This window comes from Fundulus heteroclitus, chromosome 2 (genome assembly GCF_011125445.2).
Source record: "Fundulus heteroclitus isolate FHET01 chromosome 2, MU-UCD_Fhet_4.1, whole genome shotgun sequence".
Taxonomy (NCBI): Eukaryota; Metazoa; Chordata; class Actinopteri; order Cyprinodontiformes; family Fundulidae; genus Fundulus; species Fundulus heteroclitus.
Genome location: NC_046362.1, coordinates 21,777,674 through 21,918,219, shown reverse-complemented (window position 1 = coordinate 21,918,219; position 140,546 = coordinate 21,777,674). Strand labels below are relative to the sequence as shown.

The following is a 140,546-nucleotide window of genomic DNA, read 5'->3' as shown; positions in this document are numbered from 1 at the left end:
CCTGAACAGGGCTCTGGGAACTGTTCAAAGCCATGGATATTGTTTTAGAAGAATCACAAATCAGCTTTAAGGGCCAGGTTTGTGTGCACAAACACGAAATTTGATTTCAATTAAACGAGCTCATGGCATAGCGAGTGCCGTTATGCAACAATACACTTTAGAGGAAATAAAATAAAAGATGAAAAGAACAAAATGTGCTGTATGAATGTGTATGCGCACCCAATATGTTCTGTTTATTTTAATGATTGTGCAAGTTTTCCTTTTTTCTTCTCTGTAGCGTAGCTCAATGGGAAACTGTCTCTGTGATTTGGTTTGTGTCCAAGATGTGTGGGGTCTGCAGAGATGTTAGCTGCCCTTTTCCTGACCCTAGACATGTACAATAAGTGACCAATGAAGGTAATTGGTTGCACTGAGTTGTATTCAGGGGTATCAGGTTGAAATGAGTTTGTATATTCCACACATTTTGCAGTTTTAGTAAAATAAAATGGACAACCTCTCTTGGTTTGTCTACATCAGGACATGTCTAGTAAATTACATTGAAGCGGTGTAATGTGACAAAATGTGAAGAAAGTCCAGTTGCTATGAGTAAGTTTGCAATGTGCTGTATTATGCTTAAGAAAAGGGTGACATAAATCCATTTTCTGAGCAACCTGAAGGCTGACAGAAACCAGTCTATCAGGGACAAAACGGAGACGAACGGGATTGGACCTTCTCCTGTGTGTGCTTGTTGCAGGTGGGGGATCAGATCATAGAGATTAACGGAGACAGCACCCGGGACATGACTCACGCCCGTGCCATTGAACTCATAAAGGCAGGAGGCAGGCGGGTCAGGCTGCTGCTGAAGAGGGGCACAGGACAGGTCCCGGAATATGGTGGGTTTTCCTGGCACAAGGAGATTTCCCTAAATGGCTCAATCTTTCTACTCCAACTCCCCGTTTAGCCTCTGACCTGACCACTTCTCACGACAGATGCAATTTTGTTTTTTTGTTTTTTTTACCGTTCTAGCCGGGCTTTCTCTGCGTTTTTGTTTATCAACGTCAAACATTGATAACTTGCTGCATTTTATCCTTGCTTTTCTATTCTCCTGTCTGCCATTAAGCTCATCTTCGTGTATTAAACTATTTCTTGTCAAACTGTTGGTACATCTCTGTAACAGCCTTCCTGTACTGAAACCCACCTGCTTTAAGTCTAATGATTGGTATAGGCTTTTTACTTGCCTTCCCTCAGGAATGGTACCTTCCAACCTCTCCATGTGTATGAAAGGTGACACACTAAGCTCCCCCTATTTCTTCCTAATGGGCCACACTAAAGACACGGTTCGTGGAAAACTGCATGTCTCTCTTAACACTACTCTGTGCGCTCTGTGCATGCATAGGTCTGTGTGTGATCATTCATGTTTAGCTAAAATAACCGCCTAATGCGATTCTACATTTCTGGCCAGAGGTTTACATACGCTCATCATTAGCATGAATGTCATATTATCACTTTTATTGAACTGCTCTTTTCCCCAGATTATAAAAAGCATGCACGTTTGAATTTATTGTGAATTGTTTCTAATACACACAGTCTAGATTGTACACACAAGCTTAAATATTGAGTCCAGTTGCCTCCGATTTAACCCTGTTTGCTCTTGCGATGGCCCGGATGCTGAGAATTTGCACAGGCATGCTTAAATATATACATGCACTCCCACCTATATTTGGTTAAAGGCCCTTTAGCGAGTTGCGGGTCAGTCGCAGCATTTTTATAGACATCATTCTGGGAGCTCTTCTTGGAAAAAAATGGTGGAGTTCATTAAAATTGGTATGATTCCTGGCTTGAGCCCAGCTTTTAGGTGTAGTATATAAATTCTTAATGGGGCTATAGGGTCAGCGGTGTTATGTTGGCACAGTTTATCCATCCCAAAGCAAGTTTGGATGTGTGTTTAGGATGATTGTTTGTCCCAAACCGCCTCCGTCAGATGGACTTTGGTTGTGATGTTGAAGAACAACCCAGGAACTACTAATCAGAAAGCCTAACATAACGTAAAAGTATGTAGAATAATAATGTCACCCTCCACAGTGCAGTAAGTTTGACCTTAGTTTGACTTAGATGGTCACAACCAAAAAGAAAGCCCCCCAACTTCAAAATGGACAAATATTTGCAGCTGTCCGCACAGATCCTTGTAAGAAAACTACCAATTCTTTCAAGAATTTGGGCCAGAATTATATCAGAAGCTTGAGTACTTATGACTGAGCAGCAATATGCCAAAGCACATTTAACCCAATACGAGTGGGGGTATGTATAATTTTTACCCTGTGTGGAGATGAAAAAATTCACAATAAATCTGAACTCGTGATCCGATTTGCTTCCAATTTGTAGTTTTGTGTTGTTTAACCATTCAAGCCAGAAAAAAAAAAAAGAATGATGCAAATATCTCAACATCCCAGGATTAATATGATGCTAATGCCTATCCGTGATGAACGGATGTAAACCTTCAGCCAGAACTTTATGCATCTATGTGCAATGTTGTTTGAAGAGTTGCTAGAGATGAAACTGCATCATGCTGAGGGCAGCAAAATATTTCACACAACACAAACGTGTGAAGTATGAGCATACAACTCTCACGTTCTCCCTCTGTATGCATGTGCATGACGGTTGTGCTGTTCTCTCATCCCGGTCCTCTAAATGTTATTTTTCTCTCTGCGACAGACTGTGTCAGCCCCTGGGATTCCCTTTCTACAGCCCACTCTGCCCTGCAGGAAGTGACCCTGGACACCCATCTGAATCCATTACTTCCCTCCCATCCAGCTTCATCCCCGGACTCCCCTCATCGGCTCCATCTAGAGGCCAAAGTGTGCATGGCAGACAAGGCGCCGCTGACAGACCACGGCTCCATTAGAAGGGCAAAAGGTGGCAGGTCCACTGAGCAGAAGTGTGTCAACATGGGGCAGGGAACCCTTCAGGGGTCCGTGGAGGTGAACCGTGCACCTGGAGAAAAGCCGCCTCGGGGTTTGTCTCACAAAGCTGTTGTTGGAAGGTCTGTCGAGAGGAGAGAGAGGCAGAAGGAGAGCTGCTCGCCCTGCTGTGAGAGGAAGGGCCGGCAAACACACGCAGCGGGCACCGTTTCTCCCTGGGACCCGTATGTGACAGTGAATCTGAATGGAGCATCTTTGGGAGGAGGAGATGGTCCTGTCAGCCTCCAGGAAAGGCTGATGTCCAGGAACCTGTTCCCCAGAGAAGACGAGAAGGCCAGCGGCCACAGTGGGGTTTGCTGCCCTTCTAAAACCATCGAAGGTCCTCCAGCGAGGAGCGCAGCTGCCTCCCCGGGGCCCTGGAACATCCCCGGGCCCGACAAGCTGCCTGGCACCCTGAGGTCCTGGACCTCCACGGTGAGCAGGTAGAATGGATCCTCACACTGTTTGGCTCCGCATTCAGTTCCCATCACCAGGAAAGCATCTTCCTTCAACCTCACTGTCCTGATTTCCTCTCCGCCTGCGTATGAAGTCTGTTTTTACATGTATTTTTATTCATACAAGAAGATTATTACACCCACTACCTTAAGGACTGGAGAAACTTTTAAGAAACCTGATGGAGGACGCTCACACGTGAGCGCTGATGTACCGATCAAGTCTCATTTAAAAGTGCAGAGCTTCACACCTTTACCTGCTCAGCTGCAGGTATACAAGGGGGGGAAATAAGTACTGAACCCATTTTTCTCTGTAAGTATATTTCTAAAGGGCCCAATGACATGGGAAAACTTTGTTCTGTATGCACTCTGTACATACAAAATGACAATGAAGTTGTCTAAGTCTAAGACATGAAATCAGACCAGAGGTGGGTAACAACACATATAATGAAATCAACACACACAAATCTCTAGATTTTATGTAACAAGGTGAAATGCACAGGGAGTAAGTAATGTCTTCAAATGCCAAAGGCTTCTAAGCGGCTCTTCAGTTCTTTCCTCAGATTATCAGTTGGATTCAAGTCTGATAACTGACTGGACCATTACAGGACCCTTATTTGTTCCTAACAAATCAGTGAAAACCTTTCCTTTGATGTGGGTTTGGGATCATTGTCTTGCAGAAAAACAACCTTGGTTTCAACTTTTATCAAATATGTCCTGATCCATTTTTCATCGCCCTTCTGCCAGTACCACATGATGAAACCAGCCCCACGCCATGGCGTTTCCACCTCCAAACTTCACTCTTTCCGTGGAATTTTTGGGAAAATGCGCAACTTGAAGATGTGTAGCAAACAGTAAACAAACCCTGACATGCTTCTTTTTTTTTTTTTTTCAGCAGTGGAGTCTTGTGCAGCGAACCTTCATAGAGTGCATTGTTTTCATGGACAAACCTTTTCTGTTAATTCCAGGCTGATCTAAAGCTTTCTCTGGGTTTTCCTTTACACTTGGACTTTCTGATTATTCTTTTTAACCCCTCGCTGCGAAAACTTGAAAGGAGCGCCTGGTCGTCTGATCGATGATGAAATTATCTTCTTGTCACTTCTGAATTAGTGCTCCAATGGTCCTGACTGGAACATTGAGAAGTTCAGCTTGTAACTAATGCTGTAAAGTGTGTTTTGCCAACAATAATCCTTTGGAAGATCTGCAGAGAGCTCTTTGTGCCACATACCTTGGTAATAGAAATCTTTCACTAGACGTTCAGTCAGGACTAAACCAGCTGATATTAGTTTGCGCTGGTGGGGAGCGTGGGTTTTCTAAATACTGGCAGATTTAAGCTGTTTTGGTGCATTTTTGTGCCTAATTTGGTTTGTATATTCCCTGTGACATTTCATCTTATTATACTAAACTAATCTATGAATTAATGGTACATTATTTTCATTAGTGGTGTCTACTTTGGTCATTATTGACATGTGATATTGTTTATATATATATATATATATATATATATATATATATATATATATATATATATATATATATATATATATATATATATATATATATATGCACACACTGAGAAAACTATCAATGGGCTCAGTACTTATTTTGCTCGCTGTATTTGAGCGCAGGAGATCGGCTTTTTCTCAATCTCCCTGTGAAGACGGAAGATTGAGACTTTTTTCAGTTATATAGCGGTAGTGAAGCTGGAGCTCTCGATTCATATGTTACATGCCTACAAATATATACTGTAAATGTAAAGATGTGAAAATTATGTACATTTGGTATACTCAAAAGCAGGCCTGTTGGTGTTTTTGAGGCAGTGTTGTAGTTAGATACATTGTACAAAATAAGGATAAATAAAAAAAATAAAAACAAAGCGAAGAGATAAGTATCCTGGGACAGTATTTTAGGAACGCTGTTTCCATGGCCTTGTCCATATCGACATATCAAAGACTGTCACCAAACCCGGACCGCAGAGGGAGGCGGTGTTTGCGTGCGTGGATTTAAGACATGTCAGTCTTTCTGAAGAGCTCAGTGGGAAGATCATCTCTGGAGCTGAGTTTGGGATACACGGAAGATGAATGGGATCTTTTTTTTAATACACCACTTTCAAATGACTGAGAACATTTGGCTTAGTAAGAACTTGTACTACTCCTCTGAGTTGTGTACTCAACCTGATCACCGTTTGACCATGCAGTCATTGTGCAGAGTTATAAAGCTTTGTGTATTCATTTAACGCCCAACAGGAAAACTTTGTCCAGTCTCCTATTTCTATGCCTTTTAACTGTGCTAAGTGTACCACATCACTGTGGGAGAGGGGTGGAGGAGGAGGAGGCCGAGGGTTACGAGATGAGGCAGAGTGCCTTACTCAAACTAATGCAGAGCCGCAATTTGCTTTTTGGCAACTCGGTGATCACTGCTGAGAGGTGGAGCCCGTTTTTGCTTCAGACGTTAACGCCAAGCAGTGTCTATCCGGATGCACTCTAAAGCTGTAAGTCAGCCGTGTCAATTATTGCAATTGCCCCCCCCCCCCCAGAGCGTTTTAGATGGGGAGAAAGATGTAGCCTGTAGCATCACATCCTCTCCTCGAAGTAACGCAGGGCCGTTTATCAAGACAAGCTTAACATCAGAGCGGATCATTGTTTATCCGTTTCACTTTTGTTCTGCAAGGAGACGTCAGGGTTTCATTATTGATGCCGGCCGCCGCCGTCAAGGTTTGAAACGATCCCACGAACACAAACAAATTTGTTTAATCACCAAATGTTGGCTTTGGCAGAGGTTGAGGTGTGCTGATGTTAAACGGAGATGCTCAAGGGGATGTCAGTTTTCTCCTGCAGTTCTCCATTCGGGTGCCACTTGTTCCTCTCTCTGCAAGGTTATTAGGAAAGAACCACTGGGGCTTTGGAGTACCGGAGAACAATCTGAACCCAGCATGATGACACGCCCACACTCTACATGCAAACTGCTGGAAAACGTGCTCTTTGCGAAGCCACCTGCACTCTGGGGTCAGCGGTAAGAGCTTGTGCACCAAGGATCGACGGGACTGATGTTAATCCACAGCGAGACCTGGTCTGGATGGTTCCACGCTGGAAGAACTGTGGGGGTCTCTTTTGTGCGTGTTAGCGAGGAGCATGTAGGCAGTAGAAATGTTTTCTGTATGTATTTAGAAAAAGCTCAGAGAACATGTCATCCAGCCCTCTGTTTCCATCCAGGCCGTCCCCCTCTGTCCGCTGTGACTGGGTTTGTACACCAAACGAAAAAAAAAGAAAATGAAAATGAAGGAAAACTGCTTATTGAACCAGAGAAGGATGGCACGTTCATACCCGCCCCAACCCCATTGAGATCCAGTATAATTGTGTAGTGTTAATTGTGTAATATTCACCTTGTACAGCTGTATTCCTACAAATATGGTTTACTGTATCATTGATACTGTAGTTTCAAAGACGTGAACAACTATTTTTATGAAATGCGACAGTACTGATATATTACATTTTGCTAAAAAACAGAAAACTTGTTTACTGAAAGATATTCTGAAATATTGTCAAATAAACTCTTGACATGGTGTAAAACAGACTTCTTTGGAGACTCTTGCTTAAAGTTTAATACTTAGAAATTGCCCAAGAGTTTATAATGATTTTCTTTCCACCAAAAGAACGGAACATCTTCCTAAAGCTGAAAAGATGAGGACTCGAGTTGATCATACCTTCATCCCTCTATACGGACATTGGAGGAACGTATTATAGAATGCATATTTTTTAAGACCTCAACCTCTTTATTAATTAATTTAATTCATACATGTGGTATTTGGGGTTAAATATCTAATACCCTACCTACATTTTAAGCAAGTTTCCCATCTGGTGTTTTTCAGCTCTGGTATGAGACTTTAAAACTCTGAAGAAGAAAAATGGTGTCGTAAAAAAAGTAAACTAAAACTCAATTTTACACCCTTTATCACAATACAAACAAAATACGCGAATCATAAACCATCATAAATGTGACAGGATTTTAAGTTTCCCTTCACTTAAGTTTATACCCATGTATAAAAAACATGGCATAATAAAAAGCAGTTTCACACTAACCCCCTAACCCTAACTCCTGACTTCAGGAGGTAGACCCAAGAAAATGACAAAAACCTCTTAAGATCCTGCAAAAAGGCAGACTTTAAATTCTTCACAATCACCAATGTTGTGTCACAAATTATTAGGTTATCAATAAATAATTTCTTGCAACTAAAAGTGATGCAGTTTTCAACCAAGAGAGCACCGTTGTCAGTTTGAAAGTCAGTAATTATAATTCACACATCATCCTCCCACAACACAACCCCTTTCCTATAATATTCACCCTTAAAGGCACAGTACACCAATACAGGTTTTCTGAAATATCCATAAATCTGAAACGTTTTTTTTTCAACAGATGTAAAGGATTTGCTGTAAAGTTGTAAAAAAAAAAAAAAAAAAAAAAAAAGTTAAATTAGCCTAAAAATTCAACAAACACTGGGCCAACATGGTTTGTCTATTAAACTGTCAGCTTCCTGGAAATTGAATTACAATCTCTTCCAAGTGCATGACTAGTTTTCTGATTTCTGTTTCACTGACAATAAAAAAAATGTTCTACCATTAAGGAAATTACAAACAGGTTGGAGTTTGTAAACTTGAACAGCGTAAACGCAGCATCTGGTTGTAGCCCCTGGCTCAGAGGGAGCGTTTCCTGTCATTGCTCAGAGTAACTTCCTGTAGGAGCTACCATCTGACCGTCTGCTTGACCGTCCAGGGGAGCCTTCAGGTAGAGCAGAAAATAACAAAACGTTTAAAAAAAAGGCAGGAAAGGGTTAATTACCAGGAATGAGTTTAAAAAAAACAAGCTCTGTCTTACATTTATACGTTTGTAGATCCCCATTTGGAAACGGCAGCACACCACATCGACCAGGTATCCCACCATGCCGTGGATCATGCCTGTAAGAGGAGGAGATTCAACTTAAACTCTGGGGCTCCTGAGAGGAAACGGATAAAGGTCAAAGCAGCCTGGCTGTCAAAAACTTCAGCTGTTTCTTTATACGATGAAGGCTGTTGCCTCAATGCAGCACAACGAATGTCAAAACCCATGAATAATAAATAAACCCTGATTTTTGGCATCAAAGATGGAAGAATGCTGTATACAAACACGTTTATTCCCAATATACACATATGACCATTGAATCCACCAGAACTCGTCATGCTTGAAAGATTAAATTATATCAAATTCACCATTCCTGTATTTTTCTAGAGAAAAACTCCAACTATTTCGAAAAGCTTTACATCCTGTTTCATCTGTTAAAACAAAAACAGCTGAGTTTGGTTTTGTCTTTAAAAGCGTGTGGGATAAACGTGATTCTTCCAAGTTATGTATGATCTACATTATAGATTACTATTTACTTATTTATGACTCCAATAATACGCACTATTTAAACTAAAAAAAATAAATTAGTGTACATTTTAGATTTTCATTTAAAATACCAAATTAAAAAAATGTTGATTGTTTAAAAGGAGCCAAATTTACTGATATCAAGCATAAAATGTACAGATTGCAAAGAATACCAGAAAACTGTGGTTTAACTTCCCTTTAATAAAACCATCAAATAACCTATTGGAACAAATAAAAAGTCAAACATTTCTCCAAATGTTACCCATGAAAATTATAAAACATTATCTTTTCAAACCATATTTACTATTTATATTTTAGATCTACATAAATTACCATACAAAAAATGACCTACATTTTTCTATCTTTACAACATTTGACAATAAACTTACTTGGTAACTTAAGCAAGGCAAAAATAATGTATGTTGGGTTTTTTTTTTCTTTTATTCTAGCAAAAGACTCCACTATTTTAGCTCAACCAAACTGTACCACTTCTTACACGGTAGCCCACGCATCATGGCTGCTCCTGACAACATGTTTTAACCAGCTGCTGCTTATCTCATCTCCGCTCATCTCTCCTGAGGGAGCTGGTGATGGATCAGATAACCAAAATGTGGTTATTTCAACAACAAGCAGATAATATGTGGGCTATATAGTGTTCGATAAATCTTTTCTTTCCAGCATCGTGGACCTTATAGTTTTATAATCATGTAAAGACACCTTAACTCCGTAAATATAGGATTATTACAACAATTAAAATTATTTAATCCCAAAAATGGTGAGTAGTGGGAGAAAAATAAATGAAAAATAAAAAAGAAAGTTTTTCTTCAAAGGAAGAAGAAAAGGATGTGTGATTTTAAGATTTAAAAATATTAAATGTTAAGACTTTAAGTCCCAGTATTGAAATGATTACATTCTCAGGAGGGAAAGAGACAGTCTAGTGTTGCTCATTTAGCCTCTTTGTTGCTTTATTAGGGATCTCTGAGACCCCTACAGCAACTTTCTGTCAAAAAGAGACTTAGCAACCATTCCAGTAAGTAACTCCATGTTCATGGCGACTTTACGTGAAAGCACTAATCGTTCTGGAGCTGCTGTATAGGGCATTCCTCAAAAGACGTCAAATTACTAAACTTAGAACAGTGCAGCGCGCATTTGCCGTGGACATCTTGGGGTCGTACAAACGGAGCAGTAACGCTTTAATAGTTTACTTGTACGAGTCAAATAGTGAACAGATCTGTCCTGACATGGCAACAACAAAACACCGGGGCGTTGCTTTCTGTAACAAGAGAGTGGGGCTCATCTGCCCACCCCGGACCAATATTTTGTGAGCAGGAAAACTCCCGGTGTGTATAAATACCAGCTAAATACATGCACTGGTCGCTTCAGCTTGTTTTCATGTTTCTCTCACAGTGATCCTGTTTGTGTGTCGGCACCTGCAGATGGGTGTGTGTGAAGGTGAGATGGGATCTGAGTGTCTGATTACAGCGGATGATTGACTTTGCAACTTTAGAAAAAAAAATGTTTTGAAGTCTATTTTCTGCAATAAACCCCATAATAATTTAAAGCATAGGCCTACAACTATATTTTTTCTTAGTATTAACTGTAATTCTACGCAGATTCAGCGGGTTTTTTCCTCGCATTGATCCGGTGTGAGAGGACAGGACAGCCTCCCCTAACTTTCTACTAATACTGCAGTCTTTCCGCTCATTTTGAGGCCTCTACATTTAAGCCGTTCTGCGCTGCGTTTCTTGATTAAAGCATGTTCAAATGAAGCTCCTGGGACGTCGTCATCTTCAAAAATTATTGGTTTTGTGGTTGTTGCCATTCTAGTTTGCACCCTTTTTTTCCCGACCAGCCAGGAAACCGGGCTGGTCGGTCCAGCTAAATACAACGTAATTTGAAGAACGCCCTAGTGAGACAGCAGCGAGCGCTAGTATGATCTGAATCTTATTTCCCTCAGCGCTGTCTCACAGGCACAACACAGCTGCCGCTGCCTAGTCCTGACAGCCCTGCAGCAGTCAGAGCAAAGAGAGCAGAGAGGAGTTTTTAAAGTACCGTAGTCTTTTTTTGTCTCTGAAGCTGTTGCACTAAAATAATTCCCTGAATTTGATTCTTACATTAACTTATTCACCTCATTAACTTTGTACCAAAAAGACAGTTATGAGATGTGTACAATTGGTTTCATGCAGTGTGGATTCAGGCAATGTAATAAAATTCATAAATCATTCCATAAAGGCTAATTTGTAGTTCCAAACACGTTTGATCACTTTTTTGTCTCGGCAAAAGCTTCCTACAGCATGTGTCACAAGAGTAGGAAAAAATATGCACCTTAAAAAAGTCCAAGAGGAAACCCTGAGCAGATCATGCATCAGGATTATATTAAGAGGGGCTCCATCTTCATTCGGGTATCAATCAAAACAGTTGTCTTAATTAGTACGTTTCAGACTGGTTTTGTTTTCTGACAGCTAAAGCAGGACAAGATGTTTAAGCTGAATTAGGAACTAAATTACAGTTTATGTGAGCAAAGATAAAGGAGTGCATTAAACAGATGTAGATATTTTAGAGACAAAAAAACAAGTACCCAACATTAGGCGATAACAAAACCCGTATTCTAACTGATGCATGACATCATGAGCTATATCATTTTAAAGGCATTTAACCCATATGAACTCAAATGTTAACCAATTCTGGTTAAATGTAAACTTGCAGATCTTCTCTAGTATAGTTCAGCTGCTCTGCCTTTGTAAAAGGAAAATTACTACATAACACAGAGGAAAAGCGCAGCTCTTTCTAAGGGGGTCATAAAACCACAGTAGTAATTGTTGTAGCATGATTCTACATTAAAACAAGAGCTCAGAAAACTCTACTACTACTTCCGTCTACCTGTCGTGGAAAATATGCCTCCAATGATGCCACAGAGTCTGACGAGGAACTGCCAGAGAGGCATGTGCTGCTCTGTGACTTTGACCATCAGTGAGCTGATGTCGTACTTCATGAAGATCCCAGAGACTCCGTGGCTGCCTGCTGCGTGGTCTATAACTCGCTCCTGCAGGAAAACAGGATGAGACGAAATTATGCCCAGCAGCAATCGACCGCAGGCGTCACTAAAATACAACATGTAAACGTACCCGCTCGGTGACCGAGTACTGGTGGGTTTCTGCAGACACCTTGTAGGTGTTTAGCTTGGTGGGTACAATGGTGATGAAGTACTGAAACATGTGGTTTGCTAGAGACAAAGAAACAATCATTTATTAATGAATGTGAGAAAGAAAGCATGTCAGAGCGTTATTAAAGATGAAAACGTATGCGCCAATTTTGTGTCCACAGCAGGAGCACAGAGCAGATGCAAGATGGTGAAAAGGATACTTTTTCTGATTCTCATTGAACGCAATGCAACAACTGTACAACAGCTGCAATTCAATGCAGTTACAGTGACAATAATTTGGGAACAAATCAAACAGTCAAGATTTTGATTTTAGAGTCAAAAATCAACCAGAGGGAGCACCGAGATGATTTTGGTTAAAGGCAGGAGGTGGTTTGGTTTACAGAGTTTAACTTGTCAATGTCTGACCCTCCTGTATTTGGGAGCCACTCAGAAGTGACTGATCCAGAAAAATAACAAATGGAAATGGCAAATCCTTGCAACTGCAAACTAGAGATGCACAGAGAAATCGATTGTTGACAAAAATCAGCCAATGTTTAGCTTGACTAGTGACCAGCTTGGTTGGAATTGCAAAAATCTAATTAGTGAAAACACCCCACTGGGTCGAACTTAGACAACGCTCTCCGGTGGGGAGGCAGCTACTGAGTGAAGAAGACGTGTTGATCTACATCTTTGGTTTATTTAGCCTGAAAGAGACGTTCAGCAGATAACAGGAAGGTTGAACAAATTACAGCGTTGTTGCTCTAGTTTATCAGCCTGTTTTTTATTAAACATGCTGGCCTTGGAAACGGCCTTTTAGAAATTTCAGAAAGTCCCTTTCACACCATTGTTCTGCAATTAATACAGAACCATGCACCCCCCCATTACAGACACGTGTGCTTCCTGCTCATAGTGCAGTGAGGATTGAACCAAATGGACATGGCTTCCAACTTGCAGCCTTCTCCTGAGACAGATTTCCCCGGCGCCGAGCTCTTTCAGGGGATTCATACGAGCACATGCATTAAGTTCACATTACTATCTGCGACGGAATCTGCTGATTCCCACATTTCTCACATACTTTGGGCTGACAAGTCTCCAATCTGTGTAGCTCCAAGGACTAAGCAGCTGCTGTTTTTGATTTCTGGAACGTCAAACTCGTTCTGCAAACCCATATCACTCCTTACAATTCATAAGGAGTTTGCGTTTATTACCATCTTCCGAGCGCCGTAATATTGGGGGTTTAATTTTCACCTCCCGTTATATGTCAGGGCATTTCAGTTCATTGCAAGGCGTACTAAGCATATGCAGATCCCAGAACAAGAGGATGATCTAAAGAGGCCTAGAGTTCAGGTAGCAGTTGTTACAAGCTTTTTTTCCTATAATTTTGCAAACACACCACACACCTTAACTCTTAAAATTTTGTTTCTATTTACTCTGGTTTACAATTGTTTCACTCAGGATGCTTAATCGGCCTGCAAGTCTTAATAGTATTTGTGTTAAGGAGGGATGTAGCCACAAAATTGTAATCAGCGAATCCTTAATAAGGGAAAGGTGCCTGCCTTACTTTTGTTCCTGAAAAACCCTGTTATTAAAAATACAGATAAGCACCGTCAGTAGTGATCTTTTCTGTGCCATCCAGAGCGTTGATCAGTCCTGGGATCTCTTCCCCAAAAGATAAGTGGTCAATCCGGTGAGAGAAGTTGTAAGCTGGAACACAGCAACAAATTAAAACAAACCCTGTTAGGTGAACAGAAAGTTATTATGGCAGTCATGATCTGATACTGTCCTTCCCTAAATCAGAAAGATAATCTCACAGTCATGGCTGACTAGTGCAGCTAGATGGGCGTGACCTCTAGGGTGCGGTATGGACCTGTGGACAAATCAAAGATTCAGAGGTCAGTCTGTAGCAGAAAACTCTCTTCTATTGACTAAGGTACCATATTTTTTGGACTATAAGGTGCACTTAAAATCTTTAAATTTTCTCAAAAAACAGATGGAATTGTAGGAATTCGCCACAAGAAATGTAGGCAACATTACGCTCCACTATTTAGGGTAAAACATCCTCGGAGGGTCAACGCGAAGTCAGCCAAGCTCACAGTGTGCGCACAATATGCCTGAGTATGTGAGAGCCTTTAGGCTGCCCGCGCCTGGAGTACGCGCTAGCAAAAATAAACCAAGTAAGTTAATTCAATATAAAAGTTACGTTTATTTTGGCCTTATGTTAGAAACAGGGCAGTGTCGTCCAACTACTGTCCTCCCCACAGAGACGGATAGAGAGGTGTGTACGTGAAACGTCGGAGTGATATTACACACCTGGGAAGAATATTTAGTGCACCTTATAATCCGGTGCGCCTTATAGTCCGAAAAGTACGGTATTGTTCGTTTTGGACCTTTGTCTTTTCATACATTTGCTGTTTAGGCTTCTTTGGACCCAATTTTTTTTCTTAATAAAAATGTAAATGCAAACTATAACTAAATGTGGTTTTGTGAGTCTAATAAAACTTGTCTTAAGAGATGGTTTAGCTTGATCAGTGGTCATAATTTTATTTTTTCATTAAAAAGTAAATTCATCTAAACGGGATAGAACCACACTTAACGGAAATTAGCTTAACATGAAATCTTCCAAAAGTAAAATAAAATATTTATATATAACAAAATGACATGTTATATTTAAACCTTTTATGATTTTGTCCATAATTTATCGACACAATTAAAAACAATAGAAATGAACCAATATGCTAAGCTTAAGCACATAGATAAAAGATGGTTTGTTTCCAGGAACTAAATGGAAATGGGTTTAGATGAAAAGGTAATGACCGGGTCCACCATTAGAAAGGAGCAAATTGACCAGAAACACCGAATATGATAGAATATATTATCCCTAAAACAAGTTTTTAACAGTTTATGTCACAAAGTGAGTGGTCAGGTGCACGTTGGATATTAATGTTCGAATATGAGTGGAAACGGAATGACCAGGCTCTGAGCTCTGAGATCGTTTACTAAATAAAATCTGCTTGTGGTGCAATTCCACATAAAGTGCAATCAGAAACAGAATAAATTACGTTAGCACGATGGATAAAAGTGAGGGCATTGTATCAAATCTACAGTTCAGAGGCAGGAATTACAGACATAGGTACATACTTTCCAATAGTGATGTGGAAATTCCCCGCCACTTTGTTGACATACAGGTGCCCGTGTATCCTGCAGGCACTGAGTGAACTGGAGGTGTCCTCACTGAGGAAGGGAAGTCAAAAGAAAAGGCTGAAAATGTTCAGGTTCATCAGTGTGTTCACACTGATCACAAGAGATCACCCTAAGTGTTCACCTTTGACTGGGAACAGGAGAAGGTCCTTTCATTGCAGACTTGAAGAGCACGTTCTGCAAAGAGTGCTCCACTCGGAGACGCTCCTGGATGTGGAGGAGAGTCCTAGCAGAGAAGAGTGGAAAAAAGGAGGCAGCAAATGGTAAAATGATGAAACAACACAATGCTTTGCAGTATGGTGAAGAGTCATTCCCTGCTTCTGTGGCATCTGGACTAATTCAGATCAGCCCTACTCCAAAATCTAAAACCTCTTGAACTTGTCAAATAAGGAATAGAGTATCAGACAAAATGCTGTCTTATAAAAGTTTTTTTTTTTTAATCTATATAACTTTTACAATTTGTCATGATTTCAAAACTTCTTTATTTATTTTTATATACTCCAAAATAAAGTTGTGGCCATTTTAGGGCCATTTTTGAAACCACGGGTCCAGTTAACCTGGATTTCAAGCCATCTAGAGACTAAGATGGTAGTAAAATGCCCCATTGTTTTTTTTTTTTTTTTTCAGTTCGTAATTCAAACACCAAAATTCAGATAGTTTAAATGTTAAAATCATGATGCGATTTAGCAAATGAAAGGTAAAGCCTGCCAAACTACTGCATTTACGAAGCCTTATTAGATGTTTTTTTCTTTAGAAAATGGGGGGGAAGGAAAACATTGTTTAGCACTCCTAAACGTTTTAATTGCAAATGCAACTCTGACATAGTGTTATCGAAACTCATTTAAATGCTGGATTCTTTATGGAAAACACAGACAATGCAGTTTTTTTAATTGACCTTACATGTGCCACAGTTTTCGCTCAGGTGGGAGTTCAAACTTGACCTGAAATGTAAAACAACAGCAAATAGTCACAGAAGGACAGTGATGCTTTGACATTATAACAAAATTTTATTAAGAAAAATCTCCCACTTACTGGTTCATATTTTAAACCATCTGAAGCAACCATAGTCTCTGCCAAATCCAGGACATCTGCTCCTATGTCTGCATTATACACCACAAACAGCAAAAGACACTGAAAATCAACAAGTAATTCACATCTTAAATTTTACCTTTAAAAATATGTTTTATTATTAATTATTATTATTATTATTATTATTATTATTATTATTATTATTATTATTATTATTATTATTATTATTATTATAGCAAGTGGCTACCAGTTTAACAGATACAGTTCAGTGTTATAATTTTCAGGTTTTTGTTGCGCAAACTTGATGTTCATAGATTATTGCCATTGTTTTCTTTACACAGGCTTAAAGAAACTACTTCCATTAACAAACACTTTGCATATTACCCTAAATGTAACACTCCTGTTACAAGTATTGATTTTTAACTATACAAATAAAAATAGATTATGTGCGACCAAATTTCCAAAATATCTTAGATCAATTTCTGATTGATAATAATTATTTATTGGAATCACATTACACTAATCTTCTAAAAGTCGACTATGAGCGGACAACTGAAACACTACTAGCACATAAGACAAAATTACTTTAAATCACTATCAGCAAAGGATAAAACTTTTACTTTTAAAAATTAGGAATGGGCGGTATGGACGCAATATTTTTTGGTGTTTGTTCTAACAATAACTGTGACAATAATAAAATCATTTTCAACTTCTGTGCAGAATTTTTTTTTTTTTAGCTAACTATTGCTTTGCTTTACACAAATACTGTTCTTCAACAACATATGCATTTTCAGATAAGCTTCATCAGAACAGCAAGTGGCCCAGTGTGATTTTTGTAATCACAAAACTGCTCACAGAACCTTAATATATTCATATTTTTGAATGCATTAATATTTATTAATACTCTCAGGAAATCAGTGGAGAAAACTTAACACATTTCGTTTTTAGGGTTTTCAGGCATCGCGGATTAGAATTTGTTATTGTCATGATAAAATTATGATTTAAGAAATGTTTTCCAACATATGCAAATCTAGATGAAATTACCAGCTTCAGAAATGCCATTTTAACTGGTTAAAACTATCAAAATTGATCAACGTTGTTTATTCAACGGTGTCATTAAGAATCGATGGAGGTAGAAAACCAAACCAAGCACTACTGCACGACATGACCAACCGGATAAAAGCAACATGTTTAATTAAAATACGGATTACAATAAGCGTATGTACTTACACTGGCACCTCATGGCTACTGTGATGTCCACATTTATCCTGAGTTTGCTGTGCGTGGGGAACAGCAGAAAGGAGGACACATCAACAGAGCGATCTCAAAGCAGATATATGGGCTACATGGATTGTCTTAGCTTCTACCTGGTGAAGTCTTTGTCCACCTCGTATTCATAGTTCATCCACGTGTTTCTGTACACAAAGAACTCCAGGAAGGCGAGGACAGCCATGAGGGAGAAAGCTACCAGAGACACTGGGGACAGTTTGACAGAGATTGACCGTTAACAAAGCAGCTGAAGCAGCTGGTTTTATGTGTTTTGCTAGCAAGTACCTGTCCCTCCGCTGGCTGTTGTCTCCACGTAGCTCTCGGGCACTTTGGGAAAAGCATCCAATTCCTTCACCAGAGTCAGGGCTTTCTTCCTGGATATTCTCCTCATGTTTGGGACCGGCGCCGGAGGGATAAACCCCTCATAAAAGTGGATACTTTCGGGCTGCTAGCTAGCTGGAATACATTCAGGCAAGAGTTACCATGACAACTACCGAGCTAAACGTCGTCGTCCTGCTAACGGGTCCGTACGGCTAAGCTTTAAACACGCAACAAACAAAACAAGACAACGCCGTTTTAAAGCCGTGTTTTGTTTTGTTTTCTACGGTTAAGGTGCATTTGTTGTTTAGTAATCAGGAAACGAAACACATGAAGGAAGTCACGTGGGAGAAGCCGATTCGCTGCCGTCTTGTTTTAACCCCTTCGGGTGAAAACGGATGTCATTAAGCACGAGCGCCCTCTAGTGGCCATCAATGTAACAGCTGCCTGCGATTCTCAATCTAAGATGTCTGTTCTAATTTAGATTTTTATAAATGTTAATCACATCAGGGGCGCAAGGTTGGATTCTGCTTTCAGTACAGCTTATTGTACATAACTTTTGAGCCAGTGGTGAATTAAATTGACCGTGTGAATGTGCTTTGCTTGAGAATCACAAGAGCAACTTCTAATTATTTATTGCAATTTTTTTCAATTTTTTTTTCATAGTTATTCTATAAAGATTTCTTAATCTCAGATGTAAGATCATGTGCTTTATGTAAATACTACATTTCAATAAGTAGTAAAAGCCAAGTTCAAGCTTACATTGAAAATAGGCATACGTTTGTTTATAGTTACAGTGTGAAAAAAAATGCATCACAACTTCAGGTGACCTCACCTGCCGAGGACACTGAAGTCTTTTGGAGTGCATGGGGGCTGTTTTGTAAAACCCTTTGTTGACTCTATGGTGGCATCAAGAATCTTGAATGCTGTTGTGTGCTGATGCAGCAGCCGAGAGTAAACAACTGGATTTGCACAAAGAAGGCCAGCTCTGTCACAGGATGCACCCTCGACCCAGTGCACATCATAGGGGAACAAAAGTTTTGCAAAAATAACATTGTCCACTCTTGGACAATGTCCCCCGATTCATACAAGACACTGTAACAACACTAAAGAGCGGCTTCAGAGAAATACTGCAAAACTGCAAAACCATCTCAGCAAACTCAGTAAAGTTGTTTACATTCCTGCTGGTCTTTGAACATTTCCATATTCTAGCAGTCAGTTTTGCTCAAATATACACAACAATAATTGTATATAATATACAATCTTTGTATAGCTTTTTATTTAACATTTTTCAATTATCTGAACACTCATTTTGAAACAGAAATTTGTATTTTTTGTTTATTACTGAATCCATTTTAAGTGTTTCATGTTGCTGTTGGTACAGTTGAATTCCCCCAATGAGGAACTAACAAAGGATTATTTTATTTCCTTATAAGTAAAATTTGCACACTTGTCATCCTGCAAGAATTCTTATTTTTTAAGGTTCCCAGGCTGGCAGAGGGTCAGCAGCAGCCCCAAAGATCACTGTGACGTAAGTCCAGCTTTCGTTTGATATGTGACATAAACCTTCGTTTCAAGTTTAAACAAGGCATGACCAAAGGTACTTCTGTTTCACTGCTGTTGGAAAACCACCTTCTGTGTAAATGAAACCTCTGATTTTAAGGGTGATCTAAACAGACTAAGAAGTATTTTTGCCTGACAACTTCTTAAAACTTGCAGTCTTTTCAAGTGATCTAAACAGTTCTTCAGGCTTCATTAGCACACTGTCCGGAGTGTGCTAATGAAGCAAAAAGCAAAAAGGTCAAATGCTGACCAAAAGTTGTGTCCACTGAAAACCCATCCACAGAAGATGAACCGTATCTGAAAGTCGTATCTTTAAAAAAGGAAAAAATGGTTAATATCCAACAAGGTCCTCATAGAGAACCAGACAGATGTCTGTCAGACAACCTTTCGGATTTTCTGTAGACTCAACTACAGAAATGGGAACAATTAATGGATCTGCCATAAGTATTTCAAGCAATGCATGTGTTCTTAAAATTAGTTTTTACATTTTAAATTGTAACATTAACTTCTTCTGTTTGTCACATTAATCACACTTTATGTTTTTAATATTTGTTTTTGTTATCGTTGACAGTCTTGTCTACCATGACGTGCGCTGCTGCCTTTCCTGGCCATGCCACCCTTGTGACAGACGTCTCGATCTCAGTGGGTCTTTTACCTGGTTAACCAAGGGTTTAATAAAAATAAAATGATATTCCAAATGCAAACAGTAGTAAAAACCACTGCTTTCTGAGAAAACTAAAATCAGACGATAGGTATTATCATTTGAATATAAACAAGCTTAAAAATTGAGCTATGATACTAAAAATTAAGTAACTTTTTTTCCCTTTCGAGACACATTTATGAACTCATTAAGAAACATGTTTAGCGAGATTAACAAGAGCCTTAAAGAGATCAATAACGCAGAGACAAGCCGAGTTATTTATTGACACTCATTTACTCAAATTCAGGATGATAAGAACAGTGTGCATTTTAATTACAACGCCATTAATATTAACTTGTTTCTTGAGTTAGACGTGCATCTTTCCAGACAAAAGCAGCATATAAATAATAAAAACACTTTTGCACAGGTTCACTGTTAGGACTACCTCATATATCTACACCGACACACTTTCTGACTTCAAGTATTTCTTTGGCATAATTTAGAAGCTATAAAAGCACAAGATGTGTAAACATGCCAGCAAAAAAAAAAAAAAAAAAAAAAAATCCTCTAATACAGATATGCCTCCAACATCAAGTATGTGATCTGTGTTATCTTACAGAGGCCGACACTCACACAAACACACAGTGCGCCTGCCGCCGGAGCAGACTTGTGGTTGACTCTCAGTTTGAATTGGAAACCTTCGGTTCTACTCCGCAGCTACGGAGTCGGGACCCTCGTCCCGCAGCACGGCCGTCTCAAGGACGTCAGAGGTCGGCGTGTCCGGTGGCTCCTGAGACAGATCTTCGGAGCATCTGCTCACGGTGGGCGAGATCACATCGGGGCTCGTGTCACAGGACTCTGTGCTCTGCTCCGACGTGGCCGTGGTGGTCGTCGTAGCAAAGCTGGGGGGAATCGGGTCAAATTCTTCGTCTTCATCCTCCAAGGCGGGTGACTCGTGGATGTCTGTCATGGAAGAAACGGGTTGAGCTGACTTTAATGGAAAGCAGTGCATAAATTAGGAAATAAAAAGCCACATTTACGGTCATTAAATATCCTTTATGTGAATCGGATTTTAAAACACAATCAGAAACTGTGAAAATCATGAAGCAATACATGCACGAACACGAGTAGCAACAATCTTTGCACTTTTCACCTGTTTTTTTTTTTTTTGCATTGTACAACGATAAACTCAAAATCTATTTTATTGGGATTTTATTTAATAGACCAACATAAAGTCATGAATAATTATGGAGTGTAAGAAGAATTGTACACAGGTTTTCATTTTTATTAACAGTGTAGTAGGCAATTATATCCAAACCCCTAAGTCAGTAAATTCTACAACCAGTTTTCACTGCAATTACAGCTGCAAGTTGTTAAAGTTGGGTATTGATTTTAAACTGGGTCAATTTTTAGGCAGAAATTAATTGTCTTTTAAAGGAAGGGGGTTGAATACTTGTAGTGAGGTGTGAATACTTGTTTAGAGGACAAAACGCAGCCAGATGCATTGTGTGACACAGTGTGTGCAGTGAGTTGAACAGAGAAGGAGTCCTTGCACAACTAAACCTTCTGAGTCCTCCATAAAACCTCACAGGACAGAAGTAGAAAAACAAACGTTCTGAGTTGTTGTTGTTTTTGTTTTTTTTACTCAAGTTTAAATAGATGGATATGCTTTGATCTGTACCATTCCACAGTAATCCTGGCTTCACGCTTTGGGTCAGTGTTCTGTTGGAAGGGGAACCTTCACCCCAGCCCCCTATGGCCCAGGTGTCTTTCAGGGCGGCCCTGCATTTAGCTCCGTTCATCTTCTCGTCAACTCTGACCAGCTTCCCTCTCTGTGCTGAAGGATGCCCACAGCGTAGTACTGCCACCACCATTTTTCACCAACATGGTGATGTGCAGGGTCTGCTTGTAGCCCCAACAGTTCAATGTTGCTCCCATCTGACTGGAAAAGCTTCTTCCACATGTTTAATGTTTTCCCTAGATGACTTGTATTTTAGCAGCCCTTCCAAAGTTACTGTGCAATCCTTGGTGTGCTTCTCAGATCATTGCTTTCCTTGTCCAGCCTGTCACGTGGCTTGTTTAAATTATAAATACCACAAGGATTAATTCACTCCTCCTTAAAAAGGGATCCATGCAGCTCCTCCAGAGTGATCATGACCCTCCTTGATCCGGCCCATCAGATTAGGTGGACGTTCATGTCTTGGTAGGTTTGTAGCTCTGCCGCTCTCTTTGAATGTTCATATGATGAACTGAACCGACTTCTGGGAGACATTTAAAGCTTGAAATATTGTTTTATAGGAAGCCCTCCTTTATGCTTGTCCAGAACCTTGTCCCACGGCTTGTCTGCTGTGTTCCCTGATCTTCATGATGCAGTTTGTTCAATAATGTCCCCTAATAAGCCTCTAGGCCCTACACAAAACAACTGTATTTATATTGAAATTAAGGTGGAGTCTCTTTACTAATCAGGTGACTTCTGAAGGCAACTGGTTACTGATTTATTTAGGGAATTTGAGTAAAGGGGGCTATACTCAGAAGCACTATCTTTTTCAGATTTTTCTTTTTAAAATTTTTTGAAAACCATGTAACACTTCTTTACAGTAAATACATCATATATTGTGTGGTTTATCATATATTTTTCAAATAAAAATGGTTCAAATGTATGGTTGGGAAAAAAATTCTGGGAATGAATGATTTACAAAGGCATTGTAAATAAGTCACATGTTCAAGCTTTTACTGCACATTGTTAACTTTTCTAGAAATCCGATTTGTTGTCAAAATCAGTGACTGAAGAGAAACAGTTGACTTACTGCTAAAGGCTTCTGGGTATTGCTTTGCAATCTTTCCTTTTAACGTCCTGGGAAACCAGAAAAAGATCCAAGGATCAGAAGTCATGTTGTCCACACTGCGCGTGTGACGAAACGAAGCGAGCTGACGACTAACCTGATCCTCCTGAAGATGCTGTCCAGGTCCTTCTTCATGTCTACCAGGGTGCGAGTGTGAAGCAGGAAACGCTCGTTCATCTGCTGCAGCCTCACGTTCGACAGGCCATTGAAGTTGATCAGCATCTCGTTGGTTTTCTCGAAGCGGTCGAGCCTGTTTGCACAAAGATTTGACAGAATAAAAAAAAAAAAAGAAAAAAAAAAAACAGCAATTTTATTTTTCATCACATTACAACCACAAAATTGAACGTCCATATAAGGATTTTATTTGATTAAACCAACCAATCATGTATAATTGTAAAGTGGGGGAAAAAATTTTTGCTTTGGTTTAAACATTTGTCTGCAAGTGGGGTAAGCCTTCTTTACTCTGATACCCCAAAATAAAATGTAGCATAACACGTTTCTTTTATACATCATTTAAACATTAAACAGAACCACGGAGAACAAAGAACACAGCCAATATGTCAATGTTAGGTTATAGAACCATATTCCAAGCAGAACTGCTAAGCACTTTGAATTTTCTCGTTAGTGGGATGTTATCTTAGGAAAACTTGCCTTGCCTAAGCTAATAAGACACACCTGACAACTATTAAACAAAAACGAACTTTAGGGAAGAGTGATGAGAAGACAGTAATTGTTAAAAAAAAAAAAGACATCCTGCTTACAGTTTGCCACAAGCCATGTAGGAGACTCTGCAAACGTGGAAGAATGTGCTCTGACCAAAATGAGATGCAGAGCCCTGTGTGTGGCAGAAAACTAGTACCGCACATGACCCTGAACACAACACGATGAAACATGGTGGTGGCAGCATCATGCTGGGTGGTTCTTCAGCGTGGCATAGGAAAGCTGCTCAGAGCTGACTGAGGCTGGGGTGGAGGTGCACCGCCATGGAAGGACAAAGACACTGAAGCATGGAGGCCACCGCTCCAAGGCAAGGGTTTAAATCAAAGCATATTTATAAAATGGTTCAGTCAGACTCCCTGCACTTCAATCCAACTGAGAATCGGGGACAGGATTCAAAGATTGATGTTCACATGCTGGTGAAGATTCTAAGTCATTCAGGTCATAGTCATTCCAAAAAAAGTAAAAAACAAAGCAACTGGACTTGTTTTCTATAGTTGAAGATGTTTCGCTTCCTCTCCAGGAAGCTTTCTCAATTCAAAAAGTCTGGAGTAATGTGCAGTACCAAGCATTATACTACTGCCAAAGAAAGGCCTTGTAATGGCTTAAATAACATGCAAATTCAACAGAAACAGGTCCACCCCTTAGTAATGGGCAGTTAAAGTCATTAAGACAGCAGAATGGACCGAAACTGGTCCACTCCTCTGTAACGGGGAGTCATTAGGGTTGTTATTGGCCTGGTTTACAGGAACGATGTTCTGATCACCCGTATGGGTGTGAGAATTGAGGTGATGATATATATAGCTGGATTGTACATTTTTGAGAGTTGGAACATAAGGCCTCCTCCTCTGTTTAAGGTTGGTTTCTCTCTCTTAACATAGATTGCTTCCTTCACACCCCTTTCAAACCATCTGTCTTCTTTGTCCAAAATGTGGACAAATGTTCAAATGTGGAGTTGATGTTCACAGACATTCTCCATCCAGTGGGAATGAGATTAAGTTATTTAGTTTTGAGACAGATTTTAGCCTGCAGGTGTATAAAGTTGGCAGAGACAAGACAGAGAAAAATACACGAACATAGCAACATCTGCACAAATCCCCTCACATGTGTCTCTGAGCCTGGATGATGGCGTTCACGTCCTCAGAGTTCACCATGCTCAGCATCCTGTTGCAGAACACACCGGAGGCCGTGGGCTCCACCATGGCGACAGGGAAGCTGCAGGAACATTTTGCACATTTACAACTGAGAGGTCATCTGTTTAGAGACGGCGAGTCACACTCCGCGTTTCTCCGTTTACACCTCATATAAACTTTATATTCATCACTGGACGCGATCGGAGGCATTAGACTAGAAGAAGCGAAGCAAGAGCGCTCACTTACCTCTGCACCCGCAGTGTCTTTGTCAAAAGTAAAGATTAAACTGCATCTGACAACTCACTGAGAGAGAACAAAACAAATACATTTAAACTTCCTGTCACAGGACTCGCTGCCCTTCTTCTTTTGCGTAATCCCGGTTGGTACGTGGCGTTTGAGGCTCACTGTTGCCCCCTGCTGGACTAGCATGCACAAAACAATCGTTGTTGTTTTTTTTGTTTTGAGAAAAAAATTTGACCAATTTAAAGTATATATATATATATATTTAATGTTGTATTCAATTACACAGATACACTTAAAACAACAACGCTTTCAAAGTGGTAGTTTTGTTATTTAAAAAAATTAGCTGTTTATTTTATTGTTGTATGTTTTACAGCAGCTGGCTTTACTTTGTTTGACTGTTGAAAAGATTGGTTGGAGGGGGTGCGCAAAAACTTTTTTTTACATCACAGGGGGTCCCACCGAAAAAAAGTCTGGGAATCACTCCATTACAGTAAGGAATGACAGGAACATATCATTAAAACTATTCTCAGAGTCAGATATGGGCACTTCAGTTCAAATGAAATAATTGTATTGGATCTAGGCGCTAAGTTAATCAGAAAATGTTCACACCCCCAGCAGATAGAGATTTAATGTTATTTAGAGTCAACCAAGAACTTTGTTTCTGATTAGAAATGAGCCATGGATCATTTTCTCAGTAATCATTGGACAGATCTTTATTGGCATTACAGCAAAAAAAAAAAAAATCTTATAATTTCTGACAAGCTTTTTGCATGTTCCCTCTGTTATTTTTGACAATTTGAATAGGTGCCCTACTTGCCATCACCCTAATCTTTAGCCCCCTTCACAGATTCCGTCTCAGATTCAAGTCAGGATCGCCCAAAAATGTTAACGTCAAGTCTAATCAGAAGGAACAGGTAAGTAAAAATAAAAGATTACTTTAAAGCTAAATCTGCCAGGGGTAGAATGATTTTGGGCTTAACTGTAGAAGTATTAGTAATCTCAGTAATATATTTCAGTGACTGATTAAGCAAAGAAACCAGAAGTTAACGTAAACAAACAGAAATTAAATGTAAGAGAACTCTGAAAGGAATTGAGAATTACAGTCCTCTCATTAGCTGATTAAGGATTTAACTTTATTAAATTTATCTGTCTCCTAAATAGAAACTCAATGTTTTTGAGCATCATTTGGAGGAAAGTATTGGAGAAAGATCCCCTATAGGGGATATTATAATGCCAAGAGTATTCCAATCTTGGCATTATAATAGTTTTGCAAATATCTAACTTTATTTTGTCACAATAGATGTTGCTAAAGCACTGAAACATTGACATAATAAATAATAAGTGTAGAACAAATAATACAAAAGTCCAGGTTGGGGATGAGCCTCAGGCCTGAGAGGAGCAGTTTAAGCATCTTGGTGTTCACCTGCAGAAGGCATTTGTCCTGTCTGTTGTATTTTAAGAAAGTCAAAAGTTTACTGTCTAAAGTTATCTGTCTGTCCCTCATGTGTGGTCAGACTTATTCCAATGTTTGTTTTTGTTTTTTTCTGGGGAACTGAAGAGAAATTCATTTTACTCTGAAAGTTAAATTGAGGATTTTAAAATGAATTCTATAATAAACAGGTAATCAGTGCTGGAAAAAGTAAGGGCGATCAAGGGCTTTTTTGATGTTGCATGGGATAAGTGTGTTACAGTAGTTGAGATGGGAGAAAATATAAAAACGAATAACCATCTCAAGATCCAGTTTTGACACCAACCTTCTTAGCTTGGAAATATTTCTCAAATGATAAAAATTGTTTTGTTTTTGAGGGACCTTCAAAAGACATTCATTGGGTAATAATGGATAAATAACTGACAAATGGTAAATGAGGCAGAGTTACCAGGTTATTGCAAAGGAGTTTTTATTTGTTTTCGTCAGCTGTTCATTAGAGTGATGGCTTGTGGGAAGGAACTGTTCCTGTCTCTTGGTTTTGGCCTATCAGAGGGGAGAAGTTGGAACATGTTGTGATCCAGGTGAGGTGGATCTGCAGTAATGTTTCTTGCCCATTTCCTGACTTTGGAAAAGCACAGGTCCTGAATGAAGGGCAGGTTGGCACCGATTATCTATTCTGCAGTCCTTACTGTACGTTGCAGTCTGGCCCTGTCTGCCTTTTTGGTGGCAGATCCAAACCAGACAGTGATGGATGTGCAGAGGACAGACAGCTTATCAGAGCAGACAGAATTCATACAGTGGGTGAGTGGGTGATATATGACAAAAACAGAAATGTGACCAAAACAAAGTCTTGAGGTACCCCATTAATGAGTTAGATCATAGGAATCTGGCATAATGTGGTTTATACGGAAACTGGAGCTTCTGTTTGAAAGGGAATATCTGAACCACTGTTCAGTAAAACAGCTGATCCTCACCAAACAATGCAGTCAGATGGTGTATCTAACAAAAGTCTAACAACACTAAAACAGTAAATTCTCCAGGATCTTCAGTCATCAAAATGTCACTAAACACTTTAGGGAAAGCAATTTCTGTTTCTTTTATAACTAAATTAGTATTAATTAAAAGGTTTCCTTTAGGAGAATAGAAATCAGTTGGTCAGCCACAACCTTTCCTAAAATGTTGTAATAAAAGGTTATTCCGTTAAAAAAATGGGCCAATAATGTTTTGGCTGAGGAGTCAAGGCGAAGCTTAATAGGTTTGACAATGACAAGTTTAAAAGGGACAGGGACAGAGACAGTTTGGAGGGCCAGATTAATAATTTGTATTATATTAATAATAACAGGGCATTTAGAGGGTTTTGTGTTTATAAAAGAGTCTGAAGGACACCAATTATAGAGAGAAAAAATTGATAAATTGATATACAGAAGCATAATCCAATTTACTACCAATTTACTATGTGCTGGGTTTTCTAAAGCCTCCATTAATATACACAGTCAGGAAAAAACACACAAAGAAAACTCACAGATTCATACCTCCATAAAACTCACAAAATTACTTTTATTAAGGGACAAGTAAAAAAAGTACATGATGTATAAAAAATACAAAAACGGCTTTGTCTAACTTGTAAGCTAAGTAAATGCATAGCAACAGTACATGCAAGTCTAGAGTTAGCTATCCTACTGTGGTTTCCTACTACTTTAACGCTTGTAAGCTAGAAGATTAAACAGGGAGATGTACAGTTTGGTTGCAGTCTACCAGTTGTTACAGTCTACGTGATACAGATGCAAAGTGGTGATACAGAATAAGTTAAGTTGCACGCAACTCGGCTGATGAGCAAATAAATAGTTGCACAAAAAATAAGAAAAATCGACCCGACACGGTTTTGAAGGGAGCCCGTGTCAGTATCACATTCCTAAAGATGATAAGCTAACGGTCAAAAGAATTTATAGTACAACACTTCTAAGCCGGGATACAAATAAATATGAATTAAATAAATAATGAAACACATACAGTATATTTCAGAGCCGTCTGACCCTCCCGGCTCCTTTATGTACATATCATATTAAACCCACAGCTCCAAACGATCAACATGTGTATGAAATTTCATTAGTGTTCTTCTTCTTTTTTTTTTTTTCTTTTTTTTCTTTTTAAGAATACCATAAAGATACGTACAAATGGACCGGACAAGCACAAGTGTCCATAGAAAACCTGCATTGATTTGACATTGGGTGAATTTCAATGTGCTTTGGCTTTCGATTGATAAATAAAGTATTATTAGGCTATACATCACAACACATTTGTGGTATATTAGAGGCAATGGCATAGAATTTCAACTTGTATAAAGACTTTTACCATAAACTGACCAGGAAATGACAGCGATTACTGACATTGGTATTGCTCAATGACTATAAACCGATTTTCTGTGTTTTGCTGTTTTGGTGTGATACTGTTATGGAAAGACACTATTTCTCCTTTTCCTTATGTCTTGTTTAACGTACAAAAATAAGTTAAAACCTCAGAGAAACGGATCCCAAAAAAAAAAAAAAAAAAACTCAACAACAACAAATAAGCAAAATTTACAGTTTTTGTAAGGCCATGCTGAATTTTTCAAGACTCATGCATCAGGCTATTTCAGGTCTTTTGGAGGAGTGAGCTTGCCATTCATGCAGAATGCACTGAGTGTTGCTGAGGCCACAATAAACATAGCTACTGTCCCTTTTTGTTGCGTTCATTAATACCAATCCGAGATTAACACTAGCACTGTCTGTAAAACACAATTTTAAGGCTGGTGTACTTGCTGTTGAGACTGTGAATAGGCCTTATTGAAGTGGATCCACATTTTCACACAGAAGTTCTAACAAAAGCACACACAAAAAAAAAAAAAAACTCTGAAAGGAGGCGACATCATTGTGAAAGGACAGTAAAACACAGGGGCTGTTGTACGTCTGCACTCCGTCAGTCTAAAGTCGTTCAAAAGAAGCAACTTACAATTTTTTATTTTTTTTTACAAAGGGTTATCTGCTTTATATAAATAAAATAACTCTAACTATGCAGGTGTATCTTCATAAATTATAATATCAAAAAGTTAACTTATTTTGGTAATTCAACTCAAAAAGGGAAACTTGGATGAATTCCACGTATTTCTGTTAATTATGATGCTTATGTCTTATAGCTAATGAAAACTCAAAATTCTCTCTCAGAAAATCAAAACATTTCACAAGATCATTAAAGCATGCTGACACCAGGCGCTCAAGCCACAAAAGGTTAAAGAAACAGCCTGTTTGCTGAAACCTGTATCCAAGACTGTCAAGGGAAAGTTGAGTGGAAGGAAAAAGGGTGGTAGAAAACAATAGAATAACTGCGGCCTTGAGAGGGCCTTGAAGCCAAGCTTATTCAAGAATTAAAGTAACATTCAGTCTAAGAGACTCTTCAGCATCAGAAGTGTTTTATCCAGGCTAAAGACAAGAGAGTGGGCTGCTCATACTTTAGAAAAGTTAATTTTACATTTTGGAAATCAAGGTCACAGAGTCCGATAGAAGAGTAAAGAGGCACAGACCCCAAGCAGCTGGAGGTCCGGTGTGAGGTTTCCACATTCAGTGATGGTTTAACGAGTCATGTCATCTGACCAAAACTGACAAGTAAAGAGGGAAGAAAAAAGCTAGACAAATAGAAAAATATTAGTAAAAGGATAAAAGGAAAGAAGAAAAAGAAAACAATAAAGCAGACTGATACAGCAATTTAAGTAAAAGAAGCCCCAACCAAGTGTTGACTATACTATACATACTGTAAACTTTATGTGATGTTTTAATTTTCTGCTAAACAAAATCTTAAGTTTTCATTAGCTGTAAGCCTTAATCTTCAAGATTAACTAAGGACTGAAATATATATACCCTCATGAAGAATGAATTCATACAAAATACAAGTTCCACTTTTTTAATTAATTTACTGAAATAAATTAACTTTTCTCTGATATTCTAGTCCATTGAGACCGCGCCTGTGTCAGCCATAAATATGTATGCTTAGAAGATATCCACAGTGATAATGGGTTCAGATGTGTGAAATGTTGAGTCATAAATTTCAAGTAGCACCGTTTTTTTATTATTATTATTATTATCTGTAAATGAGCGAATGTATTGCGTTTTCAGAATGAAATCTGCAAAAATTTACCAGCAAACCGGAGCTCCAGCATTTCATCTAAGGTAGATCAGTAACACCACAGATGACGGTCCATCATCAGCATGGTTCAAAAAAAAAAAATCAAACACAACAAAAATAAAAATACAGAACGAACAGAGAAGTCCATAAGTTACAGTTCAACCATAATTAATAAACAATCCTCCGGCGTTATCACCGGGGGAGACCAAATATGTTTTAGCTGCTTTGTTGATTGAAGGCAATCTGAGGCAACTTCGTTCTGTAAGTGCTCAGGAAAAAAAAAAAAAGAAAAAAAAATCCATCCCAAGATTTCTTCAGAACGTTGCCAAATGAAGGAAAACGAAAGGGGGGGGGGGGGGGGTGGGGGGTCTGTGTTTCACCAGCCTACCTCCATCACCTCCCCACTGCTGGTTGGAGGTGCTGTCACACATAGCTTAACAGGCTCTGCATTTTCCTCACCCGTAGGCGTCTCCTTAACCGCCTCCTCCTCCACATGGGATTTATCCACCCCCATTTGACCCTCCTCTACCTCGACCTCCTCCTCCTCCTCTTCCTCCTCCTCCTCGTCTTCCTCCTCCTCCTCCTGTCGGTGCGGCTGCTGCTGCTGCTGTTGCTGCTGCTGCCGCTGCTTGTTGCGGCAGCAGGGTTTGAACAAATGGGGGTCGATGAGCACCTCCCCGAAGCGGCCCTTGTAGATTATTCCACAGCACACCTTTTGCCTGCAACAGAGAGCGAGTTCACAACATCAGACGCGTTGGCGGGAAACCAGGACGATCAGAGCCCGCGCGCGTTAACAGGCCGCAGTTATAAATGTAACTGTGAAAAATCGGTGTAAGTCAAAAGCGTTTTCGTCAACTCTTGGATCAAAACGAGGCGCTCAAGCATTATTTTCTTTAAAAATGTTTAAATACATTCAAGAAATGTACTTTATTATTAAATTCCAGATTTAAATCTTCTATTTCCATTAGATTTTTTTAACCCTGTTTGAGTCTATGTTCAAAACAAATGCCAAAAACAGCAAATGTTTCTGAAACCTAGCGGATAAAAAGAGAAAGTCTGTCATTTTCTGCTGGTAGATTTCACATCTTGGTTTTCTAACTTATATACAAAGCAGTCAAAAACGTATTGGCCTCCCTACAGATTTTTCCTTGTTTTTGCTTTTCTGACACAGTTTTATGCTTCATATCGTCAAACAGATTATTATATCAAACGAAGACACCCTGCAAGGCAGCTTTGAAATTAGGATTTATCTTTTATTAGGGTCTCTGTGTGAAAAGTAATTCCAGCCAAAACCCACAAACAAGGCATCAACTGATTGCAATAACTGGCAATGAGTCTTTTACACCTCTGTAGAGAAATCTTGAGCCGTTCCTCTTTGCTGAATTATTTTTCATTTTGCTTAATTAAAACATTACGAACAGCCTATTTAAGCTGGTGCCACGCCATTTCAATCGGATTTTGAATCTGGAGTGTGATTGAGCCATTACAACAATATTTAAAATCACTCTGGGGCGATTTCGCTGGTGTGCATCTTTTTTCCTGCTGTATTACCCAGGTTTTCCTGGGCTTGAAATCACTCACTGATGGCTGGGAATTCTCCTACAGGATTGCAGAGAGCAGAATTCATGGTCCCAATGACAAGGAATCAATGACTGCAAATCTTCCAGCTCGTTAAGCAGCAAAGCAGTGCCAGACTCCACCATGTTTGACTGCAGGGATCTTGTTCTTTTTCTGAGATGCTGTGTTAATTTAATGCCAGATGTAAGAAGACTCACACCCTCCAAATAAGTGATTCAGGAATTTACAGGTTTAGCAATAGTCAGGCCTTGGTTTAAATTGTAAAAATTAAGGCTTTCCAAAAACTGTGATTGATTCTAGTCCCTCCCTTCATTATTTAACAACAAAATAGGTTTACATATATAGCCAGGTTGCTTTGGATAGATTTTTCTCTCAACTTATATTTGCCTCATATTAGATTTTATTTGACATTCAGAAGAATTTAACAGGTGTAGCACAAAGGGAAAAACAAAGATCTGTAACTGGCAAAGTACTATGTATATATATATATATATATATATATATATATATATATATATATATATATATATATATATATATATATATATATATATATATATATATATATATATATATATATATGCATACATTGCATATATATGCAAACACTGGCTGCAGTGCATTACTGTCACTGTCACATGACAGAACATAAACTGCATGACCAACCTCCTCCCGTCTCCCTCTTGAAACACAGGCACAAAGGCCAACTAGATGGAAATAAAAATTGGTTGTTAATATCGGCCCAGTTTTACTTATTGAACCGACACCGATATGCTAAAAAACGACTAACATCGACCGTTACCGATGTTAGTGTCGACAGATCGTGCATCCCTACTTCAAAACGTTTAAATAACTTCCAGTGAGAAGAAACAAGTTGGTAAAATTATCAGGATAATATTTTTAGTTAGATCTAATTCAGTCTAACAAATACACTAAATAGGATACAAAAGAACAAAATTAGGCCTCTTACATTACATGCAGTAGCACTATCCTTCATGTACATAATTTCTTGCCTTATTTTCACAGCAAATTTCAACAGTTATTAGATGTGAAGAGAAAAGGTGAAAGGGAAAACTTGTACTTAAATCACAGCTGAACTGTAATTACCTAAACTAACAAAATATTTTTTTCGTTTCTTATAAAGACTGAGGGAAACATTTGCAGCATGGGGCATTAGGGGGGCATTAGGGGGGCTTCACGAGCGTTTAACTGTTGACCATGATTATACCTCTTTGAAAGAGCATCAGAGATAAGGATGAAAGGGAATAATAATCAGAGGAGCGTTGGGTTGGCTGTCAGCTTGTGAAAACACTTTGGTGCTTTACGAGGCGTAAAGCTGTGGAATATGTGAGTGCATGTTTCAGCATCAGCGTCTACCTCTTCCAGTAGGTGAGATCCAGAAAGGAGAAGACCGGGGAGCGGCTGGACCCCGGGTTCAGCTCCGTGTCGGAGCCGTCGTCGGACAGGTTGCTGTAACAGGGAGACTGGGCTGGAGAGGCGCTGGAGGTTGTGCTGTGGGCATCTGAATCTGGTGAGCAGGAAGAAAGCACAGGAGCGTGTTATCTCGAACAAACTCAACCTTACATGTGACAGCGAATGGTAGAAGTCGAAACTAACTGTGTCTTTTAAGCTCCTTCTGCAGCCTGCTGATCTGGCTCGGCCGAGCTTTCTTGGAGACAGTTTTGATTTTCTTGGGCCTGGATGTTATCTTTAGGCTGGGGCCTCCTCTGGCATCAACGACCTGCACATAAGAGTCATTTATGTTTCATTATTATTGTAGGTTTTCCTTTATTCAGTGCCCATGCAAACGGATTTAATTGGTTCACGTTTTATCATGTTACAACCTCAAAACTAACATATTGTAAAAGGGTTTTTATGTGACAGACCAACACAGTTCAATGTAATTTAGAAGTGGAAGGAAAATTGTGATGGTTTCCATTTTTTTTTTTTTGTTTAAAGAATATGTAAAGGGTCTTTGAAATATGAATATAACGCCATCTACACCAATAAACTGTAGCTCTGTTGTTTGTTTTAGGTTGCCAGTACATTCTCAAACCCAGTCTGAAGTCTTTTAGTCTCTGACAGTTTTTCTTTTTCCTTTATCACCCCCAGATATGTGGAGCGTACAGATAGCAGCTGTCCAGTCAACAGTTTCTGTCACCTGAGCTGTGAACCTATGCAGCTCCTCCAGAGTCACCATCAGCCTGTCAGTTTAGATGGACACCCACACCTTAGTAGATTTGCCGTTGTCCCATCCTCGTTTGATACTCAGAAGCTACGTTTACGTGGACAAAACTAATCAGACTAAAGAGGTGATCAGAATTAAAATGCGTCATGTAAACAAGCCAATCGAAATATTCTGATTGGATTAAGCTCAATCAGAATGAAATTGAAATGAGAATGAGAGGAGTTGTTTATGATAATCCAATCAACATGCAGATAAACGCTTGTTGGGCTCAAGATATTCCGAATGTGGCAAGCTGACCCGAGTGCGCACGTGCGCCCGAAGTAATTGTGACGTATTTCCGCGTTGGTGAGTGGCAGAAATACATCGGGAAGCAAAACTGTCGAAGCTCCCGATACAACCTTCATGTTGGAAAGAATAAAAGAGGTCAAAATTGTTGCTTACTCAGCAACGTTTGAACAGTCATTAGAACATTGTGCAAGTCCAGCCTGGGCGCTGACTCATATAATACTGCTTTGTTTACTATTTTTTGTTGTTTAGCAAAGACTGAAGTACTTCTGTGTTTTTTTAGGGGAATTTGATAACTGCACGTCAGAGTAGTTCTATTCTGAATAAACCCAGGTGCATTTACACGCACATTCTGATCGGATTAATTGATTGTGTGCCCATATAAACGGTACAATCCGATTATTTAATCCGAATACATTTTAAACCGATCGTGAGATTTTGTGCATGTAAACCTAACTAGATAGTTCATTAAATAGATATTATTGTGTAACAAACCCTGCTTTAAACTTCACAACATCTATCAGCATCTTTCTCAAGTGTTCTTTGCTCTTCAAGAAGCTATGTGTTCCCTAATGTTCTCCAACAAACCGGTCTTTTTTAAGGTTTAAGGGGTAGATTGATAAATAAACATGATTGAAAATCCTGAATCACTTTATTTCTCTTCAATACTTTGTGCAGGTGTATCACATAAAATGTGTAAAACATGGGGTATAAATACTTTTGTAAGCAACTATAATATCAGAACGCCAATGTCCCACAGACTTACATGGTTCCAGTTTTTCTTGGTTCCCACCGGTAGCTTTTTCCACCGTTTCACAAGGAGGACGCAGGCGTTACAGATTTCCCCAGATCTGGTTTCACTCAAACTGTAAAAACAGTTTGTTAAAAGTCAGGATGGAATTCCATATAGACATAAAACAACTAAAAGTATACGTGAAGTCTGCACAACACAGCACCTGTTCAGCCGTGTCTCTTACCCAAAACAGCTCCTGAAGTCCTTCTCATACCGCTTGCTGTCTGTGAAACGGGAGCTGGAAGACTTGGCCCGGCAGATGCAGCAGCCTTCCAAACTCCGGTACATTTTGGGCTTATGAAAGCCAAACATCTGCGCCCAAAAGACAGATATTTACATTTTCACACCTCCCTCATCAATGTTCCTCGTGTGTAGACTGCAGGGTTGAACATTCTAGCATGAGCTGGATCTTAGAAAATAACATCAAAAGAAACCATTTATGCTTAATGTAATTAATAAAAAATGTATTTCATAATAAACATCGTACGCGGTTAGAGATACTGGTGAAGCATCTCGCCGCTGTGACCCACATGGTGGAAGTAGGTCAACAGTCAGACGGCGTGTCAGACAGATAATGTCACCATGCTGCGCTCACTGGATTCATGCAACGTTTTGGAAACTCCTGGCACGCGCCGAGCCTGCAGGCAAGGCTGCACATCACGCGAAATCACACTCACGCACCAGCGTGAAAATTTTTGTTGCATTTTTGGCTGCAGGAACGAGCACGTGCAAAATGAAGGGGTGTCTGCTGGAGGAGACTCGGAGCACCCATAAGCGTGCAATATGCAGAAGTGCACGCTGATTTATGTTGCTAGGCAAAACGTAATCTCCCTGCACACATGTGGACCAACTGCGGCAAAACTGGGAGCCGCGCCCCCCAGACTGGATTTTCTTCTTTTTTTTTCCTGCCATCAGTCCTTGGGGTCTTCTGACAGTGCGTTGCCACACTGAGAATGCAGAGATGACAAAAATTCACAGACCCCTCACTATGCTGCTAATTTCAAATATGCCCTTAAATTGAACGGTAGACTTAAAAAAAAGTGATATTTAAGAGTTTTGCGCTTTATTTTTGACAAAGTTTGATTGAATGAGAAATGATGCAGACTGCTGGTACCTGATTTGCTGCTCACCGCTGCTCAGAATAATTGACTGATTCTGTCAGATTATTATGTTTTTGTTTGACTGGTTTATTAGGAGTCCTAATAATTTAATAGTCCTATCCCATCAGATAAAAATCACTGTTTGAAAATGTATTTTTAAAAGTCTTTGCCAATTGGCAGTAAATACATTTTGTTCATTGTATCAGTTTCTAGCGTAGAAAAATTTAGTTTTACAAAATTCTAAGAAACTACAGAGAAGATGGCCTATTTTTATGCAGACAATTGTGTTGATGGGTTAATAGAAAAAAGTAAAAGATTGTTATAATCAAAATTTAAAAAAATATATTCTGCAAGAAGTAATCTCAATTTAAACATCTGCTTTAAACATCTAAGTCTTCCCTAAAACCAGATTGGCATACACAGGGTGTACACAGTAAATTTACAGCTGACAATCAAAATATATCTGCGCTCAACACGCAAGCACATTGAAGAAATCTAAAATAAGAAGAACATTAACCTTTGTACAAAGAAAAAAAACTCTAACAAGGGTTAAATGATATGGAACCTTACAAGCACTGTCACCACGCAAATCCTTTTAAATGTTTGGGACACTTTTTTTTACATACATTACGTCTGATAGCATTTTGAAACAACCAGTGTTCTGTATAGCTAAGAAATATATAAAAAAATATTTGATGACAACGCATTAAATATGCAGAATAGCTCTGCAAACAAATATTATAGACACATCCTAGAGCTAAATTTAATTTAAATGTCCAAAAGGCAGCTTTTGGACATTTATATAATTTTTAATTAACGATGCAGATGCAAAACATACTATATACAACCATAACTAACAATAAAAAATAGAGAGGATAAAACAAAACTAAAGACAGGCAAAAACAAACATAATAATAATAATAATTATAATTATTATTATTATTATTATTATAGTTAACTATAATAGTTGTATTATTATTATTATTAACTGTTATGCTTACAATTATTATTATTTACATACTGCTACTATTAATTATATAAGGAAAACATTACTACTAATAGGAATAATAAAAATCAACATTATTATTATTATTATTACCAAACCTCCTTTTCTGGTTTGCATGTTACTACTTCAGCTACTGCTGCAACGACTCCTACAATTGTCACTACAACTATTAATACTGATATTATATTAAAATAAAAATGACAAATATTTTATCTCCAAATCCGATCACTGCACTTGTTTTATTACAACACAACTATAATATTTGTAATATTACAACAATACTACTACTACACATAATAATAATAATAATAATAATAATAATAATAATAATAATAATAATAATAATAATAATAATATATTTGGATATTTTGTAGAATATCTTTAAATCAGCTCACTGCTATGTATTCTCTGTGTAATGGCCTACAAGTAGATCTGTTTTTCATCTCCCCGTCGGCCTTCTGTAAGCCACAGACGATCTCTGCAGCAAAATACAGTACGTGACGCAACTCAACATGGCAACACACTTCAAAGGCGGAGGCAATGTGGAGAAGGGGGTGTGATGCGATTTTCCGCAAAAGCAGCAATTTAAACCAGCAAAGTGTAACAAACCCCGCTGAAAGCTGTCTCTCCTGCGTTAATCGCACGCTAACCTCGTGGAACAATCACAAGGTCACGCTTGTTTTCACCGAGAGAACAAGCGCCCGTCGCTGAAATTTCACCGCCCACTCTCCAGCGAGGAAGCATGGCATGCCACACGACCTGCTTCTTGCGCACCCATTTTATGACGACCGTCCTCTGCTCGACGATGCCCGACTTCCCCACGTCGCTCCAACTTCGTGCGGGCCGACAAAAAAAAAACTGAGAGCAGCGCGTTTCCAGATCAACTCGCCTCAATTCGCGCAGTTAAACAAGACATCTTTTTCAGAAAGCTGTAATTTGATCTTTACTCTTTGTTGTTCCACGGCCGCGTCACCGCAGCCGTCCACGATCCAACTAAACATGTGCGCAAAGTTCAAAGCGGCTATCTTGGTCTCTTCTCGTGGGGATTTTTGCGCAAAATACACATTTTATTTGAGGCAGTTTGAGCACCATGAGGCGTTCACGGACAGTTTGCGTTTAGCAGGAGGTGTTTTGATGACAGCGGCGCCCGCGTGTTGAGACGCATCTCTACTCCCGGGTGGGCGTGAGAGATTCAACTTGGCACCGATGTGTACGGCAGACCAAAATGCGCACAGTCTCAACATACTGCACTGCAATCCCACTTAAAATTGCCTCCAAAAAAAAAAAGGCTTTAAAAAACGACTTTCGTTCAAGCACACCAGAGATAGAATAAGTGATTCCCTCGCGCAGCCTCATGCACCAATAACAACAGCGACGACGTGCCTCGCGTGTCTGCATTTCAACAACCCATTCTGATCCACAGCTTCCTCCTTATTCCACCTTTTCCCCCCCTCACCACACTTTCTCCCCTCATTTCGACCATCAATAACTGGACCTACATCGTACCGTGCCAAGAAGGCCCCAAAAAAACAACAGCAATTGTTCAGACAACTCGAAGCTTGATTTTTTTTTTTTTTTTTTTTACACACATAAAAGCGCAGCAAAGACTTTAAAAAAACGCACCAAAACAAATAGGAACCGCTTGCTGACGTTACCTTGTCGGAAGTTTGGCGAAGCTGACACAAAACAAGTATCCGCGAAGAGCGTCGTAAGGATGTAAGTACTGGGAAAAACCAGCCCGCATCAGTAAACCCGCTCTCTTGTTGATGTCTGCGCTTGAGGACGGGACTGGATAGTTGTGAAGCCACTGCGCCTGCGTCACATCCACACCTCCATTTCGGAGTAGAGCGCAGGGCCCCCTCTGTATTTTTTTTTTTTTTTTTTTTCTTCAATCAAACTATTTACATAAATGACGTGTGACGTAGGCGTGCGTCTGCGCTCGGCTGGCCTTATAAGGATGGGAATATTACGCGGGAACAGGGGGCTCGGCCCTGGTTGCTATGGCACATTGGAGAATGTAAGCAAAGGGGCGGGGCTTGTTGTTTTACTACTGAACGCCAGATGGCTCGTCTAGGGGCCTGCAGGTTTTCAGGAGACTCGGCGTCTATCGCCGAGATGAGCTTTGTTGATTTAAAATGCGCTGGAAAACAACCAGATTAGTGTTAATTCAAAAGGTGGGTAAAGTTTCCTCTACAGGCTAACCGAGCGGTCAGGAGCAACCATCAGTCAGTCAAATGCATTGTTCTTTCACGGTAAAGCATTTAGAATGCAATTAAAGGAGAAATTAGGACCCTTTCACTGATTAGCCTAAATCAAAAAGATTAAATAGATAAACCACAAATATGAAGTGCTTTGCAAAATGATCCATACCCCCCATTTTTTTACATTAAGCCTGTGTATTTTATTTGGGTTTTACATGATAAACACAATGTAGCTCATGATTGTGGAGTGTAAGGAAAAGGAGATGTGATTTATTTTTTAATTTTTTAGTTATTTTAATTCAAATCTGGAAAATTTGGAGTGTAATTTATTCAGCGCCTTTAAATCTGCCGCAGCTTTAAAAAAAAACTGTGCAACCTTGGGACTTCAGTGGTGTGTTGGAGGACATTAGTGAACGAACATCATTGTGAAGAATAATGGACACAGCGGACAGGTCAGCGGTGAAGATGCAGATTCTAAATTAAATCCCATTAAGAACATCTACGTTTGGGGTTGGTATGTGACAAAAGATGAAAGTCAAAGTGGTATAGAAACATTATAAGGCACCTTAAAAAACAAACATATACGAAACTGAAATAACAGAAGGTGCATAACCCTAACAGCTGCTCTGTGTTTTATTAGGTTGTTGCAGAAATCTGTGCTGCAGTCTGTTTCTGTTTTTGATGCAGCGGTACCAATTACCTGATCGCAACAGTTAAAAAATGTTATCAAGTGGGTGTAAGGGGTCTCTGACAATCATCAGAGCTCTGTTGCTGTTGTGGCTCTGAAGCAGACGCCAGGCAAAGGGCAGGACCGCTCCAATGACCTTTGCAGCTCCCTTCACTATCCTCTGCTGGGCCCTCTTGTCTAGCAGCAAACTGCAGCTGGGGTAACACAATGCTGAGATGGCAGAATGTCACAGAGCCTCCACCACAGCTCTGCAAATCTTGCTGTTTAAGATGCTGATAGGGAAAGACATTCATTTCAGTTACCTCCGAAATTATCCTCAGTTTAGTTGCATCCAAATATTGAGAGTATTATTTGTCATTTTGATCTTAAACTCTTGTTGTACAACCTGTTTAAGAATAAAAGCAATTTTATTTTAAAATAAAATTTAAAAAACTGAAAATTGGCATGCGCATATGTATCAATTCCTTAATTGCCACGAAGCTCATAAGAGTTCTGGTGCAACCAATTACTTTCAAAAGTCACATATTTAGAAAAAATGAAGTCCACCTTTGTGCACTTTGTGTCTCATGACCTGTCAGTATAAACAAGTCCATCCAACATGAAGGAGCTGGAGCAGTTTTCTCTTGAGGAATGGGTTAAAAATCAGAGGCTGATCTTTTGCCATTTTCTGATTGAATTGCCTCACAAAGGTGGCTCTACAAAGTACTGAGGGGGAGTGAACAGTTATGTACGCTGAAGTTTTCTCTTATTTTGTTCCATTTGTTGTTTGCTTCAAAATAAACTAAAATAACTAGATATGTAACAAAATCAACACATTTTCAAAGTTGTAGGCATGTCCTGTGAATAACATGGCGCAAACTCTCAATCCATTGTAATTTCAGGTTATGAGGCAACCAAACATGAAAAATGCCAAAGGGGGTGAATACTTTCTGAGGCACTCCAGTTTTAAACAGTACATTTCTTCTGGACAACACAGTCCTATCCTAGGGGAAATTCACCTTACATGGATGCTTTTGGAACGTGGGAGGAAGATTATGTATGCAGATGGAAGCAAAATACCAGCAAATGTATGTTTGTGCTTTTTTGTTTTGTTTTTTCCAGTGTAAGAAAAATTATTTACAGTTACTATAAATCTTTTTATGCTGCAAAACGACATGGTTTAACCAATATACTTCCAGTTTTTTAAGATATATCCAAAAGAAAAACATAACAAAGCAAACAAACATTAACAAACCCCCTCCCACTTCAGAACACAAGACTAAAAAGATTATTTCTGTTTTAAAATATGATGTAATCAAGTCAAAACATTATTTCTATGGTTAAAAGTGGGTACATTTTAGTGATATGTATTTGTTTCATGTTTACATTTGTGAAAACAATATCAGACGAAATTAGTCCCTTTTCCAGTTCTGGGACTGTAGGTGGCGCTGTTTCTTCCGTCCCCCTCAAAAGAGTTTTCCCAACTATTTGTCTTTCTTTTTTTTTTTAACCACAAACCACATACAGATACCAAAGTACCAAAAAAAAAAAAAGAAAGAAACATGTATAAAAAGGCTTTGGATGAGGATACGTTTTTTAATTGCAATTTTTGGAAAGGATTTTAAACCTTTAACAAAAAAAAAAAAGTCTTGCAAAACATGGTTGTTTAGAGCCAATCTATCTAAATATGAAAGCAATACCAAACAGAATAGGAGGCTGTAAAGGAGACACAGACAGATAGGCGAAGGAAGATATCGTCAGCAAGTGAGACCTGATCAGGATGTTTCTTTGGTTTCTGATTCCATTAAAGGATATTATAATTAAACACTATTCATCCTCTTAAAGAGTTCTTCTGTTTTTGCCTTTCTTTGATCAGATCAAATCTTATTATGCAGCTCTACTGTGGGTGAAAACCAAAAAGATAACAGAGTACATGCAAAATCCTGTTATCTAATGATTAATTGAGGGGAGTTGTGGTCTAGTGGTTAGAGAGCAGGGAGCTTGACTCCTGGAGAGGCTGCAAGAATCGCCTCTCATGGGTTAAAATCCCAGAGACTTCCCCTTGTGGTCCCTGAGCAAAACCTTTCACCTGAGAATGCTCTCTGGGTGCTGTACAGTGGGATGGATTAAAATCAGAGAATGAGCTTTATTGGAATGTCTGTTGCAATGACCAAAGAAGATTATTATTATAAGTTATGAAGGAAAGGAAGCTATTCAAATCTGTTCTAATGTGAAAATGTATTTTGTCCCATTTAACCTTGTGATGCTTGGGATGTTTGGCAGTAACAACTGTCATCAAGCAGTAACTTGCAATCAGTCATTTAAGTCACACCAGAGGACTTTGGCCCACTCTTCTTTGCACAATTGTTCTGCTTCTGCCACATTGCCTAGTTTTTGAGCACAACCAACTTGTTTAAGGTAACAGCATCTAAATTAGGTTTAAAATTTACTTTGACTAGGTCACTCTAGCCCTACGACAGACTGGCGACCTGTCCTGGGTGCACCCCGCCTCTTGCCCATTGAATACTGGAGATAGGCACCAGCACCCCTCGCGACCCCATGAGGGATAAAGCGTGACAGAAAATGGATGGATGGGTCACTCTAAAACCTTAATTTCTTTCCACTCAGTGGTGGACTTGGGAGTGGGCTATGGATCATTATCCTGCTGCATAACCAAAGTGCATTGAGCATAAAGTCACAAACTGATGGAAGGACATTCTCCTTCAACATTTGCTTGTGGAGAGCAGAGCTTCTGGTTACAACCATGGCCCTCTACTGAAATACCGTTAGGATTTCAGTATTTAATATTGTTTCTTTAGGTCAATGCAAGATGTCCCTTTCTGTTCTTCTTTGTATAGCAGTGGTTTTCACACAGGAACCCTCCCATGGAGGCCATATTCCTCTCACTATCTTATTATTGAATCATGGATACTGTCCTCAGGGACGTCTGCTTATGCTAGATTTTATTCTGGCTTCTTTAGTGACCTCCTGGATGGGTCATCATAATACTTTAGGTGTAACCTTTGTAGTCTGTCCACTCCTGGAATGAAGAAATGACTTAGCCACCCTTGCAAAACTGATAAATATCAGTGATTTTTTTTCTTATCTGTGCTTAAATTTCTTTAGAATGGGGCATGATGTGCTGCTTTTGAGGAGATTTTAGCCTCCTTCATGCTGCCAACACAAGGGATTTCTTTATTCTCCAGGTGTGTCAGTAATCAGGGCAGGATGTGGCAAGTGAAACTCAAACAGAAAAATATTTAAATGTTTACAAAAGGCAAATCACATGATTTTTCGTGACGATCTGAAACATTTATGGGAGGGGAAATAAAGTAAAAACAGATGAACATTCTGTCTTTAAAGCCAAAATATTCAGTAATCTGTGATTTTTCTTTGCAACATTTTGGGCCAGGAGTTATTTGTTTCAGGATTTGTCAACAATAACATATAAAACATATCAGCTGTGTCAATAACTTTAATTTTTTAAACAGCACAAACCATGAATAACTTATTGCTCTTTCTAATCTGTATTTAATCAACAGAGACTAGGTCATAGTGGGGTACATGGTGCTTGCAGGATAGTGTATAAGACCGCATTTTCACATGTTTAACTGTTAAATTAAATGTCACATTAACATATTTTCACATTTTTAAACAAACCTGTGCTCTGTTAATCCTATAAGACAATTAAACAGCATGTCGATCTTCCACATGAGAACGTGGGTCTGCTGAAGGACCTGCTGATGCTGAAAACCTGTCACGGTGTATTTAAAAAATGGAAACAATTGGGATGGAATGGATGGAGCAACTCTGAGAGAGATCTGAAGAAGCAAAATATTTACAAAACAGACTGGTGGATAGGATTCTTGACAGATGGATAAACACACAATTAGGACACCAGATTGGATCCAACTTCGGTTTTTCATTAGCAAGAATCTGCTCAGCGCGTGACCTCAAACTAAAACCAAAAACAAGAAACATGCCAGACATGACACCATAACAAGAGCCTCATGTAACACCTTTTATGCTTAAATTATACAAGGAGAACATTACGTTTCTCGACAATATTCACTGAGATATCAAATAAAAGACGGTTAATAAGGCCTGAGCAATGACACTTCAGATTACAACACCTAAAGTAACAAAACAAACAAAGATTCTGGCCATGCATGTTTAACTTTTAAGTGCAAGCAACACAGCAGTGAATAGTTACAGTTGTTTCTAAAGTATCTTATAAGATGGATCATGTAGGCAGAGATCTTCTTCGTGTTTGATTTGATCTTTTCCTCATTTTCTCCCTTAAGGGATTTCACAGTGTAGACAAATGCAGGACTATTTCCTGGAGCAGATAGAACACATTTACATCAGTGAACAAAGCGATATGTTTGGTGCTTCAGAAGCCTTCGTCATCATCTGAGGACGTCGAGCGTGGGTTTACATTTTGTAAGAGTCCGGACGTATCCCGTCCCTCCTGCAGTTTTAAACACAACAGCTTGTGTGTATTTCCGTATCAAGGTCAGAGTTCAACTCCTTTCACCAGCGCTGCCTCCAGGGTGATGCTGAAGCCGTTCAGGGTTTGCAGGATGCGACAGAGGGAGTGCAGGGCAGCCCGGTCGCGCAGCAGAGCTCCGTCCTCGTACGTCCGAGCCGTCAGGGGACACTCTGCCAGCAGGGGGAACCACTGGGACAGGAGCCGGTCCCTGCAGAGGTGGACAATCGACCAGTAAGTGTCGTTAATACCCCAATCAAGTTTGTCATTAGACTGAAAGAAGGTTTCCTGAAAACAAAACCAACACACTGTAGTTTATCAAGCAGAAGCTAATTATAAGAAGTTATAAGAAACAGCTTTACCCACAAGTAATGGTGTGTATGATGCCTTAAAATAAGATAATATTCTACTGGAGTGAACAAATTAAACCTGCCTGGCATATCAAAGGCTCAGACCTGACAAACCCTGTAAAGGATCTTGGCTTGCCATAATAATTCTGCAGAAAGCTAATTTAGTTTGTTCAGATAATGATGCTGGAGCCCTAGACAAAACTAAGAAAATGGATCATATCACTGGAGTCCATAAATAAGTACACGGGCTCCCTTTGTGTAAAAGGATAGAATTAAAAATTTTCATGGTCGGTAAAACAATGAATGATCTTGGAGCGGCTAGTCAGGTATGAACCATTTGGTATCTTAGAGACCTGCTCACTCAGGGTTTCCAGACCCAGAATAAGGGGAGACAGCGATTGTTTTATGCTCTTCAGCTCTGGAAATAAAGAAACTATCAGCTCATTTAAATCATGACTGAAACCTGTATTGTTACAGTAACTGCAGCTTCCTCACAAATCTTGTTTGTTTTTCTGCACTGTGCCACCATTCAGCGATAATCTTCGCTAGCAGTGGTGGGCACAGCTAACCAAAATTTTGCTTCACTAACTCATATCCCACAAACAAAAATATCAGCTTCCCTACCACTAAACCGATGATAAATAAGGAAATGAGAGGAAGCTAATTGTAGCCGCTAACCTCAAACCAACGGCTGTCTGTCACACACATCTTCAGATAAAAGATGCTGCATGCACACAACGCATGGTGAACGCGCACAGCGCTGCATGTTTGAGGAGACAGCTGTTTTAGATCAGGATAAATTACTTTAACATTTTAACTTTAACATGGCAGTGGAAGCATTTGAGAAGAATATTCCATCTCTCTTTGTCCAGGCAGCAACTTAAAAAAATGGTGTGTGGGCTGGAAGCCAGTGTTGCCAGTTCTTGCGAGAGAGAGAAAAGCAACCAGCTCTATATAAACAAATAAGCCTAAAAGAACTCCAACAGGAAACCCACCACACCGTAATACAGCAGCCACTTGTAAACAGTATAAATAAGGAGCCAGTGTTTTGTACGGAAGTGTTGGAAAAATAAAAGAGTCGTAGCGACCCAAAAGCTCAGCTCCGAGTTCAGTTTCCTTCCACCTCATTTGGTGCCAATAACAAACCCAGAAAGCTTGATTACACTACTTATTAAATAGGACAGCCATAACACTTCTATCTGAACAGTTCAAGACCGCAACGGGATCTTGATCATGTGCAGATAACAAAAGAAGACGTCACACAGATGTGGATGCTGGTGTCTCTGTGTTGTTGAGCAACGGGAGACAACAATCTTAGGACCACATCATAACAAGAAGAAGAAAGGTATGAGGAAAACAGCACAGCTGTTAACAATGATATTTGTGGAGCCCTGACTGCTACTGATGTAGAGAAGTCTTTAAGGATGTGTAGTGAGAGTCAGGACAGTGACGTAAACGACGGATGAATATCTTGTGAACGTTAGCCTACTTACAGGTATCGAAACCCAAACTAGTGGAAGCTAAGCGCTCCGCAAACAGTTTCTAAATTTATCGGGAACAATAATGCGCTGAACAAAAAAGTTATTTCTGCAGTTATCTGTTTGCAGATTAGTGCAACTGTGCCGACCACTGTTCACTAGACACAAACATCAGACAGCAACAGACGCTCCACTGAAAAAGCAGCCCGCTGAGCTGATAGCAGACTTGGAGAAAAGGCACCTAGACTCTCTCATCATTGTTTTTGGGAGTTTTAATATCACAAAGCTCTCTTATGAGCTTCCCAAATGATACGGCATATTACAGTTTTTATTGATTGCTTTGACGCAGCAGTCAACTCAAAACCCACATTTTTCAAAACAGTTAACACAGAAGCCTAAGCAGTGGCAACAATGGTCAAAATTACACATTTTGTTTGTAAAAGGCTCCAACTCTGCCAAAACATTTAAAATATGAACCAAAAGCAAATTTTGCCCTCAAACAACACAACCTGCACACCAATGTATGAGCCCTTCTAATCATTCATTACACAAAGAGCAACAAAATACAAAATACCACACTCAATGTGAATCAGTGCAGCATTGCTGGTTCATTGTAGCCAAAGACTGTACGCAGCTTACATGTCACTGTCATTTGTAGTCAAATTTGCCTTCTTGCAAAAAATGGATCCAGACTCAGATATGCTGTGATCCAAATTTTATTGATTATGCATTCTATTTTTTTTTTCAGATTGTGGCTACAAATGAAATATTCCAACAGAAGATACCAGAGCTGTCTGTGTCTTCTAGTCTCTTCTCTCTTGACGAATAGGCCACATGGCCTCATCTTCATCACACTCCCTTGCGATGCACCTAGGGAAAAATCTTCTTGCATGCCTGATCCATCCTTTACATGACTCTGCATCTATATCATGGGCAGCAGCAGACATTGCATTGAGCAAAGGCATCTGCTCATAGGGAAGGTGATCATATACCTTCCATCTCCATGCACTGAAGAATTCCTCTATAGGAACAGATAGAGATGTATATACTGTATAGCAGCAATACCTGCTCTCCCGTCGAAAAACTCTTACAATAGATGCAACCGTGTTTCTATTGAGAACAGCTTGGACTCTTTGCCCCACCCCTCTAAGTGAAAGGCCGTGATTTACCACAATATCAATCATAGTTTCCTGAATTTCATCTGTAACTTGAGCCCTTCCAGCTACACCGCCACCTCGCACACGGATTCCTCTTCCTCATAATCTTCTTCCCCTGACCCATCTACCTCTTACTCTGACTCTCATCTGCCTTAGACCATTCATGCTTGCAAAGAACAACACACAACATGGCACCTTTTACGTAAAGCCTGCAAACTGATTGCAAATTGAAAAATTGTGTAATGAAGTGTCAATCAGGTGCTTCAGTGATTTCATTCCTATCAAGAAGTTTCTAAGAGTATTGATATTTTATTTCTTAAAAATCTTTTATTTATACAGGTTAGTCCCTTGAGACTCAGCCTCTCATTTACAAGAGAGACCTGTTTAAACACATAAAAATACAACAATTTACGACAGCAATTACACATTTAAAAGTGTCCCAACTTATGGCTTAAAATCTCATGACAAAAGTACAATTTCCTATAGACCCTATCTCCAGTCCTTTTAATGAAGTGTAACCAGACTGGATACAGCTTCAGGTCCTGCTGTAGTGTGCTCCAGCTGGAGGGGCCTGAGAAGGAGAAGGCCTTTTTCCACAGCTCTGTGTGAAATGCTGGAACTCTGAACAAAATGTAGTGCTATAAGCGATTGTTTGTTTTGCATCTAAAGTACTGAGACAAGTATGGTGGCACCATATGAAGAATAGATTTAGAAAGCAACAAATACCAGTGCAAGAGTCTGCGCATATGTAGTGAGGGCTGGCATACCAACGAGTACAAGGTGCAGCGGTGAGTAGTTTTTACTGTCTGTGATGAATCTAAGCGCTCCATGACACACAGCATCTATCTCTATAGTCTAAAACCCTCACGAAGGTGGCCATTAACATACATTAATGTGTGGTTTAGCTCATCCAAAAACAGGTGTAAATTAAAATAAAGGATTGGGTCTGCAGGACCATGAGGGCCAGAGACAAGGCAGCTAACATCTCTGCAGACCCCACGCATCCTGCATGCAAACTGCTTACTTTTCCCTTCAGGTCAGCACTACAATATGTTATTTACAAAAAACAGCTGCCAGAGAGACAGGTTTTGTCCAAATTCCTTGTTTGTGTCACAAACTTGGGGATTAAAGCTGATTCTGATTCTGAAAGTCAACAATTCTTTTATTAACTCATTTCTATCCAGTTTTGGCTGTTTGTTTATTTTATATTAGACTTTTTACCGCTCTGAATCTGGTAAGATTTCCATACAGACCACTCTTTTTAGAGATTAAACTGCATAGAGACGCTACAAAACTTTCTTGTAAATCCTCCTGAGCCATAAACTATACAGTGAACATTTATCAGAATTACATGATTACAAATGGTCTTTTTATGTAATTAAAAATGTTATGTAATGTTTATGTAATTTTTTATGCATTAAGATTTTGAATTTCAGATCTGGATTCATGGATTTGGACCTCAATGCTTGTTTACACAGCATACACATATACACCGTATAGCTGGACGTGAAAGACATGACATCACAGCTTTTTTAATATATTTTTATGTACAAAAAAGACGGCTCACCTTATTCCCAGGCAGACAAACAGCTGGAACTTTCCTTCCTTCCCGATGTTCCGGGGGGAAGAATTGATGGCGTGGACGTAGCGGCACAGCGAGTCACAAGGCGGACCCCTCGGTAGCGTCGATCCATGCAGGTCGCCCATCTGATCGTTTGTTTCCATACAAAGCACTGCTTTTTCTATGGCAAAAAGGTTTAGGGTTTTAGTTTGGAAAACAAAACACACAGTCCTACTTTGCTGCATGGAACCTGTGATGAAACAGTCCCACTGACTGCCACTAGACAGAGAGCAGCACAAACTCATAGTTGGAAGAACTTTCTTACCCACAAAATCCCAAACAAACACGTTCCTCTGGAAAAGTCGGCTGGATCTGAACCCTTGGAGGAGGAACTTCTCTAAAGCGAGCACCAATCCTCCTTCACCACATAACAAGACCGTCAGGTTCCCCCTCTGGGATAACACAATAAAAAAGGTATAGTAAGAAAAATGCTGTTTACTCTTGTACAAGCAAAAAGAAAAAAAAAAAACGTTTTAAATTAATCTCCAGATTAACAGGGCTTTCCTCATAGACACGTGAAAAAACAAGGCTGAGTGAAGGAGGTAATGAACCGTGTTTGGGAGGAAAATAACACGTTCGGGATCTCTGCTCCTCTGTGAATTAATCAGCTGCCAGCCTTTCAGTTTAACTGAACCACGATGTTAAATGGACGCATCAGCCGTGATGACATTATCCCAGAAACACACCTCCTGCTCGGGTTTGTGGAAATGTTTAACAAGGTTGTTGGCCGCCTCCCTCAGGTCCTCCTGTACCTCAGCAGAGTGCATTCCTGACGACAAAAACAGAAGTATGAGCATCTTTACTGTTACTGTGAGAGAAAAAAGGGGGACACCGGAGCATAATCTGTTGTTGTGGTGACGCAAACAGACAAGTAGGTCAACTATTGTGCTTTGAATGCGCTTCTTCGTCGGCAACGTACTGCTCCGGCCGCTGAGCGATCCCAGCACTGTCCGGACGCTCTGAGACGGAGACGGCAGCTCCGGAGGAGTTCCCGACCACCTTCCAGCTTCCTCCTCGGCTCCAGGAGACACCAGCTGACCGATGAGGACTCTCTCCAGGCTGCCGTCCCCTACGCCTTTCCCCAGCCATCGGCCACACGGAAACCTGCCGAGGGAAAACGTTTATTTTCATCACATATAAGAACCAGCTGGATGCAGGTCAGGTAGCATTGTTTATTTAGTGTGAGTTTATTTTCTTCATGATACTAGGAGATACATTCACAGACATCATATACGTAGACGAGTCATAGGGCGCAGGTTTGCACGTCAAGGTCATCGCCATATTGTATGTGGCAGAAAAAAGTTGAGTTCTGTTATTGTGAACGTGAATCAGAAAAGATGCGTCATTCCTGTGCTGCATGGAAATGTATTCTGGCTGATTTCACTACTTGTGTGTGTGTGTGTGTATATAATATATATATATATATATATATATATATATATATATATATATATATATATATATATATATATATATATATATACATTTGTGTGTGTATGTGTTATGAATATAAGGATCAATTTGTTAAATCTAAACATTTTGGTCTTCATTATTTCATAAAACTGTGTCACATGTGAACCTTTAGGAACCGACTTTTTGGGGAAGTATTAAAGAGGTAAAATTAATAACATGAGAAAAAAAAGTCCTAGGTCAATAAAGTAAAAAAAAAAAATACACAAAAGTGATAATGTTATGAGAAAAACGTCATATTATGAGAATTAAGGGGGAACATTTCCAGAATAGTCACAGTTTGCAGAATTGTTTCACTCCTGGAGTAATAGGGCCAGGTTAGATTATTTTAAATATTTGTATTCTTTAGGAGAATAAATTCAGGAGAATGAAGCTAAAGGGATACGAAAATAAACTTGTAATATTACAAAAACAAAAATACTACGAATACAAAGTATATTCAGAGATTAAAGTCCCTCTGATGCTGTTTAAGTGACTGAGTAACTGCAGATTTGCCACATTTAAGATGGCGGACGCTCTGACGCATCGCAGCATAGGCAGAACCCGCCCAACGACGCGTCTACGTATATAATGTCTGGATACATCAGTGGTTCAGCAAGTCTTGTGTTTTTGGTACTGAATACAGATTAAGGCTAATTTGCCATCAGTTCCAAACGTGCATTAAGTGCTTTATGTTGTATCAAGCAGCTCTTTGTTCAGAGGGCAGAATCACAATAAAGATCTGTAAAATGCCTTAAAAATCCATCTTTTATTGCAGCTTCATAATATGACACCAAAAAAAAATTGGAAAGCTCCAACCTCTTAATTTGAGCGAATGGATGGAAAATGTTTTGAAATATAGCTTGTAACAAAACTACCAGTGACACAGTTATTGGTACACCGTCTGGCAACCTTACGCCAGCAGGACAGTGCTTAGTCTTCTAAAGGCTGGTTCACACGGCAGGATGATTAGCCCAATTTTTGCCTTGATCTTCTCCTTCCGACAGGCGGCGACTATCGGCGTGGCTCTTAAAATAATCTTAAGAGATATTCCTGCCACGTTTGGTGTGTTAAGAGTGATCGGGTCCGCTCCGTAGAACGACGAGACCGCTCCGACCTCAAATCTGGGATATTTAACATATTGGATTGTCTTACCCAGATATCCTATCCTTTATGGTGTTCCACAAGGAATAAAAACAGCTTCCAGGCTGTTGACAGTGACGCGTAGCCAATAAGAAAGTGAGGTGAGGGATTCCCAGCGAGAAAAAAAAAAAAAAAAAGCAGCTCATCTCCATATCATAGTGCAGCAAATGTAAAGCCCCCTCCCCCATTCGCGTTGTCTCCACTCCTTTAACCATTGCCTTTTCTTTTTATTATGGTTTTCTCTGTTAAAACGAGTCCACAAACTATCGCCATCGTTCTTTCTCATTGTTCGTGTTTATTAAATCTGAACTCACGTTAAATCTTGAGAGCTTTCGCATAATTTTCCGTCTGACATCTGAATGACCCAGAGTGAAACCTGTTCCTGTGTGGTGTGTTGTGCTAGCTGTCAGATGGCTACCACACACTGGATGAGCGAACCTGTATTCTGATTTTTTTTGTCGTTACGTGTGGTGTCTTTGAGGCTTTGAAAATTGGCTGATTATTTTAAAATCCTGTCATGAGAACCAGCCTTAAAGCATTGAAATAGTTTGGATCATAATGGGCCTAGTCATATATTTTGACCATAAAAAGAAAACAAAAAACCCATATATTAATCTTCAAATAGAACAATATACTGAAAGTGTTCGTCCTGATAGTGTTTACTTACTTCTTTTTGAGCCTGAAAATGTTTTTGCACCTGGTGCGATCAGAAGACATTGTGCCATCTGCCAGCAGTACTGTGGACCTATCAGAAAGCAAGATGGCGCCTTTGTATGCAACCAGAGAGACACTGGCGATTCATTGAGTCATAGTATGTGATTAGGCCGCTTTAACCAGCCTTCCATACACAAGCTCTACCATTTGTTTTGGATAATTACCCTTCTTTAACTTACAATTTAAGATTAGAGCCATATTTAAATTTAATAACTCTCGAAATTTAATATTTCGAGAGTTTGTGACATCCTGAACACTAGAATAAGTACAACCAACGCCAAAATCCTACCTGTTTTAGATGCTTCGCTAATACAACACAACTAAATCTAAACGATGGCTACATTACCAGGCCTCCGCAGAACCTTATGGGAAGGGGAGGAGGTAATTCAGCCATTTAAATCAGTTGGGGCGAAGCAGGTACACATCTAAAACATGCTGGACCGATGGTCCTTTAGGAGTGGAGTTGGAAACCTCTCTCATAAACTTCAAAACGTATCCAAGGGTCTTTGGAAAAGAAACAAATACACAGCATCAGAGAATCTTCCACGATACTGAGCAGCTGCTGTGAGGAGCATTTTCAACATCAAACCCACCAGGACTGATTGTTGCAGAAAAACTCAATCAAATCACACAGTTTCAGCTAAAACTGCAATAGAATCGATCAGACTCCAAAAATGCACATTTTAAAGGTAGGACAGCCTGTTGGCATGTAGGGAAAGTCTTGTGGTTGTTTCAAAGACTTGGTGTTCTCACAATGGCAGTGTTTGCTGCTGTTCTCTAAGCTTGAGTGAATATCTTGCCTCGCTTACAATTCATTTCACTGTGTATGGCATCTAGTTCAGCCTATTGGCTAGGATCAATGGGCCACATGTCAACTCATGTTTTGCAGCAAGGACAATACTTTTTAGAGCTACCAAGAAACGGATCAACTTAAAATTCCGTTTAATTTCCTTTAGGGGTTATTAAGTTAACTAGTTATTTTGCTAAAAACATATTTTATAAGATAGGATTTCTAACCCCACTCAATGTGCTCAAATTAAAGGTTGGATTTTTCTAAGATGACTATTTAAGGCTTTTTACACATCATTAATTAACAAATGAAGGTGACCAGCATTGTGTGTTTAACACATTTTTCAGAACTTGTAAAGTCACACTCAGAGTTCAGGGCAGGGGTAAAATCAGAGGGTAATTCTCACTTGTAGGTGTGTCCCGTGATCTCGTTGTACACCACCACACAGTCGATCAGACACTTGGCCAGCAAGCCCGAGTTCTCCTGCACTCCCAGCTGCAGGGTGCTCAGCCGGCCCAGGTTCTTGCACTGAAATAAGAAGCAGAAATCAACAGGGTAAGAGAGGATCTCTTCATATCAGGCCTACTCTGGAAACATCCTGTTGCAGACAAATGTTTTAAATGGCTATAATTTGGGAGCGCTGTAAAATTTAGGCCATGCTAAAAGAGCAACATGTAGAATGGCAGAATCCAAACATTTTAAATAAGACCTTTTTAAAGTGTCGCCATTTTCCATCAATCAAGACCCACTGAATCCATGCAGGGGTTAGCACCGGTCAGTCACAGAGCAACATAAAGGCAGAGCGTTGCTGCAGGTTTTCATTATCAAGACTTTAAAAGCTGTTTAAGACCATGATTAGCGTAATTTAAGACTCCAAAATAAGCATGTTAACTCTATAGCTTTAACCTCCTTGATAACTTCAGCAATTTAAATACAACCTTATCAAATTAAGTTTGTTTTTCAACTTATGTTAGTCAAGTGCTTTTACACCCAGATTCATTGTCTTCCCACACTATCCAGTCAGATTTATAACAGTAACAAGGACTTTTAGCCAACTACAGAAATCCCCATTTTCAAGCCAAACCTCATTAAATGCACATTTTGTTATGAGCTAGTAGTGGATAAACGTAACAAGAAAGTTTTCATTGTAATTGTCTAAGCACACACACCAAGTCTGTTTCAGCAGCAAATGGCTGATCGTAAAAGAAAAGCAAGTTAATGGAAGAATCAATGAAGGACAAACCAATTATTTCAGGGTGTTGTTCGTGAGTGATGGCGGCATGGAGCAGAATATAAACAGACAAGCTGGGGTCTCATCTTCAATAATGCTGGTGTTCCTATGGTCTGTAGTTATGAATAAACAGCTGGGTCCAAAAGTTATATTCAGATCCTCAAATATTTATGAGATGGGGATGATGACCAAAAGAACAAGATCCTCAGTGCAAGCAGCTGAAATGAGCTTCCTTCACAGGTTGGCAAGGTTTAGATCTAAGGCGAGGCAGCTCAGTCATCTGGGAGAAACTCAGAACAGAGCCGCTGATTCTCAGAATCAACAAGAGCCCTTTTAGCCATCTAATCAGGATGGTTTCTGGTCGCAAAATATGTTTTCAAGCATCTGTAGTACGTAGAGCAAGGGCTTGTTTGTAAGGTGGCAATATTTTGTTTGTGCCACCATAATTTCAACATATTAGTACAAGCTCACAGAAGGTAATCAACCCTTAAGCCTGTTACCTCTGCAACTTCCCCTCGCATAAAGAGATGACAGTGGATGGATTTACAAAGGTCATATGCAGCTAAATGTAACTTAAGACACAGTAGAGCAATCTGGACATATTTAGGATTTTTTAAGACTCAAAATTTAAATTGTTACATTTAAAAGTTTTGAAGACCAACCGATTTCAGAGTGACCAAGTAACCCGATGCACACCTTTTTGGGTCTGTGAGAGAACCTGAAGAGGACCCATGCATGCACTTTGAGAATGTGCAACCTCTACATAAGAAGGCACCGGCCGAGATTCAAGCCTAGGAACTTGTTGCTACAAAGCATCAATGTTAACTCCACTTCCACAATGCAACCCTAAACCATTATTAGAAAGCCCCAAGATACAAACAATACTTGTTGCTACAGTCAGCCATGAGTTTGAAGTTAAGTTGAGGGCTTAAAAACAAAAAAACACAAAAAGAGACCTCTGCTACTGGCAAAAGACAACTTAAACAGGCTTCCAAAGTGAAGCTAAAGTCTGCACAAGTAAGATGAATAGTGAAAATTAGAAGGAAACCCTCTCCGTCCGTCATTCTGAGGACAATTTTCACACTCCAAGATCTAAAGCACTGAACAAGAAAGCCTGAAAAAAACATTTAAGCTAAACTTTTCTTGTCTTAGAAGCAAATTGTACTTTTGGTGAGTGTTGAAAATGCTTGCATTAAAACCTACTTGTCCAAGTAAAACAGCATGCAAACTTTAACAGCGGAACATAAAACAGCTTCCAATTAATAACAAATGCACAGTAAAATACAACGTGGACTAAAACACACAGAAAGAAAAAAATTTGCATGTCTCTCAGTGAGCCTGACTTGAAAAGGATCACAAACCTGTAGCATTTCAAGAATCAAGAATAAAGAGTCAAGACTCTTTATTGGCACCATGTGCTACCATGGTGAATTTTCTGAATTAATCACTAAACACTCCCTAAATTAAACACTCAGGTCCACAGTTAATTCTGTGCAGTAATCTTAAGCCTTCATTTACAGAACTGTGCAATCAGACGTTCCCAGAGAATTTAGAGTATTCTAAATCACACTGTAATGCAAACAGGCATTACAGTGTGATTGTAACATGTAGCGGACCACAAACTGCTCAGCAGGGGCCAATAGCCCTCACAGCTTTGGTAAAGAAGCTGTTTTTGAGTCTCTTAGTTCTTGATTTGATGTTTCTGAAGCGAGTACCTTATGGAAGTGGTTTCTTAACTTTTAAGAAACCTTTTATGTAGATGGTTTTACTCAAACCGTTCTCTCTGTAGCCAGAGAAGCAGCGTAACAATGTGGCTCAGTGCCCAGACACATACTGATGCTTCACATCTCTTAGAATATTTATGGAACAGTTTATCTTGAACTCTTATCTTTACAGCCAGTGCACACGATTTGATTTTGCAGGTGGTTTTGAAGACGGGGTGAGCACAAACCTGGAAAAAGATTTCCTGCGCATTCTTTGGGATCTGTCTAACTCCTGAATCGCCCAGCTCTCCTGACACACACACCCAGGGGTTAACCGTCGCCATGGCAATGCTCAGCTTCTTCATGGGAATTATAACGACACGATACGGAATACCTAAAGAAGGAAACAAGAAGGACACCGAAAGGATTTGAATGTGTTTTTACACGCATCACAATACAATATTTACAGCATTAAAATAGATTTGAGACTCCAAACGTGACACTGGCTGAAAGGCATGGCAATAAAGCCAAATGGGTGGGGACCACTGAGCTATATAATACACTGGAGTGCTGATTTTGCCGAAAAACTGAAGTCACTGGCCGCCATCTTGCTACTCCCTACTCTCACAGAATCCCATAGGATTTGGTTGCAACAACAAGCAGTTTTCTGGCTGTGTGAAAACGTTTCACAGGTAATTCTACAGTCAGTGGATGTACTATCAACTACTAGGAAATTAGGTGCTGAAATATTTACATGTTATTCATATTAAATATACATATAGTATTAAAATAGGTATAGTAGATAGATAAATAAGATATATATATAATAAGATAAATAAATCAGTATAGATATATAATATACATATATATATATATATATTACATATAGTATATATAATATATATATATATATATATAATAATATATATATATATAGTATATATATATATTATAGATATAATTAGATATATATAGATATATATATAATATATATATATATATATAATATATATATATATATATATATTGGGCTGTACAGTGGTGCAAGGGCTGCACAGTGGTGCAGTGGGTAGCGCTGTTGACTTGCAGCAAGAAGGTCCTGGGTTCGAGTACACCCTGGGTCTTTCTGCATGGAGTTTGCATGTTCTCCCTGTGCATGCGTGGGTTCTCTCCGGGTACTCCGGCTTCCTCCCACAGTCCAAAAACATGACTGTTAGGTTAATTGGCTTCTCCAAATTCTCCTTAGGTGTAAGTGTGTGTGTGAATGGCTGTTTGTCCTGTTTGTCTCTCTGTGTTGCCCTGCGACAGACTGTCGACCTGTCCAGGGTGCACCCCGCCTCTTGCCCAGTGAACGCTGGAGATAGGCACCAGCACCCCCCGCGACCCCATGAGGGAGAAGCGGTTTGGAAAATGGATGGATGGATATATATGTTTTTGTATATTGTTATTTATATATTTATAAATGTTATATATATGTATATTTAAATTAATAAAATGCAAAATATTTCAGCACATGACTTTCTCAGTACTTCATAGTTTTAGTACATAACATAAAAGTATATGGCATTTGACATTTTAAAAGTTTTAAGCCCCCTCTGAACATGAGAAAATCCTCGTTATTCGATGCTGTAGCGCACATATTCCCTAGTTACTGGGGGAAAATAGGGAGTACCAATATGGCGGCTGGTGGCTTCAAAGCGACTTGTTCTAACAGCGGGCGATTAGCACTCCAGTGTATAATATAGCTCAGTGGTGGGGACGCATGTTGCTAAACACCACCCAAGCTTAATAATAGTCTCTTTCTGTGCCTTTCAGTGTGACAAGACCCCAGGTAAATTCTGCCAATTTTGCTGGTCGGATTTGCAGGACTTACTGATGGAGGTGAAGGTGCGCGTAAAACAAAGGTAGTCCACAGTGTTGAGGGAGAGCAGGTGGTAGAGAAACTGCTCTCGCTCTTCCTCGCAGAGCAAGAACGCATGAGGTTTATACAGCTGCCTGCAAGGGGAGCAAGAGATGACAAAATCCCTGTCAAACAAGATGCAGGGGAAAATAAAACAAGAACACCTTGACAGTAAGAAAGCAACAGTACAACCAAACAAAGGCTCTGCAGGTAGCCCAGTTTTTGGCTCACGGTTCATATGGAAAAGAAAAGAGACGCATGCAAAAGCATCAAAGTAGCCGGTTATAACTTCTTCTAGGCCAAGTTTACAACTTGATAGATTTCCATTTTTTACTCAAACCGTAACAAAAAAACAAACTGAAAAAAATTTGTTTCATTAACTCTATCGCAGAGCATTGAAAATAACCAATTTCAGTGAGGAAGTACAAAATAAACAGGCTTTAATGTTAACAATCACTGACCTGGTGTGGCAATGTTTGACCACTAGGTGACACCTGCTAAGAACCTGGTGGTGTTTATTTAATGCAGGAGTCTGCAACCTGCTGTTATAGAGCCTGATGGCTTTTTTATGCCCTTCACAGCAGCTTTTAACAAGTTGTCTAGTTTCAACATGTTTTCTATGTGTTTTATGCAGTATCTGCACAACATTTCTCCAGCAGAAAACACTAATGGGACACCAAGTATTTTTGTTTTGTTACAAGTTATGTTGTCACTAGGCTGCAAACTATATGCCCTTTTCTTAAACTTTTACAAGCAAGAAAACCAGAATAAACCTTATTTACCGTGTGCATGTGTTTGTGTGTATATATATATATATATATATATATATATATATATATATATATATATATATATATATATATATATATATATATATATATATATATATATATATGTGTGTGTGTGTGTATATAACAATTTTGTTTAGTTAATAATTGAACATGAAAGTAAAAACTACAAACTAAATCCTTCAGTTTGACTATAAATCAAACAAGTGTATATATGTGTGCCATTTGCCAAACTTTATAAGCTTTCTTACTTGAAAGGGTCTAGACTTACTCTTTTTCAGCATTACATGGTACAAGGTTCGAGCACCAGATTTTGGTTCATTTAACTGACCACTTGTCTATTTTAGGATTCTTTTATTTGTTTTTAAGTCTTTAAATGGCCTCGCCCTCTGAGCTTTTTTCTCGTTCTCTTAGGTCAGCTGACCTTTTGCTGTTACCGTCACCAAGATCCAAGCGCAAGCTGAGAGGGGACCGGGTCTTCTCTGTAGCTGGTCTTAAACTCTGGACTGATCTGCCGCAGTACATAGGACCGACATCTTCTCTGGCTTTTTTAAAATCTCTTATAATAACACATCTTTCTATCTAGGCTTTGTTTGTTTTATTGGTTTAGAAGTTTATGGGCTGGTTTTAACGGTTTACTGTTTGTTAGCGGTGCTTATTAAACAGCTCTATATGCCAATCCACAAGCTAAAAGCAAACATTATGTTATATGATATATAAAATTGACAATTATATGCAAAGTGGAATTACCGTATTTATCCCCTTCCCTCATCACTGTTGCTGTGCCACCACAAACCTAAACTCTGTGATCAAACTCAGCTAAACAAAAAAACAAGCAGGTGGGTGTTGAGCCTCCTACGTGTCTTCATTGCAGCCATTTTCCACTAGTTTGGCAAGGAGTGCTTTGTGGCACCTAACAAAAACTTTAAAAACTCTGATGTGTTGTTATTCTGACTCCATGCATCCATGAATGACAACTGCTCCGTGATGATTTAGTATGAAAACCTGTACCGTTACACCCCTGTCTAATGAAGAGAAATAAATTCGGACCTGAGCAGCTCCTGGTTTGTCAGCAGCTCTTTGAGGTGTTGGGACAGCATTTTCTTCTCCAGAGCCAGATGGATCCAAGCTCTGGCCTGGCCCACCTCAGACAGATCGTCTCTCATAGTTTGGATAAACCTGAAAAGTAAAAAACAAAGATAAGTATGAGAGGTATGAACAAGTTCCAGGATTTCTTTCTGATGATAAAATCTTTGTTTTTAATCACCTCATGTCCTGAATTAACGACCCTCTTGGGAGTAAAGTTCCATCATCAGACAGCCTCTGGTCCAAACAGTTAGATCCTGAACAAAAACACAGAAAACAAAGGTTTAATTAACTTCTTGATTCATTATTTGCACACACACACATAAAGGGAAACCAGCAAAGCTCTGCCTCTTTAACCTGGTACATCAGCTGGTGCTTCCATCTTCTCCTGAGCAGCCTGGCAGTGCAGCAGATGGGACCAGATCGCAGACTTTCCCTGCCCATCACAAACACATTCGCCGCCATCAAACCTCTGCGAGATGTGTCGTGTTTGAGGAGGTCAGTTTAGATTATACGTCTCACCTGTTTGATCTGCATGCCGTGGCCCCAGGTCCTCTCCAGCAGGTCGCACAAACCGTGGATGAGGGTGTTTTCCTGAAGGCCAGTGATGTTGGCTTCTCCCTGACCCAGCTCCACACACTCTTTGCCCATCCGCTCCATCAGCATCCGCTTCGTCTGAAAAGCGTAGCAAAAAAAGGGGTGGGGGGGGGGGGGATCCATCAGCCTTTGATGTGTTGTCTTAAAATGATCAACTATCCGTGTGGAGGATGAGAGCACTCACCTTCAGACGACACTCGCTCAAAAGCCCATCAACAAACTCTCTGTGAGTCTGAGAGACGGCTTGAGGTGACGGGTCGAGGAGTTTTGACTGTCTGATGGTTCTCCTTGTAAAGTTGTGTTTCTATTGAGTTTAAAAAAAAAAAAAAAAAAAAAGGACTAAATAATGAAGCTTCAGAGGTCCGTACGTGTACCTGTGTGCTTCAACACACGCTGATACCTGTTTGGGTTCACTGTCCGCTCCAGAGTGTTCGCCAACCGTCGTCTTTCTGGGTTCAGTCCTGCGCGAAGCTGTGATGCGGCTGGAATACCTGGAGAGACCAAATTAATCGAAATAGATATGTGTGCATTTGTTTTTAGGCTAAGCGTGCCTTAAAAACACATCACTGCCAATATAGTCCTATTACATGCTAAGAATGTGGCGTACACACACAATTATGTTGTCTCTTAAGATCTGAACTTACTTTGTTGCTATAGATCAAATCTTTTTAGCTCATTGTTAAAGTTGTACAGATGGGAATATGAGATAGCCAGCAGAAACCAAAGGCTCACTTGTGTGTGTTGTGTGCTTGTGCAAGCACGTCGGCCTGCAGCTTAGGGAAGTATCCCGGGTGATGCCGACCCTGCCCGATCCTCATGTCCAGCAGGTGGGGGTGTATGGCCGTGTGGTCGGTCTTCAGCAGCCTGCGCTCGATGGCCTGAGCTGTGAGGACAGAAAGAGAGAAAACAGCTTCGTCACCAACTGTAACAGGAAAGCAAGGGGGGGGGGGGGGGGAAAAAACATCTTCGATGTAGGAATGAGAATAAAAAAGCTGTGCAGTTTGTGCAGCAAGGTTGAAACAAGTTGTTGAGTTTGAAGCAGGTTTTACTGTAAAATAAATGCATTGCTCTGGTTATACCATCTTAAGCAATAATGGTAAAAAGGACGAACAAAAGAATCAGTACACCAATTTCAGTTGTACTAGGATTTTTCTGTTTTTTTTAGTGCTTCAAAGATATAAAATGAAAACACTTTGGTACTCCTGCTTGCTGTTTCTAACCCATACATCCCACTAATATCGAGCCAAAGGACGGGTAAAAACGGCAACTCAGGCTCTTTACGTTTAACCCATTTTTGCCACATTCCAACAACAAACTTCAATGCATTTTATTGGGATTTCAAGTGACAGGCCCACACAAAGTAGCACACATTTGTAAAGTGAAAGCAACAGAGTATATGGCTTTCAAAAATGTTCTACAGATAAAAATCTGAGAATTGTGGCAAAGGGTTTGCATTCAGCCTCCTTTACACTAATAATTCTGAATAAAAGGAGTAAAGAGAATCCACCTGAGACTAATTTAGTATAAATCCAGCTGCTCTGTGAAGTCCTCAGAGGTTTTTTTTTTAGAGTACAAACAGCATCATGAAAACCCAGGAACACCGCAGAGAGGTCAGGGAAGAAGATGTGAAGGAATTTAAAGCAGGATTAGGTTATAAAACATCCAAAGCTTTGAGCATCTCATCACCCAGACGAGTAAAGACTATACCACAACTGCAAACTTAGAGAGCCGTAGCCACCTAAACTGGAAATCTGGGAAAGTAGTAAAATATTCAGATAAACAGCAATGAAGCACATTGTAGCTTTAGAGGAGGTGCAGAGATCAAAAGCTCAGGTGGGAGATTATGTTGACAGGACCACCATTAGTCGTGCAAATTAGTCCAAAAAATATTCCTTCTTTTGGGAAGAGAAGCAAGAAAGCCATTGAGAAAGAAATCCCTTATGTTTGCCTAAATTAACATACCATCCTGATGGTGAAACAGGGTGGTGCCAGCATCGATTTGAGGATGATGGGGCAAGGGAGATGGGCAGAATAAACAGAAATATGTAAAAAGATCAATACATGGCAATCCTGGGAGTAAACCTCTTAGACTCTGCAAGACCTGAGAGTGGGTTGGAGGGTCACCTTCGTGCAGGATTAAAAAACAGCCAGAGTTGGCACGGAATAGCTTAGATCAAAGCATAAGCATGCATCAGAATAGCCTAGTCAAAGTTCAGACCTAAATTCATTTGAGATACTGGTGCAAGGTCTCTCCATCCAATTTGACTGAACTATTTTATTCTCTACATGCATAAAGCCAGAAGGGACATGTCCCAAAAGACTGACAGCTGTAATTTCAGCAATATGGGGTTCTGCAAAGTAGTAACCCAGGGGGCTGAAAGCATGTATCTGCCACACTTTTCAGATTTTAATTTGCACATAAATAAATAAAAATAAAACATGTATTATGTCCCTTAACTTGACAATAATTCATTGCTTTGTGTTGGTATGACCCATAAAATATGGTACAGTTTTTGGATGTAAAGTGACAAAAATGGAGTTACTTTGTAATGCACAGTGTGCAAGAACGGTTATTCTAAGAGAATAAGCTGTGAACATGAAGTATTTGAGTACCTGACTCAAAGAGGGTGGTGCATTTTCTGTAAGGACGGTTCCGGGACTCCTCGTCGCTTATGTCGTACAGTCGATCTCGCTCCATGCGGCTGTCAAACAGTTGCTGCAGCGGCTCCCTGTCCACCCAGCGGGATACAACCTTCCCATCCACAAAGGAGGAAAACATGGAGGTCTCCAGGAATCGGGACAAGAAGTGCAAGTGGGTCGCTGGCTGAACTGAGAGGAAGGAACCCTAAAGCAACAATTAAGGCATTGAGATTTGAGCTTTTTCTTCATATGGAAGTAAAAGAGACATACGTATTTGTTTTAGCAGAGTTTCCAGAGATATCAGCTGAAATACCTTGTCAAAGCTGCAGGTCCCATCTCTATTGCTCAACCACGAGTCCAAATCCATAGCGCTGTTGACTATAAAGTCCTCATACCTGCCAAAGATGGCGGCGAAACGGACGGCAAACACCTCCCTCAGCTGAACATTTAACTTTGCAGCCTTCAACTCTTCTTCCTCCTCCTGGAACACGTGTCCCAGCGTCTTCCCTCCCTCCGAGACTTTTCCTCCTCCACATCTCCTTGCCAGAGCCTGGAGCCTTTCCAGCACCTCCAGCTCCTCTCCTCCGAGGTTGCCATTCCTCCTGTCCTCCATCAGGTCCTCCAGCACCAAGCTGCTCAGTCGCGGGGAGGCCGAGGTGGAACTCGTGGTGGTCTTCGCCGCCACTCCTCCCCGTGGAGGGAGTCCAAAACTCATCAGCACCTCACTCAGCTCCTGTGTGAGCTCGGTCTGATTCGGGAACAGGGGAAGGTCCTCTGGGGCTTCCACGCAGTGGTTGTCAATGTCCACGAAACACAGGTTGGCCTGCGGAGCAGAAAAACAAAGCATAGCTCCTCAGTCAGCATAATGGGTTTACCCAGTCAGATTTATATCATGTAGATAACGTGGCTGAGCTCCAATTAGGCTGTGAGATGAAGAAATGTCATTATTCCATTCTTGTTACAAGGATTTTATCATTTGAGGGTTTATCTTTGCAACAAGAGACACTGTGGGAAACATTTCTGTCGGTCTCTAACAATTAGAAACCTGTGTGATAAAATTCATAAATCTGCTGAGAGCATCTTTCGTAAAGTGTAAGAATAGACGGGCCGGGATTTTAAAAAACTGCCTCTGCAAGCAGCAGTCAGCAGCAATGCAACCTTCAGCGGTGACCTGCGACTGACAGTATAAACCCTCTGAGATGTGAGGAGATGCACTGAAGAGCTGCCAGCTGCAGTCAGCTATCTGCAGCATCATCCACCCGGTCTTCAGTTTTAACTATTATATAAACAGGGAAGCATGTTTCTAATTCAGTGATAACGCAAATTTGTTTGCGCCAACACTCAAAATTCAAAAACAACCATATTCATATGAATAATGGTTAAAAAAAAAAAGTGCAGTTTCTCATTTCCATCAATTATTCAGCAAAGCCCATTATTATGGATTTGCCCAGCTCTTCATTTCTGCTTTCATCGCCCCGGAGCGGTCTTACCGCGGCCTCCTTTCTGGGCCAGAACGACTTCAAACAGGATTCAGGGAGACATTCATGCAGCATAAAGCCATCTTGGATGCAAGCGTGGATGTGAATTGAGGACAGCTCTGAGGGATTGTACAGAGCTAATCACAGGCTGGGGGGAGGGGGCAAAAATGGGCTTCCAGAATGCCTAAACATCTCTAGATCCCTATGCATATATCTGTATCCTGAAATTGTGCCTCAACACAAGCAAATGTATTAGCTACTTCTCTCTATCTATAGTTTAATTTGTGCCTTTTCATTTTTTTTCATACCTTTTCACGTTAAAGGCACAATGGTGATATATGGTTTTCAGTGGTTATTAATAATAAAAATCTGAAAAGGGTGTCACTCCAAAAAGAGTAAAAAAACAAAGCAACTGGACTTATTTTCTGTAGTTTGAAGACGTTTGGCTTCCTATCCAGGAAGCTTTCTCAATTCAAAAAGAGACCATGGAATGACCGTGACCTGGATGACGGAGAATCTTCACCAGCAAAAGGGTGTCACGTATTACTATTCAGCCAAATTTAACCTCTAAAATCATCCAAGCATTAGGATAAGAAATCCATGGCAAACTCTTCTTCATCCAATCTGAGCTTGAACAACAATTTGTAATGAAAAACCAAATGTGGCATTTTGGTGGCAGCATTATGCTGTGGGGGTGTTTTTCTTCAGCTGGGACAGAAATGCTGGATCAGCAAAGTGTTGAAGGAAAGATGGACATGGAAGGAAACCTGTTTTAGAGCCTGCAAAGGCTCACCAGGCTTGTCCATCTAATTTGACTATGAGCTATTTTGCAACAACAAAAAAGGGGCGGGGCTTAAACCTTTGTCTCTATATGTGCAAACATGGTAGACCAGGGGTGTCAAACTCATTTTGGTTGAGGGGCCGCATTCAGCTTAATCTAATCTCAAGAGGGCCACACGAGTAAACTCATTGCAAGATTAAATAGAACTAATAAATGTGGACTTGTTGATTTTTATATTAAGTTAATTTCACTTTTACATAATATATTATGAATAACCTCAGCGTTTTTAAGAAAAGTATGTGCAATTTTTACTCAGTTAAACATTTACTTATGCATTATGCATAAGAACTGATCACAGTGATTATACAATGTTGAAAAACATTTATTCACATTTTTTGGAACTTAAAAACACTGTCCTGCATGACAAAATACATCAAACAGATAAAAATTAAGAAATTATTTGAATTTTTCCACACCTGAAGCTTAATCTGCTAATTAAAACACAGCGCCCCTCGTGGACAATATAGGAACTGCATATTTTCAATTAAACAAAGTACATGTTTTTTTCAATAATTGTTTTTATCATTCTCTTCCTTTTATCTTGTGCACTTGTGAAAGTCAAATCTGATGAGCTCTTTGTGGCATCTTATTGCCACATTGCCAGACAGGACACTGGAAAAAAAATAATAATAATACATTTTTTTTTTTTTTTTTTTTATAATGATAATGCATTTAGCCACAGGGCCGGACTAAATTGTTCGGCGGGCCGGATCCGGCCCGCGGGCCGTATGTCTGACACCCCTGTGGTAGACGCATAAAACAATTCAAGCGGCTGAATGCAAGGCATTACATTTTCCAGATTTCCTTTGTGGAAAAAAGTATATAAAAATGGAATAAGTTCCCTTCCACTTCAGAATTATGTGGGACTTTAAAGGTCCACTGCATAAAATCACAATAAATACTCAGAGCTTTGTGTTTATAAAGTCCCAACAGGTGAACAAGTTCAACAGACATGAATGTAAGCACCCTTTTTACCTCATGCGGAAGGTGGAGGGAGGATCGTTGAGCTCCGTCTCTACGCTGAATGCCCATCAGGAAAGGCACTGGGGCATCGAGGAGGTGATGCAGTGGTGTAGAAATGATGGGCAGATAGATGTGCTGCCACTGAAATGGGAACAGCAAAGTGCTGATGCCCTCTGCCACCATCATCAAACGCTGGTAGTCTGATGAGCAGTGAGACAAAAACAGGAATCCATTAGCATGAGTTAATCCCCTGTGTGTATACAGAAAAGAACACCATTTCAAATCATTTAAAGCAACATTTTAAATAACCTGTCAACAATAATCAAATCTCCTTTTTTACATGCTTTAGGGTACAGCACAGGCGACCAAATGAGGACGTAATACTGTCAGTTTCGCACTCGTTACTGTAGTAACATTTGTCCTAAGCCCACATTTTCAGATAGGATTTGATGTCACCCATTCTGGCCCCTGGCAAATACTTACTTGTACTATTCTGTTAACTTCATATACACATAAAGATGCTTTATTGTGTCAACATTTTATGCTCTGTAATTGTAAAAATTGGAGTGGGGTTCTGTTGACACATTATGAGCAGTTAATATCTTATATGGAGTAGCTAACTGTACTGTACTGTTACAAAAATGAGGCAGTCTAAAAAATAAATGTTATTGTGGTTTAAGTGAATGCTCTTTTGTTGATTTTTACACTGCCTTACTTTCCAATCCAACTGTTTCCCCTGACAAGATATGCCTGAATTGTCGTGTTTTGCAGTAGGCCCCAATGCGTTTCACAAATAGAGATTGTTGTTTTATCCCTGCCCTGTTAAGATAATGCATATCTGCCTTGCACTGCGATGGTGTATGAAGATAAGCAGCATTCCAGCGTCGCCATTTTTTACATCTGATAGTATAGCCCTATGAAACATGAGCTCCAGCTGACCCAGGCTGAGTTTTGGGAATGCTCAAAAAAAGAAGAAGTTGGACAATCATGACTCAGAAACTTCACATGTCCTGCACATACAACACTGCCTTAAAAATGACCTGACTACATTACTCAAGCTCAAGTTACACTGTGCAGATGCTCTGTCTGCTTTGATGAACATTTGCCTCAGCATGCAGAATGTTTGACGTACCTGACACATCGGGGGAGTCTATACTAATTGCTGATTTATTAAGCCTAAAGTCAGATGACCATTTGAGGGCACATATACATACATACATAGAGCACTGAACATATAGCACAGTCTGAGGACCATTAAGTTTGAAAAAAAAAAAAAAAACGATTGTGATACACTCACTGACACACCCAAAGTTGATGAAATTAACTTTTTTTTCTCCATATTTTGTCCAAATTTGGGCACAAGGTAGAAAACAGAGACAGTAATGGACAGGCCAGGACACAAACAATTTGTAAGCACTGCAAGAATACTGCAACTGGCTAACAGTCAGTAGCTAGCATGCTACACAGTTGCTAGCGTGCTAAGAAGTAGATGCTAACTAGCATCTGTCTCTTAGCAATTCTAATGGTGCAGAACTAAAGGAGAATTTCACAGTTTTTAAAGGAATCCTGACTGTAGTTGTGCACCACTACCTGTTAATCTAAAGCATATTTTGAGTAACCTGAGAATTTTTACGCTGTACAGAGATTCTTTGAAAATCAGATTGAGATTTATGAAATCCTTAAAACCACCCTAGCAGTAATGTAACCGTAAATAACTCTAGAGTCCTATGAAAAAAAAAACATCTAAAGTTAGAGGGTGGTCATGGTTTGCAAATAGCATTCACATGAATCTCTATATGAAATTGTTTATCTGAACAGCAGAAATCCACTTTTGTTTTGGCTCCAATCTCACTAGCATTAACCTCTGAAACAAATCCCAGTTTCCTCAAAGTGAAGTGTAACCCAGGTAAAAAATACATACATACATACATACATACATACATACATACATACATACATACATACATACATATAGACATAATATTGATATACAATATTAAAAACATATCTTCTACCCTCTGTGTCAAAAGATCACCTTTACGTGTGTCGCCCTTATGTGCTCATGCAGTGTCAGTCACACGCCTGTGCTTTTATTTAAGCTGCTGTGCCATTTTTCCCTTAAGAGTTGTGGGGGACGTCAGCAGGCAGCTGTGGATAGACGGTTTTAGTGCACTGCTGGGAGTTGGTGCTGCCATCGTGTTTTATAACTCAGAGGAACTGGCCAGGTGGATTTCTCTTTAGGAGAAACTGATGGCGAGTTGATGAAATCCTGGCTGAGGCTGTCACAACCCGGCCTCTAATTTCTGCCTGCAGTGTTGTTAATTGCTGAGCATCAGCTCCAGCAGTCAGACTTAACTTCCCTGTATGCACTAGTACATTGGTTCTATTTATCGCAATAATTGCATCATATTAATAAAATTAATATGGGCGAGCAGGTGGAAGAACCTGTTACAGGAGACACTAAGACGGTCAGCTACTGCAGGTACGATACTGACCACTTGTAATCTCTCAACAGAACCCTACTTCAAATAATCTAAACTATCTCTTTAAGTGCAGCTATTTGTTTAAATCAAGCTGCCTTTCACAGCAGACATTCAAAGTTAGAATTAATAACATTAACAATCTCTTTAAAAAAAATACACTCTCATTTTAATGATACAAGACTACAGCACTTTATTTGTTTGAAGACTGCTTAATTAGCTGTCAGACAGATATGCCGCACGTATGCAAATATGTTTCACTGGGTAATTTGTAAGTAATAGACAAAAGCTTGAAAAAATGCTTTTATGTAGGCACTTCAGAAGACATCTCTCCATCTGCAGATTAGATTATCAATGTAACCTTGCAAATTTTCTAAAAAAGTATAAATAAAGTAGCAGAACACAAGCAGCTAAATTTTATTTACCCTTTCAGATCTTTTTTTACTGTCGAATAAGAAAACACAAAAAAACATACAACAAACTGAATAATTGACTTACCTTTAGAGTACAGCAGGACCTGTGTCTCCAGCAGTGCACAGGTGAGAAGCTTAACCATATTGTCCACACCCAGCAGAGAGAACGCCTCTCCCAGAGGATAGTCCCCCAGGGGAAGCTCCCCCGGCCCGGGCCGCTGGCATACAATGGGGCCCTGCACCCCGTGGAACCTCAGTGAGCGTCCAGGTGGAGGCAGGGGCACCTCGTACAGGATGTTGTAGACATAGCTCTCTAGAGGGAGAGGCGGAGCGGTCTGGGACGTCACGGCCTGGTGAAGCTGAGACAAAAACTGTCGCGAAGCTTGCAGGAAAGGGAGCGGCGTGATGAGGCAGAGGGCTTTGGACACGTACAGGGTGTCGCGCGCCGCGTCGAAGGAGCCCACGCAGCCCACGCAGCCTGAAACCCCTGACGCCAAGGACTCTGCGTCCGACTCCTCCAAGCTGCTGGCGAGTGAGTCCATGCTGGAGGTGGAGGGCGTGGAAGCGGAGGACGACGTGGAGGACGAAGGCGAGGAGGCGGACGAAGCGGAGTGGTGCTCCACGTGGTGCATCTGATAGAGAGTCTGCATGGCTGTGATAATCTGAGGACTAGTCACCTCCTCGTAGAAGGTGTGAACAAAGCCGTAGGAGCGCGTTCCGTCATCAGAGGCGATGGTGAAGGAGTGAAACTGTGGGTCGAGGCTGTCCGCTTGTGTGCGGAAGGACAGACCTCTGGGCAGGCAGAGCTGAAAGCAAAGAAAGAAGCAGGATTTAAAAGTTAATATTAAAATCTGACTCAAATCTAAAAGCAAAACGCTTTTGCTGGCTGACATTAATTAGGGAGGACTTTTTAAGGGATGTTGCTGACACATGTATTGATTTATCTCTATTACACCGGTACAACTTTTAATAACAGCTTGTGCTTCAAAGGCCTCTTAATAATTATCCATATGGATTAAAATGTACCTATTGGCAACCTTTACAGCATGTACCCCCCCCCCCCCCCCCCCAATTTATGGATGGATGGATGGACAGTTTCTAACACCCTAACACCTGAAGTGTTATCTTGCTCATAATTTTCTCTGAGTGACAGTTTTCTGTCATTATCACTTTAAAAGGTCATTATCACTTGATGTCTTTGCAATCACGGCCCCCAAAATAGAGCATAGGTGCATCTTAAAAAGTTTGAATACTGTGGAAATGCTTAATATTTGTTGTCACTCATTCCAAAAAAGTGACGAGAATGAAAACCCAAACTTCTGCGTCTCTTAAAATTCAATTCAATTCAATTTTATTTATATAGCGCCAATTCATGAAACATGTCATCTCAAGGCCCTTTACAAAGTCAAATTCAATCATATTATACAGATTGGTCAAAAATGTCCTATATAAGGGAACCAGTTGATTGCATCAAAGTCCCAACAAGCAGCATTCACTCCTGTAGAAGCGTAGAGCTACAGGGAGAGTTGTCTGCATTGTCCATGGCTTTGCAGCAATCCCTCATACTGAGCAAGCATGAAGCGACAGCTAATAAAATTAGAATATTACATAGGATCAAAAAGGAAACAGAAATGTCAGACTTCAGAGCATGAATGCACTTCAAATAAGATATCCAACCTGACATTTCATCCGAGCAGTCCTTTTAGATTGCAGTGTTGCAAACATTGATATTGCAGTGATGACCGGGATTTGATATATTGTGCTGCTCTAATGTGCAATCAAACACATCCAACATCTCACCATGTTCACAGCATCCCTGTTGAAGGGGTTCCTGTCCGTGTTCTCCGGGTAGTGCACCAGAACCTTTGACTTGAAGGACCGTCGAATGGGGCTCTGCTCAAAGCTCTCGCCTGACAGAAAGACAAGGAGGTGAAAGGCGTTTTTTATAACCGTGGAGGAAATCTGGCCTTGATTAGTGCTGAATCTGAAGTTATAGCGGTGCAGAGAAGAGGACAGGTCAGCGTATGACAGCAGTTTTGATTCATAACTCAGACTGGACACCCTTCCCTGGTACGGAAAGGACACAGAAAGCTCGTTTCTTGTGTTGACAGCAAGGACAATGCTGCTGTAAACATGGAGGAAGGACCCTGGCAAAGGTTATGTAACTAATTATCATGAAGACAGACAGACAGTTGGGGGAAGGGGGGGGAATTATACGCAGTTCCCCCTTTATACTCTGCAGCACAAATTTCTGCGCTTACTCCGCTCAGAATGAATAAGTTAATATCAGCGTATGCACTGAATTTTATTAATCTATCTTATTTCTGCACACACACACACAAAATTACAGTACATGCACATATCCTTCTGCAGCAAGCATCTTGTATAAGCGTCCAGCTCTGATTCTGAAGTGCTTCGTGAACACGAGTGGCGGAAAAAAGAGACGATACATTTAAAACGGCCCAGAGTGCATAATCAGCTGAAGTACTTCAATTATTCCCCCACTTTCCGACGGTATTTATCTAAAAAAAAAAAAAAAAAAAAAGCGCTTATCACAAAAACTCAAAAGACATTTAATGGCATTTGTTGCACAGCAGGAACCAGATACGCCTCTAGCGGCAGCTTAACGTCCTCCTGTCTGATGTGAGGTGTGACGCACTCGCTTCCCCCGTTCAGGAACGTCCACCTCACCTGCCTACAAAATGACGCACAGGAGCCCGAGACAGGAAACCGCAGCATGGAGCGAGAAAAGAGCAGCACTTTACGTTAGACTGAGTCAGTCTGGTGGCTGGGAGGCAACAATGGGAGAAGCGGAGAGACGGTGCTCTTTACTAACGGTACCAATTGGAGCGGGAGATGGCTTAGAGGCGAGCATCAGAGAAAGACACAGTGTTTCCATGGCACCCATTTCCGCCCCGGCCTCTAAGACAGCCATTAATCTTAAAAAATCGCTCTCTATATAGAAAAATAACAAGCTTTTTATGCCTGTCATCAGTTACGTCATCTTTAGCTGGCACAGTTAAAACCCACTCGTCTCCCGATGCATGTTCCCACAGAGGAGCTGGCGCAGACAACATAAGGAACGCGTGTAGATGTGTTTGACTGCGTAACAGAGCAGAGGGAGGAGGAAGGAGGTTTGTTTTAGTGTTTGAATGAAAGACTAAATATCTGTTTCTGTTAGGCTGTAATTACCAGCTCCTGTACATACATACAAACAAAACATACAGTGGCCCTCGCAAAGGTTTTGACACCGTTTGAACTTTTCCAAGTTTTGTCAAATTACAACTTCGAATTTGTGTGTGGACCTTATTTGGACTTTAATGAGCTAGAAGAACAGAAGCTAGTGCTTAATTTGGTTGTGGAAGGAAAATGAGACATACGGTTTTTCAGTTACTTTCCTCTTACAAATATGAAATAATAGCATACGTTTGTATTCAAGCCCACCCAGAGACAATACTTTGTACCACCAGCCAACCCAGAGACAATACTTTGTACCACCAGCTTTCATCGCAGCTACAGCTGAAAGTCTTTTGGGGTATGTCTCAAATTGGTTTTCATATCTTATCTGTAAAATTCTATTCATAGTAATATCCACCTGTATATTATATTCGGTACATATCCAGCTGTAAATTTAGTTCACAATACTAGTTATCTATATATACTATACTCATAGGACAAATCTATCAGTAAAATTCAGTTTAAAATAGTATTCACCTCTATATTTATTCAGTAAAAACCTATGTCCTGTACTTATGGAACCATTGGACAGATTGAACGGAGAGTATCTGTGAGCTCCCATTTAAATTAATTGCCACAGATTCTCGATTGGATTTAGGCTTGAAGGTTCAACCATGAATATACACTGAAGGAGACCTCTCCATGGTAGCTCTGGCTGTATGTTTACGGTTGTTGTCCAGCTGGTAGGTACATCTCCCCCACCAGGTTTTTCTTCAAGGATTGCCTCATAAATTGCTCGATACGTCCTCCAATCAGCTCTGACCAGCAACCATACTGCTGCTGATGAAAAGCAGCTCGACAACATGATGATGCCAGCAACAGGTTTCCAAGTTCAGGATGACATCAAGCGCTTTCCCCGAGTATAGGATTTCGAATTTGGATCCAAAGATTTTGTTTTATCTCGTCCAACTCCAGCCTTTTCATCCACATCTGCTGCCTCCCCTACATGGCTTGTGAAAACCTGTGAACAGACTTCTTATGGCTTTCCTTTAACAATGGCTTTCTTCTTATCACTCGTCAAAGTCAGATTTGTGGGGCCCACCAATAATAGCTGTTCTGTCGTCAAATTCTCTTAACTGAGCTGTGGATCTCTGCAGCTCCTCCAGAGTTATCATTGGTCTCTTGCTTCTTAAATTAATGCTCTCTGCAGCTGGGTTGTCAATGAAATGGTGGTCATGTCCCTATAGGTTTGCAGTTCTGCAATAATCTCAGTTTATTCAGGACAATAGATTGAACAGTGCTCCATTGGGTGTTTAAAGCTCATTCTTCAACAAGCTAGCTTTAATTTAACCTTCTCTACTTTATCTCTGACCTGTCTGCTGTGTTTGTTGGTCTCCATTAGACATTTTCTCTCCATTGTTCTCCAGAAAACCTCTAGAAAAGCCACATTTTTACTGAGATTGAATTACACAAATTCAAGAATCTGTTCAGGATTTTATTTGAGGGTATCAGAGTATAAGGGGATGAAAACAACTGCACATCCAGATTTTTGTCTGAAGAAATCTAAACCCCATCAATCGCTTTCTTTTAAGTTCAAAATGATCCACTAATTTCTGTTGATATATCACTTAAAATATCAACAGAATAATTAGGAAAAGGTTGTTCTAATGCAACGAAAAGGTGAAATTGTTTGAATATTTTTTGCAAAGCGCTATTGATTGTACCTCAGTTTTCTTTTTTTTTACTAGCACAGAACATCTGACCAAAAACATGGACTCAGAATAATAGAATTATGCATGAGAAGAAAACCATACGGAAAGAAGATTAAAAACGACAAAAATGCATTGATTTGTCTCGAGTGAATTAAATATCTGCCCGTCCACTGAAGGTGAAGTAAAATGTAAAACAGATCCATTTTGTTGTCCCTAGGAGATTAGTGTCAGGTTTCTCAGAATATATATTTAACTCAAGCTGCATTTTCTGCACACAGGCATCAGATCTATTATTAGACAAATGGTTGCATCTCTGCAGTCAGCTTTACATTTTAAAGTAGCTCTGTGTGGCCAGAGAGATCTCGCCCTGCCGCACTGATGTCATCCCTTCCCCCCCTTCTGTGACGGCCACCGAGCCCAAAGCCTCGGCCGTGCAGCATTCCAACAGGCAGTGTCATGTGAAATTTGATTAGGCTGCAGAAAACACAGTGCCATCTATTGAGAAGCTAACAAGAGCAGATTGTCTCTCGGTGGGCTTTCACTAATTACACCAACGCAACAATTGGAGACACAGTGTTGCGTCATCCTGGCTCGCACAAGACATGTGCACACGACTTTTTAAACTCTGCATGTCTGGATGCATGCGTATAAAAGGGACAAAAAAACACACTCAGACACAGACAGAAATCCATTGAAAGGAGCAGGAGCAGAGCCCCCCTGGCCTGCTGTTACATAAGGAGATTGGGGGAGCTCGGATATACAACCAACTGGTATGGTCGCTCGCTGCAGGGGGGGTCAGGCCAACTGGTTAGTTAAAGCTCAGAAAAATCTACAGCAGAGCTTTGCAACCAACTATTAAAAGCCTTTGCAAAAAATAAATAAAAAAATATCTATTCGGATTAAGGCTCCAGTCACAAAAACATTTGTGACTGATAAAAAAACAAAAATTCTTCCATTTATTTAGCCACATTACATTTTCCCAGTGACATATTGCAATACAGAAACACAGATGGAGGGATTCTGTGGATTATTATTATTATCATTTATTATTATTATTATTTTATGTGTGTGTGATTTTATAAGTATATGTCCAGACACATGTAGACTATTTTGAGCTAAACGTTCAAATGTGAAGGAAGGGATTGTGAAAAACCCTTAAAAATTTTACTTTAAAATGTGTCTACTGGTAGCCTCCGACTGTTTTTCCTCCACAATTTGCTCTGATACTGGTTTTACTGAACTGCAATGTTTAGCAATAATTTCACCTAAAGGCTGGTCCAGATCAGATTTATCTACCAGTGTCCAGTTCACGATTAAAGATCTTCCACACACTCCAAGGTTAGTTATGGAGTGCCACAGGATTCTGTGCTCGGGCCAATTCATTTAACGTGGACAACATGGGATCGATATCTATTGTTGCATAAGCACAATATTCAGCCATATTTATCAGTAAAGCCTCACAAAGGAATTCCCTTACTTGGACTAAAAGCATGCCTTACAGACATAAATATCTGGAAGACTTTTTATTTCTGGCTTTTAAACTCAAAGTAAAAAAAGTCCCGCATTCTTTGGACCAGAGCGTCTGGGAAACAAACGTGACAAAGGAAGAGCTTTTCCCGCTTGGACGTAGCGTTCACAGTGAAAGACCCACGGTGGCGAGACTGTACTGATCTCTGTAGCTTCCTGTCCGTCTCTGTGAAGGGAGTCTTTTTTTTCCTGTGTTTTTTGTTTTTTTTGTCAAAACTTTAAGTGGAAAACAATGGCTGTGTATGTCAAAAACGGAATTCAGAAAAATAAAGCACAAACATTTAATCTGAAAATGCTCTTTAACTGAAGTACATGCGGTGCTGATTAATTTAATGACCAGATTAATTAGGCAATTAGGGTTCTTCAAATGATAGGACAGTCTTAGATTGACCTAGATTTAAAGTTTCATTAATGACGCAGTGCCATGACGGAAGCCAAAACTGTCTGCTCATAGTCAACTTTTCCCCCCCAGGAGCTGCTCTAAATGATAGTGGGATGATTGTCGACAGAACTACAACCTGGAAGTGACGTTGAGGTTATTCAACACACTCTGTTCTGTTTCCTCACAAGCCTTCAGGACAGAGGCCGACGTCACAAAAAGAAACCTCGACAACCAGTTGAAAATGATAATATCCCTCTCTGCTTCTGTCACCCACTTCCTGTCCTTCCCTTCTCTGTCCGACGCTAAATTTGGTTTAGATAACCGAATTCCAGGTTCGTGTCTGCTGGATACAAAGAAGCCATAACATGGATTATTATCTGCCCAGAACAGACCGAACCGAACGGCACGGCTCATCCTGCCTTAACCCTGGACCTCTCGGCCTTCGTTCTCCAGCTGTGTTCCAGCTCCGTCGTGCAGGACAGGATGTTGTTGTTGTTTGTCTGTTCTCTGCTGTTCCTGATCCAGGATTTTAACACTGGATGACTTGCAGAAAACAGAGAAATCTCCAGGACTCCTCTAACTGCCGCTTTGGAAATATGAGGAAAATATGAGAACTGCACCTTGTTTTCCTCAAGGAGAGGAGTAAGACAAAAGGAGATGGAGGGGAAGAAAAGGCAACATGAACTGTCACTGCAAATCCACACAAACTGATGTACTCAGAAATATGCCTATTCTGTTTTCTAAGATATTTGTGTCGTAGGCTATGTATGGATATTTTTTTAAAACGCAGTATATAAGTGATCCTACATGTTGTTACATAAACACAAGCATATTTTCTTTTTCCAAAACATGGCATCCACACAAATAACATTCCCAAAGGCGCAGCCAGAAAAAAAAAAACACATTCTGAACCCAAACGAGCCTGATTGAAACTGGCATCCTGTTTGGACCGTATATAATCCCGCATTAGATCACAATCTGGGGCATTTACCCGCTCCGTCGTCCGGCTCCAGGCCCGTCTCGGTGTCCACTCCACACACGACAAAATAGTGGGCGAAGCGGCAAGAAGCCGACCCACCCGTGGCAGCTGCAGTCCCGCTCATCTCTCGACGCGTTGATGGTGTGACAGCGGCGCGCTTTTCTTCCACTGGCTACTTGTGCCTAACGCTGCGGCTTTTCATGGCGCACCGGGCTCACTATCCGAACCGTGCCGACGCGCTCGGGCCCGGCAGTGCGAACTGTGTGATCCGCGCTCTGACTGCGATGGAGTCCGGACCATCCAGCGATGGTCATCACGTTTGTTCACAGGGAGGAGGAGGAGGAGGAGGGCTGGGGGAGGAGAGAGAGAGAGAGAGAGAGAGAAAGAGAGGGAGAGAGAGAGAGAGGAGGGGGAGGAAGAGAAGGAGGAGGAAGAGGAGTGGGAGGAAGGAAGGGAGACAGACAAAGACCAAACCAACGCGTCTCCACTAAATCTGCCGCATGTTTTCAAAAGCTTTCTTGTTCATATCCACGCCACAGATAAAACATGTATTTATAAACCGTGTTTTTAAAATGCGGCTCTTTAAAGACATATGTGAAATAATGAGTAAGAAAAATATGGGTTGCGCAAATAAGACTAAATAATAATAATAATAATAATAATAATAATAATAATAATAATAATAATAATAATAATAATAATAATAATAATAATAATAATAATAATAATAATAATAATAATATAGCTATTGGAAAATTATGGCTGTTAAAAAAACATTTGCCCACTTGTAGATTCCTTCTCTTTTTTTTTGGCTCTTTTCCTGCTTAATATTTTGAGTTCATCAAACTAATTTTAATGTCAGACAATAACCTGAGGAACAATGTATTTTTCCAAAACTTTTACTTATTAAGGGGAAACTGCTAATTAAAACAACCTGCCAGTCCACAAATCACTTAGCCTGAACGTGTTTGATAACATGAAGTAGGCGAAGAGATCTCAAAAAGCAACAGATCTTGCCTGTGATCTAGAGAAATTCAAAACCAGACAACACACTTGTTGACATCTGTCAAGGATACATAATTTGGAGAAACTAATCAACTTAACAGTCATGTTTTTGGACTGTAGGCAGCAGTCGGAGTACCTGAAGAGAACCAATGCATGTACAGGGAGAACATGCAAACTCCATGTAGAAAGACCTCCAGGCCGGGATTCAAACACTGATCCTTGTTGCTGTAAGACAACTGCACCGCCACGCACGTCAGTGTTAATGATTAATAACAAGAAAGAAACTGGGCAAAACTAGCAAGTTCAACATTGAAAACAGAAAGGTCAGTCTTACATTTGCCTATCAAACATCTTCATGATCCCCAAGACCTTTGGGAAAATATTCTGTGGACTGACAAGGCAACGGGGTAACCTTGTCGAAGGTCAGTTGCTCTCGTTAAGACTAAAACAGCTTTTCAGAAAATGAACAGTCTAACATGGTGGCGGTGTGATTGCCCATGGCTGCTTTGCCTCCTCATGAACCGGATTACTGAAGGACCTGCAAATTCTTTTTTCCACCAAAATATCCTGAAGGACACTGTCCAGATGGCAGTGGCCAACTCAAAGTCTGAACTGATTGAGATGCTGTGGCATGACCCTAAACAGGCCTTTAATCCTCAAAACACTTAAATGCGACTGAATTAAAAACAGTTCAGCAAAGACGAAGGGGCGGACATCTCTCTCAAGTGATGTAAAAGACTAACTGGTGAAGAGGATTGATGGAAGCTGTTGTTATGGTTAATGGCCTCACTGGTTATGATAGTTTTTTTTGTATCTGTAAGTAAAATCATAATTTGAGAAATGCTTTTTTATTTAGTCTGGTTACTATTGTCTAATAATAATAAAAAGCTGGGGGGGGGAGTACTTTTTCACAACACTGTAACTCATGATTATTTTCAAAATCATACAAATATCTTTTTTATTATCATAGTGGGGGAAAAATAGACTTTCACAGCTTTTTAAATTTCCTTTATCACTTAATCAGGATGGCATTAACTTGGCCTCTGGTAATAAAGTAAAAAATCTTGGTGTTATTTTTGACCAAGACATGTCATTTAAATCCCAAATTAAACAGGTTTCTGTACAGGAGTGATGCTGAAAAACTAGTCCATGCATTTGTTACTTCAAGGCTGGACTATTGTAATTCCTTACTATCAGGAAGTCCACAAAATGCTGTTCAAAGCCTTCAGCTGATCCAAAATGCTGCAGTAAGAGTTCTGATGAAAATCAACAAGAGGGATCATATTTTTCCTATTTGAGCTTCCCTTCATTGACTTCCTGTTAAATCGAGAATAGAATTTAAAATTCTCCTTCTAACGTATAAAGCCCTTAATAATCAAGCTCCATCATATCAGAGCTCTGATTACCCCGTAAGTTCCTAACAGAGCACTTCGCTCTCAGGCTGCAGGTCTGCTGGTGGTTCCTAGAGTCTCTAAAAGTAGAATGGGAGGCAGATCCTTTAGCTATCAGGCTCCTCTCCTGTGGAACCAACTCCCAGTTTTGGTCCGTGAGGCAGACACCCTGTCTACTTTTAAGACTAGGCTTAAAACTTTCCTTTTTGACAAAGCTTATAGTTAGAGTGGCTCATGTTGCCCTGAGCTACCTCTATAGTTATGCTGCTATAGGCTTAGGCTACTGGAGGACATCAGGGTCTAATTTTCTCACTCCAATTTGCATTGCTTGTCATCATTTCAGCTTTTAACTTTTTGTTCTCTCTCTTTTTCTTCATAGTAGGTACACCTGTTCTGGCGTTCTGTTAACTGTGACATCATCCAGAGAAGACAGATCACCCGCTATTACCATCTAATGTAGAACAGATTACTAGATCAATGTGTGCTTCTGTGCTTTTTTGTCTGTCTTATTGTGTCTCTGCTCTGTCTTTTCTAACCCCCAGTCGGTCGAGGCAGATGACCGTTCATACTGAGCCCGGTTCTGCCGGAGGTTTTCCTTCCCGTTAATGGGGAGTTTTTCTTTCCACTGTCGCCTCATGCTTGCTCAGTATGAGGGATTGCTGTAAAGCCACGGACAATGCAGATGACTCTTCCTGTGGCTCTACGGTTCTCCAGGAGTGAATGCTGCTTGTCGGGACTTTGAAGCAATCAACTGGTTCCCTTATATAGGAAATTTTTGACCAATCTGTATAATCTGACCCAATCTGTATAATATGATTGAATTTGACTTTGTAAAGTGCCTCGAGATGACATGTTTCATGAATTGGCGCTATATAAATGAAATTGAATTTAACTGAACTGAATTGATCTGGGAAAAGACAAATTCCAGTTTTATTTACGTCATATACAGTATATACATATGTTTAAGATGTAAAATTACTGTATGCCTACTATCTACATGAAAGGCTAGACTGTTTAAATATAGCCTGTAAAATGTTAAAAGAATCAGAAACCTTTTTCTGGGATTCAAAGGTGAAAATATGTTCATCACTGGCACCCTCATAGTTTTCCTGCAGTGAAAAGTGAATATGATATATCCAGTTCCGACTTGCATTTGAACCCAGCATTAATGTTGACCTTGTTTTACTGAACAGTCGTGTTTAACAACATCTGGCAGTGACCACCAGGCTGGTTTAGATCATATCTGCCCGATGACCCCGGTGTGTTAATGTAAATCTAACTGGCCTAAATCTGAGCACGTCTTCTCATGCTAGAGTCACCTATAGAGTACAACAGGGATCACTATTAAAGTATTTCTGATTCTGATTATTCACTCTACTGTATGTGCTTTCACTTGGCAAATATATTCAACCGCATGAGATACATTTCCATCGTTATGCTATTGATGCTCAGCTATATTTATCCATAAATGCTGTTGAATCAAATTAGTTAACTAGCTGAAGCATATATCGAAGACATGAAAGTCTGGAGGATTTTCAACGTTCTGCTTTTACTCTCGCACAAGATAGATGTTATCAACTTCTGATCTGAGCATCTGAAAACAAAAGAATAATTTACACTTGATGTCATTAAATTGGCCTCTAATATAAATAAAATAGACAGTGAAATGCTTGACTAGAACATGTCCTTTTAATCCCATATAAAACGTATTTCTGACATCCTTCCTTCACCTGCCAAATATTGGAATATTTAGAAATGTCAGTCCATGCTTTTGTTACTGCAAGGCTTTTAAATTATACATCTAGAAAAAAAGCATGTAAAATCTTATCATATCTTATTCAAATTGCCTCAGTGAACACTGTGATTAGAACTAAAAGGAAAGGAAGATTTCCCTTATCTTAATGTCTCTTCATGGGCTCTCTGTAAAATCCAGTAAAGAGTATCTAGAAATCCTGTAGTTACATAGAAAGCCCTTAATAATCAAGGTCCATCTTATGTTCGAGATTTGTTTCATGTTTCCCACAGAACGCTTTGCTCTCAAACCGCTCCCCCATCGACCCAACATAGAAACAAGCAATAGAAAACCCATTTGGGGCTCAACTGAGAAAACCTTTTCCCCCATATCACCATGGTGTAAAAAAAAAAAAGTCAATGACTCAATGCAAGCAGTTGAGGTTCGAATCATATATTCAGTTGACTTTGATTTTACTGTACTATATTTAGGATACAATAGGAAAGTGTGTTTAAAATAACCATAATCGCTCAGTGTAGAAGGAGCAGCTCTAGGAATTTAAATGGAAGTCACCTGAAGTAATGTTCTGAAGTACTGCACTTTAGATTCAGCAGCTTGTTCTGACTACAGGTGCCGCCTATAAGGAGTGTAGCTCTGTGTGCTGTTCATGGCTGCAGCAGGGTTTGGAGTCCTACTGGAATATAATTGACAAAAAAAAAAAAAAAAAACACCTTTGTTAAAGCTGTAAGTCTGCACTGAAATGAGCCAAAACAGCTGCAGGAGCACAGCTGAAAGCCCCCAGATGTGTGGCGCCACAGTGTGGTGGGCCAGCTGCACTGCTACACAGCAGCCATAGCAAAGAAAGTAAAATCTGGCTTTTACTCAACTCTAAAGTTATAACTACACAAATAGTTTCTACAGAAGCAAGAGGAAAGCAAAATGAAAAAGCAAAATGTGTTAAAAACTAAGCACACCCAAAGATTAGGTCGCTTCTGCTGCTACTTTTCCAAACATATTTGCTGTTACTTAAAAGTAGCCATTCTCTGCATGGAGTAATTGTGACTCATTTCTATTTACAATTTGTTTATTGCTCATTGAAATTTATTCTCTTTTATGCACACTCTATTGAGATCCTGCCACAACAGGATATGGTCTGGGCTTTTGGGTGGTATCGATTCTTTTGTTTTGCAGCCTTTATCTCGTGGATCTGAAGCTTTGTTCTGTATCAGTCTCCTGTTTCATGACCCAGTTTGGGTCAATCTTCAGCCGCTGGACCGATCACCTCACATTTCGTCTTGAATATTTGCTGACAGCCAAGTGCTGGATCTTGGGGCTGAAAAGGAAGACGTCACCTCTTCACCACTATGTTTGGGAGCTGCTGTTTGTTGTTTTTTGCAAAATATAGTGCTGTGCTGAGAAAGATCTTATCTCTGGTTTCATCTGTCCTCCAGAAAATGTTTTAAAAGTGTTGTGGTTTAATCGCAATGCAACTTTGCAAACCCAAAAGCATGTTGCAATATTTTTGACAGAAATAACTCTCCTGGCAACCCTGTCACACTCTTATAATCTTCCTCTTATGAACTTAACATTTTAATTTAGCAGGCTGTCTAAAAGGTAGAGTTTTGTAGTTTTTTGCAATTTTTTGCTAAAGGCAGCATAACCTAAATTTTGTTTGGGAGATCCCCTCCTGGAGAAATTGGAATCTGGATATGTTTATTTAGAGACCAATTTCTTACTCTAAAAAGATGAAATTTCAACTAACTTATCTGAGGAACAGCCAAGCCAAGAACAGCCTGGCCTCTTTCTTGTCCAGAAAATACAGACCCTTCTAAACCCAGTCTAAATGTGACAACAGCACCCCCTGCTGTTTGCTCTGTACCTGCAGTCAGTAGTATGATGAGTACTTTTGGTAAACTCCTTGCAAAACATAATGTAACCGAAGTTTGCCTTTAATATTAATGTCAGGATATTTTTGCCATATGAGTTTCATAGCTAGGTAAAAGTTAATTACAGGTATGAGTTGGGCTAAAAGCCATTTATATTATATACTATTAAAAACGTGGCCATATTGAAGCATTTTGTGGTTATATCATATGTTATAAATGAACCTATATGTTAGAAATTTTATAAAGGGATTCTGGGTAATCTTTAGAATAACAGCTTTAATGTATGAAAACAGAAAACGATAAATTTTTGACCCATTTTGTTGGGATAGGAGAACCTGAAAATGTTTTCTGGGGTGCAACTGAAAACATTTAAGAATCACTGGTTCAGACCAACACTCCTAAACAGTAGAAAGTTTTTTTAATGCATGTTACACAATAATGTTTAAAACTATATTAAAATTGCAATAACTTATCTGTTAATAACTCAACATGTTAAAATTGATTACATTTTAACAATACAAAGTTCAGATTAGGTTGAGTAACTATAAAAAGACATAACAAATGTGGCTTCATTCATATTTATTGAACAATTTAAAAGACAAAACATTTCCTAATTGGGGAAAAACACTAACTCGTTAATAAATATAATAAACTAGGTCATGATCAATCCTGCCGTTTAGTTTTGGTAAACCATAGTTACCTGAGAGATTTTGAAGTTTGGGTCCAATAAAACAGGTGTCCAAATATATATATATATTAAAAAAACAAAACAAAGTGCAGCATATCGGTACATCTACACTCACCACTGCTAATAACGTCTCGCATGTAGTGCCATCCTGTCAAAATACATTTTTTAAGCACTTCCACTGGTCTTCCCTCTTGTCAACATTCAACAGCTACATAAAAGGGGGCTCCCTCATTTCCTGTCACAGTAGTGCATAGATTTAGAGAACAAGACTTGTAGTTCACATTTGTCACTGCTGCAAATAAATAACTGGGTTATGTATAAAACGCCTAACAGACAATCATGGCCATCTCCATCAGTCCAACATTTGCATTTCTGCTTGAATTTTGTGACGGGTTGCATCACATTTATAGCAGACCTGCCACCCTCCTCTAGCTCCTTCCTGAGGGCTTTGTTAGAGTACGTATGTCTGCTCAAGTATTTAATATCACAAGCCCTTTCCTCGGGCAGTCGTCATTCAAAGTTCATCCAGGTTTGTGTCTACCAGGCACTCACACATAACTCTGCTCTACGGCGCTGAGGCAGTGCCTGAACTTTAAAGACTTCACGATTCACTGAGCTCCTCGCTTTCACATTTGCAGAGCAATAACTCAGCGGTACTGGCGCTTACAACTCGCTGCTGCCCACCGAACAGAGCGAGGCTTCTGTTATTTAGGTTTCCTGATAAAAGGCGTAGATCTTTATAAAGCAACATTAGTTTCTTAAAAATCATCCATTAGTTAGTAGTTACACCCGTGGAGACCGAGTTCCCCTCTGAACTACAGAGGGGTGAGCACGGAGGAAATACTGTATATTTAAGAAACTTTTGGCAGTTGGGTTTATTTTTTTTTTTTTTTTATTTCCTCTGAAACACGTCTTCACAGACATATAATTTACGTTTTTAGAAGTGCTCCGTGGATGTTTAAGTAAAATAGATTTCCTATCATAAAAAAACTCAACAGCTCTGAAAACAAGAGGTGGGCATTTTTTTAAAACGTGTGTATTTACATACTGAATGAACAGTGGTGTCCACTTTTATTCATAGCAATGTAAGATTCTAGAAAACGGGAGTGTTTGAGGTAAAACTGAGATATAATCGAAATGATCTAAAGGACCACTGTGGAGATAAATAGTATTGCTGAGTTTCCACACGAGGCCATCCACGAGAACTTTAACGTCACAGAGGATCAGTGTAAAGACTGAAGGGTGGCGGGCTAGACGGCAGGGCGGTCTAGGTCAATATACGAGCTACTTGGGCCTGAATCTCCCCATCGGGGTGTGAAAGCAGCTGGACGAGTTTGCCGTGCAGCTCGGAGGATTCATCCAGCATGACCCGGAAAAGACAATCCTGTTTGCGTCTGAGTTCATCCGCCACCTGTGCAGAGGGCCTCCAGGCCTTCAGGTTGCCTACAAACGTTAGCAGTCGCAGGAGCACCGCGGGGGACGTCCGTTTGTCGAACAGGAGCAGCACGGAAGCTGGAGCCTGGGTCGCGGCAAAAACAAAGAGTGAGTGAAGAAGTTTTTTTTCATGCATTTTTGCAGAAAGCCGTTTTACATGACTGATGGCTCTTCGTAGGGACGATAATTGATTACCTGAGCTTGAACTATGTCATCGATCATATCTGGATTAGATGATAAATTCACAAGAACTTTCGAGGTCTGAACCTGCAAGAAAAACATTATTCACAAATTTCATCTCGTCCATGACTGTTAAACATCAATCGAGAACGTATTGTTCCACGTGTTTTAAAAAGTTCTTTCAAGTGTTTAAAAGGAAAACCTAAATTCGACTGACCTGTAATCCTTCATTGCTGACAACCAGCAGAGACAACAAAAGAGTGACAGATTCCTTCAGCAAATGCTGATGCTTGTCTGTGACTGAGAGGTTCGTCAGCAGCCGCAAAGCTCCCAGCTGAAGGTCTGAGTTCACTGCTGACATTTCAATCAGTTCCAGCACTTGTGGCACGTAAAGCTTCAATAAAAGACAACAAAAACGTGCTATAAGACATCAATACGTGAAGAAAGGTAGAGCCTCATTAAAGCGTATAGGCTGGTGTGTGGTGCAATGTTTACCTTTATTTGCTCCTGGTTTTGGATATTCATACAAAGATTATTTAAAGCATTCAGAGCTTGCACTCTAACTTCTGCAGCAGGGTCAGAAAGGAAGCCAGCTATGACAGGAATCCCTTCCAATTCCCGAATTTGGTTCTGAAGAATAAAAAAAAAAAAAAAAAGAGCACAAAAAATGAATTAAAGCAAGTTACTTGAGGATGGAAGCTGCATGTAAAATATTGATCTATTTGGAATATAAGTAATTGTTAATGAAAGCCAACAATTTACTGCAAAAACGCTGGTGAAGATTCTCAGTCATCCAGGTCATGGTCATTCCAAGAAAAAGTAAAAAACAAAAAGTTAAAAAAAAGTAAAAAAAACAAAGCAACTGGACTTAGTCTTGTTACTCCACATTACTCCAGACTTTTTGAATAGAGAAAGATTCCTGGAGAGGAAGCGAAACGTCTTCTACTACGGATAACAAGTCCAGTTGCTTTGTTTTTTACTTTTTCCTTGGAATACTGAAAGAACCCTTAAGGTTTATTCATACCAGGAAGTCCTGTGGTTCGCTTGTTTGGTCCGGACCAAAAGCGGACTTCATTTTGTTGTTTGGTGCGGTTTGCTTTCACAGTTTACTTTTTGCAAGTGAACTATAACTTGTAAACAAAGTGTGATGACCGTTGTCCTGATTGGACAGAAACGACTAGGGCGGGACATAGTACAGACCCTGAAATGGAGGAAAGCTACCATGGAAATCCTTCATGAAGCTCCATATTTGTGCTGTTATTACAGCTGATAAATCATTGTGAGCGTTAGGTGTAGCTCATCAAACGCAGGTTTGGGGGGGGGGGGGGGGGATTAACTCTGGTCTGTTTAAAGGGGACAACATGTGGCAAGTGTGAATACATCCTAAGATGTCAAAGTCAGACGAGTTCTGGAGAAGATTCTCAAAGTTGCTTTAATAGGCTCAATATTTTCTTTATTCCCCTTTTTCTTTTATGATTGAAGAACAAGTTCTTCGTGTTTTGAACCAAAAATTCAAACTCTCTACAGCACTCTCAGATTTAAAGTAAAAGTAAAGCGTTTTCTAGCCCACCGCTGTTGCTGGTCCAAATGTGCAAAATGCCTGTAACCAAATGTGACTTTTATCTTAGATGTATAATCTCACACTTAAAAATCTATCCATGCAACATTAAATCTGAATTATTTAGTAATGAAAAGAAAATCCCGGTTAAAAATGATTGTTTTGTTAATTGTTTTTACACAAAATTCTTGGTGTCCCACTTTTTTGGCACTGCTGGTGTTAGATGTACAACCCCTTTTTGCAAGGCTTAGATGGTCCAGACTCCTGCACTGCAAAAAGAGTACTAAAAATAAGTAAAATGTATTGGCCCTTGATCTGAGCATGTAAATAAGATTATTTGCCAATGGAATGAGTATTTTTACCCCTAAAATAAGATAATTAGATATACTGCACTTGAAATAAGATGATGGAGATGAATTGCTCCTATTTTAAATGCAAAAATATTATTCAATTGGCAAATAATCTTATTTACCTGCTCAAATCAAAGAAAAATACTTTAATTTTAAGAAATAATATCTTATTTTGAGTTCTATTTTTGCAGTGTGGTTTCCTCTTAGCTTCAACTTCCTTCAGATGTTTTCAATAGGACTGAGATCTGGAGACTAAGGCATCATCGTTGTGTGTGTGTGTGTGTGGGGGGGGGGGGGGGTACTGTGTGATTACCTGATTTATGGTGAAGGCAGCAGCATTTCCCAATGTGATAAGAACCTGGGACCGATCCGATGGATCATCACTGGTCTGCAGACGCGACAGCAGCATCTTCAAGTGATGTAGCTCCAGTTTGTTGGGGGATTGATGGATGATGTCGCCTGTGATGCAATAAATAAATAAATAAATAAATATAAAGCAAAAAAATGCCAGCCTTGAGTTCTGCTAAATATGCTAAGCGCTGATTAAATAAAAGCTCAGGGTATTGTTGAACAAAGTCTGAATAATGATGCCACCTTACTTGAACAAATGAGTCTCTTTAGAAATAGCAGCGAGGCATTTGTTTTGCTACACTGATCAGATGTTGACTTTCTGCCGTGGGTGCAGTCCATTAGCGTTGAACACTTTAATATTTACCTGATGCAGGATCATCTGGCCGGGCACAGACAACATCCAGTCCGGATACTTTGGCTAGCAGGCTCCCCGGCCGTGGCTTAATCCCCCCCTGATGGCTGCTCTTCACACCGGAACTTTCGCTTTGGGGTATCTTTTTGTTTTTCTTGAAAACTTGCCCGCTGATGAGTTTGTACAGTCCGTAAGAAGCTCCAGCACCAGCAACAATCCCCAGCAGAGCCTTCATGTTGCCGAGCCTCGGAACAACGCTGCCATCACCCATGCTGCTAATCTCTGCTAGCTGCTAAAGCAATTAGCGGCAGCTGCGCCAAAATGGTTAAAAACTAACCGGTTATGAAGCTAAGCCTGCTCATATTTCAGCCCGCACTGGTTATAAACCCGCTCCTAAAACTGGTAAACATGTTCGAGGTTTATGGAAGAGAACACAACTTTGCAGAGCTACAGTTGTCATTAATTTCATCAGCTGTTGTTACGAACCATCTTAACGTGGCCAGTCAAATATATCCCTGAGTGACTTGGATAAATGTCTTTTATACGCTTTCTCAGAGTTTTACGAAAAATACAATTTTATAACGCTACATTTATACTAAATATTTTTTTTGTTGAAAAGTCTTGAGTTTTTGAGAATCATATCATGAATTTTAGAAAATGTCAAACCTCCCACCGCTAGTTTTAGTTGTCCAATGTTTCCTGTATGGCAAGCCATTGTGTGTTTATTCGTAAGCTTTGACTGCGAAGTAAAAAATATGCAGTAGCCTACTTGTTTTTAAAGACTAGAAGGGCTACCCCCGATTCCAAAAGTGATGTAGTTTCGATTTATTACTTCTGGATGATATAATGTTGACACTCAGGTCTCTGTCTTGGTTTACCTTTGATTTTTCTGTTAAGAAAATTGTGTGACGTCACTACATTTTGTACGTTATTAATTTAAAGTCCTTGTTTATGGGGTACAGTTTTTCCTCTCACTAAAAAAATATATTTTTCAAAGCTGATCAGCCATAAATGAACGCAATATTTAACGAAACATAATTTTTTTAAAAACATATAAGGTTTTTGTTTATCAAAATTACCAGAATATAAGTCAATCATTCTCAGTAAAAAGCCTGTTTTTTTTTTTTTTTTTTTTTACAGAGAAGTTTTTCTATTCTTAAATTGAGGTGGAGGTTCCACACAATCCGTTCAAGAGTCACAAATAGCCATGGGGCCATACTTTGGACACCCCCAGTATAAGAAATCATAGATTGGATCAGAGAATGGCATCACAGAGTAGCCTACATTCTAGTCTCAGCTTCTCTTTAAACTCTGAAGTTGGATCTTTTGAGTTTCTAGTTGGAAATACAACTGCAACACCCTTAAATCTGACTGGTAAAGTCTAGGTTGCTGAGCTGCCCCGACTTCACAATCCAATATGGCTAACACTCATATAAAAGTATTGAAAGTTTTTTGCATAAACCACGAGCACAACACCACCTTAACTTGGGTGGGAAGTTCTCAATCCTAACTCCAAGCAATCCAACGCAGTAAATAAGTGGAATTTGCCTATGGGTGTTCAGCTGAACACTATTACCAACACATGTCAAAGATCAATTTCTATTGACTTAATGTGTTCAAACACAAAAGGAACAAGTTCACAAACATGGTTAGATTGCACTAACGGTATCTTGTGTTTAATGAGCCACAAACCCTTATAAGTACAAATAAATAGTTCATACCTGCAACTTCCACTACTTTTCGCCAAGTGCCAGCCATATTGATACCAGACTCGGGTTGCTTGTTGACCCAACTTTTCCAGTTGCAATTCAAGCATCAAGTGGTGCTCTTGATGCATTTCTTTCTTTTGATTTCTATTCCTGGTGATTTAACATTTCAAAACCAAACAGCTCGTTCCAAGAAACGGAAAAACTTGAAAACACCATTGAGAAAAGAAACAGAAAAAATAAAAATAAGTAAATAAATCAAAAATAAAACAGAAAGTAATGGAGAGGCTTACTTGACAACCAGATACCTTGATACGAACACCCTAATGTACCATAAAATAAGGGTAATGGGTGGGAGGAGGTGGTTTTATATGAAGTCTGATCTTACAGGCTTTACATACTCAGACCATTTTGACCAAATTCTATAAAATTTATCTTTTTGTATCCTGAGAGAAAATGTGATCTTTTTCATGATATAAATTTCATGCACAATAGCAAACCATTCTTCTATGGTACGTGGTTCCATTTTCGTGTGATAGCCTTTTTACTGGCTGCCGTAAGAAGACCAAACAATTTTATATCTTCTCTAATCAACTTTTGTTGTACGTCACACATATACATAGTGGTGCATCTAAAGGGAATCTTTACTCCAAAAACATGCTTTACATGACTGTGTACTTCCTCCCAGAAGCGTCTAATGACATCGCAGCCCCAAAAGATGTACTCATGCGTGGCTCCCTCAGTCCCATACAGTCTCCAACATGAATCTAATTGAATCTAATCAACATGAGCCTAATTGTCTTTTCTGGATTGACGTGATGAAAAACCTCACAATGTTCTTCCAACAGAACTCCCACCATGCCTTTGATGCCGTGAAGGTCCAAAAAGTTGGCATAGGTTTTCTTAGGTCTCAGTTGAGATCAGCTAGTTTAGTTCAGCCTCCCACTTCTTGTTCATGTAGTCTGTATTCTTTTGTTTTGACGGCTGAATTCCATTGTACAATCTGGAAATCACGTTGTTACATTGTCCCGCTTTCATTAATGATAGGAAGACCTCCAAAGATCCAACATTGCAACCACTTAATGCGTGTTTCAGATTCTGGTTAAAATGATGTCTGACTTTAAGGTACAGTATATGTAGAAGTCAGCTTTTTCTAGACCATGCTCATTTTGTAAAGCCTCAAAACTTCAAAACCACCCCTTGTGGAAAAATGAATTATAGCATGCGAAGCCCTTAAGGGACCACCTTTTAAATCAGTCATCGTTTTTGTTGGGGTTAAAATCGAAATCATAGCCACTCCATCTAAACATTCTGCATTAGTATTCTAATTAGGTTTTTTAAGGGGTAAAACAGTCTAATAGGGGGTCTTCTGAAACCATCAGCTCACTCTGGAGTTTACCATCAGCCAGGAGGGCCATTATTGGAATACCCTTCACAATGTTACCCTCCATTTCCTCCCAATCTGATGTGGATGTTGAACCAATACAAACTAGCGGTCTCATCAACTGTCGTGTTTTATACTTGATCCTAGCTCTTTCCCTTGCCACAGACATCTAGAAATGAACCTATCCCATTCCTGAAATAGTTTGGCAAGCATTTCAAGTGGGAGGCATTGAAAATAATAGCGCATGCGTGGGAGAACATTCATTCTGATTGACTCTATCCTCAAGCTCAAGTTCAAAAAGGGAATTATGTTCCATCTATGGAGGTCAGATTTTATGTTTGACATTAGTGGCCGATAATTAACCTCAAACGTCAGAGAATTATCTTTGTGCAGTTTAGTACCCAAATACTTGATATAAGCACTAACCCACTTTCATTGGTATTACTTTTTCAGTTCTTTTGTTGGGCTAAAATTAAATAACACCTCAGTTTTTAAGACCAGGCGTTATTGTCTACCTGTCTGTCCAGTACTAATTACCCGATACAGATCCTCAGAAACGCGCTTGTAAGCCTTCCAGGGACATGATAATCTGAGACCCGTCAAATGGTATGCATCTCCTGTATTACCTGAAATAAACGCATGGTGGCGCCTTTGTCACGTTTTTCCATCAACGTGTTTTTAGACGAAACGTTGCTCGATATACTGAAAGTAGTATTGGTTAAAATGAGCTGAAGCACTCGCTCATTGCAGTATTCTTAGTCATAAGATGTAATTAAATAAATGCATTTATTTTTGTTTTGCTTGTTTTTTGTAAGGGGAAAAAAAATTGTTGATGCAGAGCAGTACATAGCAGCAGTCTGTCTGAAATCCAAGGCTGTGGATACAAAAGCTCCAGAATGGGATTGTACAAGATGCCTATATTTGAAATTAAAGCTAAAACGATTACGGAAGATTTTGAGTATATTTATATTCTACAGGAGCTACTTTGTCGACAGTAAAGGCGACAGAGTAGCTAAAGGCTCCCTCTTGTTACAAAACAAAATTTAATAAGCTCATGCTTCAGGCAGGCTCAAACTTGTGCCTTCAAGAATTACAAAAAGCTTCCTGGTGCTCAAATAGGACAGTTTATTGCTTTGGATGATGGAAACTCATCTTCAGGGACAATTAGATTGCATGCAGTACAAAAACAAAAACAGTTCAAGTTACAGACTTGGCAAAATTTCAAACAGTACATAGATCTGAAAGAAAAAAAAAAGTGACATACCATTTTGCAACTCAAGGAAACGCTTCTTCGCCGTTTTACCAAATGCTTTTGCATAGGGAGGTGTGGGATTTATTAAATCATCTTAAAGCAGGTTTCCATTGCCATTTCAGCGTCATCTGAGAAGGTTTGTAACAGGCCCTAGACAAGATCGTCGTGGCCCTTGTAGAACGGTTTTTTAACTTGAACGCATTTAAAGAAGAACGTGATGAGTTTCGGGACCTTGGTTGAGAGGAACTTTGTGTGTTCTTCCAGATTATACAATTCATATCTGGATCTTTGTGTTCAGACAACAGCGCCTGAGGCCAAGACGCAAAGTTAATAGGCTGGCTTATGGGCTTTAGCAGGCCAGCTTTCACTGCATCCTTGTAGCCACCATTTAGGAAAAGGAATCTGTCTTGAGCAGAAAAAGAGCCCAGATGAGCCTGAGGTGAGCTTTCTTTATGGATTAAATTTTGTTGGGGAAAAGGCTTTTCTTTTGGTTCGAAGTGGAAGGTCTTCTTTTTGTATTCTGGATTTGCAGCCAACATGAAGGGATCAGAATGCAACGTCTGGTATCCAAGATAGCCGGAGTGTCCAGTTGAGCCACGCAGAGGACTGGAAGGTTTCACGGTAAACGCCAGGTGAGATCCATCTCGCTCCTTTTGTGGCACATTTGCTTTTAACCCCAGATGTGGAAAAACATATTTCGAGTTTGAAGACGATTCAGCAGATGCCTTCTCCAACGATGGGGGAAGATAGCATCCATCCTTTGATTTCTTGCCACGGCTGGCTTTGTACGCATGGTGGAATGATTTAGATTTTTTCTTCTTGTTTTTGCCATCATAGTTCGGGACATAGATCTGATTAAATGGTATAAAGTAATTCAAAGACGGGGCTTTGGGCGGAGGAAGGACATGGGGTTGGCCAACTTTGGGGAAACCAGAAGAAAATGTGGGCGTGTATTTTGTCTTATGGACCTTTGACCGGTAACCTAAAGGAGCTGATCTGTCTCCCTTCTTTGAAAAGAAAGCGAGATCTTGAGTTGGGCTGTTAGAGGCGTCGACAGCAGCTACGGCGTTAGGATTGACGAAGGAACCCTGGCCAGGGAATATGTCCGAGGGCGATTCTCTGTGCTGTGGCGGCTCAGAGCCAGACTGGGCAGGATTGTTCCTGGAAACACCAAAGAAAATATAATTGTGTCCACCAGGAAGACCATCATTGGGTATGTTATTTGAACCATCATGTGGATGGTGAGCAGATTGCTCGATAAATACTCTGTTCCAATGAGGAGCAGAAGGGATGATGTTTTCAGTAAAGTCGACAGGCTTTGTGAAAAATCTGCTTTTCCCCAGTGCTTGGTCAAATTTACCTTGTCTGCTCCAAACATTTTGTCCCTTTATACTCTTGTCAATGTCTTTCATATGCACCCGACCCGGTTGGCTTAGTGGCATCCCTTCAGGGAAGCTGCCACCAAAACGCAACCAGTTTTCATAGAAAGCCAGTTCATTCTGCCGTGCAACAAAGTTTTGCTTGCTCACAGCATCGTCATAGGTCGGCTTTAAAGGTTCCCTGGGAATTAAATTGCTGGAAGTCTGTGGGCTCCTGTCCTGATTGAATCCTTGTGCAAAACTGTAACCTATCAATGAATAAACAGCACATTATTTTCACCGGGATTCTTAAAAACTGAGACAAAGACGTCTGATATGCTTACCAGTTTGAGGAGGAAAGCAAATGCAGCCCCCGAAAAGCATGCACAGCCAGGAAACCCTGAAAAAAAAGAAATATTTGAAAGCTATAAATAAAAAAAAAAAAAAACATTTTAGGTGAAGAAAAACTAATAATGTGGTAGCTTTTATACCAGAATGATAGGTCCATGATAGCACATGCAGCAACAGAGTTCACCTCCCACAGTGACAACAGCAGAGCTTTGATGAAAACGGCAGCTGGCTGTCTGAAAATCTGTCTAATTACTTGCAGGTGCAGCAGCTTTCCAAAGGAATGCGCTTCGATTTTATTCCCTACATTTCCTGTTCTTGGCCAATCTGTTTGTCTACTTAAATGCATTTTTGTTCTCTTGATCAGTTTTGGCAAGTGAGCACTTTCATGTGGCTATCGTATTTGACTGGAAGTCATTTCTTTCTTCTTCTTTTTTTCTTCTTCTTTAATATTTCCCCCGCTGCCTAACCTGACATGATCCTGATAAAACTCTGGCGCATCAAATAGATTTGATCATCAAATAATAGTTTGGACTGGCTCGTGTTTAATTAATGCTGGGACCCCTCACTGCCTCTCTTTGTCCCTGTTCACTGAATTAATGATGAGTTGTGGCCGCCGTGGCGTGGCAAAGGGGGGTGGAAGAGGCAGAGGAAAGAAGAAGCCATGGAGCTGGCTCTGAGGATGGACATGGCCAGGACGCACTTTGAGAGGAAGTCCCAGCGCGCCGCACTCATCAAATGGCTGGACTGGATAAAATCGCACCAGAGGAGAAGAGCGGGTACGTGATAGTGGAAAATGTTTTATGAAGAGTGTTTTTTGTTATTGAAGGCTGCCCCACTCCCATGAGTGAAGCCAGAGAAAACATTTGCCGTGCTGAGAGATGTGTCCAAGCGAAAAGACTTCCCAGACGGCGCTGTTGGATTATTCTGGTCCGGTGACTCATTTTGCCCTCCTGACTCAGTCCTGACTTTTGTTTTCGTTCTGTCAAACAGAGCCCAACTGGAGGCTAGTGATAAATTCAGAATTTTTATTGGGCGTGTCCGCAAAATTCTTTTTTTTTAAGAATTTGGTGCCAAAAACGAGCTCCCCTGTCGGTGCACCACACAGACTGGCCTGTTACTACACTGCCTTTGTAATGCATTACACCAGGACGGAAAAAATACACTCAGAATAGGCTGAGCAGCTCTCTGCATGTAATATATGTTGATGCAACAGAGCAGCATAACGTGAACAAAAGGATAAACTCTACATTTAAGTTTAATAAAAGATTAAGGTAGGCATTTTGGGACCTGAATTTTGGGACCCCTGAACCTTATTTATGCTATTTTCTTCCTGCTCCAAGCATTAGTGGCCTTTGCTGCAATGAGTTGGCAGGAAGGAATTAAAAATCAAGCTCTAATTGATGTATCCTCTTCTATTTATTGTTCTAATAATATTAAAAGTATTTTAGTTTTAATAATTAATATTATGCTAAGTTACAGATCACCCCTTCTCTGTCCACTTTTAAAGCTCGTCTTAAAACCCATCTATTTAACTTGGCTTTCAACACCAGCGAGATCTAGTTTAACGTGTATGTCTTTGTTTTTAAACTACTTTTAATTATAATTATTTTTATTTTGTTGTGTTTTTGGATTGTACAGCACTTTGTATCAACTGTGGTTGTTTTAAAGTGCTTTATAAATAAAGCTGGTATGGTATGGTATGGTATCATGTTAAGTTACAAATTAAAGCAATTGTCATTTTGTTTATTATTATTATTATTATTATTATTATTATTATTATTATTATTGACAACACGAGCTAGCATGAAAAGAGAGATGAAGTTTGTTTTTTTTTTGTTATACCAGGATAATTGCTGAAGAAAAGTTTCTCTTTAATTTAGCTTATATTGACCGACTTCAGACTCTAGTCAACGCCTTCCGCCTCAAGCGCATCCTGGCTGCTTGGCTTGCTGTTGCAAAGGACTCACAGAGGACTAAAGAGTATTTCAAGGTGATACGGATATTCCTGTGAAAGTCCTCTGGACATAATTGGATTTTTCGTTCAACAGTTTCTTGGTTTTTCACGTGAATCTTGCAGAGGCTGGAGCTAAGTGTCACAGAGTTCAGCAGTAAGGATCAGCAGACTCCTCGGCCGCCGGGGGAGAGAGTCGATGGAGTCTCAGTGCTCCCTCATCACCTCTCATTGAAGGTAGCTCCTCTGCAGCGTGCATGCGTTACTTTTTGTTCTCTTCTCGCTCTCTTCTCTTCTGTAAAAAGTCAGTGATGAGATCATTTTTACATTAGGCCTTGTGTGAACTCGGCTGTAAACACGTATCCAGGCTCTGAGGGAGTCAACTCGGGTGCAGACAATTATTGTTTTATTGCAGTCTGTGTCTCATGCATATATTTATACATCATCTATATACATTACAGCACGTGTAGTTTTAACTTGGTCTATTATTAACAATGCTTGCTCTCTCCACTTTTAGCCTGTGTTTTGGATTCACAGCTGCTGGCAGAGCACTGTTGGCTTTCTTTGCCCTGATGTTTCTTTAGAGCATCTCTGCTGATAAATAGTGCTGCAGCATGACTATGTTAGGAAACAGACGGGGAGGGGGGGGGGGCTGCTTGTTCACATATCGCTGCCTTAAAAAGTGACAGAAGGGACCTCGGACCCCGTGTGGGTGCCAGCAGCTCGTTCTGTAAAATCAAAACCAACAGGAATAGCTATCAGTCTGTCAGCGCCAAAGTTGCCTCAATGTTTTTGTCTGAGTTTCTGTGCCAGCAGCTCCTGCTTGAAACTTTTCTCAACAATCAAATTAGTTTGTGTAAATCTTTTTTTTTTTCTTCTTCTTCTTCTCTCAGATCTTTCAATATTTAGAAATAAGGGACTGGCTAAACTGTGCTGAGGTATGCTGCGCGTGGAAATCTATCGTCCATTCAGGCACGTTGTGGAGTCAGGTCTGTTGCTTGTTTTTACCGTGACTTGCACAGAGTATTCAAACCCCTTGAGCTTTTTCATTTTGTGAAAGTAACAACCTCAGACTTCAACATATTTTATCGGGGGTGATTTGTGATAGAGCAAGACAAAATAGCCCAAAACATTATAAAATAAACTTATGCATAGATTTGCAATAACTTTTTTTTTTTTTTTGAGGATGATTGGCCATGATGATTGGCCACAGTTTTAATGGTCTTAAAACTGTGGCATAGTTTTGTAACATGGCCTCTTACTCTGAACCCCCCTAATAAAATCTGTTAGGAGTAGCCTAATTGGTGATTAGAGTTTGTTTTTCTGTCTGTGATTTAATCTTAGTAGAATTATAGCTGTTCATTGAAAGTTTAAGACGTTTCTTAGAGGAAAAAAACGGCATCATGAAGAACAAAAAGACACAGCGGGCAGGGATACAGTTTTGGAGAAGTTCAAATGTGGGTCAGGTTTTGAAATATACAAAGTTTAAAACATCTCACAGAGCTCTGTCCAATCATCTGAATGTGGGACAACCACAAACTCACCCTGACCCACTAAGACATGGTTGTGCCCCTAAACTAACAGACCAGGTAAGGAGGCATGAATCAGAGAAGCACCGTTGGGTCTATGGTATCTCTGGAGAAGATCAGCTGTCTAAACAAGAACTGTGGCATTAGTTATGCATCCCACAAGTCTGACCATTGAGGATGAGTGGCCAAAAGAAAGCCAAAAGCTGTTTAGCAAATTTCCATCAGCCATGTTGAAGACTCCACAAACAAGTGGAAGAAGACGCTCTGGTCAGGTGAGAACAAAATTCTCCTTTGTTAGCCCAAATGCTAAATTAACACAGGACATCGCCCTAAAAATGGCAATAGTCGGAGTGAAACATGGTAGCAGCACAATGCTGTGGGGAAGCGTTTCTGTAGCAGAGACAGGGAGGCTGGTCAGACAAGATGGATGGAGCTAAATGCAAAAGACAGCAAAAGACTCCAGACTGGGACAGATGTTCACCTTCCAGCAAAACATTGACCCTAAACAAAGAGCTACAAAGTCATGGGTTAGATCAAAGTGCATCTACGCTTAAAAAAAAAACAGTCCAGACATAAATCAAATCAAGCAAAACTTTAAAACTGATGTTCCAGATGCTTTGCTTCCAGTCTGACTGAGCTTGAGCTATTTTACCAAAAAAGAATGAGCAGAAGTGTCTTTCTCTAGATGAATACATATGAAGGCAACATGTTTCAGATTTTTACTTTTAAAAAAAAATAGTGTTTCTTTGAACTTCATGATGACTAATTTTGATCTTTCTGAAATTCTCTGCAAAATTCGCTGTTGCTTTAAGGTGACATAAACTGAAAAGGCTCAAGTAGGATGAACACTATAATTTAGCACGGTGTTAAAGGTTTATACCTAAAATGTTTTTCCCCCTGCTAGATTAACTTCTCTGTGGGGAAAGACTGGATAACAGACAGCACGGTGCAGCAAATTCTGCAGAGCTACCGGCCCTTTGTGACCCGCCTGAACCTGCGCGGCTGCACGTCGTTAAAGTGGTCCAGCTTAAAATACATCAGTAAGTTGGCTCTTTTTCCCCTTTTATTTATCCACAAGCAATCAATTTAAACTGTGCTGTTTAAAATTATTAAGAATCAAACTAGTCAGAGCGATGTTGGCCGTATTATGAATTCCCAGATAATGCTGACAAAATGTAAAAATTAATGAAAATAAAAAAAGGCAACTTGACAAGCTGATGCAGACCAAGGAAAAAAGGAGTCTTCATTTAAAAAAAATAAAATAGAATAAAAATCACGTGAATCAGGCCAGTTTGAAGATCTCGTATTTTTGTGAGGTTCTCAGGTGGCTCGGCTCCAGCTCTTCTTCCACTTCTCCTTGTAGCTCCATTGGTGTGCCCCAAAGCTCGGCGTCCTTTTGGTTTTGATCCAGTCCACTGAGCTGTCTCTCCTTAGGACACTCTCTGTTGTAGGAATGCATGTAGTCCTCCACTCTGTCACCCATGTACTCTAGAGGAGACTGACACAGCAGACCAGAGTGCTTCACTCCTGGATGCAGACGTAGCCAGTAAGCCATGTAGTGGATACTGGAGGGAGGAAAAAGAAAGAACTTGTTCATATAAGTCTAAAGAAGGTGACATAAGAGGTTTGGGACGATAACTTACTTGTAGTCGCACACCCAAGGATTTCCTTCTAGTTTTAGCTTGGACAAGAAGTACAAATCTTCAAGGACCCCGTACTGAACAAAACGCAGCCCGTTGGATGACAGGTCCAGCTCATGAAGGTGTAAGAGCCCAGAGAGGGAACCTGGGAGACAACAGACCAAGGGTTCACTAACTAAATACTGGTTTTCTAATGTAAAACCATACAGAGAAACATTTTAAAACAGGAGATCAACAAAAATTTTCTCTGTTTGGTTTGTTGTGGACCTGTCCAGGGTGTACCCTGCCTCTCGCCCAGTGAATGCTGGAAATAGGCACCAGCAACCCCCGCGACCCCATGAGGGAATAAGCGGTTTGGAAAATGGATGGATGGATGGTTTGTTGTGCTATTTAATAAAACCATCCAATTCAAATGTATTGCCATTGACTGAATTATTAAAATAGCCAATTAACTTGGCTGTTTTTATACAAAATTTCCAAGTTTCAAGTTGAATGAATCAAAGCTTAAAATCCTTACGATAGCTTTGATTTTTCAGACATGCATTATTAACACAACATATTCTACAGTTTGTTAAATTTGTTCTTACATTAAAGAAAGCAATGAAAAGGGAATTTTAGGCAATTGAAAAAATGTACTGTATTTTTCTCAAACTCATTTGCTGTATAACCTAAACTGCTTAATAATTTACCTTCCTGTGAATTATTGATGTAATATTTAGTTTAGTACCGCTCTTTCTGAGAGCTGCTTTGGGTCTGGGTTGCATGGACGACCAACTTCTGCCTATAACGATTGGACTACATTTCACAGTTGCTCTGCATTTCTTGATTTTTGACTCAAAAACAGCAACTTTGGGCTCACTCCACATGTTTGCTGCAGGATACAAGTCCAGGGATGGGGCTGGCCATTCTGTAATGTTAATTTTGTTGGTCTGTAGCCAGGATGCTGGTCAGAATAAGGCGACATAAGCTCCTCATGGATCAGTTTGACTGTCTTAAACTGATCATTGATCGCTGGTGTGAGATAAATGGAGACATCAAACTATAAGAAACACCCACCATACCATGATGTCTGAACCACCATGCCTCACAGTGTGCTGTGGCCTGAATTCAGTGTTTTGGGGGACATCTGACATTGAACTGTCTGCACCTGAAAGGGCAAACGTTGCTCTCATCATTGCATTATGTGCTTCACCGTTTCTGTTCATGCCGGTAAATGTGCTCTTTCCTCTTCAGCTAATGCAGTTATTTTCAACAATGGACCTTTTCTGAGGCTTCTTGCTGATAGCTTGGCTTCCCATAGGTGTCAGCTAATGGGTCACAGAACTCACATTAGACCTACTCTGATCACCCTGAAGCTGATCATCGACTGACGCTCTTCCTTTTTGGATAGCCTTCCAAATCTGTCTGGCTTTAGTTGCCATTTCAAGGCATTTGCAATCCTTCAGCTAAGACTATATTCACACTACAGGCCTTGATGCTCAATTGAAATCAGCTTTATTGAGCCGTTCATGCTACTAGTAAATGTGAACACCGTCATAAAGCTGTCTGAACAGTTCAAGACCGCAAAGAGACCCGCATGTGGATATAACAGAAAGAGACGTCACACTGCAGTGTGCTCTTTACAGAAGTGTTGAAAAAGTTTTGTTTACTTTAAAACAAAAAATAAATAAAAGAAATGCGGAGACCGGCCGGCGTCTCTCCTTATTAAGCCTTGGGAGTCGACAATATTAAGACCACAGCAAGAAGAGAGCAGCGCAGCTCTTAACAACGGTGTTTTGTGGAGCGGTAACTGTGTGTGGTTGTGTAGTGAGAGCCAGGACAGTGACGTAAAAGATGGATGAAATGCGACATGACTGTTCAGACTGCAGATGCTTTGAAAAAATACACAACACATACCCAAATTAGTACATCATATGGAACTGGCACAAATCTGATTTATTTGGGTGAAAAGATCGGCACTCGGCCGTTCACACTGCCAGGAAAAAGACGGATATGGGTCACTTAAAAGATCGGATTTGAGCTGCATTTCCCTGCAGTGTGAACATAGCCTAAGTAATCCTAAACCTTTACGCTGTACTTTATATGTTTCACCCTCTCAAACAACTTTTTAATCAAGGTTCTAGCTGTTCCTTTGAACAAAGTTTGGAACGACCAATTATATCCAAATTTTCAGAGAGGAATGCACGATAGCCAGCATGTTCAACATTACAGCATTCAATCTTAAATATTGACCACCTGTTTGACTCCTATTTTGTCGCAAATTGATAGACCACACTGATGGATCTCTCTCAGCTGCACAGAATCTGCAGCATATATGTGAGGACTGCTAAGCCTGTTGGTTTCCCAGTACTCCAGGACCTTATAGTTGGTAAATCCCATTAGTTTTTTATCTTTTCTTTAAAAGAACAATAACATGGTTAAGTTGGGGTTCACGTCCTTCCCATAACAAAGATCTGACTTTAGAGTCAAATGAACTGCAGCAGGTCTTACTGGATTGCATATTATTCATTGTAGTTTACTTCAATAATAATAATAACAATAATCAATAATCATCTTCATTGTCATTGCAACACACATTACGATGAAATGTATCCTCTGCATTTAGTAACCCATCCCTTACTCCAGGGTTTCAAAAAAGTGGGGGTTGGAACTCCCAGGGAGGTCGCAATATGATTTCAAGCTAGTGTGATAAAAAGATTTAGCATTTTCTTATTTGTGAAACAGATATCAAAGTATAACTTTACAAGTTGCTCCACATTTCCCATTTTAATGCAGGCGGAAGACTGCCCTGTCTTTTTTTAAACATTTTTATGAAAATACTACTTACAATTACAATTTTATTGTTATAATTTCCAAAAAAAAAAAAAAAGTAAAAAATGGTGGTTGCCAGCTTCAGACACTGTTACCTTGGGGGTCTGCCTTAGGGATCAGTATGCCGCCCGGGGAGCATTCTGGGGCTAAGGGTCTTGCTCAGGGCCCAGGAGTGGGAGTCAAACCAGTAGCTTTGTAGCCTCTCCAGGGTGCAAGTTCCCTGCCCTCTAACAGCTAGGTCCTACCCCCCCTCCCATGTACCTCCATAAATAAAGCTAAGACTGTGTACACATAGAGGGCTGGATTGCAGCCTCCGCTCATAAAGAAAAAGGGAAAATCTGCAGCAGCTGTTTAACTATTCCCTACGTTTTGGATTAAGATAAACACAACTGCACATGTGTAGGATTTCATTCTGGTTCTTACCACGATGGTTGCACACAGGACATGATGTTATATTCAGTCATCACGACGAATACGCGAGCAGAAATAATAAAACTCACCCGTGTCAATCCGCTCCATGTTGTTGTTGCTGAGGTTCAGGTTTCTGAGACTTTTTGCTCCTTGGAAATCCCTGGGTTTGAGATGGTGGATTGAATTATGGGACAGATCGACCCCAACAACATCCTCTGGAATACCCGAGGGCACCTCAGTAAGACCTAAACATACAGATGAAGGGGTGACTAAATAAACACAAACTTTTACCTCGTAATTACCTACTGTATATAAAATTTGTTAAATGAAAGGCTGATTTTACAAATCATCTTGGGTTCTGCATTTATGTCACTTGCTGAAGAGACAAACAGCAGCTTAAAAAAAAAAACCTAGGAATCCTGCCAATAGAAGGTAGATCAACGACTGATTTAGTCTATTTATAGGGAAAATGTAAATGTTTTTATTCTAACACACTGGCCAAAACTCTAGCTCCATCCTTATAAGGTCCCCATAACTTAATTGAATCAGAGTTTAAAGGAGCAAATGACTCAGCACTGAATAAAGATGCGTGCCAAATCAGATTTGCGTCTGTGCATTTTATGTCTTACCATGAACATGTTTTTTTTTTTGTTTTTTTTTAAATAATTAAATTCTGTCTACATTCAGTTAAGTCCAGTAATGCAAAAGCAATAATGAATCATCTTCTCTCTGACGGTTTGTAATTTTTCTCAACCGCTCTGTTACGTAAGACCATGTGTTGGGAATTACAGAACCCGCTTTAGGGCTCAGGGTAGAGAGCCATTAATCAAACTGATGCTTGGAAATAAAGTCTGATCTTAAACTTGCCTCGGTTCCTGCAGTCCATCCACGTGCGAGGGAAAATATAGGTGTGGCAAAGCGTGGTGGCGTCAGATTTTCCGCGGATCGGACTGGGCTCTATAGGGTGTGTCACGTTGCCATTTAGGTCGCCTATTTGGTTCGATTCCTCACAAAGTGACTCGGGATTAATCTCCTTCAGCTTCCTGTTCTTACGACTGATCGGCCCTGCACACCTAGAAGATGAAATGTTTTTAGGTTAACAGTAAATTCGACATGCTATTATTAAATATTGGTAGCATCATTTACCTTGCGTGGCTTCCTAGATTGCGGTTGCTTGGGACTTGAAGAGTACGTATGAGGCTTTCCATTGGACAGAGACATTTCCAGGGGTTGTTGTATAATCGCAGATAGTGAAGGTTCGGCATTGGGAGGAGGGTCTCTTCACTGAGCGTTCTCAGTTGGTTGTGTTGCAGCAGAAGGGTCGTCAGATGCGTTAGACCCTGAAAAGCCCCTTCCTCAATCTGAGAGATCTGATTCTGTTGAAGATCCAGACTTATTAAACGTTTATATCCAAGGAAGGCTCCATCCCTGAGAACTTTAATTTGGTTCCGGGCCAGAAGGAGGTGCTTTGGTACTCCGGACCAGGCACTGGAGGGGGGGATAGAAGTGAGACTTTGGTCCTGACAGTCCACGTAGAGTCCATCTGATTGTGTCATCTCTGAACAGTTTGGCGTCACAAGCCCAGAAGGGCCGGATCTGCTCTGGCGCCTCAAAGCCTTCCTCCTTAACCTTTTTGGAGGAAAAAAACCAAGAAAATTAAAACTTCTCATAATTTATACATAAACAGAAGTTTTTTTTAAATAATTTGGAAAAAACATACACAACTAAACAGTGCCATAAAAAAGTATTTAATCCCTACACATTTCTTCTTCTTGCTTTTTCTGTCATACTTGGGCCCTAATTGTTTCAGATCATAAACAAATTTCTAAATAACAGTGATGTACCTAATTTCACTCAGGCCTGATCACAGTCAAGAAATAACTTAAACAGAACTTGTCTGACAATATGAGCACTTGAGGAACAACATCTTTGACACGTATCAGTCTTTAAAGGGTTACAAAGCAGCTTTTACGGCTTTTGGACAACAGTAAGAGCAACTATTCAAAAATGGAGAAACCAGGAAATTGTGGGGAATCTCTCCAGCTCTGGCCTGTGTACCAATAATACTCCAAGAACACACTGATGACTAATCCAGAAAGCTAAAAGAGCTTAGACCAACATCCAAAGAACTGTAGGCATCCTGTCCCAAAGTCAAGGTCAGTGTTCAAACCTAAAAACCACCGCTGACCAAAAAAAATGCAGTCTCATCCAAAATACATCACAATGATTCTTGAGACTTTTGGGAATTATTCTGTGGACTGACTAGACAAAAGTAGATGGTATACAATGTGTTATATCTGGCGTAAAACTATTAATATTTTTTGATAAATTGTCTTATACCAACAGACAAACATGATGGTAGTTCATGCAATGGTCTGTGGCAGCAAGGCTGCCACAGACCATTGCATGAAACAGCAACAAACAGGTTGCAACAAACAGGTTGGTATGGACAGTTTTTTAACCTTAGTAAATAAAACCGTCATTTGAAAATGACATGTTGTATTTATTTACTCAGGTAACTTTTGTAAATAAATTTAGTTTGATCGCAAAAACTGAAGACATTTCTAAGCGGGTGAAAACCTTTGCACAAATCTGTGCGTGAGTGAGTTTCTGGTCGGATGAGACCAAAACTAATCTTTTTGTCCTCCATGTGAAATGCTATATGTGGAGGAAAGCTAACTCTGCACATTAGCCTCATGGTGAAACATGGTGGTGGCAGCTGCATGCTGTGGGTTTGCTTTTCTTCAGCAGGAGCATGGAAACTTCTCAGAGCTAATGTGGAAATGTGAATAGATTTTTAGTTTTGTCCTTTGCCTGAGTCAAGTGGCTAAACTGCTTCACTAGCATAGAGTGAAGCTCTCCAGAGCTCTGCTTTGAGCCAATATTTGAGCCAAGTATGTCCTCTCTTCTCTGAATAGCTTTCTGTCACAACACCAGAGGAGCCTGATCTGCTGTGATCCATAAAAGTCTTTGGAAACCGACACAAACAAATCACAACTTGCCGTAGTTTCTGGATAAACACTAAATTGTCTGGAAATGGAGTTGTAAACAGCAATGAATCCATACCTGTCCTGTGTAAGTTTCTGTCTGGCGCCTTTAAGGCCCCTGCCCTTCCCTGGTCTCTTCATCTCAATGGACGGGAGCAGTGAGAGAGCAATAAAGGTTAAAACGAGAGGGGCGATCACTCGCATCCTGAGCACTGCAGGGATTTTATTTTCACCAACAGGAGCTCAAGTCGAAGCAGGAATCTGTGATGAGAGTTCTTAGCCAGCTGTTTACCGGACGGCTGTGTTGGTCTTGATGCAACAGCACTGGAAAATAAAGTTATCACATCATTAAAGAGAATAGTCTTTACACAAATTTCATGTGTATCACGGTTTTACACTACAGGGTGTTACGAGTAAGTAAATACAAGTCTTGTTTTCACTCCTTTGCTTTTCAGGTGAATGCAGAAACCTGCAGGAACTCAACATGTCAGAGTGTTTAGTGGTTTCTGTAAGTAAACAATTACATTCTTAGAAGTTGAGAGAAAACCCTACAAAAAGAATTGCATTTTTTAGATTACACGTGAAGTTTTATGGCTAAACGGTTCATCATGTTGATTTAACTGCATCCTGCATTAAATCACGCATAATTGGCTGGATTTTTGGAAACCATGTTTCCCACTGTGCCTTATTCTAGCCACAAAAATGACTAATCTTTCTCCCACAGCTGAAATTCTTTCTTACAGTATGGAGAAAAAGAAAGCCTTGTAACACTTTCATTAAAAAAGTCACATTTCTAGTGGTTGCTTTATACATTTTCATTTTAAAAGCAAACGTCTAAAGGAAAGCTTTGGTTATGTTTTAGGTCGTAACTAATGTTGCATTTCACCTTAGAACCTGCGCAGTGTCTGAACTGTTTAAAAGCAGTAGAGCTTTCTGAGCTATCTAAAATTTTAGCTTCATCTAAACCTTCTACCTGTATGTTAGACCCAATCCCAACCAAGTTGTTTAAGGAGGTATTCCCTTTGATCAGTGGTCCTATTTTAGACATGATTAATCTATCCTTGGTAAATGGATATGTACCACAGGCTTTTAAAGTAGCTGTTATTAAACCTTTACTTAAGAAACCATCTCTTGATCAAGATGAGTTAGTAAATTACAGACCTATATCTAATCTTCTTATCTAAAATTCTTGAGAAAGTAGTTGCTAATCAACTATGTGAACATTTACAAAGTAATGACCTACTTGAGGAGTTTCAGTCAGGCTTCAGAGCTCATCATAGCACTGAAACAGCTCTGGTGAAGGTCACTAATGATATTCTCATGGCCTCAGATAATGGACTTGTGTCTATACTTGTCCTGTTAGATCTCAGTGCTGCGTTTGATACAGTTGATCACAATATTCTCCTACAAAGACTTGAACATACTGTAGGGATTAAGGGAAAAGCATTAGGCTGGTTTAAATCTTATCTGTCGGACAGATTCCAGTTTGTTCATGTTAATAATAAATCTTCCTCAAACTCTAGGGTCACTTGTGGAGTACCACAGGGTTCAGTCCTTGGACCAATTCTATTTACTATATATATGCTTCCGATTGGCAAAATTATCAGACAGCATGGGATTAATTTCCACTGTTATGCTGATGATACTCAGCTATATTTATCCATAAATCCTGATGAATCCAATCAGTTACTTCGACTGCAGTCATGTCTTGATGACATCAAAAGCTGGATGACTTTAAATTTCCTGCATTTAAATTCTGACAAGACAGAAGTTGTAATCTTTGGGCCAGAGTCTTCAAAAAATAAAGTTCTTAATCAATCACTTAATCTGGATGGCATTAACTTGGCCTCTGGTAATAAAGTTAAAAATCTTGGTGTTATTTTCGACCAAGACATGTCATTTAAATCCCATATTAAACAGATTTCCACAGTTTCCTTTTTTCACTTCCGGAATATCGCCAAAATTAGAAACATTCTGTCCAGGGGTGATGCTGAAAAACTAGTCCATGCATTTGTTACTTCAAGGCTGGACTATTGTAATTCTTTACTATCAGGAAGTCCACAAAATGCAGTTCAAAGTCTTCAACTGATCCAAAATGATGCAGCAAGATTTCTGATGAAAATCAACAAAAGGGATCATATTTTTCCAATTTTAGCTTCCCTTCATTGGCTTCCTGTTAAATCAAGAATAGAATTTAAAATTCTCTTTCTAACGTATAAAGCCCTTAATAATCAAGCTCCATCATATATCAGAGCTCTGATTACCCCGTATGTTCCTAACAGAGCACTTCGCTCTCAGACTGCAGGTCTGCTGGTGGTTCCTAGAGTCTCTAAAAGTAGAATGGGAGGCAGATCCTTTAGCTATCAGGCTCCTCTCCTGTGGAACCAACTCCCAGTTTTGGTCCGTGAGGCAGACACTCTGTCTACTTTTAAGACTAATCTTAAAACTTTCCTTTTTGACAAAGCTTATAGTTAAAGTGGCTCATGTTACCCTGAGCTATCTCTATAGTTGTGCTGTGATAGGCCTAGGCTGCTGGAGGACATCAGGGTCTATTTTTCTCACTCTATAGAGTTCTACTGTTCTTCAGTCTACTGTTCTCCAGTTTTGCATTGTATTACATTGAAATGACTGTCGTCATTTCAGCTTTTAACTTTTTGCTCTCTCTCTTTTTCTTCATAGTAGGTACACCTGGTCTGGCGTTCTGTTAACTGTGACATCATCCAGAGAAGACGGCTCACCCGCTACTACCATCTAATGTAGAACAGATTACTAGATCAATGTGTGCTTCTGTGATTTTTTTGTCTCTCTTGTTGTGTCTCTGCTCTGTCTTCCGTAACCCCAGTCGGTCGAGGCAGATGACCGTTCATACTGAGCCTGGTTCTGCCGGAGGTTTTCCTTCCCGTTAATGGAGAGTTTTTTCTTTCCACTGTCGCTTCATGCTTGCTCAGTATGAGGGATTGCAGCAAAGCCATGTACAATGCAGACGACTCTCCCTGTGGCTCTACGGTTCCCCAGGAGTGAATGCTGCTTGTCGGGACTTTGATGCAATCAACTGGTTTCCTTATATAGGACATTTTTGACCAATCTGTATAATCTGACCCAATCTGTATAATATGATTGAACTTGATTTTGTAAATCTCAGCATATTTCACCTCCTAGTGTGCATTGGCCAGATACAGGTATAAAGGTATGGAGGTTTAAAAAAGTTGTTTCACAAAAGTTTTTTTTACAAACTGTAGCACTCCTTCCCAAACTGTTGCTACCTGAGGCTAACAGCCTGACTATTTAACCAGCTAAGATCAGGTTCAGGTACATACTTGACTCTTTGAGAAGCAAAATGCAAAAAAGAGTCTATGCAATGAGATTCTTACAGGTACTACTGGATTTATCAGGCATTCATTCCATAGTTGTGCATGAGACTACGACTCAAAGTTACCAAGAAATGAATGCTACTGAATAACATTATAAACAATGGTAAGTTGTCTGCACGTAGTGTTTTATTAAGTCCAAGGACCCCAAAGCACTTTACACTACTATAGCAATATAAATGCTATTTTAGCAGCATCTGTCCATTGTCTTCCATCCAAGATCGAGTTGTGGGGACAATAGGCCTGGGAGGGAAACCCAGACATCCTCCAGCCCATTCTGAGGGATCCCAAAGCATTTTCGGGCCAGATGGGAGAAATAGCCACTCCAGCAAGTTCTGGGTCTTTCTCAGGGTCTCCTTCCAGTTATACATACCCTGAAAACCTTCAAACGGAGCCCCTCATGAGGCATCCTGATCACATTCCCGTACCCCCTTAACTGACTCCTTTCGATAGGGAAGAAGCAGAGGCTCTACTTTGAGCTCCCCCATGATGACGGAGCTCCCCACCCTATCTCTACAGCTTGAGTCCAGTCACCTTCTAGAGGAATCTAATTTTAGACGTTTCTATCCGGGTTCTCGTTCTTTCGGTCATGATCCAATTGCTCATGACCTTAGGTGTGGGTTGGAACGCTGACGGAATTGTAAATAGTTTCTTTTTTGGCTCGTTTCTTTCTTCACCTCAACAGACTGAAGCAGTGCAGATGAAGCCCCAAACCATGTGTGCATCTCTCATTTCATCATATTGCCACTCGCGAACAAGACGCAAAGACACTACTCCTCTGCTTGAGGCAGAGACCCACCCTCAAGCCAGAGGGGGCAATGCACCTTTGGTCTCTGACTTTGAGGAGCTGACTCTCTTCTCAGTCGCGTCACATTCTGTAACAAACCCCTCTAATGCACGCTGGAGGTCATGGCTGGAAAAAGCTAACAGATCCACTGCAGAAAGCAGAGAAGAGATCCCGAGGTTCCCAGGCCAGACACCCTCCTCTCCACGAGTATGCCTTGAGATCCTGTCTGTGAACACCACAAACAAGATTGGTGTGAAGGGACAGCCCAATGCAGAGTCCAATGTGCACTCAGAACAGGCTCAGCTTTGTGCCAAGAAGGTCTTGCTTTAGGCTTACAAAGATTATATAGCACTTACAAACCGCTTAGATATTCCACGCTCCTGCAGCACCTGCCACAAAATACCTCAAGGGACACTGTTGTGCAACTTCTCCAGATCTACAAGACACACATAGACTGGAGATCACATTCCCATGAGCCCCTCAGAAATTTCACAATGGTAAAAATCTGGTCGACTCTTTCACGGCCAGAACAAAAGCCACACTGATCTTCCTCGAGCCAAGGGTTGACTATAAATCAGTGCCACCTCTCCGATACCCCAGAGCAAGCTTTCCTAAGGAGGCTGAGAAGTGGTGTCCCTCAATAACTGGACTATAACTTTGTTTTATTCACTCACACAAGCACACACTGAGTCTTAAACGTCTATGCAGATAAAAAAGGGATAAAATGTTTTAGCAAACTTGCTACTTGGCATGCTCCAAAATAAAACATGTAAATGTTTCTTTGTGATGATCTGAGAGAACTTTTACCTTTAACTCTACTCTTCAACAGGACATGATGATTCAGAGAATCACCGAGGGATGTCCGTGCCTGCTCTACCTGAACCTTTCCTCCACACTTGTAACAGATCACTCTTTGAAAGCAATATTCAGGTAATCTTTGTAGGCCGTGATTTAAGGAAAAAAGGCCAACTGAAACTTTCTAATCCCACTAGATAATTTTTTTTGTGTAGACTAGACTGCACTCACAACTGTAACATCAAATCAGGTGATTCTGTTTTATTCAAACAGGAATTGTCTTAGCCTTCAGTACCTGAGCCTAGCCCACTGCCGCAGATTCACAGATGAAGGATTTCTGTGCCTGACCACAGAGAAAGGCGGTCGGAATCTCACCCACCTCAACTTATCCGAATGCTCTCAGGTCAGCCGATTCACTCCTTTCGCTTTGGTCCCTGGTCAACACAATCAACGTCTCCTGAAGGCCGAAGACGCAGTTTACTCCACGAGTCAGTTTCAAAGCGCTGCATCTGCTCCTCTGTTTGCACGTGTCTGATCTTGTTTTCTTCGCTTCACTGGGGAGCGTTGCAGCAAATGGGGGCAGGTCTCACAGTCATGGAGAGTTTAAAAACATCTGAGGCCAAGTGGAAGGGGGTGGGTTTATACAGCCACCCTCTCAACATGTGTACACTGTGTAACAGCACTCTGTGCTCAGGGGGGAAGAGCATTAGGTCCGATCCAGATGTATAGTTTGCCTTGATGAGATCATAAGAACGCAAAGAATGATTAAATAAACGTATGAAAGCCCCGAGCCAGACTTTGCTGACAGATTCCAGTTTTCCTTCCAGATGACAGCGAATGGGTTCAGATACATTTCTGCAGGATGCCTGTCTCTCACAGAGGTTGTGATCAACGACATGCCAACTCTGTCAGACAGCTGTGTTTTGGTAAGTTTTTTTATTTCCACAACATTTCAGATGTCATACAAAAGACACTTATTGGAGTATCAAAACAAGACAGAAGAAACACAGCACAGTTTTAAAACGTCTCTGTATTTTACTAGGTTTTGCATGTGCTGTAAATGTGAAAAATGTTATTGTTCTCTCTTTTTTTTACAGGCCTTACTTACCAGTTGTTACTGTCTTTCCTCCGTCTCTCTGCTGTGGTGCCCTAACCTCTCCGACGTTGCTCTCAAAGCCATTGCAAAAGCATCCAATCTGAAGTTCTTCAGTATCGAGGGTGAGACCTTTTTCCATCCTGCAACTTTTCACTTGTCCAGTCATGCGTGGAAATTAAGCACTCCTCCAGGTCCCTGCTCATGTGTGCTTTAGGCAACAACCAAATAACTGATGTCAGCTGGCGGGCCCTGTGCAGCCACTCGCAAGGTCTCTGCAGACTCCAGGCTGCAGACTGTCCTGGAATGACCGATGATAGCCTGAGATATGTGGCCAGCCTCAAAAACCTAAAATACTTGGACATTTCACTCTGCAGCAAGTGGGTGGTGGTTGTGTTGGATTTATCTGCATCATTGCATCATTGCATCATTGCATCATAGTCCATGTTTATAACAATGTGTTTCAGGGTGAGTGATGCTGGAATCAAGTGTCTGACTGATGGCTCCTCAACGAATGAACTGCATCATCTTAGCATCAGTCGCTGCTGCCTCGTTACTGACAACTCTGTCAGGAGGATTGCACGGAGGTATTTAGCACGGTTTAACTACTTATCTTATCCTCGCAGTTAATATTTTCCCCTCAAAATTTGACTCTCCAACATGATTTGAACACACTATTTCATCGTGGCCTGTATAAAAAGGTAAATTGTGGCTTTCTTGTGTGTGGGAATCAATTTATTAGGTTGCGTAAACTGTACCATCTGAATCTGAGTTACTGTGAGAGGCTGACGGATCCGGCTGTGGAGCTGCTGAGCGGCAGCTCCATCTGCTCTCTTGACATGAGCGGCTGCAACATCCAGGATCAGGTACTGACGCACGCTGCATCTCCTCGTTCTCATTCACTATAACCGTGTTTGTGCTTTTCAGGGACTGGCTGCGCTTCAGAGGGTCCATCTAAAGAAGATTGTACTTGCTGAGTGTGTAAACATCACAGATACTGGCATAGAGGTACACATCTTTCACCACTTGGACAGCTAGTAGTGGTCTCCCTTTCTAGGTTTTGATCAATGACTATCTTTAACAAAAAAAAATCTCTATTTTTCTATTACACTGCAAAAAATAAAAAATAAAGTAAAAATAAGTAAAATGTTCTTAAAATTATTGTATCTGCCCTAGATTTGAGCAGGTAAATAAAATTATCTGCCAATGGAACGAGTATTTTGACCCCTAAAATAAGATAATTAGATATCCTGCACTTGAAATAAGATGATGGAGATGAATTGTTCTGATTTGAAGTGCAAGATTCTTATTCTATTGGCAGATCATCTTATTTACCTGCTCAAATCAAGGAAAAATACACAAATTTTAAGAACATTTTACTTATTTTAAGTTCGTTTTTGCAGTGTAGATGTTTGAAGCAGATGTGAGAAAGGAAAGAAATACAATCTTCTATTTATTTTCTCTGTATTTAAATTTAATTATCTTCACAGTAGCTTTTCATCATAACCTCTCATGTCCCTTTTGGACAGAAACTGTGCAAGAACACGAGAGACCTGGAGCACGTCGATGTTTCTCACTGTGTAGCTTTATCTGACGCAGCAATCAGGGCGGTTTCATTTTACTGCAGAGGTCTGCTCACACTGAGGATGTCAGGGTGTCCAAAGGTTCAGTATATGTAAATGTGTATGTATATAGCAGTTTAAGTATTTTCCTCCAAACAGATTTGTTCTGTTTTTGCTTCTAATTTGTTTGTTTCATTTAAATCTTTCTTATAAAAAATGAATATTAGATTAGGAAAGCCTGAGTAAATACAAAAATGATCTTGTCAGATGATTATTAACTTATTAATGGAGAAAAAGTTATTCAAGCCAACTGTGTGAGAACACTTTTGACCCCCTAAATGAAAAGCTAATTGTGCCACCCTTGGCAAGAACTGCCATCACGTATTTTTTGATAACAAGTCGCTGACATCTCTGTGGAGGAACTCAGCCATACTGAAATGATTTTGAGCATGACCTGTTAAAAAAAAAAAAATCTTGCTACAGCTTCCCATTTACAGCTGAACTTTGACTAGGCCTCTCCACAACCTTAATTTGTTTTGCTTTTTGTTTTAGCCGTTCAAAAGTGGACTGGTGTGCTTTGATTCTGCTACATAACCCAAGTGTGTTTAAGCTCAAGACAGAAAGCCAGGCTGGTAGAAAGCAGAACTTGTGGTTCCATCAGCTACGCCAAGTCGTCCAGATCCTGAAATGGCAAAGCAGCAGACCATCACACTTTCACCACCATGATCAGTTTTTGTTGTTTTCCAAAAAATGTGAATGTTTACACCAGACTTAGAACGTTCAGAAAGTTCCCCTTTTTTCTTGCCAGTATACAGAATATTGTTAATTAATTAATGCACCATCAGGATGTTTTGAAATTTGAGATCCTGGTGTTTTTTGTGGACAGCCATGGTTTTTATCTTGAAATGGCTATCTCACTCATTTTTGCCCAGTCTCTTTTATTAATGAATCATTAACACAGGCCCTAACCTGCAGTGCTTCGGATGTTGCTGTGAGTTTTGCTTTTGTTACTTACTGGATGGGCCTCTGATTTGCTCTTGGAGTAGATTAGGGTCGGGTTAAGGTAATAAAATGTAATTTATTGTTGTGAATTCATTATATAACAATAGGGGGGATAACTTTTTCACATGGGGCCATGTTGGTTTGGATAGCTTTCCTTTGAATGAAATCATAACTCGAAATATAAACTTTGTGTTTACTCAGCATTACTTTGATAATAAAAATGTGCTTGATCTGAAACTTGAGAGGGGGAAAAAAAAACGCAAAAACAAAATACATCTGTAAGGGGGCAGATACTTTTTCAGAACGATGCACTCTCTATTAAATAGAATCTTACTTTAGACGTTATGTCATGAAAGCTGGATGTTTTCCTTCTCCTCAGATGACAGATATGGCAGTGCTGTACCTGACCAGCGGGTCTCAGTATCTGCGGGAACTGGACATAAGCGGCTGCACCCTTCTCACCGATCGCTCTCTTCGACACTTAAAAAGAATCTGTCCTCCACTGACCTCCATCAGAATGACCTGCTGCAGCAGCATCTCGTGGTACGGTAGTGGTAAAAGCTCTGAATTTTACACTCGTTACAGGAGCTTATTAAAACAATAAATCTTTTTTTTTTTTTTCCTTTCAGGGCAGCTGCCATAAAGCTGCAGGCACGGGTTTCACACTGGGAGTACAGGAACTTCAACCCTTCCAGCTGTTTTGACGGCAGTGCAAACCAATAAGCAATGAGTCTAAAGGCTGTTGTTACATGGAAGGTGGAGGAGAGGGACTCTGCAGTGACATAAATGGTATACACATCTACGGAGGGCTAAATAGCTCAAAATTCTGTTTAAAAAGAAAAAAAAACCTGATTGAAAGGTTATTTTTAGGAAACTTTGAACTTCAGCCTTCAAAGGCCCCGTGTCCTGCGACTTTTTTAGATGCACACTTGTTCCAACATGCCTGAATAAAATGGCTGAATTGCCTCCTCTGCAGGCAACCAAATTCTACAGAGTCCTGCTATTGACCAAATTATTTGATCCAGGCATGATGAAGCAGGAAAAAAAAGCAGAAGACATCAGCCCTCAAGGACTGGAGCTTGAGAGCCCTATAAATGAATTTTACTTTGCATGTCCTTTCACACTAACCTCTTAAGAGCTGAGAACTTTTAGACACCTGAAAAAAGGCTGAAATGATCGGTTTCTCTTCAAACATATGTTTGATAAACTGTTTTCAGATCTGTCAGGAGAAAGAAAAATATGTTTGTGGAGAAAATGTTCATTTTCTGGCCTCAAAAAGCCTATGTTGTGACTAAAATTATCAGGTCTGAAAAGGCTAAGAGCACACACACCATCGCTGAGACAACTGAATTTAGGCATTTACCAAAATATTTTCAATGACTGACTTACATGAAGTAAAACCTTTTATTAGGACTAGTAAACAGTGTAATGCAACATTACTGTGCACTCCACACTTGAATCAAGTTAAAGTATAAATTAATAAAAAATGCCAGTTACATTTATTTTAAAGGGATTTCAAGGGTACCAGTAACTGTTTCATAGGCTGATTTAAATATATATATATATATATATATATATATATATATATATATATATATATATATATATATAATTTTATAAGCAAAGATGTTTTTCCCTACTAAATAAATTAACTTAGAGCTAGTATTTTCTACATTTTTCAGTTGGAGACTTGCGTTTATGCAATACACTAATTTATTTTAAGGCTTTTAACATTTCCTTAGCAGGGATGTAAACAACTGTACAGGGTGATGTATGAGCATTACAGACCATTTGGTCCTGTTTTGTAGTCTGAGGCTCTCTAGCACACCCAGCTCCCATACAAATAACATGAGCAAGCTGTTTTAACATGTGGAGGATCCTGCCTTGTCAGCCGTCTGGAAGCCAAACGCTTTGGTACAATTCTTGAAAGTCACGTGACCTTCCACAGCCAGAAGAGGCAGCCTGTGAGCCTGTGCTCGGGGTTACAAATCAAGAAAATACACATACAAATCCTTTTACGCATTTGTGCATCTCACACGGCAGAAGTGTAGCAAAAATCACGTGTGTAAAGAGAACCAACCGAAACACCGCTTGACTTGTAACCAATGATTTGTCTGTATTTCTGGATCTTGAAGCAAAAATACTTCAGACACAAGTGTCTGTGTGTGCTTACAGATTGATCTACACATTTGCAGATCTGAATACAGATTTGTGGATTTTTTTACACATTTGCAAAACGGATTACACACAAGTAGTTTTACACATTTGCAGATTGTTGTACAGGCACACAAATCTCCTCACACATTTACAGATTTATTTACACATTTTCAAATCCCGCTGCAAGCACACAAATCGAGATACAGACACACAACTCTCCACACACATTTGCAAATGTTAAAGCTACTATTTTGCCCCCATGGAATCATTCCACGTTCTCCGTGACTTCTCCGAACGTCACAGTCAGTTGACAAGCTCTCCGTCGTTCACCGCCAAAATACAGAACAAGTCCTATTTTCTGCTTCGTTCCGTCGGACTCCAGCCAGGTCAAGCTCCACAATCGCAAATCACATCAAACAGGAAAAAGAAAAAGACCACTAACAACATCCGGTTTGTCAAAGAAAAATATGTTAACGAGTGATTAGTAACTATAAGTTAACATCTTTTTTAAATATTCCTATATTTCTCATTTTATTCAAATATTGGATGCAAACTGCTGTTTTTTTCACCAAGTAAAAATACGCAGAGTCGATGTATAATCAGATGCTGTTAAAAGGATGAATGATAAGTACTTTTGATTCCGGATACTTTATTTATTCCCTTTTTTTTAATCGCGTAAACTTGTAAGACTGAGTAACCGCAGATGTGGCAGGCGTTGCTTTTCACAGACTCACCGAGGCGGTCTGGAACAGAGCGGACTCGTACAGGAGCGGAGGATATGACACGAACACTGAAAAGACACTTTAAATTAAAATGTATATTTCTGAATTATTTACAGTACATTGTGAAGACACAAGTGAATAACATTCAGCTGTAATAACATCATATCTTGAGGTAACAGTAGGGCCCTGAGAACATCGCGGTGCATCCGTTCACTTAGCTCCCGAGCTTCAGGGACTCAAACCAACTTTGTGTCCGCAGTGTGACGGAGCCTCTGTCTGCACGAGCGTTGACCCACTGCTCAACTGGAGGTTCTCCATTCATATATCCTGAGATAAATGCATTCATGTTATGTTTAATTTACTGGTTGGAGGCTTTTATTTCACTGCAGACCATAAAAACGATGAATGATAAGCACTCACCCGTCAGCGTGATCAGGCCGTCTGAGGTGTTCCTTCTTTCCTCCTGCAGAGGAACCTCTGGGCCGACGTCCACCGACGCGCCACAGAGACTTACGGCAGCTCTTAATGAAGACGGGACGCGCACGCTCACCGCTCCTACGCGAGACGAAGATAAATGCGTAAGCCAGAGTACGGAAAGAAACGGGCCAGCGAGTGACAGGAGTTCAGTCCTCGGCCTACTTACCGTCCTGACTGTGGAGTTCAGCTGTGCCGCTGTCTCCCACGTAGACATCAATGCTTCCGCTGGTGGAGGAAACCTTCAGGAAACTATTTGAACCACCTGCAGGAGAAGAGGGAGCCTCCAGCTTAGACAGAAGCCATGCATGGGTCAATGTGCAGCCAGCCAGCCTGCTTACCAACAACTGTATCTCCACATTCGGTCTTCACTGTGGTGTTGCCTTTAATGAATGAATAAAAAAAATACATACATAAAGACAGGATTAGTTAACCTGATCACTTTTTTCCTTCACTACTACATGGTGAAAAAACAAATGACTGAAAACTTCAAGCAGGACCTGGAGTGAAGTAGAAATAATAGTATTACAGCTGAGATTCACAGGCTTATTTGTATCAGGAGTAAATTAAAATTCTTAACAAGTGACGCTTTTTTTTTTTTTTTCGCACATCACAGGGTTGTTTGTCTTTGTGATCAAAGATGTCATATTTTAGAGCTAGCTTGCCTCTATGGCTATCTTAAAACCAAATAGTTGGAATGTATGTGATAAATTGAGACCACATTGCATTTAAATCAACTGTGGCTGGAGCTGAGCCCGAGATTCCTTATGGATTCCATTTTACCAAGACACTTAACGTAAAGCAGCTGTGGACCCGAATGTACTAAGGTCCTAAAAAGACTTGTTCTTGTAAAGAAGAGTTTAAGTATTACTGTAACCTTACAATTTGATATAAAATCAATAAGTCTAGTGAAAGATGTCCAATATCAATATCTGTAGTGTCAAAACTGGCATCTTTGTTTACAAATCTTTGTTTTGGATGTTCTAAGTAAATACTCAAATCAAGATGATTTGTTTACAGATCTATGTTTTGGATGTTCAAGTCAAAATTATTTGTTTAAATAGTGCAGAATATCTTCGGCGTTGAGAACTAGCTCACGGATTTTGTGCAAATTGTTCGGGTAAAATGTACAACAAACAATTACAAAGCTCAACTTATTTTATTGGGATTTCATGGAACAGATGAATCAATAACTGGACAGAAGTATGCTGTGCATTTAAAAAAAAAAAAAGAAAAACACTTTTTTACTCTGAAACCATAAAAGAAAATCCAGTGCATCAAATTGTCTTCAGAAGTCTAATAAATAGAGTTCACATTTGTGCAATTTGATCTCCGCATAAATCTATCCTGTCTATGAAGGCAAAGGAGGTTTCTTAGAGCAGCGGTTCTCAATCCTGGTCCTGCAAAAACAGAACTAGAAATAAGTAAAATGTTCTTAAAATGAGTGTATTTGTCTTTGATTTGAGCAGGTAAATAAGATGATTTGCCAATGGAATAAGATTTTTGGACTTAAAACAGGAACAATTCATCTCCATCTTATTTCAAGTGCAGTATATCTAATTATCTTATTTTAGGGGTCAAAATACTCATTACATTGGCAGATGATCTTATTTACCTGCTCAAATCAAGCATAAATACGCTAACTTTAAGAATATTTTACTTATTTTTAGATCCGTTTTTGCAGTGGACCCACTGTCCTGCAGGTTTTAGGTGTTTCCCTTCCCCCACAGAGCTGAGTTAAATTAACAGGTGACTAACAGGCTGTTGCAGCACTTGCCTACAGAGTTTGTATTGAGCTCTGGTCGGATGAAACCAAAACTAACTTGAAGCTCCACATGCGAAACAGAATTGCAGAAAACTTAACACGACACACCACCCTCACTGTGAAACATGGTAGTGGCAGCACCATCATGTGGGAATGCTCTGTTTTCAGGTGATGGGAAGATGGATTGAGCTAAAAACAGGGCACTCCTGGAGGAAAACTGGCTGGAGGCTGCAAAAGACGGGAGGCTGGCTTGGAAGTTCACCTTCCAGCAGGACAGCATGCAGCCAAACGTGCAGCCAGAGCTACGGTGGAATGGTTTAAACCAAAGCATACGTGTTGTTTAAGAATGGCAAAGATAAAGTCCAGGCACACCTCCTGCTGAGAATCCTGTCTTGAGATTTGAACATTTCTGTTCAGAGATCCTTTAAATGAAATCTGACTGAGCTTGAGTCATTTTGGAAAGAGCAACAGCTTGTTTATATCCTAAGCTGATGGAGATTAACCAAAAGGAGCTGAAACTGCAGTGAAAGGTGTCTCTAAAATGTATTGACTAAGGCTGTGTAGTTGCTGGAAATACCTTCCAGGCATCTAATGTAGCCATTGTTTAAGAAAAACAACAACAACAAAAAACATCTTGCTTCCATGTCTTGGGAGGAATGGGTGGATTTCAGCTCTGTCAAAGACTCTTGTATTTTAAGATTATTAGGCGGCACTAGTGACACTTTCTATTGAAAGTAGGCTGACAGATGGGGGGGGGGGGAAGTGCTAAAAGGACGGTTTGTTTTATTTATATATATATATATATATATATATATATATATATATATATATATATATATATATATATATATATATATATATATATATATATATATATATATATATATATATATATATTATTTAGATTCTTTCTGCAATCTGCTTTAAACCTTTGGGGAATTTTATTTCTATAGTTGCAAAAGTTCCTATTCACATAGTTGTGAGTCAATCTTTACATATTTTAGGCTCTAAACTATGATTTTAGTGTATCGAATTAAAGAAAATGTAGGTCATCCAAAACGTTCTATTGTTTTTTTTTTTTTGTTTTTTTTTTTTTTACTCTACTCTGAATTTAAATATAGCACAATCCAACAATGCGTCATGCATAAGCACACTAGTGCATGTTATTGCAGAAGGGAGAGATGTTTCTCACCATGCACATGACCGAGTTCTACGCTTCCAGAGCAGGAGAACACACAGCTGGACTCTGCATAGATGGCTTTCACCTTCAGAGCTCCGTGCTCTGTGGAAACGTTCATCTTTGTGCCCTGAAGCTTCTTGACACTGACCACCTGCAAAACACGACCTCTGGTGACCACACAAAGACGTAAACACATACTTCTTCAGCACTGCCTACACAACGTTTAAAGCAGCTGTGCTGACAGTTGGAATGTGGTGCTGCTGCCCCCTAGTGGCTGCTGAGAATAAGACAACAGAGAGACACCCTGTCCTGCTTACACTGTCCCCCTTTGCGCTGATGTCCACATTACCGTGGATGGTGCCCACACCTGTGACGTGTCCGCCGTGCGTCTTCACCTCCACTTGATGTCCCTGAAATATAAAAAGAAGACGAGCAGTTAAATCAGTTCCTGGAGCGTCAGCTGCAGACATTTAAGGTTTAAATCAACTGACCCATTTTCTAAAATCTTTAGAAAGTGTTTATTTCTCCTGTCTTCAATTACATTAAAAAAAATCAGTGCATAGCTCGTTTGCCTGCATATTAAATCACCTGGTTTATTACCTGGTTTACACACATAGGATTAGAAATGGTTCAGAATAAAAGGCGTTTTCATGTTTGAGTAGATAGAAACAGCCCTGAAAAGTTGTTAATAAAAAAAAAATGATATCTGTAAGTAACATCCTCCTGTAAGAGATGAAATTATGGATTTCTGGCACAATCTCAAAAACACAAAGTGTTCTTCATTCTTTCATTATTCTTTGACAAATCCTCACTGACCGCGGAAACGCTCCACTCGACTTCAGGGAAATTGGATTTGGCGTCTCTTCACTCTTCCTCCAGACTTCAAGATATTAAAATCCCAATGAATTGAAAAATGTTTTTTTTTTTTTGAAAACAGGACTTTGAAACCCTGGAAAACAGTCCCGTCCTGTTCCTGTGTAGCCCAGATAAGACACTTCTGTCGTTCTCTTTGGTTCAGGAGTGGCTTCACACAATGAATAATAGTAACGCATGTCCTCAATACTCTGTGTGGTGGCTTCTGAGGAACAGACTCACCATCTTTGTGTTGCTCTCAATGCTACACTTTTCCCTGTTGCTTGTGGGCCTTTATGTACCGTGCTTCTTCCTTCCACTCAACTTTCCATTAACGTGCTGGGATACAGCACTCTGGCTACAGCCAGCGTCTTTAGCACTTAACCTCTGTGGCTTATTTCATTTTGGAGATTGTCATCATATGTTTGCTGGACAACAGAGGTGGGTAGTTACTAGGTTTACATTTACTTTCTAAAAAAAAAAAAAGGTTACTCTAGGGAGTAGTATTACCATACCACACTTTTTACTTCTACTAGAGTAATTAAATCAAAATGACAAACAATTAAGGCTTTAAATATTTCACTCTATGCAATGAATCTAGATAATCTGCCAGTTTCACCTTCTGTTGAGTGAAACTCGCATATATCCTGAATTACCTGAATGATAAAAATTGTGAAATTTTTAGCGGTACTCGTTTTTTTTAGCTGTACTTGTATATTCTCACTAGAAGTACTTTCCTCTGTTCTTGGGGGTAACTTTGGCCCAGTGGGTAGTCGTCTTGCATTCTTCAGCTCCTGTTTCCTACATTTTGCTGTGGGTACCAAAGCTGTTTACTGCTCTCTGTATAAATGTGTGCATCTTTGTGAGCAATGAGTTAATGTGGCTATAGTGTAAAGTAAAGTGCTTGAAGTGGTAGCTATGACTAGAAAAGTATTTCTATTGTAACATTTATACTAACTTTGCCTACTTCAAACATTGGTTACAAAATCTGCATGTTGTGAAAAAAAATATTTGGAAATGTATGTTTCTCCTGCCAGAATTTCTTATTATACATTTTTGGTTTCATTTTTTTTTAACACCAGAATTTGCACATAACTATGTTTGTCGGTCTGATCCCATCACCTTTTTTTACCAAATACTTGTTTACTCTTTTTTTAGTCACCTTTCGAAGGACTACGTTTTACTCCTGCCTGAAAAATACACTGAAGTAGTATTAATCTAACTTGAGACCAATTCGGCTCCCTTCACCAACGTTTGCTGGACAGGCGCCAAGTCAGCAGTCTTCTCATGAGTTTGAGTCTTTTGGCCAAACATAGGACTTTCATTTTCAGAACAAATCAGGTCTATGACAGTCAGAATTAACAGACATTAAATAAGTTATCGATGCAATCCGAAATTATTGCGATGCATATGTAATACATTCAGAGCTAATTGCAGAACATTACCTTATGTTCTGCAATAAGCGTGCATACATATATACACATATATATATAAATACCTACTTTAACAGAGTGAAGTAGACAGCTGCCCTTTTCTGTTTGCACTTTGCAGATATCACACTCCATCTTCTTCACCTGCACGTTGCCTTCTCCTTCAGCGGTGATGAAGAGGTCTGCCAAAAGCACACAGGTTTATTCTGCAAGGACTCCACACCAAGGTGGACAGCTAAGGATGATCTGCAGGGACTGCCTGGAAACAGCTTCTGTGGCACTTGTGTGCGCAGCGCCATCATTACTGTACAAACTCACTACTTTTGATCGGCGCGTCCATCTCTATCGTGACGTTGCTGTCCACCTTCTCGGCAGAAATGCGCAGCTCCTGGCTCAGTTCGTCATAGTGGACGTGCAGGTGCTCCAAAGAGTCCTTCGGGTCGCTCTCTGTGCCGTGGACCGAGATCAGGGCTCGGTCCGCCTCCGGGTAGGCGTGCACGTCCAGCGGGCGGATGGAGATGCTGCAGCCCAACCGGGCCCTCACCGTGGTGAAGGGGCTGACGGTCAGAGCCCACTGACGCAGGGGCGACGCCTCCACACCTTCGCGTGTCGGTGCCTTTGCCGGACCAGAGCTAGAGAAGTACCGTGAAGTGAGCAGGGGGCACCGGGGTAGAGTGACAGCGGTGTGGCCGGACGTCAGGGACCAGCACCGCAGGAGGAGCCCCACAGGCCCCCTCTGACCTGCTGATGCCCAAAACATCTCCGCGAACCAGCTCCTCTAGACGTCCTACAGCAGCAAAGACGGCAACACAACTCACTGAGTTACAGGCGCCGACAATCAGTGCGCATGCGCTGCTAAGGCACCACGTTCCCCGGAAACTGCCACAGAGAGACGTCGTCAACCAGTTGGATTTCAGATTAAAAGTATGAACTTCTAATGCACGATGTGGATTGTTGTTATATCACAAATACAATTAATTTAGTGTTGTACCTTCCCATTGCTGACCCGACGTATTAGCAGGGTTTGCGGTCAGCGAGGCCTCAGGAAAGTAGCTAGGTGATTGATGTGTGTATGTATATATATATATATATATATATATATATATATATATATATATATATATATATATATATATATATATGTGTATGTGTGTGTATATGTATATATATAAATCACATAGCTACTTTCCTGGAGCCTTGCTGACCGCAAACCCTGCTAATATATATATATATATATATATATATATATATATATATATATATATATATATATATATATATATATATATATATATTTTTTTTTTTTTTTTTTTTTTTTTATAAAACCTTCTCAGAGCGCAAGCGCACTGCTCTGACCACTAGGCCAACACTCCCCCTTAAGTCTGGTATGTTTTTTTAATCTCATGGTCCACTTGGGAACCTACAAGTCACAGTAAAAAAACCTTTTTAAAAATTGCATTTATGTTTTGTAATAGGTTTTTTGTTCAGCAGTTTCTTGTGAACACAACATTAGGCTTGGTCCCTCCTCTGAGAAAAAAAAATATTTTCAATATATTAACTACCATAGAGCTTTTCGTCTGAACTACAGAAATTATATATATTATTACTTTTTCACAAGTATCTCTTCATCATGACTGTAGAAATTAAGACAAACTGACAGCTGAATAAATTAATTCCCTACTGCCTTCCTGGTGAGGCGTTCTGGGCACGTCCCACCGGGAGGAGGTCCAGGACACGCTGGGCGGACTATGTCTCTCTGCTGGCCTGGGAACACGTTGGGATTCCCCTGGAGGAGCTGGCCCAAGTGGCTGGGGAGAGGGACGTCTGGGCCTCCCTACTAAAGCTGCTACACCCGCGACCCGACCCCGGATAAGCGGAAGACAATGGATGATTGGATGGATGGATGGATGGATGGATGAAGATATAACTGACCATATGCCCATCCATTTTCTAAAGCTTCTCATCCTTGCTGAGTTGGGGTGGGAGTGCTGTCCATCTCAGGCAGTGGTTGGGTTAAAGGCAGCTGATAATATAGGTGGGCCTATTAAGTGATCTTGCAGGAAAAGTAAATGATTTGGTTTAGACAAGCTGAAATTCCAAGAAAATGTTGTCATTCTGTTGCCCTATTCCAAGAGCATAAATATAAAGCCCGACTTCTCCGTTTAAAGATAAAAAGAGACCCTAATCCTAAGTGTGGAACTTCATGAACAAATTACCAAACACTTTTCCGTTTGCTCCCTAGATGAATTTTCTTCATTTTTGCATGCTTTTATTTTGAAGAGACATTTATCCCCTCTGCAAGTCAGACCAAGCTTCAGCGAACTTTACAGACAGGATGTACATTCTTGTGTAAACCTTGAACCGCCCCCTTTGCTGGTCTCAACCAATCGAAAGACAATGAAGCACAATGAGGATGACGTCATTATTCCCGCAAAGGCTTTAGGGAAATGAAGTCTAAAGCTAGAAGGTCGGAAATGGTTGTAAACAGAAGCTGTTTTAAAATGTTGCTTGATTTAAGAAGGTTAAAACGATGCAATGTTGGGTAAAAACTTATTTTGTCAATTTTAATCCAACAAACGTATTACAAAACATCCCAGACAAAGAAAAAAAAAAAACTCATACCCGTCAAATTCACACATCAAATAGCTGGAAAAATAGCATGTCATAAACTTTACTGTTAACAAAATATATTTCATAAGCCATGATGAATGATGCCAGGCAATCAATAGGCTGTGACCTTTGTAATGGAATATATTGCAAATATGATTAAAAGGCTTGCTTTTATACACATGAGCTTTAATGACATCTCATTCCTAATACATCGTATTTCATATGGTCCTACTCATCTGCCATGGCTTCAACTCTTCTGTGACGGTTTAGGGGTGTGTTTGTAGGAATATCTGACCAATTTCTTGTAGATCATTTATGAGGTCAGGCACTGATGCTGGACGATTTACCCCGGGTCAAAGCCTTCATAATAATTCATCACAACGGTCTTCTTTCAGTTTGAGTTCAGGGTTCTTCGCTCCAAACCCGTACATCCATGGATTTATGGACCTTGCTTAGTGCACTGATGCAGAGTAATTTTTGGAGCAGGGAGGCGTCATCCCCAAACTGTTACCCACATAGTCAGGGGCATGAATTTGTCCAAAATGTCTTTACTTGCTGCAGCTCTTAAACAAACTTCAGAGAGTTTACTCAGCACAATCATCCACATTCCAGACGTTTACATTTGGTGTTACACAGTCGGGAAAGAACGATTCCTCTGGCAACCACCCTACCCAGACTTGTCAACTGTTTTGCCTCACAGAGAAGCGTGATTTCTCTCTGCAGAAAAGACATCTTTACTTTTCTGGAGTCCAGTTGTGTTGCACTTGGTGATTTGAATTTGGTTGTGCATTGCTCTAAATAGCTAAAATAAAGGCCACATTAAATTTGAAGGTCAGGAGCGGCCGACTCTGCAGGCAGCTGGAGATTTCCACCAGCATTTTCTCCGCCTTGTGATTTTTTTCTATAGAATGTTGTGTGACGGGGGAATTTTATGAATTAAGTTTTTACACACGGGCCATCCTGTCATTTCCACTGCTAAATGTTCCAAAGTCCTGAGATTGACTCATTCTTTCACAAATGTTTGGAGGAGCAGTCTGCATGCATGGCTGCATGATTTTACACACCTGGGGCCAGCCAGTGGATGGTTACTGATACAAAATATACCGACTTATTAAAAGGTTACAATTTCTGTCATGTAGTTCTTGTGGTTTAAAGCCCTTTCAATTAAAAATTGTTGGAGGGACTGAAGTTTACCCTATCTGCATAAGTTAAAACAGGGCTGCATACCCACCCTAAATCTGTCGCTTTGCACTGCTGGTCAGCTGGCTTAAAGAAAGTTTTGAGCTCTTTGCCCCGTTTACAAGAAAAACACATTCAGCTGCTTGGAAAAGGTTACCTTTGCCAAAAACACCCACCGTCTCGGCATGGACACTAAAGGAGATCAATGCATTACTCTGTTATTTAGAAACGGCAATAAAAAAAAAGGTACACTATTTACCACAATAAGCATATTTACATAAAACCCACTTCCAAATTAGGCAGATGTCAGCTATATTTTATATTTTAATGCCATTCAATAACTAAACGTAATCAGTATGTTCGGAATGATTACTGCTTTTTTCAAATAAATGTAATCAGATCATGTCATAGATTTCTTTCAAAATAATATTTTTTATGAAATACCCATATGTGACAAAATATAAAGATTGTGAGTTTGTTTTTTGTTTTTGTTTTTTTACTGAAGCTTATAATACCGGCTCAAACCTATCTGTGACCATGGCTGAAACACGTGATCCAATTATTTGGATGGGTTTCTCCAATCTTTTGGCAATATAGCGCGTGCACATCCTTGATTTCTGTAATCTGGAGAATTAAACCACGTGTTGGATTTAGGGCCACCAGGTGGCAGCGCTGGGTTGATGATAAAAACGATTGTTAAAGACGGTTCATGGTCAAACCTGACAGGAACGTTTCATATTTACTATATTAACGCGAGCCAAAGCTCTTTGGTCGGATCATCATCCTCACTGATTTAAAAGACTGTCTCTCATTGGTGGGATAGTACTCTGTGGATATGTTGTGCCACGTTCCCCAGAAGATCCCGTCCCGAACTCCTTTATACTTCCCAACATAATATCTGCCGTTGAGGTTGGCAGCCATGCAGGCGTCAAACCACCAGCCGGAGCTGTAGTAGGCCCCGCAGTTGCCGGAGGGGTAGCGGTCGTGGTCCCTGTCAGGTGTGGTGAACGCCCTGTTGTTGTGGTCGTAGGTTCTGCTGAAGCGCAGAGCGTCACCTGCCGTACCCGAGTACCCGCCCACCGTCAGCCTGTAGCGGAGCCGCTCACTGGCGACCCTGAAGTGCTCGTACTGCGCATGCTCGGTCACTCCGTCAAAGTCCTCCAGCTCCACCCGCAGCATCATGTCCCTGTCCCGGGTCAGCAGGTGCATCTTGCTGTTGCCCAGCCAGAACTCTCCTCCGTCTATGACTCCGAACCCGGCCTGGTACTCCACCCAGGTGCGGTTGAAGCTGACGCTGCCGTCCAGGCGGCGCTGCAGGACGGTCCATCCGCCACCTTCCAGCTCCATGTCACAGAACACCGGGAAGCTGCTGCTGCGGAGGTCGGGAGTCACCAGGTAAACTCCGCTCCTGGTCCTGCCTCTGAGGCTGTGGTCTGAGCAGTCTCTTAATGCTGTGGAAAGGGGAAATTAAAAAGAGAACTGGTCTTAAACTTGCTCAGATCTTTTTCCTGCAGGAGAAAATATCCTATTGCAGCTCTGGAATGGGGCTGCAAAAGTTGGATGGGGTTAAAAGCTGACGGGGTTTTGTGGAAGACCTAACTATTAAAATAAAAAATAGATATTTAACAAAAAAGTGTGCTTTTCAGACTTATTCCCCTCATCCCTTTGATGCTTTTTACATTTTTGTCACATTGCAATCTCAAACTTCAATGTACTTATGTGATGATAAACCAAACAAAGTTTCTCATGATAGTCCATATTTCTATATTCTTTATTTTGGCAGGTTTGGTCTTCCAGAGGCAGTGCAGCATAGGCTTCATAAAAGTTATAAAAATTATTCAGTCATTATAACAGTTCTGCAGCTAGAAAGTTGTCAATTTCTTATAGGTCCATTTTAATTACTGTTTAATTCTGAATCATTTATTCATTAATGGAGTTATTTCTTTTTCATTATTAATTTGTTACTTGTGTATTTACATTTTTTATGATTGTATGATTTTCTGCTCTTCTTATTCTTATATCTATTCTAATACTGATTTGTGCATTATTATACATTCATAAATGCATAGGCACATTAACAGTGGGGTGAAAATTACAACGGTATTATTATTTTGGGACACATTTTGTAGATCAACAATTATTTAACCCAATTTCTATTTATTTTATTTTATTTGGTTCTGTTTGTATATATAGTAATCTTATTAAGCTGCATCTTTATCTCTAAATTGATTTTGGCAAGTTTGGTTGTCATAGGTTTAGTGCACTTTTCATACAGGCTTTTAAAGACTTCAAGAAAACTGATCTTATAACACCCTTTCTAACTGCAGTAAGTAATTTTTTATGTATTTATTCAATTTCCCATTTATTCTTTAATCAGATTTACTTGTTAAGGGAATTATTATTTTATCATTGTCTGCTTATTTTGTTAGCTGATATATTTCTTTTTCTTATTTTCCTTTCCATATTTCCTATAGTTATGTACCTAACATTATTTATGTATGCAATATAAAAACATCTTTTAACTAACTAAATATGTTACCTTACTAACTAAATAATTGACTAACTACTAATAAATACTTAACTTGGCATTTTAGTACAGATTATTTAATTTATTAGTACAGATTATTATAATTTATTTGAATTAGAAATTATAATGATGATATCAATTTATGGCTAATTTTATAGATTTAAGGTTATTTAAACTAACTATTTTCATATAATTTTTTTAATTATGTTTTTACAATGTTTTAGTCCTCTTACAATTCAATATACTTTTCGCAAAAGTGCTCGATGACTTTAAGGAGCACCCTGGTAACATTTTTCCAATTGCACTTGTAATTGTTTCATTTTACCTGTAGCTTTATGATGAAGAGGGAAGGGCTATTTGAGCTCAGTGGGTAAGTGAATATTAATTATTAACACAGATAAGTGAATCACTTGAGCTTTTTCCATAGATGGCTGTTTTAAAGCTGTTGGTCCTTCCATTATTGTGGTTTTAACTTCGGTTTTAACCTCGCCGTGACCCACGACGGTCATGGCGAGCTACACATTGTGCACACTCATGCAGATTCCTCCCCATGATGTCTGGTGTTAATATAATCTCAGACCACATCATTAGGCCTATATTCTTATTATTTATGTGAGACTCATTAGAGTTTATTGTGTGGTCGTCATACTTGAAATACATTTTTTTAATCAGATTTTACAGTTATGTTGCTTAAGACTCCCTTTATTTTTCCAGTTTAATGACCGCTGTATACATGAAAGCGTCCCTTTAGTGTTATTGCCATAAACAAGATTAAACAAGAAGGCCTACATTTTCAGAAGGCTTCTTGTATATGTCACACTTATAGTAAACCATGCAGATAATATCAAAGTGATCTCTTGCCTGTAAATGCTGCAGATGTTGGCAATTTACCGTCTGTCTTCTCAGGCCCCCCGCCTCTCTTGGACCCCTCTGGCTGCTCCTTGGGAAGCTCTCCTGGTCCACGGTTAGGAATCAGGCTGTTGTTGACAAACGCTGTCACCTGGTTGATTTTCACACGCAGCTCTCGTGGACTGGGAGTGGACAGCTCTGCAGGTGGAGGCTCGTGGCCAGAGGTGGAGGAGGTCTTTGGCCTGAAGTCGGGGCTGAGTGTGGAGGTAGTTTCCAAACTGGGTGAAGGAACTGGACTTGCGGGGGGACTGTCTTCCTCGTGAAGTGTCTCAGCCTTAGACACACTCGGCTGTGTAGATCCTGGACCGGTGCTAGTGATAACATTTTGGAGGATCCCATGGTTGATTTTGTTTGGTCTTGTTGTCATTGGGTCAGACGACGGTGGACCGGCTGTTTGTGGCCTCAGATCAGACGTAACCCTGGTGTTTGGGCTCGATGTGACGTCTTCGGGGGGTGTGTGAAGGGCAGGGAAGTATCCAGTTTCCAAGCTGTTAGAGGTCTTTGGTCTCAGAGTTATGGTTTTCCTCACACTGGTGCTGAACTCTGTTTCCCCTGGGGTATGACTCACTTCAGCAGTCTGTTTTACGAGCCCAGATGTAGGTGGCATGTCACTACGAGAGTTGTGGATGTTGCCTGATGGGCCCCAGCTGATCTGAGGTGGATCTGTTTTGGTTTGTGGACTTGGCTCTGATTCCACTGCTTGTTTTGACCTCTGGATGGGTTTAAATCCTGGTTTGACTGTAGGTCTTGTTGATGGTCTGTGTCGGAACGGAGGCCTCAGTTTAGATGTTTTGTTGTACGTTGCTTTCGGGATTTTCCCGGGCACAGATATTGGTTTTAGATTAGGCCTTGAGCCAGGTTTGGGAGTTTTCAGCCTCGGATTTGTTTGTTGGGTTTGGTTGGTTTTAAGGTTTGCATTTGGTCTAATCTTTAAGCTTGGACCAGCCTTTGGATTTTTCTGTTTTTGTTTGAGCTCTTGACCAGTTTTAGGTGGTTTGTTAAATTTAGTAACATTGTGGCTGGTTTTAGACCTTACGTTTGGTGGTGTCATACCTTGATCAGGTGGAGATGTCGAGTGTGAACTGTTTCTATGCTCCTGCTCTTTGCTCTTTGACTCAGATGACGGGCTTTGGTAGGGTTTTGGTGTTGCTGTTTCACTTTTGTTAGATTTAAACCCCTTGATGGTTTCTGGATGGTATTTGGCTTCATGATGGTCCTGGATGGATTTCTTAATCTGCTCAGGTGTTGCGGTGACTAGATCTGATCTAGATGTTTCTCCTGGTTCCAACCCTGGATTAAACGTTTGTTCCTCCAGAGATGCTTCTTCAGACTTGCCCGATAACTCAGTTAAAGGTTTTGGTCTTGCTGTTTCACTTTTGTTGAATTTAGTCTCCCGGGAAGGTCCGGTTTGAATGTTACTTTTGGGGAATTTCTCCATCTGACTGGGTGTTGCAGTTGCTAAATCCAATGTAGATCTATGTCCATATGTTAAACCGGGGTTAGGTGTAGGCCCCTGCAAAGATGCTTCTTCAGACTTGTCCCATGACTCGGTTGAAGTTCTTTGAGAGGCTGTTTCACTTTTGTCGAATTTAAACGTCTTAGAAGCTTGAGTGTTAACGTATTCGTTGTTAAATGTGTTCACCAGATCAGGGGATGTCGTTCCCTGATCCGGTGTAGATGATTGTCCATGTTCTAAATCTAGAGGCAATTTGGTTTGCTTCAAATCATTTTCTTCAGACTTGTCCTCTGATCTGGCCAAATGTTTTTGGTTGGGTTTTGGCGTTGACTTTAACTCATCAGTTTTTTCTGGGTTGCGTTTAGGGTTAAGGGGATCTTGGCTGGATTTAATCACCTGATAAGTTGTTGCTTTAGCTAGAACTATTGTAGATGTCTGTCCAGCTGGTAAACCCGGATTAGACGTGGGACCCTGCAGGGATCTTTCTGGAAACTTGTCCCATGACTCAGTTGAAGGTTTTTGTGTTGCTGTTTTGAATTTTGACTCTTGAGAAGTCTGGGTTTTAAGCTGTTGTTTGTTGGATTTATTCATTTGATCAGGGGTGGCTGTTGCTTTGTTCGGTTTAGATGTTTGTCCAGGTGTTAAATCTAAATAGAGTGTAGGGTCCTGCAGATCTCCAGACTGGTCCACTGAGTCTGGAAAATGTTTTAGTGTTGCACTTTCACTTTTATTAGACTTAAGCTCTTGGATATGTTCTGGTTTGTGTTTATCTTTGTTTTGATCCTCACTGGATTTTCTCATCTGATCGGGGCTTGTAGGAGCTTGATCTGGTGTAGATCTTTGTCCAGGTCTTAAACCTGGATCAGGCGTATAATCCTGACGGGATTTCTCTTCAGACATGTCCTCTAACTCAGTTGAAGGTTTTGTAGTTGCTGTTTCACTTTTGTAAGACTTAAGCTCTTGGATAGTTTCTGGTGTGTGTTTATCTTTTGGACGATCCTCACTGGATTTATTCTTCTGATCAGGGTTTTTCGTAACCGGATCTGGTACGGATTCCTGTCCAAGTGTTAAATGTGGATTTGGTTTTAACTCCGGCAAAATGTGTTTACCGGATTTAGCTGCTGTCTCAAATTTATCCTCTTTGTTAGTTTCCGGTTTGTGTTTAAGTCTGTGGTCCTCCTGGCTAGAGTTATTCCGATATTGAAGTGTTGTATTGTCTCGATCAGGCGTAACCTTTTGTCCAGGTGTTAAATCTGGATGGTTTTTAGACTTCAGGGAGGGATTTTCTTCAGATTTAAATCCAAAATGGGTTAAAGTTTTGTGGTTTTGTTTTGGTGAAGCACCAGTTTCACTGCTCTGTGATTTAGGTATGATAGGTTTAGGTTTGGATTTAGTTTTAGGGATTCCCTGATTGGATTTGCTCTTCGGGTGGTGGGTCACAGCAGCTCGATCCGGTGCAGATGTCCATCCAGGTGTTAAATCTGGATTTGATCTATGATCTTGTGAGGTATTTTCCTCTGATTTGTTCATTGGCTCAATTAACAGTGTTTGTTTGGGTTTTTTTGTAGACGTTTCCCTTTTGTTAGATTCAAATGAAGATTCTTCAGTGATTTCTGTTTTGTGTTTGGTTTTAAGGCGATCCCAGCTTGAATTTTTCTTCTGATCAGGGGTCAAACTAGCTTGATCCGGTGCAGATGTCTGTCCAGGTGTCAAATCTGGATTAGATTTGGGCTCCGGCAAGGAATTTTCTTCACACTTGTCCACTGCCTCAGTTAAGGGTGTTGCTGTTTTTGGTTGAAAGTCCTGGGAAGGCTTAAATTGTTCCTGACTGGAATCATTCATGTTATCAGGGGCAGGATGAGGTCGATGGGCAGTAACGTTTTGTCCAGTTAAATCTGGACTGTTTTTCATCTCTTGTGCAATATTTTCTCCAAGCCTGCTCACAGATTCATTTAAAGGGGTTTGGTTTGGTTTTGGTGTTGATTCAAACTCTAGGAAATGTTCAGGTTTTGGATTTAATGTCAGGATTTTGTGAATGGATTTGTTTGTGGGATGATTGGTTGCAGCAGTTGGATTGGGTGCATAATTAAGATTTTGACTCAATTCAAAAGTTTCGGTTGTTATTTCCTCACTGTCCAGCCTTTTGATCGACTTTGGGTCAGATTTATCAGTGGCAAAAAGTTTAATAATTTATTTTTACATTTTGGTCCAACTTTGATACTACATCAGAGTCTGTGTTGATTAATGTATGTTTACCTGAATGTGTCGCGTTCACAGGTTGAGGTCTTTGAGCTGCAGGTCTCTGGACAGAAGCTGAAGAATTTTGCTTCGGTTTGGATTCATTAATTGGTACGTCCTGCTTATGCGTCAAACTGTCTTTCAGATTTTCCTCACTTGTTAAATTAGCTGGTGGCGTTCTTAGGCCAGATTTTTTATTTTGGATTTGTTTTGATTCTTTGCCAAGTTTGGATTTTACAGCTGTGGGTTTGTGAGGCTTCTGCTTTTGGTTGAGTTTAGTTTTTCCCTCCACTGAAGGACCTGGCTTTGGTTTATGGTCGTTCTTGGCATTCCTTTGTCTGTTCTGTGCTTCAGCCTTAGATCCAGGTTTATGCTTTTCACCAGACTTGCCTCGTGCTCGGACTGGTGGAGGTTTCTGACCCGTCTTGGTTTTTGAGCTGATGTTCTTCTTTGCTGTCTCGCGACTGCGATCTGTATCTCTGGGTGATGACGTCATGAATAAACTCTGATGAGGAGTGGTAGGTGGTTGAAGATGTTATAGTTAACACTCCTCCAGCATGGGTTATCTGCTCATGTGGACCACCCACTGTGGATATTGTTGCTGTTGCTGTGGGTACCTTTGCCTTAACTTGGCTGTGGGGCTCAACAACACCAGCTGCACTGGCCTCTGTGCTTCCCGTTGCTTCATAACCAGCTTTTGGGTCAGGAATGACATCTGTGATGGAGCTTAAAGTGGGGCTGAGCAGAGAAGGTGATGGAAGAGATGATGTAAAGCTTTTAGTGTCACTCAAGTCCGGCCTTGAAGTTAATCCGGCCGTAATGGGAGTCGGTCTGATCGATAAAAAGTCTGTCTTTTCAGTTTTCTCGCTGGATGATGTTCCTACATCGCCGTCTCTCTGCACACTCTCTGTTTTAATCTCCCCACCATTTTCTGTGATCCCAAACCTCTCTGCCTGCTTGGGTTTCTTTTTATTTGGGTCCACTTTTATTCCCATTTCCTTTTCCATCTGCTCCGGTTCCTTATTTATATTCACCGTGTGGTTCTGTGACATCTTTATTCTATCAAAAGCTTCAGCTTTGGTATTTTTGTCCAGCTTCTTTGCCTTATCTCGCCATATGGGATGCCCACTTTCTTCTTTTGTTTTTTCCTTGTTTTTCTCTAACATATCTTGATTTTTCCTCCCACTCCATGTGGGATTTATCTCAGCAATCCTCTCTCTTGTCATATTAATAGTTTGTATGTTTCCACCAGAAACTGGGGTCGTTGACTCCTCTAACGTGTCTTCTCCTCTTGCCCCCTTGGTCACAGATTCTTCTCTCTTGTTTACTTTTGGAAGTCCCCCTGTTTCCCATTCGTTCCTGTCTTTCAACTTTTTTTCCATGTCGTTATCTCTGTCCATCGTTTCCACCTTAACGCCGTCTTTTCCGCACTCCTGTCTGAAATCGCCGTCATTCTCTTCATGTCTCTCATTCATCCAGTCCCCCTCATCCTCACTCGCGCTCTTACCTCCTTTCGGCTCTCCTTCGCTCGGCCTCCCACAGTTCCTCCCGGCTTGACACCCCGTACAATCTGCACACATCTCCCTTAGCTCATCGACACTGTCCTTCAGTCTCTGCAGGTCCTGCATGATGTTCCCCAGCTCCAAGAGGCTTTGCGGCAAATGAACCACCAGAGGAGGGAGAGTGATGTGGTACGGGCATGTGCTGTCGTGCTCCCCCGGTCTGCACGTTCCCACCGGTCTCAGAGTTGCAGTGCAGGGTCCAAATCCCCAGTCCCCCAGGAGGACTCCATCTTCCGCTTTGGTCTGAGAGAGACTTGAAAAGGCCAGTAGGGTCCCACACACGCAGAGCGCTGTTAATCTCATTGTGTCTTGTGAAGAAAGAGTGAGGATAGAGGAGGGAGAGGGTGTAAAAAACACCCAACTCTGTTTGTGAAGTGCAGTGACAGTAAGAGGAGGAGGTCAGGAGGGAGGGAGGGAGCAGAGGAGAGGAGAGAGGGAGGCAGACGGAGCTGAGCTGCAGAAGGAGAATGAGTGAGACACAGAAACAGGTGGGGCTTGTAGCTCTCAGACTGGTTCTGGCACATAATGGATGATGTAGTGGCATGAAAAACTATTTGCACCCTTAAACATGTCAGCTGCCATACATAAATATTCCAGTTCAAATAATCAGACAAAGATAACTCTTTGTGGCTCTTTGTGAAAATGTAATCACCCCCTAATTGTGCTTGTGCCAAAACAACTGCTATCAGGCAGTTTTGCAGTAACTGGCTACTGGTCTTTTGCATCACTGTGGAGGAGTTTGGGCTCACTCTTCTTGGCAGAGCTGTTTTCATTCAGAGGAATTTCAATTGTGAGCTTCATTTACATAGAAATCAGACAGGAAACAGTTGATAGGTTTATTTGACAGATTTGATGGCGTTTAGTGTTCTATGAAGAGATTGTTGTTTCTGGTTGCAGGGTGTATCAATGGAGTAGGGAAGAAATGGAAGATATTAAGGTCGCAGCTTGTGATTTCTCTGAGTATTTCTTACCAGGTTTGAGTATAAATAAGAGTAGGGGAAGTGGTGGACAGGTATTCAGCGGAAACAGGTGACCATAACATGAACAGCCAGTCAAAGGTCATGAAGCATTATATTAACCAGATTTAAGTCTAAAGTCTGACTCACCAATTTTAAAACCTTTTATTTTGAGCCATTCAGAGGTGGACTTCTTGGTGTAAGTTGTTCCACTGCATAACACAGGTGTGCTTGAGCTGAAGGTCACAAGCTAATGCCCTCAAGATTTCCTGCTACACAGAAAAAAAATGTAATACCATCAATTTATTGGAAGTCGTCCAGGTCCTTGAGCATTAAAGCAGTACCAGATTACAGGTCACAAAGGGTTGCACTTCACCTCATTCGTACATTTTTTTTAGTATGCTGGGGTATGGTGCAATAAATTGTGTGGGTTAATATGCTCTGAACAACTGAACATTTGCACGTATCATCAACTTGTAGCTTCAGCTTTCTTGACCTTGGACTACAAAAAAGTAAAAATGATGAATTTGCAAAATTGGTAAGCATGAAGTCTAAGACCTTGTTTAGCAGCTCTGCAGCAAATACCGTCACATTATTGTTCAAAAAAACGTAATAAATAATTTAAAACTGAACGGCTTGAAAAATATGACCCAAACAGAATATAGAGAGATCTACGCGGCTTCTGGACAGATTACATTTGCATGTATTGCACTCCTAGAGACTCCAAGTACACAATAAAATGTATTTGAGGGCTAAAAAATGGATTTAGCAGAATATGTCTCCTTTAAGAGATTTCTTAATTCTACAAGTCAGGCAATAATCAGATCCAAGTTCGGCTAGCAAACTTAATAAACTCATCTATCCCAAAGATGTGGTTATTAATGCTTAATTTAAGATAAATAAGGGGTGATTACATTTTCACAAATATCCTAGTGTGTTTTACTAGCATTCTTCCCTTGCTAAATGAAATCCTCATTTCAAAACTGCCTTTTTCTCTGGATTTTAAAATCTGAATTTGAAATTTGTTTGGTGATTTGAAACATTTTAGCGTGACAAAGAAGCAGAAATAGAAGAAATCATAACATTGTAGGCTCATACCATGAGTAAATATTGCAAATATTTCTACTTCATAGTAGAAACAGAATTATCACAAGAATTAGCAGAAGTTTTAGGGAACATGTTTCACATTGTAATTGGATTATTGCAGTCCCATTTATCTTCCTTTTAGTCACGTCACCTAATGAAGTCCAGTTGTCACGCATTCCCCTTCCATACTGTAAGGATCAATGTGAAACATGCATGTGTGCCACAGTTGTTCTGGCAGGGGCTTCCAGCGTTTCCTGTCAGAGCGACCACAAACATGTGAGTGACAGATGTCACAAGTCAAAATATGCATTTGAAGCAACAGCACAGCGCCAGAGCCCGAAGGTTCTTGCTCAGATTTCTTAGCTTGTTTTTTTATTTTTTACTGTAAACTGTGTGGTGCGTTTGAGCCCTTGAGAAATGAAAGCCAGAAATGTCTGATTTATCCAAGAGAGCCACAGGATTCAAATGCAGTGCCAAAAAAGAAGACATATCTCATGCACTAATGATTTTATTCAGGCACAACTAATCTTCAACAAGTGTTTAGAGTTGGTGAGGCAAATCCTGGGGGGAGATTTGCCTCACCAAAAAAAATGTCATGTGCTGACTCCACTGTGCCACATGACATTTTTTAAAATGTTGTCAAAATACAACAACAGATTTTAATGTGTTTTTTTGTTTAGAGATTTTATATGGCAGATCAACACAAAATAGAATATAACATGAAAAGTGTGCCATGCAGCTTTATTCAGGTAATAATATGTAGAAAAACTTTACCTGTAAATATAGTACGAAGTCTTTTGGCATATGACTCTACCACCTTAGCTCCTCTGAATACTAAGTCTTCTTATATAACCCGCTCTAACATATTGGGTGGAAAGCGTCAACAAAAAACATTTTTCTTTCAGAATCTCCAATAAATTTAGATTTGGACTTTGATGGGGCCATTCTGACAGACAAATACGCCTTATAATAAACCCTTATAGTCCTAATTGCAGACAAGATGGTGGTGAAGAAAAACTCAGTTTGATGAAAAAAATAACTTACAGGTCTTGGAACAAGGGAAGCAGAACGTGAAACCTGGATGAGTTCAACGTGAGAAACCAGCAAGGAACAATGAAGACCAGAGAGTGTAAAATACTGAAGGAGTGAAGAGTGACATAGAAATCGGGGAAAGGCTGCACAGCTGAGAGAGAGAAACTGAGGGAAGGAGACTAATAAACACAGAGAGAGCTGGGCTAAATATAAATCATCTACAAACCAAAGGGGAAAAACCTAACATTAAGTGTCTATACTAAAACACACAGTGATAATAGAATCAAGTAAAAAACTAAACACAAACAAAAGAACCCATATGACAAGACACCAACAGCAATACAGCACATAAATGAATTGAATATGGCAAGGACTTTTTAACTACAATAATCCACTCAGAAATTTTTAGAAACTCACAAACACTCATTAATCTTAACAATTCCAGATTTGGTTGTGTTTAGGGTCATTGTATATCTTTAAGGTTGACCTTCACACAATTTTTTGCAGCCTTTAACATGTTTCTTTCTGTGTACCCATCTTCCTACCTGAAGAACAGCATGCCCACAGCATGATGCAGCCATCATCATGTTCCACACAGTGTGTTTAGGGGGACAGCTAAAGCGCGCGTTCTTCATTTGTATGTTCAACGATGGCCTCATTCCTGCCACTCTTCAGGGCAGATTTGAAGAGTTCGCAGCCCGTAAACAGAATCACCCACCTAGGCTGTCGATTTCTGCAGATCCTCTAGACTTACCATGGACCTGCTTCTTGGCTGCTCCTCTGACAAACACTCTTCTCACCTGACCGGACCAAGGCTTTGTGGGATTGCGACATACTCGTATTTGGATGAAGACCCGAATAATGCTGCGATCTTTATAACTTGGGATATTGTTTTATAACCTAATTCTGCTTTAAACCTCTCCACAACATCCTCCCTTGGGTTCCTTGGTCTTCATGATGCTGTTTGGTCACAAATGTTCTGTAACAAACCACTGAGGCCTTCAGAGAACAGCTGGATTTATACCAGGATAACAAATTACACAGGTTGACCACTATTTAAGATAAGATAAGATAAGATAGTCTTTATTGATCTCACATTGGAGAAATTCAATTGTCACATCGGCTCAATAGTCAGTCAATAGTCAGGAGTAGGAAAGGGTGCATCAGTTATATACAGTGGATCAAAAAGAAAATGAGAAAAAAATAAGAATAAAAAAATACAAAAGAAATCTGAGTAGGCAGATGATGTCATGTGTACTTCCCGGTTATATAAACATATATATACACACATATATATACACACACACACACACACACACACACACACACACACACACACATATATATATATATATATATATATATATATATATATATATATATATATATATATATATATATATGTGTTTAGGTGACTTCGGCAGGTAATTTTGTTTTAAACTATTTTATTTAGGGACATCAGAGCAAAGAGTACAGGATACAAATGTGCAACAGACTTTTCAAATTTTAAATGTAAAAAAAAAAAAAAATTAAGCCACACATCTTTATCTTTTAATTGTTATGCACCAGTTTTAACTGGACATAAAGTCCAAATAAAATACAAACATTTGTGGAAAAATTCATCCTGTATGAAAACTTTTACAGTGCGTTCATCTGAGTTCTGAGCTTTTGGTTGAGTCTTTTTTTTCCCCCTGCTTACAGTCTGAGAAGCAGAATGAGAGAAAACACAGTCACATGAGCTAAATGAGGCATCTGCTTGGCAGGGAGTGCAGATAATGAGGCTTTAGTTTCTCCTGGCCTGGGTGTAGATGTCAGTCTCACCCCAGGAAGTAACATTTGACTGATCACATACAATGGAAGTGTTTGATGTCTCAGGTTTGTTCATTTGTAATTCCCTTTAAACCACTTAAACTATTTTATTATAATACCGAAACCTGTGCTGCTTTGTTTTGTCTCGTTCACAGTCTGAGAGGTTTCTCGACTGTAATTTAAGCAATAATGGAGGAAACCAATTATTTAACAAGAAGACCCCATGAAGCAGCTTTGAAATGAAAAACAAGCGAGGTAGAGGGAAAAAAAAAAGGCACAATATGGAACATAACCGTCATCTGCAGCCTGTAAACC

At 40.1% G+C, this 140,546-nt stretch overlaps 11 protein-coding genes and 1 long non-coding RNA gene across 30 annotated transcripts in view; 3 read left to right on the top strand and 9 right to left on the bottom strand.

Moving 5' to 3' along the window:
- Positions 1–4,877, top strand: part of LOC105935574 (membrane-associated guanylate kinase, WW and PDZ domain-containing protein 2) — a 156,255-nt gene extending 151,378 nt beyond the window's left edge. For 5 of the 14 annotated variants that reach the window (XM_012876054.3, XM_012876059.3, XM_012876057.3 and 2 more), the window contains 2 exons: positions 734–872; positions 2,692–4,877. In XM_012876054.3, the coding sequence (XP_012731508.2) occupies positions 734–872; positions 2,692–3,383 (831 nt within the window). In that variant the 3' untranslated portion in view covers positions 3,384–4,877. Of the gene's footprint in view, positions 1–733; positions 873–1,204; positions 1,317–2,691 lie in introns of all 14 variants that reach the window. The other 9 variants (XM_012876063.3, XM_012876065.3, XM_021323366.2 and 6 more) reach the window with 3 other exon arrangements.
- A 2,444-nt stretch (positions 4,878–7,321) lies between these two features.
- On the bottom strand, positions 7,322–18,112 carry LOC105935590 (endoplasmic reticulum-Golgi intermediate compartment protein 2). The gene is made up of 13 exons (XM_012876090.3): positions 17,712–18,112; positions 17,525–17,633; positions 17,388–17,434; positions 16,161–16,228; positions 16,029–16,069; positions 15,253–15,354; positions 15,069–15,161; positions 13,742–13,797; positions 13,536–13,634; positions 11,914–12,011; positions 11,669–11,831; positions 8,261–8,340; positions 7,322–8,164 (listed from the first exon to the last, which is right to left on the bottom strand). Exons 1-13 carry the CDS (start codon positions 17,815–17,817, stop codon positions 8,099–8,101), a joined length of 1,128 nt encoding a protein of 375 aa, XP_012731544.2. The 5' UTR covers positions 17,818–18,112; the 3' UTR covers positions 7,322–8,098.
- A 2,092-nt stretch (positions 18,113–20,204) lies between these two features.
- kxd1 (KxDL motif containing 1) lies at positions 20,205–25,014 on the bottom strand. Its single transcript, XM_012876026.3, has 5 exons — positions 24,887–25,014; positions 24,612–24,722; positions 22,888–23,040; positions 22,755–22,801; positions 20,205–20,910 (listed from the first exon to the last, which is right to left on the bottom strand). The coding sequence occupies exons 2-5, from the start codon at positions 24,707–24,709 to the stop codon at positions 20,654–20,656; spliced, it is 555 nt and encodes a 184-aa protein (XP_012731480.2). The 5' UTR covers positions 24,710–24,722; positions 24,887–25,014; the 3' UTR covers positions 20,205–20,653.
- Positions 25,015–30,402: 5,388 nt separating this feature from the next.
- On the bottom strand, positions 30,403–39,232 carry sinhcaf (SIN3-HDAC complex associated factor). Its single transcript, XM_012876089.3, has 6 exons — positions 39,073–39,232; positions 35,496–35,623; positions 35,285–35,384; positions 33,663–33,786; positions 33,423–33,573; positions 30,403–31,186 (listed from the first exon to the last, which is right to left on the bottom strand). Exons 2-6 carry the CDS (start codon positions 35,621–35,623, stop codon positions 30,844–30,846), a joined length of 846 nt encoding a protein of 281 aa, XP_012731543.2. The 5' UTR covers positions 39,073–39,232; the 3' UTR covers positions 30,403–30,843.
- Positions 39,233–43,742: 4,510 nt separating this feature from the next.
- LOC105935582 (DENN domain-containing protein 5B) lies at positions 43,743–77,712 on the bottom strand. The gene is made up of 21 exons (XM_012876080.3): positions 77,386–77,712; positions 71,397–71,506; positions 69,682–70,402; positions 66,716–66,903; positions 63,735–64,244; positions 63,395–63,626; positions 61,514–61,664; positions 61,182–61,272; positions 60,966–61,085; positions 60,707–60,859; positions 60,542–60,620; positions 60,366–60,441; positions 60,149–60,277; positions 58,284–58,405; positions 56,659–56,804; positions 53,883–54,004; positions 50,300–50,484; positions 50,067–50,149; positions 49,646–49,772; positions 49,327–49,501; positions 43,743–44,985 (listed from the first exon to the last, which is right to left on the bottom strand). Exons 1-21 carry the CDS (start codon positions 77,495–77,497, stop codon positions 44,802–44,804), a joined length of 3,816 nt encoding a protein of 1,271 aa, XP_012731534.2. The 5' UTR covers positions 77,498–77,712; the 3' UTR covers positions 43,743–44,801.
- Positions 48,036–48,590, top strand: LOC118566982. The gene is made up of 2 exons (XR_004933416.1): positions 48,036–48,487; positions 48,540–48,590. It is a non-coding gene; the product is annotated as an uncharacterized LOC118566982 (long non-coding RNA).
- A 6,237-nt stretch (positions 77,713–83,949) lies between the features above and the next one.
- On the bottom strand, positions 83,950–88,947 carry armc10 (armadillo repeat containing 10). Its single transcript, XM_012879858.3, has 6 exons — positions 88,313–88,947; positions 87,911–88,056; positions 86,185–86,319; positions 85,907–86,083; positions 85,705–85,776; positions 83,950–85,594 (listed from the first exon to the last, which is right to left on the bottom strand). The coding sequence occupies exons 1-6, from the start codon at positions 88,569–88,571 to the stop codon at positions 85,343–85,345; spliced, it is 1,041 nt and encodes a 346-aa protein (XP_012735312.2). The 5' UTR covers positions 88,572–88,947; the 3' UTR covers positions 83,950–85,342.
- A 3,530-nt stretch (positions 88,948–92,477) lies between these two features.
- LOC105938203 lies at positions 92,478–94,713 on the bottom strand. 3 transcript variants are annotated; one of them, XM_036150844.1, is made up of 4 exons: positions 94,492–94,713; positions 94,345–94,400; positions 94,003–94,269; positions 93,100–93,803 (listed from the first exon to the last, which is right to left on the bottom strand). In XM_036150844.1, the coding sequence occupies exons 1-4, from the start codon at positions 94,695–94,697 to the stop codon at positions 93,703–93,705; spliced, it is 630 nt and encodes a 209-aa protein (XP_036006737.1). In that variant the 5' UTR covers positions 94,698–94,713; the 3' UTR covers positions 93,100–93,702. The 3 variants fall into 3 exon arrangements, with proteins under 3 accessions (XP_021162884.2, XP_021162885.2, XP_036006737.1); XM_021307209.2 differs by having other exon boundaries at positions 92,478–94,269; XM_021307210.2 differs by lacking the exon at positions 94,003–94,269 and having other exon boundaries at positions 92,478–93,803; positions 94,492–94,635.
- A 265-nt stretch (positions 94,714–94,978) lies between these two features.
- Positions 94,979–119,615, top strand: fbxl13 (F-box and leucine-rich repeat protein 13). 4 transcript variants are annotated; one of them, XM_036150835.1, is made up of 18 exons: positions 94,979–95,127; positions 96,232–96,341; positions 96,429–96,539; positions 97,196–97,291; positions 98,736–98,871; positions 106,136–106,188; positions 110,665–110,765; positions 110,904–111,033; positions 111,458–111,556; positions 111,728–111,848; positions 111,941–112,103; positions 112,191–112,310; positions 112,466–112,589; positions 112,651–112,731; positions 113,253–113,387; positions 114,667–114,830; positions 114,917–115,076; positions 119,574–119,615. In XM_036150835.1, the coding sequence occupies exons 1-17, from the start codon at positions 95,013–95,015 to the stop codon at positions 115,008–115,010; spliced, it is 1,953 nt and encodes a 650-aa protein (XP_036006728.1). In that variant the 5' UTR covers positions 94,979–95,012; the 3' UTR covers positions 115,011–115,076; positions 119,574–119,615. The 4 variants fall into 4 exon arrangements, with proteins under 4 accessions (XP_036006728.1, XP_036006721.1, XP_021162888.2 ...); XM_036150828.1 differs by lacking the exon at positions 119,574–119,615 and adding an exon at positions 117,636–118,127; XM_021307213.2 differs by lacking the exon at positions 119,574–119,615 and adding an exon at positions 117,556–118,127.
- On the bottom strand, positions 97,519–106,004 carry LOC105938200 (leucine-rich repeat-containing protein 17). Its single transcript, XM_012879853.3, has 6 exons — positions 105,760–106,004; positions 103,840–104,322; positions 103,561–103,766; positions 102,783–102,938; positions 99,475–99,616; positions 97,519–99,396 (listed from the first exon to the last, which is right to left on the bottom strand). The coding sequence occupies exons 1-6, from the start codon at positions 105,882–105,884 to the stop codon at positions 99,114–99,116; spliced, it is 1,395 nt and encodes a 464-aa protein (XP_012735307.2). The 5' UTR covers positions 105,885–106,004; the 3' UTR covers positions 97,519–99,113.
- On the bottom strand, positions 117,244–123,737 carry fam185a (family with sequence similarity 185 member A). The gene is made up of 8 exons (XM_012879857.3): positions 123,186–123,737; positions 122,940–123,049; positions 120,903–120,995; positions 120,598–120,736; positions 117,982–118,023; positions 117,810–117,905; positions 117,587–117,721; positions 117,244–117,493 (listed from the first exon to the last, which is right to left on the bottom strand). The coding sequence occupies exons 1-8, from the start codon at positions 123,625–123,627 to the stop codon at positions 117,381–117,383; spliced, it is 1,170 nt and encodes a 389-aa protein (XP_012735311.2). The 5' UTR covers positions 123,628–123,737; the 3' UTR covers positions 117,244–117,380.
- Positions 123,738–127,147: 3,410 nt separating this feature from the next.
- LOC105938217 (mucin-5AC) lies at positions 127,148–135,633 on the bottom strand. The gene is made up of 2 exons (XM_021307208.2): positions 130,045–135,633; positions 127,148–128,107 (listed from the first exon to the last, which is right to left on the bottom strand). Exons 1-2 carry the CDS (start codon positions 133,457–133,459, stop codon positions 127,404–127,406), a joined length of 4,119 nt encoding a protein of 1,372 aa, XP_021162883.2. The 5' UTR covers positions 133,460–135,633; the 3' UTR covers positions 127,148–127,403.
- Between the last annotated feature and the right edge of the window lie 4,913 nt (positions 135,634–140,546).

What these genes read in the sequence shown, in the direction of transcription:
- LOC105935590 (XM_012876090.3), bottom strand. Translation starts at nt 17,817, where the DNA reads ATGAGGAGAATATCCAGGAAGAAAGCCCTGACTCTGGTGAAGGAATTG. An exon ending in GAGCGAAAACTGTGGCACAT is followed by an intron (nt 15,355 to 16,028) that starts GTAAGGTCAATT and finishes CTTCTCTGCTAG; the next exon opens with GACTCTCCTCCACATCCAGG. An exon ending in TCTCCTGTTCCCAGTCAAAG is followed by an intron (nt 15,162 to 15,252) that starts GTGAACACTTAG and finishes TCCCTTCCTCAG; the next exon opens with TGAGGACACCTCCAGTTCAC.
- kxd1 (XM_012876026.3), bottom strand. Translation starts at nt 24,709, where the DNA reads ATGGTGGAGCCCACGGCCTCCGGTGTGTTCTGCAACAGGATGCTGAGC. An exon ending in ATCCAGGCTCAGAGACACAT is followed by an intron (nt 23,041 to 24,611) that starts GTGAGGGGATTT and finishes TTGTGCAAACAG; the next exon opens with GCTCGACCGCTTCGAGAAAA. An exon ending in AGCATCTTCAGGAGGATCAG is followed by an intron (nt 22,802 to 22,887) that starts GTTAGTCGTCAG and finishes CTGGTTTCCCAG; the next exon opens with GACGTTAAAAGGAAAGATTG.
- sinhcaf (XM_012876089.3), bottom strand. Translation starts at nt 35,623, where the DNA reads ATGTTTGGCTTTCATAAGCCCAAAATGTACCGGAGTTTGGAAGGCTGC. An exon ending in CCAAGAAAAACTGGAACCAT is followed by an intron (nt 33,787 to 35,284) that starts GTAAGTCTGTGG and finishes TCTTATGTGCAG; the next exon opens with GTCGTTGATGCCAGAGGAGG. An exon ending in GATCTCACCTACTGGAAGAG is followed by an intron (nt 31,187 to 33,422) that starts GTAGACGCTGAT and finishes TCTCTGTTGCAG; the next exon opens with GCAAAAGGTGTGCTGTGGAA.
- LOC105935582 (XM_012876080.3), bottom strand. Translation starts at nt 77,497, where the DNA reads ATGAGCGGGACTGCAGCTGCCACGGGTGGGTCGGCTTCTTGCCGCTTC. An exon ending in CGGACAGTGAACCCAAACAG is followed by an intron (nt 61,086 to 61,181) that starts GTATCAGCGTGT and finishes TAAACTCAATAG; the next exon opens with AAACACAACTTTACAAGGAG. An exon ending in TGAGCGAGTGTCGTCTGAAG is followed by an intron (nt 60,860 to 60,965) that starts GTGAGTGCTCTC and finishes TACGCTTTTCAG; the next exon opens with ACGAAGCGGATGCTGATGGA.
- armc10 (XM_012879858.3), bottom strand. Translation starts at nt 88,571, where the DNA reads ATGGGTGATGGCAGCGTTGTTCCGAGGCTCGGCAACATGAAGGCTCTG. An exon ending in GCCAGATGATCCTGCATCAG is followed by an intron (nt 88,057 to 88,312) that starts GTAAATATTAAA and finishes ATTGCATCACAG; the next exon opens with GCGACATCATCCATCAATCC. An exon ending in TCAGCAATGAAGGATTACAG is followed by an intron (nt 85,777 to 85,906) that starts GTCAGTCGAATT and finishes TTTTTCTTGCAG; the next exon opens with GTTCAGACCTCGAAAGTTCT.
- LOC105938203 (XM_021307209.2), bottom strand. Translation starts at nt 94,697, where the DNA reads ATGCATTTAAGTAGACAAACAGATTGGCCAAGAACAGGAAATGTAGGG. An exon ending in ATCATGGACCTATCATTCTG is followed by an intron (nt 94,401 to 94,491) that starts GTATAAAAGCTA and finishes CTTTTTTTTCAG; the next exon opens with GGTTTCCTGGCTGTGCATGC. An exon ending in TTGCTTTCCTCCTCAAACTG is followed by an intron (nt 94,270 to 94,344) that starts GTAAGCATATCA and finishes ATTCATTGATAG; the next exon opens with GTTACAGTTTTGCACAAGGA.
- fbxl13 (XM_036150835.1), top strand. Translation starts at nt 95,013, where the DNA reads ATGGAGCTGGCTCTGAGGATGGACATGGCCAGGACGCACTTTGAGAGG. An exon ending in CAGGCACGTTGTGGAGTCAG is followed by an intron (nt 97,292 to 98,735) that starts GTCTGTTGCTTG and finishes TCCCCCTGCTAG; the next exon opens with ATTAACTTCTCTGTGGGGAA. An exon ending in GCTGCAACATCCAGGATCAG is followed by an intron (nt 112,590 to 112,650) that starts GTACTGACGCAC and finishes TGTGCTTTTCAG; the next exon opens with GGACTGGCTGCGCTTCAGAG.
- LOC105938200 (XM_012879853.3), bottom strand. Translation starts at nt 105,884, where the DNA reads ATGCGAGTGATCGCCCCTCTCGTTTTAACCTTTATTGCTCTCTCACTG. An exon ending in CAGAAACTTACACAGGACAG is followed by an intron (nt 104,323 to 105,759) that starts GTATGGATTCAT and finishes TCCTCCAAAAAG; the next exon opens with GTTAAGGAGGAAGGCTTTGA. An exon ending in CATGGAGCGGATTGACACGG is followed by an intron (nt 99,617 to 102,782) that starts GTGAGTTTTATT and finishes GTTGTCTCCCAG; the next exon opens with GTTCCCTCTCTGGGCTCTTA.
- fam185a (XM_012879857.3), bottom strand. Translation starts at nt 123,627, where the DNA reads ATGTTTTGGGCATCAGCAGGTCAGAGGGGGCCTGTGGGGCTCCTCCTG. An exon ending in GGACGCGCCGATCAAAAGTA is followed by an intron (nt 123,050 to 123,185) that starts GTGAGTTTGTAC and finishes TGCTTTTGGCAG; the next exon opens with ACCTCTTCATCACCGCTGAA. An exon ending in AGAACTCGGTCATGTGCATG is followed by an intron (nt 118,024 to 120,597) that starts GTGAGAAACATC and finishes CATTCATTAAAG; the next exon opens with GCAACACCACAGTGAAGACC.
- LOC105938217 (XM_021307208.2), bottom strand. Translation starts at nt 133,459, where the DNA reads ATGAAAAACAGTCCAGATTTAACTGGACAAAACGTTACTGCCCATCGA. An exon ending in AACATCTGCAGCATTTACAG is followed by an intron (nt 128,108 to 130,044) that starts GCAAGAGATCAC and finishes CCCTTTCCACAG; the next exon opens with CATTAAGAGACTGCTCAGAC.